Below are 115,407 nucleotides of genomic sequence, written 5' to 3' on the forward strand. Positions count from 1 at the left end.
TTGTAGAAAATAAAGAGAGAAGATGGCATGATGGTGGTTTCTGTGGGAAAGAAAAACGTGAGAACAAGGGAGAGAGAAAGGAGAGTTGTTGTGTGGAGATAGAAAGAGAAAAGGCAGGTTAAAGAGAGAAATTAGAAACCTGAACAATGTAATCACTAACTTCCTTTTCTGTTCTCTTAAAAAAAAAACTTCCTTTTCTGTTTTGCTCTAAAAAAAATTCCTTTTCTGAAGATATAATAAATTGTTTTGAATGTGATGATGACAAAAACTTGATATTTTATAGTGGATGGTGATTTCACAAGATAGAAATAGTAGATAAGAAAAATTGGTAGATGTACTATCAGCTTAAATATTTATTTATATTTGTTGTGTTTCACGCTGCCATTTGTTGAAAATGTTGTTCATGCAAGTCAATGATCAGTTTTAATTGCACGCTACCATAAAAGTACGATTAATCGTACTTCAATTTTTTATGTTGTTTTTTTAAATTCTCTCAAAAAAATTGTTGTTTTTTTAAACTCATTTTAGTAACTACAACGAATGGGAATATATTAATATATTCTTATTTCTGAAATTTAATGGGAACTATATATTGATAGAATAAAAATGAGTATATGCACTATATATTAACAAAAATATATCTCACTATATTTCTTTAAGGGAATATGTTAGTATATATTTATTTATAAATTCAAATAGAGTGTACAATTGTAATACGAGACTCATTTTAACAGCTACAACGAGTGATCAGTTTTAATTAGTATTTTTTTAATATCTCTATTTAAACATCGTGACTGCCTAAGTTTTATTAATATATTAAAAAAATATATGTGGGTTTATGAACTATATATTAATAAAACTATATATGTGAGTATATGTTTGTTTTACGGGAATATATTATCATATTCTTATTTCTAAAATCTAATGAGAAGTATATATTGATAAATATATGTGAGTGTATGAACTATATATTAATAAAAATATATCTCATTATATGTTTTTATACGGGAATATGTTAGTACATGTTTATTGTGAAATGTATTTTCATTTTTTTTAATATCGTCAATACTAAAACAAACAAATAAATTCTAATATAGTATGATTAATCATACTTCAATTTTTTCCATTTTTTAAAATGTATCAATAAAAAATCCGTTCGAGTGTACAATTGTAACACGGGACCCATTTTAGTAACTATAAAGAGTTATCAGTTGTAATTAGTATTTTTAATTTTTTTGAAGTAACTGCCTAAGTTTTATTAATATATTAATAAAGTATATGTTGATGTATTGACTATATATTAATAAAAATATATATGACAATATGTTTGTTTTACGGGAATATATTAGTATATTCTTATTTATAAAATCTAATGAGAACTATATATATATATATATATATATATATATATATATATATATATCGATAAAATATATATGAGTGTATTGACTATATATTAACAATGACACATTCCACTGTATTTTTTTTACGAGAATATGTTACAATATGCTTATTTATGAAATATATTTTACTATAACAATATTATATAATACATTAGTTATGATTTTTCACGGGATGCTTATTAGTATTTTTCACATTAAAACATATTAGTAAAATAAAAACTATGATTTTTTTTATTTATTAGTTTTTTTAATATCGTCAATACTAAAATTTAATATATATTTGTTCATATTAAAATTTAATTATTTTACAATTTTTCATTACTACCGATCAATATATACATTATTATGTTTTAAATATTTTACATATTTTCACTATGGACAAAAACAAATACTATATCAAGCACAGTCGAGACCTGACACGCGGCGGAGCCGAGGCCATACAGTGCGGCGAAGCCGCGCTACCCGTGCTATAGCACGGGTATCTCGACTAGTTATTTAGAAAGAAAAAGAACATGTCCATCGCTTTTCAGTACATTTGTTTTTGTGATCTTATTTTTTATTGCCACGTAGTGCTATTCAAATCCGTTTCTTTACACCTCTAATTTCCCAACAAATTTTAATAACTTCATTTTTTTTCTCTATACCCCTCTAATAATAGAGTAATGATATTTTGACATCCATTTGATGACAACTTTGTTGACAACCTTGTTTTTCTCACTTCTTATTGGTCAAAAACAATGGAGAGAGAAAAAGGAAGAGAGAGGATAACAACATCTTGTGAGTATGAGAGAGAAAGTTGTCCAAAAGTTGTCAAAAAATGGTTGTCAAAATATCATTTCTCCTAATAATATATCATGTCAGTCTCTATCTCTTTCTTCTTAAGGTGTCAATAGGTTTTGGATGTCCACTAATTTTTTTCCTCCTTTCATTCGTATTTTTACATTTTATTTGAGATAAAATCTTAAATTTATTTTGCATTTTAAATTTATAATATTAATCATTCAAGTAATTTCATTTAGTAAATTGTACTCTAAATAGTAAATAATTAGGCACTCATTAACTTCTCAATGAATGTTAACTAATTGCTCTGCTTTTACCCTTCCTTAAACAATAGTGGTGTGTATCGCATGCATATAACTAAAAGGAATGTTATTTCAACATTTAAAAAATTACAATATATTTGACATCGAATAAACATACATCAATTGTATCAAAAATCAGTCCTCGTGAGCTTAACTCAGTTGGTATGGACCTTGCATAAAAATATGCAAGGTCTGGGGTTCAAGCCCCGGCCACCACAAAAAAAAATTGTATCATAAATCAAATACATCATTTATAACATTTCTCTATAAATAATACGCAGGTTTTAGAGCGCGCAACACATTTGATTAAGGAGTGAAGACACACAACACATTTGATTGAGGAGTGGTAGTGCAACCCTTTCTACTACCGAACAACGTGGGTTGAGTCGTTCAACTTCACACTACCGGAAGGTATAAGTGAAATATAGACACATCGTTTTCCTCATCGCTTAATAAGATAGGACTTGTTATGTGTCTAAGAGACAAAGAATGTAGCATTGTTCTTGTAAAAAACATATGGTTCTTCCCGCTTTGTGCCGTCAACGTGGATGAAGTGATGGGTTTGTATACTATATGGTATTTGACCGGTGGCAAACCTTCGGTTGTCGATTATTTTATGACAGGTTTAGATGATAATACTGAGTTTAGTTGTATATGTATGCATGTAAGCAGTTTTTTTAAAACAGTTTTCAAAACTCTCCTGTCGAGTTTAGCCTGAGGCAATCTAATGAGATCGATCATAAATTAGCAAAGGTAGCCTTATGTAATGTTATAGCTCACCTCTGTACACAACAACAAACAACAACAACAACCACCAAGCCTTATCCCACTAAGTGGGGTCGGCTACATAGGTCAAATTACGCCATAACGCTCTATGATAAACCATATTTGAATCAAACTCATTAACCTTTAAATCTTTTCTTATAGTATCTTTTATAATTTTTTTAGGTTTTTCTCTACCTCTTTTGATCCGTCTCTCTTCCAACATCTATAAGTCTTCTCTTTACATGTACAAACCACCTAAACCTATTTTCTACCGTTTTTTCTACTATATCGATGTACCGTCATGTATTTTGTTCCATGCTAATGAAATGAATTGAAGTTCTCTATAAATAATGTTCTGATAAAATATCTTTGTAAATGATTGCTTAGGTTACATGCACATAATACATAAAGTACAATTATTTTATATAATTTAGGTTCAGCTTTATATAAGTTGCAGGCTTGCAGCAGTTGAAATGTTATCATCAGAATGATGAAATCACCCGTTCAAAGTGGTTATATCCATCCAAATACTAATATTGCACAGAACAATAAGACAATAAAATAATAGAGCGCATATAATGCTTAAATATAAATTTATAATCATCCACATTACACATTGCTTTTGTGAATATTAATTTATTACATATAATTGAGGACTTGAACAAAATATACTTTTCCCAATTGGACATGTGTAATTTACAAAGATTCCCTATGATTACTTTTTAAGCATTTGATTTAGTTAACAAAAGAGTAATGATATTTTGACATCCATTTGATGACAACTTTGTTGACAACCTTGTTTTTCTCACTTCTTATTGGTCAAAAACAATGGAGAGAGAAAAAGAAAGAGAGAGGATAACAACATCATGTGAGTATGAGAGAGAAAGTTGTCCAAAAGTTGTTAAAAAGTGGTTGTCAAAATATCATTTCTCTAACAAAAACTTAAATGCAACATTGTAATTTAATAAGACTTTGTTTGATAGTTTGGAGACGAGGGAAAGGAAAGACTTTGGGAGGAGAAAAATATAGAGAAAAATTGAGAAATCTTTCATACTTTTTATAGGAGGTGATAAATTAATGCTTATGATTAATATATTTTTAATTTTAAAAATACAATAACAACATATAATTTGCATAATTCATATAAACCATCTCAAACTCCCCAAAACCCTCCTCCATTACAATTTTTTAGTTTCTCCAAATGAGGAAGGTTTTATATTTTAAAGAAAAATTAACCCCCCAAAGCCTCTCATTCCAATGTCCTCTATTTTTCCCACTTAATCTTTCCTTTTCTCCAAACATTTCATTCCCTTCCCCTCCAACCTCGCATGAAAACCTAAAAGCTGTCTCTTCGTGGTTTTTCTGAATTCTTATTTTACCATTTATATGAATAATATGGACGTACCTCTTTCTTGACTGTGATTTACTGATTTGATCATTAGACCAAGTCCAGAAACAAACCAACCCCCTTTATAAAAAATTTAAAGCAACAAATGATTAAAAAGGAAAGGTGAGGTTAACTAACCATGAAACATGACATTATGAGTATGGTGGGGGGCTCACATTCCTTTTTCTTTTCTTTTACTTTTCTCATTTCCAATTATTAAAATGCATTGTCATTATCAGTTCAACTCTGACTCTCAACTTGATCTTTTAAATAAAGTCTCGGGTTTGAGTTTCGTTGATAGAAAAAAGATGTGTTTTATTTAAACAACTTTAGTGATAATCTGATAACCATAAATTTATAAATAAAAGTAGGTATTGACATGAAAACCAAAACAATACATAGAAAGTAAAAATATAGTGTAAGTATGAAAGAGAAAGATGTCACAAAAATTGTCACAAAATGGTTATACAAATCATTTATAAAAAAAAAAATGTGATGGTGGGATCCACTAAAGGTGGCCGGTATTGGAATTTTTTTTATGTCCCACCTAGAATAGATATGGGTCAGAAACGAGTTTATAAATAGTAATACCAATTACCATACAAGCTGAATTTGTAAAGATGAATTAGACTCAATACTAAAACCTAATCCATAATGGTATCAAACCTTGTCTATTCATGATCACCCGTCATTCATATCCACCCACTAGATTTAAGAGTTTATAAAGTGGCGGCGCGACACCCATTATCTTACAAGTTAGATTTGTAAGGATGAGTTAGACTCGATATAAAAAATTAATAATCAACGAGTCAGGTTCTCCAACGAAGATCGGTTAGCAGCAAATTGGTGAATATTTTATACCAATAAAATGGTTAAAAACAAAGCTCATTGTCTCTTGGCAGACAGCCACTTGACCAATTCTTGGAGACTATATATTAAGGGTGTATGTGTGTACAAGTCAAAATATATGTGCATAAGAGAAGTGTCTTCTCTAGCTATACCTACCTTCTTTCCCCTTCCTTTTCCTTTCAAATTTGAAATTTTCCCCTAAAAGAGCTTCAACCATGGAAATTTCACAGCCTCTTTCTATTGAAAGCTTCTCATACAGTTGGTTAGTGAACCTAAAACCATCATTAGAAAGCCTAGATAGCTCCTTTAGATCTACCCTAGATGCATATGATGAAGCTTCCTTCATTGAGATGGATCCAAGAATGCCACCTTCTAAAAGATTCTTCATGAACACACATGATTCCAACAAATTTGATTTTCCAACCTCACAATCCCCTCTTACTCTTGTTCATGCAGATGAACTCTTTTCTGATGGTTACCTTATGCCTTTTTTTGTTGAATCTTTGAAAATGGAAGAGTATGAAACCTTAGACTCCAATAATACATGTCCCAATTCATCTTCACATGCACCAAAAGGTGGTGTTCCTAGATGTCATTCCTTAAAAAGATGCAGAACTTTATCAAGGAGAATATTTTTGAAGTATCTAAATTTCTTAAGGCCTTTGTATAGAAAATTAAGGGGTCATAAATCAGGTTCTAATATTCCATCTGTTTTTAAAAGAGGCGAGTCTTCAATGAATAAGAGATACCATAATTCAGAATCATCTCCAAGAATTAGTGGAGCTTTTTCTGCAGATGATTGGAGAAAGTCTTGTGATTCTGAAAGCTCAATACATGAGGCAGTTCTCCATTGCAAAAGATCCATTGGTATGTACAAGTTTACAACATAAATATATGCATAAGCTTTTTCTCACTATAGAATTCTGTAGATTTTTTCTTGTGTCCTAACATTTGACATTTTTTTATGACAGAAAGAATAGACTAAGGATGCTGCACTGCATAGTGAAAAATGTGAAGATAAATAAGATGCAATGAAATTTGATTCAGTGTTTTTCCGGATGGACAGTGAGTTTGAACAAATGGCAGTGACACCGAGATTAACCGATGTTGTTGAAACTTCAAAGAATAGCTTTTGACGAAATCGTGATGGTTCGCTGTGATTCTGTAAATTTTACCGTCAATCCAAATGAGCAAAAGTTTTTTATTTATATAACTATGATGAAAAAGAGATGCCACTTTATTATTGTATCTAAGGTTTTTTTTCACTTCTTGTGGAAGTTATTTATTTATTTTTTCAATTATGGTTCATGGTGGTACAAATCAATGGAATAAAATCAAATAAAAAAAAAAAAGGAAATATGAACAAACAACAATCCCATGTGAGATGAAGAAGTATGAGACCAAATCATCACCAGCCACTCATGTTGTCTCCATTCTCCTTTGGTTAAAGGATATGTGGTTGGTCGGTCATTATTCATGCAATGCATTCAAATCCAAATTTCCAAAAAAGAAAAAGAGATAGAGTTGAATTTTATTTTTTAATCTTGTTGATAGGGGCGGGGAGAAATTCTTTTGCTGCATATGAGAATCTGCTTTTTTTTTCCTTTCTATTTTAGTATATGTATGGTTCCTTCAATAACTTATTTTGATAAAGTTTCTTCAATAATTTTGGAACTAGAAGTTTAAGCTAGAAGAATCACTGTATGTATATATGATATAAAATATAAATAATGCCGACTACTACTTTTTTTTTTTTTTTTTAGAGTAGACCCTTCATTACGTTATTTGTTCAATTCTTTATACAAATACAATCCAATCCATGACATACCATGGTTATTTATTTTATCTTCACCTGAGTTTGAAGCAAAGAAAAACCAAATATATGAATGTGTTATTGGTACCAAAATACAATTTAACTAGAAATCGATTTTTATTGATGGTTGAATATGTTAACTAGAGAAAACTTACACCCTATAGAAAAAGAATACACAATTCACACATCAACTATGAAAAGAGATACTCTACAATTAGGTATTACAAGACAATTCTTATCTCCCTTGAAGAATTAGAGAGCTTGGTCTCTCTCTTCATCCATCGTTCAATAACTATCATCTCATCCTTTTCTCCTTCGTTTCTCTATTTATTAATTTTTTATTTTTTTGGTACAAACCTTCGTTTCTCTATTTATTTATAAAATTAAACAACATAATCGGCATAATATATGTTTGTAATTGCGCATAATAAGAAGTCTAGCAATACTCTCAAAAGAATCAACTTGTCCTCAAGGTGAAATGAAGGAAATGATTTCATGTTATTGCAACGGGTTCCAATTTGATTTCAAAATGGTACTTTCAATTTCTTCCCTTGCAATCATGGCTACATGAAAAAGTTCTAATAATGCTCAATTTTATTCACCCAACTTCATCTCCTAAGAGTAAAGGAATTTCTACTTTCCTCCATTTTGTTAATATAGTAAATGTCACAAGCGTATATTTTTCCTCTATAACTAGTGATAGAAAACAACCCTCGCTATTGTAATTTACTCGTACTTTAGAGATGAAAATTCACTTCACCTCAATAGATGTGACAGCATTTGAAATTATTTCCCTCATAGATTAGCAGCAGACCTAAAGTTCATCTAAGATTAGTGACGAAATTATGAATTTCAATGTAGATTTTTAGTCAATTGTTAGTGATAGATTTATGAACTCTGATGGATTTGTTGTTGTCACAATTTGTGATGGATCATTAATTCTCTCCCTAATGTTTTGCAAGACCCAAATTTGTTTTTTTGAAGTCCAGTTCGTCGTTATAATATTTTGTGACATAAATATAATACATTAGTGTTGGATTGCTGCCCTTTCTAAAGTTGATTTTTCTATTAGTAATTTGATTAGCTTCTACGGGATTATTGTATAATATTGATAATACGAGAGACTAGATTTATACAACTTTACAATTTTCAAGGACCAACTCGGGGATTTATCTATACTCCATCCGTTTCAAAATGAATGTCGATTTAGGCTTTGGCACACAGATTAAGAAATGGAATGAAATAATCATTGGATATAACGCTTTTACTAAATTGTCCTTACTTTATAAGAAAAAGACAAAATTAAAGTTGCATTGAAAATTGTGTGAGAGAAAAGTTAGAGTATTTACTGAGGGTAAAGTTGGAAGAAAAAAATTAAAGTTGTATTGAAAATGTAAAGTGACACTCATTTTGAAACAATTTTTTTTGGCTAAAGTGACACTCATTTTGAAACGGAGGGAGTAATTTTTTTTTGAGTGTAACACCATTGCACAACCAACATTGAGAAGAATTTTTTGGGTAAGTAATATATACAATGGGCATTTAAATCAACATATAATATTTGAAAAAATTCGAAGTCTCGCCTTAAAATAAAAAATAAAAAAAACTCTTGAAATGTCTATTTTACTAGAAATGACACTCTTTTATAAACTCAACTCATTTCTCATTTAATAAGGATGAGTCAGACTCTATATAAAGACGAGTATTAGAGTCATTGATTCAAACCACTCATGTTTGTATTCATTCACCAAATTCAATAATGTTGGATGTAAGGGGGGACCGAGATTGCCTGCGGTCAAAATGCACGTTGTTTTGCCATTGTTTTGCATCTCAACTATTAATTATAGATATAGTGGTTTAAATTAACTCAGTTTAAAATTATTCTAAACAATCTTGACCACTCATGTTTATATTCATTCACCAAATTCAATAGTGTTAGATGTATGTAAGGGGGTGCATTGAAAACAGCAGAAATCCCACATAATATAAAAATAAATATGAAATGAGTTTATAAAGAGTGATATTCCTCACTTTACAAGTTTGTTTTGTAAGAATGAGTTAGACTAAATATAAAATTTTAATTTAAATGTTATGAAAAACTCAAAAAGCTCACATTGAATATAGTTTAGAGAGAGAAATCATACTTGAGATTTTTTTTTTTACATAGTTATAATCTAGAAGAGTGCGAGAAATACTTTTTTTTTTCATCACTCTCTCTAAAACCCACTCATTTATTGGATAAAACTCGTATGAATTCTGCCACTTTATGTGAAACCTATTTCTAAGGTGTATGACTCACATTAATTTTATCATATAAATGAATGAGTATTACATTATAAGTGTTTAAAAGATAATGTTTCTAACACTCCTCTTGTAATCTTTAGTGTATACGGCGTAAAGTAGTAACCATATACCTGGAGTTGATAATCTATCACTTGGAGTGTGAACAAAAATATCAAATAAAAGCCACAATATATATTAGTCATATATATAGGACAATGGGTCAATGTTATGTCGCAATTGCATAGCATTTCATTGTACTTTATATTCAAGAGATAGAAGTAACTTCTTTATTTAGAAATGGAATAGAATCAACACTGCAAGTGGTGAATAAATATAGAATTATTGGACTGTATATGCATGTTCCAAAAGTCTTATCGACTGTGTACAAATCATGAATAAAACTATCATGGGGGGACAAAAATGCATGCATATGTTGTCCATAGCAATTGCTTATATATGTGAGGGATAAACTTTACATAGCAAATATAGCATTAATTAGCTTCATATGCTTACCAATATGTGCGTGATTGAACTAACTAATTGTTCAATGCATCAAATTCAAGCAAGTTCTTTGCATGTGGTATTTGTGTTGTTCCTATTTCACTGGAATTATCTAACTTATAGGTTTGAAATTAGATAAGAGAGAATACGGAAACTTGGAAGGTAGTGGCTATATTTGGATCAACAAACAGTATTTCAACCACTAAACATAGTGAAATGTCCCTATGATTTATTGGTACTTCCATATCCTTTCTTCACTAAAGATTGCTAGCATATTGACATGAACATAAATAATTGAAACATGCAAGCATGACAATGATCTTCCTTCGTTGTTGTTGGTTGGTTTGCTGTAATCAACTTACCATTGATTCACCCAAGCTTGGAATGATTCGGTTTTTAATGGCAATATTTGCACTCATTCTTATCAGTGTTTCGCGGTCTTGGAGGCTTTTCCAAAAAATTCAAGGACTGCGTTTACTATTATCTAGATTTCGGTGATTTTTGTTGTTTGGAAAGATCGTAATAATAGGATTTTCCAAAACAAGTCGGATCAGCTTGAGACACTTGTAGAAAAGGTTAAGCTCCAAATATATTGGTGGTTGAAATCGCACTATGTCTTGTTCGATTTTGATTACCCCTATTGGAGGCTAAACCCATTATGTTGTCTACAAGCAATAGTGTAATTCTTTTTTATTCTGTTTCGGCTGGTTGTGGCCTAACATTGATGTAAATTTTTTCTTAATAGTTTCTCTTCAGCACACCTTGTACTTGAGGAACTGTCTGTTTCTTTAATAAAGTTTTGCTTAGTTTCTTAAAAAAAAAAAAATTATACAAACTTTTAGTTATATTTTGACATGATATTCTTTTTAAATTATGCATATGATGTATGATTGAAAATTTGTGTACAAAGTTTACACTGCCAATATATAGTTATTAAATTCTTATTGATTGATTATTAAAAAAATTATAATTATTTTCTCACTCTTTTGCTAATAACAAAAAATTACAGAAAAAGTTTATTATTTCCCTTAAATTAAATAAGCTACGATTTAAGGGTTTGAGATACCTTTTCAATGGTGTCATACTTTAAGATCTATACTCCTTAGAAATTAAAAGGAAAAAAAATTAAATAAATGAAAAAGCTTATCAAAATAGCTTTCGTAAAAGTTGAATTTCTATTTTTAAAATAAACTCCTATTTGTCAAAGATTATATAAATATTTTATTAAAGAAAAGAGTATGGGCCCAACCAATAATGTCAAATGGGTTGGCCATGAGCCGGTCCGACCCGATTCATTTTATTTTTCTTTTTTGATTATTTACTCTTTTATTATATCTTTTTTATATATTAATTTCTCACAATTATCTATTTACTAAAATATAATTGGATGAATGTAAAAGTGTAAATAATTTTTAAATTAATATTGATCGTTGATTAAACTCTAGATTTATACTTTCAATTGAATCAAACTAGTAATTTATAAACTTAAATTTTAAGCTAAATTTAGCCCTTTTTATTAAGTTTACATATTTACATATATTTTTTATTAATAATTTTTAAATTAGTTGAGATTTTTTTTATAGAAAATGTATCTTACTAACAAAAATTCAATGAAAACGTATTACGAGTATTTTTTAACAAAAACCACCAACAGAGATTAGAGATTAGTCACTGCTATACATTGGTGGAAACTTCTTACTAATATCATGGTAACCCAAAAAATTAAATTAATCTCTTAAAAGTCATAGACAATGTGATTTATGATTGATTTAAACTTTAATGATATTTTATTTGTAGAGCACTGCTAGGGGCAGTCGCTCTTGCACTTGCGGTTGGCCACTCTCTCATGTATTGGGGACACGTCACGTGTTTTTTAATCTCTCAGACTGGCAACCGGCTGAACAAGTATGCTATATTTATTAAATTATTATATTATTATTCTCAAAATTGTGTTGTATCCGAATCTTAATACATCATCAATCCAACTGCTCCAATCTCCATTGTTGCTGCAGAATGAAGAACCAAAGAAGACTAATAACAACAAAGAGCCCATCTTATGCGATTTCTTTTTTTCAAATAACAAATCTCCTCTGTGCCAAACCCATTGAATTTTTCATATCAAATCCCCCATTGCAAGCTCTCTATTGCTGCTACAGATTGAAGAATTAGATGGTAATGACAGGAAGAATCAATTGTCATTGCATAACTATAAAAGGTTGCCTTGTGACTGTTCACAGAGTTGTGGATGTGTTTTGCAATTCTGGGTAACACAATCAATTTTTTCGTTTTCCTTTTCTTTTTGGGTATTTGTAACGTTGGTAATTTTTTACTTTTGCTTTGGATTCATTGGATGCTTAGTTATTGGTAGGAGAATATGAAATTAATTTGACTTGACCCTTTCTGAAATTTGGGGAAAGATTTGTTTTTTGGTTGATGTTCAATTGATTTAGGTGATGAAGATTGGTTTTCATGTTGCCGTGAATGTGATGTCGGTTTCCTTCCTTATGAGGTTGCAGCAGCTATGGAGTGTTTAATCTAGGGGATGAAGATTGGTTCTGATGTTTGTGAACAGTAGTAGATAAATCGAATTTGTTGGATATTTGTATGTTGGCTTCACTTTTGCCTAAAACAAATATTCAATTCAGATGTGGAACACAATGTTCCAACATCCAGACCTGGTCTGTCCGTTCTGTGGTTTGCCTATGTTTACGCACGAGCTTGCTTGATTGAAGGAATCCACGTCAGCTTGAGTTGGTCTGAACCGTGTGCAATTATGATGAGATCAGAACATATGTGATTTCTTAAGGAATTGTTAAAATGACTTAGGAAAGTATTTTTAAGGTGACTTTTAATGAGCCTACTTTCTAGGAGTTTCTTTATCCGTCCATGTAGCTTAATCAACAAGTCACTGATCCGATCTGAAGCATGATTGAAGGAATGACACGCCTTGCTTCAGTATATAAAGGAGACTGCAAGACCTGAAGAATTATTCAAGACATCATTTTGAGAAATATAGTTTATTTAGGTTTTGAGTCTTTGTGAGTTCTACTCTTGTATCTGTCGATGCAAGTTTAGTTTTGTTGTATTGTGAGCCTTTCGTGTATCATCTTGATGCATGTTTAGGACTGTGCCTTGAGTTGTAACTTGTTCACTCCTCCGAAGCTTTTAAGCAAGGAGGTAGGTAGATTGTGTACTACACCGAAGTTGTGAAACAAGGTGTTAGTTGTCATGTTTTGAAGGTAACTTCATCTGATTTGATTGAGTCTGTAATCTGATAATCACAGGGGTTGTGGTTGACTGTAGGGAGTGAGATGAGATCTCAGATCTAGGAGTTCCTAGGTTGAAGTCTGTACGGATAGGTCCTAGGTCATATAGTGCAAACGTGGTTTGCTGAGAGCTATTGAATAAGGACTACACTAGTGGATTTCCTTCCTGGCTTGGTAGCCCCCAGATGTAGGTGACGTTGCACCGAACTGGGTCAACAATTCTCTTGTGCCTTTTATCTTTCTGTTATTTACTTTCCTTGTTCATTTTCATTTACTGCTAGCATGATGTTCTAAACATCTCATTCAACATCCGTAATCTGTGCCGAGTGTTGAAACATCTCGTAGAACATTCTGTTGCTAGCCAGCCAGAATAACAGAATTTTTTTAAAATAAATAAATAAATAAAACAACAAAGAACTAAAACTTGGGGACTCGGTGAACAAGTAACTATGTTTACAAAAAGTGCGACGTGGACCAATCTGCTAGAGAGTGTCAAACCGCGAGTGTGAGAGCAACTCCTGCTAGCAAGGCTCTTTATTTGTATTTTCATCATTTCTTTAGTTAAATTTTTTAATATTAGATTAGGTTTAAAATAAAATTCTCGATCAGTAATATCTAAGTTTTATCTATGATTTGAAAAATATTTGCTATGTCTTACTTATCTCTCGATTGTATTTTAGTTTTATCTATGATTTGAAAAATATTTGCTATGTCTTACCTATCTCTCGATTGTATTTTAGATCATCAAAACTTATTTTCATCAAAAAAATTTCATCAAAAATTTGAGGGATAAGACCAAATCTCAAATTTTTACCCAACTTTCATAATTTAGAATATCAACACCATAACATGCAAAAAAAATAAATTTAGAATATCAACACCATAACATGCAAAAAATTTAAAATAATTGTTGTTTATGAAAAAAATCAAAACGAAAAATATAGTAACAAAAAATAAAATAAAAGTATTCAAACAAAATAATAAAAATTAATGTCGATCATATACAATGAAAAATCTATGTATTGTAAAATGGGGGATCTTACCCCCCGCAGAAAATAAAGAAACTTGAAGAATCTCATATAACTTGTATTTTTCTCCATAATAAAATAGGTGTTGCCTTCATAAATAAATGTTTCTGACAAAATGAATGCAGAAAATTATTGTAAGAGATAAAATAGAGTAAATTGATATTAATTTTAACTATTTTGCATAATTTTTTTTAACCATTTACAATTTTAGTTTTTATCACTCATTTAATACTTAGCACACACATTAATATATAAAATACATTATATTTTGAAGAAAAAGAAACTCTGTCCTACACATCATAGACTATTTTTTTGCCCACAACACAAAAAGTTAATGGATCCGCCATTGATCATATGAAAAAACTAACAATAAAAGTATTTGAACGAAATTTCAATCTTGTTGTCTCTTAATTCTTTTTTAGCTCAATTATAACATTAGTGGTGGCAACGAGAGCTGTCAAAACGGGCAGCCCGGCTCGTTTTGGCCCGACCCGGTCGGACAACGGGCTTTTTAGGGCCGGGCTGAAAAGCCCGGTTTAAATATGGGCCTGAATAATAGAGCCCGAGCCCGGCCCTATACGGGCTCCCGGGCTAACGGGCCAGCCCGTATCTGTTTTTTTTTTCTTTCTTTAACTGACAGCTAATTGATGCAGAATGAGTTTCTAATTATCAAAGGGGGTTTCAAATTTCTTTGAAATTCACCCAAAACAAAACAAAGCACAAGATTAGCTTAATTAATAGTACCCATACAAGACTTGAAAATTTGATCTTTCACTTGAAATGGAACGTAACAGCATCATAAGAACAAATCCAACTCATAAAACAGTTTATAAGCACAGTAAAAGCTTCAATTTCAACATTTTTTTCTTTCAATAAGCCCTGAGCTAGAAACGTTAGTGTTTCCAGATGAAGAAGCTATTTCTCCAGAACCCATTGTTGTTAATGCACTAAAAATTCATCTGGGTTGTTGATTTTACCGTTTCTGAAACTCGGCTACAACAAAAGTGAGTCAAAAATGGGAATGAATAATTTCAACTCAAATTTAACTGACGAATAATAAATTAAAAATGGAGTTTCGTTTAAAATGGATTGAATTGAATTGAATTTAGAGATGAAATGAAACAGACCAAGGTGAAGTTTACGTGAGCTTGTGAATTGTGAGGATGAGATACGATAGAGAGAAAAGAGAGGGAGGCCGCCGGATCTTGTGAGATGAGATACAAAAAGAGAGAGAGTGATATACGTGAGCTTGTGAGTGAGTGTGAGTGTATTAGGGTTTTCTAAGGATTAGGATTATTTGGGTCGGATTACTAATTGGGTTGTCCAGTCCAGTGTTCAAAAATAACCCACTTGCATTTTTTGCGGGCTGGCGGGCTGGCCGCGGCCCGGACGGGCTAGCCCTAACGGGCTACTGGCTTTTTCGGGCCGGGCTAAAAAGCCCTGAATAAATTCGGGCTGCATTTATTCGGCCCAGGCCCTGCATTTTATTCGGGCTTTCAGGCCGGCCCGTATGGCCCGACCCATTTTGACAGCTCTAGTGGCAATAGTGCTTATTGTGGTGTGGTTCGTGACCATGAAGGCACACACGTTCACTGTTTGTTTTTCTTGTGGCTAGGGTTGTTGTTCTAGTCTAATGGTATGGTATAATTGTGGGCGTTGGTTAATGGTCTTGAGCTAGTTACTGTGACTAGTGTTATCATTTAATCGGATTCATTCATATGTTTTAAGTTAGTGACTCAATCTCAAAGTTTTCTTAACAGTTTATCAAGGTGTAGGTGCGACATATTCCTTGCGAGGCAAATTATATGCAATATTCTTTTGCAAAGTTTAGTTGTAGTTTAACTTTGCCTCTTTTGTATGGAAGGATGACTCATGTAGTGGTAGTTAGTTCTTTTTCTATGGATGATTGTTTGAGTTCTTGTACCGTATAAATAGTGCTAACCTTCATGTCCTTCACATCGGCAAAAGGGGTGTGGTTATGGTGCATAAGGAAAATCCTTATGCACCATGCATAAGTCCATCCCATTAACCTGTAGCCCAATAGAATTGCTTCCTACACCCCCCAAACCCGAAAACAAAAGAAAATTGGCCAAAAAGCAGAAACACAAACGCGTTAACTCACTGCACAAAACGGGAAACTCCAATCTCCACCACCGTCGAAACTCAATCTCCACCACTGTCACTCAATCTCCACCACCGTCGTTCATCATCATAACCGTCATTCACCACCGGAATCTCAATCTCATCATCAACACCACCCAAATTTTGTTACGACGCCACTGCGTGCATCGTCGTTCCATTGTTACGACGCCGTCACCGTTCGTATTGCCAAATTTTGTTGTTGCTGTTCCTTTGCTTCCTTGGTCGATTTTCTGTAGAAGCTGGGTAATTTTCTCTTTCGAATTGAATTGATTTGCTATGTTAATTGAGTTAATTTTTGGTTATTGTCTTTTTATCAAAACTCTTTTTTCATCTTGTTGGTGGTAAGCTGCATTGTATTCAAATTAAGGAGAGATACAGGTGAGGTTAATCACTAATTACTGTGATTTTAAGTTCCTGAAATTACAGTGTTTAAGCAATGTTTTTGGGTGTGTTTTATAAGTTTTGTAAGTTTTATCCGTAGAAAAACTCAGATCAGGGAGCTTCTAATATTTTTGTGAATTCTATGTCATATTGGTTCGAATCGGTCTGAAAGTTATCTTATGTAAAATGGTGTCGTGTGAGATACAAAAATTTACTTTCTTGAGTTTGAACACTCTGTTCTAATCTTCTTCCTTTTGTATATCAAATTTATATCAAATTTCATCTACTTTCTTGTCATTGGTGGCATGTTTTCACACTCCAGAATGGTTTCTTTATAGACAGAGTTGTGAAGCCACACCTCATATTCACATGTTTTACAAAGCTATGGGATGATTATTTTGCTTTGCAGTAACCACAAGATTCACAACTAGTACTATGTTGTGCTTGTTGTTTGGGATGATTTCAGTTTTATGTAGTTTTTACGCAACTAGTGGACTTTGTTCGAGATTAACAAATGTGTAAAATTATAATTGTCATTCATTTTAGTGCCTAGTCTGTCATAATATTGTATCATAACTTTGTTAGAACTTTGTTAAACTCTAAAAACTATGCAAAAACCATTGTGTTGTGGAAATAGTTTTGGTCAGTTGTACTCCAAAACCATTAGATGTATTTAATGGTTTTCTTTGATCATGCAGGTGAAAAAAACTAAAGAGCTAGAGCCATTGCCATCATTCAGTTTTGGGCTAACACAAATGGAGGAGGAGGAAAGGAATGACACAGCTTCATCATCTGATGGTGTTAAAATAAGGAGCAGAAAACAAGAAAGTCTAAGGGTAAAGAAAAGAAGCATCAAAAAAAGAACCAACAAAATGTTGCACAAGATTTTGATGAAGGAAGTTCAGATGATGAAAATTATGGGAAGAATGGCAAGGCTGCAAAAACTATGGTTTTGAGAATTGGAATCTGTTCATCAATATTAAGCGACTCAAGCAATTGCAAAAGAAACTATGTGGAGAAGGCAGCAACTTCATACTTTGAAGAATTGATTCAAAAGCTAGCACATTAATGTTTTTTTTTTATTGAATTTCTGGATTTCTAGATTAGTGTTAAGTTTCTTGTTAATGTTTGTATCAAGTTTATGAATTTCTGGATTTGTATCAAGTTTATGGTAAAACAGACTTAGGGGTATGGAATACTGAAACCATAAGTATGGTTTAATGGTTTTGATAGTTAGGTGTGTCTTTTTATAGTATCTATCATATTATACTGTTCATCTTATTTAATTTTTGGCCCAATAATGTTCAATTTAATTTAATTTTACTAAAATTAGGGGTATGGAATACTGAAACCATAAGTACGGTTAAATGGTTTTGATAGTGTTCTATGTGAAACTAAAATAACTGCCTAATGGTTTTAAATGAAATTATTAATTTGTTTTAAACAATTTATCTTCTAGAAAAAGAAAACATACTTTTGTTTTATTTTATGTTTGTTTTTCGTGTTAAACCTCTCGAGTTTCTACGAAAAGTGACATAATCAGTTGGTTGTGTCTTTTTATAGTATCTATCATAGTATACCGTTCATTTTATTTAATTTTTGGCCCAAGAATGTTCAATTTTATTAAAATTAGTTTTCAAAGTAACCACTTAATAGTACACATTTTGATAGTTTTCAATGTGAAACCAAAATAATTGTTTAATGGTTTTGTAATAAAAAAATGTGATAAACATTAAAATCATTATTAAGTAACCACTTAATAGTACACACTTATAACCTATTAAATAATTGTCAAATGGTAAATAAAATAAAAAAATAGTGAAAATTATTATTGATAAATGGTTTTAAATAAAAACTATTACTGAAACCATAAGTATGGTTCAATGGTTTTGATACTGTTCTATGTGAAACCAAACTAACTATCTAATGGTTTTGTAACAACCTATAATCATGAATACGTAACAACAAAGAATGTGAATGTTATAATTTCCAATAACAAGTGCTCCTAAAAGAATAGTGAAAATCATTATTGATAAATGGTTTTAAATAAAAACCATTATTGAAATCATAAGTATGGTTTAATGGTTTTGATAGTGTTCTTTGTGAAACCAAACTAATTGTCTAATGGTTTTGTAACAACCTATAAGCATCAATATCAAAATAAAGAATGTTATAAAGAATGTGAAATGTATAATTTTCATAATCCAAATATTCCCAATAAAATCTAGTACAATTTTTTTTTTTTTTGAGGGATAAATCTAGTACAAACTTATAATAGTACAAACTAATCATAATCCAAAATATGTCTGTTGTTAAAAATTGAACATTATAAGTTCAGAACTATACAACGCATAAAAGAAAATTCAATTCATAAAACCCTAAATCCTTCCAAAATACTAATCCGCCATAACCCTCATAGCACCTTCACCACCCTAAGCACGTTCACCGCGAATGCGACGAGCAAGCTGAATGTCCTTTGGTATAATTGTCACCCTCTTAGCATGAATTGCACACAGATTGGTGTCCTCAAACAATCCAACCAGGTAAGCCTCAGCTGCTTCCTGAAGTGCAAGAACTGCATGGCTCTGGAATCTCAGATCCGTCCATAACAACAATATCAAAAACAAAAATTACAAATTAAATAAACCAAAGAGGAACAAGATTTCACACAAACTCGATTATGAAACTAATTAACAATATTTACTTTGAAATCTTGAGCAATTTCACAGACAAGACGCTGAAATGGAAGCTTGCGGATCAAAAGCTCAGTACTCTTCTGGTACTTACGGATCTCACTGAAAATAACATCAAAATTAACCTTTGGTTTTGGAGTCACAATTTTCTTATTGTAAAAAGCTGATAGTGACATCCAGATTATGTAGTGTACTTTCATGGAGGTTCAATGTTAATAATAGTACTTAATTATGTGTTGAAAATAATCAAACTAACCAGATTCTTATTAGGCATAATATATGAAAGGCTTGCATTCACTTTTTGCAATGTATTATTATACAACAAGTTTTCTAGGCAGCATAAATATCTGGAAGATCAGGATTAACAGAGAACCTAAACCATCTTTTTTTCTCCATATATTTCAAACAAGGCTGCAATAAAAGTCCAATTATAACAGCTGAGATACTTATGAGAAAGACCTTCAAAGTAGCAAGAGCTAAAACCACAAATATTAGTACTGTTGGAACTATACACATCAACACTGCTCCAATTTTCCCAACAGGTATTTTATAATTTCTAGATACATTTGGAAACTTTATCCTTAACTTAACAAATGCTACAAACTCCATAAGCATACCAAAACAGTACATAAATTTTCAGCTGCTACAATTTCTTGAAAACTCAACCAAGAAAGCAAAACCACACCAGAAGCTGAGAATAAAATACCAATAAGAGGTGTTCCATAACGTGACCTTTTAGCAAAGAAATCAGGAAGCATTCCTCTTTCAGCCATACCTAGAAGCTGAAATGAGTCACTACTCATCTCAGCTACAAACATTCCCATATTTGATGAAGCTGATGCAACTTGAACCCATCTTCTTAACCAAACACCTCCAATAACTCTACCAACTTCTGAAAAGTAACCATCACTCTATAACTCTCTATTAACTTCAACAGCACCAGTTCCAACCAAAAGAGGTAAAAAGTATCCCAAAACAACCAAAACAACATCATAAAGAAGTGCTTTTGGAAGAGTTTTACCAGGATTATTCACTTCTCTTGCAAGAGTACTAATTGAATCCCAATAGTTCAAATTCCAAAACAATGTATTCAAATATAAACCCCATTTAACACTCTTCAAATCCATCATCTTCCACCTTTTTGGTTTTATTCTAGGAATTGAAATTAACCCCATAACAACAACGAAAACCTAAAAATCATAAACCGCAAATTCAAAATTCCTAAAAATTATGAATCCAAAATTCAAATTCAAAACTCTGAAAACCTAAAAAATTAGGGGAAAACGAAATTACCGAAGTGTGGCGGTTCCAGGACGGTAACGGTGAGGTTTTTTGACTCCTCCAGTAGTAGGAGCAGATTTCCTAGCAGCCTGAACGAAAAAAGCGATGAAATCAATCGAAAAATTTGAATCGAAGAAAACGAAACCCTAACATCGAGAAAACGGAAAACAAATCAGTTACGGCAGTGAACGGTGGTTACCTTGGTGGCGAGCTGCTTCCTTGGAGTCGGCGCAATCCCGCCGTGAATCAACCGAAAAACGACGTCGGAGTTACGGAGGTTACGGTGGCGTGCGAGCAAGGTTGAGTCGTATGAGGTAGGAGAAGATTGTGGGGACTGATTGTGGGGTCTGAGGTGAGAACCATAAGATCATTACAAGTGTCCAATTATCTGATGGTTGTGATTAACTTATGCATGGTGCATAAGTTATGGCTTATGCACCATAACTTTTGCCCGGCAAAAGTTATTATGCATAAGGATTTCCTTATGCATGGTGCATAAGCAAATCAGAACCATTAGATCAAGGACAGGTGTTATAATCTGGTGCTTCAGCTCAAACATATCACAACCGTCCGATATTGCACACGTGTTCTAATCTTGAGCTTCAGATGCTACAGTGTTTCGTCCCTAACAAGATCGCTTTTCTCACCGTTTCCGTCACCGGCGTCGTTTCACGATTACGATTCTCACCGTTTCTTGCCGTTCCGACGTGATTCTCAGCCTTGCTCGCTTCTCCGACGTTATTTTCACCCTTCTCTCCGACGTGATTCACCCTTGATTCGTGCGATTCAGAAATTCATCTTGATTCGTGCGATTCAGAAATTCATCGCCAGCACCTCGATTCTCACCGTTTCTCGCTGCTGCAACTTGATTCTCATCCTTTCTTCGCTTCTCCGACGTGATTCTCACCTTTCTCTCCGACGTGTTTCTCACCTTCCTCCGACGTTATTCACTCCGACGTATTTCCCCGGCGAGTTATTCATTTATATGATTCAGTCTGTTAATTCGATGCAATCTGTGATATTTTTGCTAAATGCTAAAAAACTGATGGTTCAATCATTGAAAATAAATTATTGTTGATTATATAAAATTACTGTTGAATCATTGAATTGAAAACTGATGCTTTAAAATTGAAGTTAAGGATCATTGAATTGAAAATTGATGCTATAAAACTGAAGTAAACTGAATCATTGCAAATTATTGTTGTAGTAAGAATTTTACTTGATTGAATCATTGCAATGGTTGAATCATTGCAATATGTGATATTTTAGTTCAGTTGACTACATCAGTTGATTTGATTCAATCTGTGATGTTTTTAACTCAATGTGAATATTCAACTGTGATTTTTTAACTCAATGCTATAAAACTGATGATTGAATCATTTAAAATAACTGTTGGAGTATGAATGTTAGGGATAATTTGATAGCAATTTAGCTTATTACTCACCAAAACCATTTCCACAGGCCAATGGTTTTGGAGTACAACTCACCAAAACCATATCCACAGGCCAATGGTTTTAGCATAGTTTTTCAGAGTTTTTCAGTAGTTTCAATTTATCATATCTAATGGTTTTTTTGTTCTTAATAGTGTTTGTTGCTGTTTTCAATGGATTTGATATCAACTTCATCTGAGAGTGGACAATTGACGGTTGAAAATTTAGTTATTGATGCGGATAGTTCTCGATGTTACTCCTTTAGTGATAAAGAATCATGGAGGTCTTTGGTCTTTAAATCTATAAAAGAGATTGAAGATTTTTATTTTAATTATGCATATAACACTGGATTCTCTGTTAGGAGTATGTTGAAGTCCAAAAACAATTCACAAAATAAGAAATCGGATAAGGTACATTATGTGCGTTATGCTTGTAACAAAGAAGGTTTCAAGAAGGGAAGTCTGCTTAATCCTAAAAACAGGCCAACATGTGACAGTCCAGTTCTTGTTGAGTATGAGAAAGCTAAAGAAAAACCAGAGGAAAGGGTTGGTTGTAAAGCTGGAATATATTTGAAGTTGGATGAAGCGTTGAATGTCTATAAGATATATAGGTGGGAAGTTGATCACTGTCATCCATTACATAAACCAGAGCATTTGCGCTACTTGAGATCATTTCGAGAAGTAAATGAAGTTCAAGGACAACTTGCTTTAATAAATTCTAAAGCTGGAATGTCGATGAGAACATCTTATGAAGTGATGGGTCAAGGAGTTGGAGGCACGGAGAATCTTCCTTTTCGATTTTCGGACTTAAAGAACTATCTAATGACAACTCGTCAAAAGGAGATGGTGGCTGGTGAACCAACTGTTATTCAAGAATTCTTTAGAAATGAAGCTCTCTCGAAACCAGGTTTTTACTACGAATTTTCTTAAGGGGGGAAGACTGAAACACACCGTTTCATTAAAAACATATATTATTAAAATAAATAAATTAAATTAAATTATAGTTGATAATAATAATATTTAAATAAATAATAATAGTTAGTAGTAATAGAATAAATAAAAGCTGAGGTCTAGAAGCTACTAAACCCATTCCCTTTATTTCTTTCCTCCATTCCCATTGTATTACTTTCGTTCCCTCTCTGTTCTCTCACGGCAGGAAAAATTTTTTTTCTTTCTTTCTTTCTTTTCTTTCCCTTCAAACATCAAATTTAAGCTACAATCAACATCCATTGGTAAGATTATAATCTAAACAAAGCTTTTTCCCAAATTCTACAAGTGCTTTTGGGTTTATTTTGGAGATTTCTAAGAAGAGAATAGTACCCACTCTTGGTAATTACTCATTGAGGTTCTTTGAGGCATATTTATCAACTTATCTTCCAATTAGTGTATGTTTAAGCATGATTAGGTTGTTAGATATTAATTTTGGAGATTAGAGTATATGTATTAGAGGATTTAATGGTTTCTATTGATATTAAGGTTCTGGTATAAGCTTCTAAATTTTGGTAGAAAACTATTTATTCTCAGATATGGGGCTGGATGCTTCACATGCTTCTCCCAGGGTGGTTGGAGAGCACACTTAGTTGATTCGTCGTAACTGTGAGTTGATAACGATCATTATCATATATTTTCACTATTAATATTATGAATATTTTGATAAATTTTCTATGTTAAAGTGTTTTATAAAATGGGGAACACACCCTTTGAACATTTTTCTTCTCATTGATACTTATGTTTAAAGTCATCGATATTATTATGGTCTCTATTTGGATTTATCTATGACTTATTGAGCAAATGATTTGAAAATAGAGGTTTGATTGCATATACTATGACATGAGTTTTGAGATATGGAGAAATACAGTTTTGAGAGATATGTTTTTGGGAATTTTCGATATTAATATATACTCACTTTGACGCTACTTATGATTTATAGAGATTTGGAGTTAAATGGAGATTTGATTGCATATATTTGTGCACTAGTTTCGATATGTTCCTAAAAAACTAGTTTTGATATGTTCTAAAGAATGGTTTCGGAATTGTGTTTTTTTTTGAAGATTTTCGTATTAATATGTACTCGATGTGGATTTGATTTGGATTTACTTATGACTACAAGCGGTAGATTTTCTATTGAGTTTTGATGGTACATATTTTGATTCGATATGTTGAAAAATATGGTTTGAGAGACGTTTTGAGAATTTGTTTTGAAAATTATGGTTTTAGTGACGAAGACCTAGTATGTAATTTCAATTAGTTAGAGTTACCCCGTTAGATGGAGCCGCCCCTATGGAAAGGCCACCATTAGGAGGAGAGGGCTATCAATGAGAGGTAAACTCCCTAATTGAAAATGTTTTATACTTTGTTTTGAGTCGAGAGAAAAGAGCTATCCGTTAGATGGAGCCGCCCCAATGGAAAGGCCACCATTAGGAGGAGAGGGCTATCAACGAGATGGAGCTAGTTCTCGATTCACCCATTTGATTATTTTCACTAAAATTGGATTTTTTTTATACTTTCTTTAAAGTTGATTATTTTGGTATAATCAAACTGAATGTGATTTTATATTCTATTTGAAGTTGATTATTTTGATCATTTTCATTAAATGGAGTTTTCTATATTTTCTTCAAAGGTTTTTACTATGATTTTCATCAGTGTATTTTTTAAAGGCTTTTATTATGATTTTCGGCGATATATTTTCTAAAGGCTTGTAATCTTATTTTCACTTATTTACAACCTTGAGATTAGAAATATTCTAATTCATGATATTGATTTTCACGTACAATGATATATTTGTGTTGCTTCTAAATGTTAGATATGTGATGGCTTGTAGTAAGGTTATACTAGAAGGATAAACTCACGGTTTAAAATGTGTTATAAAATTTCCCTAGTAATTTAGTTCATTTTATTACAGTTTGGTTAAACAAGCTAAGAGCAACATATTTGTTATGTCGGCGACATTGGATTCAGAAATATTCCTATTTGATTTTGGATTAATAGAATTTTATACAGTTACTAGTTTTGTAAATGAGCATTAGATTTTGAGAAACTTAATTACTTGTGCCCATGTGTGTTTCCCTTCTAGTTGGTGATGGTTGTTGTCTCTCACTAAGTCCTTGTGGCTTACTCTTTCATTTTCTATTTTTTTTTCAGATTCCCAAGCAGCAAAGTAGAAAGCTACTAGTAGACTTGAAGTTCATCTGTGTCACTCTTTGTGGTAGGTTTCCTTGATGGATGTCTCTTTTGTTTATGTATATGTTGAATCAGAGTATCTGCAACTATTTGGAGTTTAGAAATGTCTCACTTTGAGTTGTACAAATATGTAAAATGACACTTTGGAATTCTGGTTGATGATAATAGTTTATGAACCGAATTTACTTCTTGGAAATTATCGAAAATACAGAGGATACTCCGTCGAAATTTAGTGGATATTGTTTTGAAGTGAAAGTCAAATTGTAAATAGTCTGAATTTTAGTTTGTCAAGTGTTCTCGATAGGCTTGCCGAACTAGGACGTTCTAGTTCGTGCGCCGGTCACGATTGTGAATTTTGGGTCGTGACAGTTCTGGTTTAGAATTGAAGGTTCTGGTATATGTGTGTTAATTTGGCTCTTGTGTGTGTTTAGAATTGAATGTTTATATTGATTGAAGGTTTAAAATTTAATGTTCTGGTTTATGGGTGATCCTATCTTGCCTTAGAATTTGTGCTCTGTACAGCCATGGAAAGATCATATGTGTTTTTTTATCGATGATAAATAAATAGCTCTTTCTGTGTTTGCGAGTTTAGACATCTCGCTTGAGAAGTTGTGCTATGTCCAGCTATGCAAAGATCATAGGTGTTTTTTTTACAGTTTTTAAATGAATAGCTTTTTCTATTTACACAGCACAATGGTTTTATATTTTTTAAATATGTTGTATTTTGTTCTGATTTGGTTCATTTACATTTCAGCTGCCTTTCTTGGTTTTGACAATCATCGTCAGAGTGTGTTATTTGGTGCTGCGCTACTGTATGATGAGACATCAGCTACTTTTGATTGGTTGTTTACAACTTTTTTGAAGTGTATGTCCAATAAGAAACTCAAACCATATACACAGACCAGGCTGGTGCGTTGTTGAAGTCAATTCTGAATGTTTTTCAAGGTGTTTTTCATGGTCTTTGCTCATGGCACATGGGAGAGAATGCAAAGAAAAATCTCGGCTCTCGTGCAAACAGTGCATTTTTCGATGAGTTAACTAATTTGGTTTCAAATGTCGAAGATGAATCAGATTTCGACTACAATTGGGATCAGATGATGAAAAACTGTTTTAATGGAAGGCCTACTTCGGACTTTAAGTGGCTTGTTCAAACTCATTCAAATCGTATGCATTGGTCTTCAGCTTGGGTGAGGTCACATTTTACAGCTGGTTTGAAAACGACTCAGTTAAGTGAGTCTTTCAATGCTTTTCTTCGTGGATTTTTGCAGTCAGACCATTCACTTGTTCGATTCTTTAGTCATTTCAACATTATGGTTCAGAGAATGAGGGATAATCATGCTGATTTGGACTTCAAGGCTGCAAACACTAGAACAAAAAATAATTATCCCAATAGTCAGCTTATGCGGTCCGTAGTAAACAAGTATACACCATCTTGCTTTTCATTTATTCACAGTCAGTATGACCTTTCCTTCAAATACTATTATGAGGAGGACACAACAAAAGGGTCTGAATTGAACAAGTTCTTCAAAGTTTTCACAATTGAGAAGGTTGATTATAATTACGATGATGTTGATAATGATAATGAGAGGGTTTCGAATGTTGATGTTTTGGATGCAGAACTTGAAGAAAACCTTTCCCCAAGGTTTGAAGATCATAATCGACTTGATGAAAGGGTTGTCACAGTCGACATTAGGAGCAAAAGTTTTACTTGTTCATGTCGTATGTTTGAGAACCGGGGTTTCTTATGTCGACATGTTTTCAACATTTTGGAGGTCTTAGGTGGTCATGTGCAATATCATTTTTTGAAGACTATACCTGCACAATATGTTTTAAAGCGGTGGACTAGAGATGTGCGTCCGTCTGTCGATAAGCTGAAATCTACCATGAATGTCGGCACTAAAGACACCACTCAAGCACAACGATATCAACAAATTTGTGCTGTTACAGTTCAACTTTCTACACGTGTTTGCGCAGATCCGGAGGCATCTGAAATATTTCTCAACGGTGTTCTTGAGGCAGGGAAAAAGGCAGAGGAGTTTCTTCTTTCTAAAGGTATTCATACAGATCGATCATCTGTTACGCCTTCTAAGTCTTCAAAAGCAGTTGCTGTCTGTGAATCATCTGTTGGGACTGCACCAAAGTTCAAAGAAAGACCAAATCCAATTAGTGAACCTACAGTCACTAGATCTGAGATCTCATCTCACTCCCTACAGTCAACCACAACCTCTGTGATTAACAAAAATTCTAGTCTTTCTCTATTTTTCTATGCTGACATGTACTAACAGAGGGTTTAGTGACCCTTTATGTTGGAGCATTATTAGTATATGTAACATGGAAATACTTCATTTGCTTGTGACTTGTTTCTTATATTTAAAACATAATATTGTTGCTATTAGCTAACAAAACATCACAAGATTGTGCCTTTTTTGATTCCACAACTCATCAATTATCAAATGACTGAACTACCCTCTTGATTTGAATAATGAAAATCTTGAGGCCTTTTCTAGTTGATAGATGATACAATAATACATTTTTCACTTACTATGGCATACTTCTGTTTAATGGCAATCAAGTTATATTAAGGCAACCCTTTGGTTCACGAAATTGACTCAACTGTTTTTGCCTTCCATTCAATTGCTTAATAATGGTGTTGCATAAATAAAATAGATAGAAGTGTTATATACTACAGCTCTAAACTCTAAAGTGTAGACCTATAATTATTGTGTAATGATTATGATGGTAAGTAATTTGTCAAATAATAATGTGTTTGTAATCCCGTGAGCATAACTCAGTTGGTAGAGACATATATTATTATATGCAGGGACCGGGGTTCGAACCCGGGACTACTTGAACAAAATAAATAAATAATGTGTTTGTATTTATTTATGACAGGGAGAATGGTAGTTGGAAATTTGAAAGTCTGCCAAATTTCCTAACTAAAATAATGCTCTTAATAGAAATGCTTCAATGATAATAAATTGAGGGAAGTTCATGGCAGGACCGTGCATCCTACTGTGTATTTTTCTTATCAATTAGTCCTCCTGTCTTTATTATAAGCTTATTATAAGAAGAAAAATGAGTTAATTTTTCAGTTCATTGAATAACTAATATATTATAGATCAGATACATCAATTATTTAATAGATCTACAAAGTAAATTTTTTTCTTATAATAATGACCGGATGAAATAATATTTGGAAGATTAAATTTCCTCGAAAACAAATAATATGATCCATCAATTGTGTTTTATCGTAAGTTGAGAGAGGGGAATGAAATAGAAGATTGAGTAGCTATTTTCACAGCTTCTTCCAAAGATTCTTTCAAGTTTTGGAGTTGCTATTTTCCTCCTGGTCTTTCTTTTTGTATTCTTGCTAACGTCTAAGGAATCATCACAGTTAGGCTTTAGCCTTTTTCTTTCTTGGTTTTTTTTCTCTCCTTCTTTTCCATTTGATAACAAAACGATTTGTCTCATTTTATATATCATTTTACAATAAAAATGAAGCATTGTGGTTAATTTGTCAAATTAAACACATTATTATTTGCAGCCTAGTCTAATAAATATAAGAATAATAAAATGCAAAAAGAAATAATTAAAAAAAAGAATGCAAGAAGAAATTAAAATGCATGAAGAAATAAGAATAAAATGATATGATGCAAGACAGGGGGTGTAGGGATTAAAAGGGGTGTACAGAATAGTAAAAAAGATGTTGGTGCCCTTAGAAGCAGATAAGCGCACTGGGCTTTAAGAGGAACCGGTTTTGGGTTTAAAAGCGGGTCGGGTGATGACAGGGTCGACCCAATTGGGATATGGGTTGATGGATATGTAACACAACCAACTTCCTGGCTGGTTGCTTATTTCATTCATTTTGCAATTCTACTCTCTCTCTCCTCTTAAGAAAAGCAACACGCTCTCACTTCTCTCTCGGTGCACTCTCACTGTGTTCTTCACCTATCAATTTTCCGACGGCGGTTGGCCGGCTAGGGGTGGCGGCGCCGCCGCCGGTACTGCTAGCTTATTACTTTTTAATTTTTTTTCTATTCTCTTCTACTTCTTTCTCTATTTATTATTCTGTTTCTTTTTCAGACCAAAATTTTCAAAACACTATAAAAACCTAAAGACAAAACAAATAAGAAAAAAGCTACTACCTTTCGATTGGACCCGTGACGGTTGTTGTACGCGGCTGTTTGATGATGTTGTACGGTGTGATTGCTGGCTACGTCCTGTCCTTGTGTCGTTTGCTACCGGTGTGCGTGTGTTGTTCCGTTGTGGTGCTGGACTCGGCGTACGGTTGACGGTTGGATTCGGTTTGATGCTTGACGGCGATGGTCTTGGGTGTTTGAATCGGCGACAGGTTTGACGTAGATGGATTGGTGTATATGTTATGGTTGATTCATGTTGGCCGATTGGGTTTGGATTGATTCGTGATGTTTGATGATGTTTCACGGTCTGTTTCTTTGTAACTGTGATTGTTGATGCAGGCTGTTATGAATTTGGTTATTGGTGTTTTGAAAATTGGTTTTGCAGGTTTTGGAATTGTGCGTAAAATTATTGTTGGTTTATGTGTTAGTGAATCGAGAACTTTTGTAGGTTATGTGCGGTTTATGCAGGTTTTGGTGTTGAATGAAGTCGTATGCGCAGGTTTCTAATCTGTGATGAATTTCGCCCCCTTCAATTGTGTTTTGCAGGTTGTTTGGTTGTGAATTGGTGAAAATTGTATTTGGTTGCCCTCTGCAGATGAATTGGCGTCTGGTTTTATAGTACTAGGTTTAGGTTAGGGTCTGTTGAGAATTGAGCAGAAAATTGTGCTTGGGATTAGGAGGAGATGAGGAGTGTTGCTTGCAGGTGAGGATGGGAATGAGATGAGGCGTGACAGCCTGTGTGAACTTGGACCCTTTTTGGAGCAATTTTTGGACTTATCAAATAAACTAAAAATAAAAGATAAATATGCATGTTTTTTTTGGATTTTTATTGAATTAAAAAAATAAGATAAAAATAGAAAAATAAAAAACTAAATGTGAATAAAAAAAACTACGCTTATCTCTAAAAAACAACAATTAATAAAAAAAAAATGAAAATAATGATGAGGACTAATTAAAGGAAAAAATTGAAAAGTTAAGATTAGATAAAATTAAAAAAAAACAAAATTAAAATTAATTAAAACTTAAATAAAAGATGGAAATTAAAAATAAAAACAATGAGAGAAGAGGGTCCGACTCGGAATCAAACATGAGGTATTTTAAAATACTCTTTGCTGAATTTTCACTGAAAAGTCAGAGGCTAATCAGGGTCAAAGGACACGTGTCGGTGTATGAATGTAGGATCCTTAGGTCAAAAATTGGGGTATGACAGTGGTGATTATATGAAACTCCCTAAAAGATTTCATTTGTGTTAGACACATTATCAAAACTATTGGAAAGATGACATCATTTCTCCATTTTAAGGATTTGGAAATGAATTTGTGATAATCAATTTTATGATAATAGTATAAATATTATTAGAACTCATGAAGAGATCTAAAATTTGTTATATAAACGTTGATATGAACAAATTTAATTGATTATATACTAGAATGATTGAGATGTCACTTGCCGTAAGTAAAAATCATGTCCTCAAGAAAATTATGAACAACTTGAATTGATCAAGTGAGGACACTAATGTGTTTTACTTATTATATACATCGTGGTATTTTGTTTTTGTGAATATTAGTAAATGCAGATAATCAAGGAAGTGGAGAATGTTCTTTATTAAGGATTATGATTCTATACATACAAGAAACTTGCGGTTAATTTTGAAATGAGGTTCTTTCAACAACTCAATATGAAGATGTCTCAAGAGCTGCTAATTTAAAGAAGAATATGGAGATAAATCAGATCTTTCTACAAAGTCACCATCAAGTGAAGCTTTTGAGTAACAGACATAAAAGATTACTCCCTCCGGACACTATTATAAGCAAATTTCTACTTTTTAGATACATTCAATAAATGATGTATGTGGCCTATATTGTAGACCACATACATCATTTATTGAATGAACCTAAAAAGTCAAAATTTGCTTATAATAGTGACCGGAGGGAGTATTTGACTTTCTTCATCTCATATATAATTGTTTTTACGAGGGGGAGACAAAAATGTGTTATGCACTCTTTTTCCCTTAACCATGGTTTTATCCCGCTTGGTTTTCCTGGTAAGGTTTTTAATGAGGCAGATTATGACACAAAATGATGTTGTACTCGTTTTCCTTCACTAGAAATTTTCCCATTGGGTTTTTCTCTAGTAAGGTTTTAATGAGGCATATCATCGATGTGGACATCCAAGGGGGGGTGTTATGAATATTATAAGTGGATGTCCATATAACAATTGGGTTATTGGGTCATACTATTAGCTTATTGGACCATATTGTGCTTGCTCCCTAAGTCATTGGTGCTTGCTCCCCAAGTCATTGTATTTCTCTATAAATAGAGCTCATATGTAATCTAATTCCACACTACGTGTGTTTGGTGTAGGAGAGAAGTTGTGAAGAGAGAAGTATGTAAGAGAGAGTATAAGAAGAGAGAAATATGTGAGAAATAGAGTAGATTTGACCTATTGTTTGGTATAAGAGAGACATGAGAGAAATAGAGAAGAAAGAAGTGTGTTAAACTTTTGAAAAGACCAAAATATCCTTATTCTAAACTTTAATATACAATTTTATTATATTTGAATTAATTTCTTATAATAATTGATATAATTTTTTACATTAATTTAATTAAGAAATTAAGTAATTTTTTCACACAGAAATTTAATTACTTACTTGCTTAATTAATTATTTATTTACAATTTTATAATTTAGTTGGTTAAACTATTTCATAAGTTAACTAAATAGTAGTTTAATTTTATTAATTATAAATTATTATAATAAAAGAGGGTTCAAAGAGGTAAAGGCATATGGTTGCATTTTAGTTTCCTTTCGTTACAACAAAAAACTTGAAAACAGTACAATAGTAGCAACAAAATAAAACAAGACAAGATTGTATATCAGCTGTAACACCAGGGACAATTTTGGAAAAGAGAAAAAAGTTCACATCTCTACTCCATTTCTTCGCACCTCATGGGAGAAATAAAACAGGCATGGGTCCCACGATATTTGGCCTTTCTCTTCAATCTCTCTTCTAAACCAAACAGGAGAAGTTGCTTCTCTCTATCCAACTTCTCTCTCCCCTCTTTCTCTCTTTCTTATTTCTCCTCTACCAAACATAGTAATAGAGAATAATATAATCCTCTTTCTTCTCTCTATTCTCTCTTATTATCTTTAATCTTATCAATAAATCTTACAAAAGAGAATAGTCTCTCTCTTTACTGTTGAATTCGATTTTCAATTGGTAGCTTCTTCCCTCAAATTTCTCTGTGATTCTTTGTCTGGTTTGTGTCGATTTTTCTGTTCAAGGCTTTCCTCCAGTTTTGGCGTTTTCCTGTGACATGAAGATTGTGCTGGATGTATTATGTCGAGAGATCTATAATTCTCCGACAGGAAATTCAAATTTTTTGTCTGCTTGTGGATGCATCGCAGAGAATGTCGAAGCTAGGCTACCCCATTACGTTGATATCTCTATTTTGCCCCTTTTACAGAAGACTATATAAGGATGTGTCTGTGGTTCGATTGGAGCAGGTATCAATTTTCTGATCTGAATCCACATAAGATTGCTTCATTTGTTTGTTGTATTCTTCGATTGAGTTTGGGGTTTGAATCACTGATGGAGAAATCAATTGATTGTTTGGCTGACATTGTTCCTGGTCGTGAGAATTGGAGGATCAAAGTTCGTTTGCTTCGGATGTGGGAGGTTCCTGCGTTTCTCAAGCCTGATGAAAATCGCTGGAGATGGTCTTGATTGATCAAAAGGTATTTAATGAAATTGATATTTTGATGTTTCAGTTGTGTAATGGTGTGCTGAATCTTTCCCATTTTCCCTGATTGTCATTTTTTTGTGGGTGTTGTGTTAGGGTGCCAAGATCCATTCCACTGTTAGAAAACAGCTATTATACGTTTTCCATAAGAAGCTGGTTGAAGGGGAGGTGTACAAGAAGTCATACTTCTCTGTTGTGTGTGCACTATTGATAAGTGGGAGGTTTCACTGTCATTGCATAGCAGCGCTCTGGGAGTTTCAATATACAAGATGTTATACTTCTCTGGTAGTTGGCACTGTCATGCAATGTACAAGATGTCATACTTCTCTGAGGATGTGGGAGGTTCCATCCTTTTTGAACTCTGAACAACCAAACTCAATGGAGATGGTGCTTATAGATGAAAAGGTTAGTAAATTGTTCTGCTCCAATGTTTCGTTTCTTCCATCTTTATTTTTTGGGTTTTTTCATTTGTTTCTTTAATTTCTTTATTTTTTGTTCTTTGTTGTGTGTGACTTTGAACTCTGCTATTTCTCCATATATGCACACTACACTGCACACTATATGTTTGATAAAATGACTTAGTGAAATGTAACAGCATCGTCACATTTTATTGCGTTAGAGAAATAATTTATGTACCGAACAAAGCAATCGTTTACGTAAGTGGTTCTTAGTGGACGATATTGGCGTTCTTTCTATAAGTTCTACATTCATCTCCTCTCTTTGTAGTAATGTTTGAGTAGGCTACGTGGTTATTGTACATGGGCATTATCCTGCTTAGGTTGAATGGTTGTTTAACTTCAGCCCTACCAATGTATGTTGTAAATGATGCATATAAAAAAAAATGTTGTGTGCTCATCCATTAGTGTATATGTCCATTAGAGTTCCACAATTCAAATGTTTCATTTTTCACTCAAGTTAAAATTAGTTGAGATCATTTTTATTTGTGTGATTTTTTGTTGGAGAGGAAGAGTAGTTTTGCTGGTTGACAAGCCATGCCAAGGTTCGTGTAACATATGTGGTTGTGGGAAGGTTCAAAGGTAGTTGGATGGGACCATTGTGTCCTTGACTTTGGAAATTGGGTCTCTTTTGTGTGTTGTTTTGGGTTTATTAGGTCTTATGTTTGTGCAGATGGCAACTTATGTTCCCCTGTTTTTAAATTTTGTACCACATGCCACATGGTGAATTCTTATTAAATTATCTTAGTGTTTACCTAAGACATTCCATTCTGAGTATATCTTCTTATTCTTATTCATTGTATACCTTAACTATCTACAAACATTTTGGCAGGGAGTTTATTTAACTTATATGGAACACTTGCATGTATGCCAAAGAAGTACCTGACCATTTTTGTCTTTGAGGAAACATGATATCTAGGAGATGTGGTATGTTTTTTAGTGTCTGTTGACTAATTCAATTGTCCAATCTAAATCTGACACGTGTGAGGGTATTGTGATGCATTCCATGGGGTTTTTATAGGCCAATTTTTGTTCAAGTTTCTTCATGCATCCTCTGCATGTGCATTGAGAGTGGAGATGCTCTGCTTCTAAATATTATAGAAAACTCTTCCATTGGTTCCTATGGATAACAATGATAATGCACATAGGGCTGTTGTCTTTGCTCAAAGACGTATGGAGAGAAGAGAAAAGCTAAAAATGAGCAGGCAAAGGCGCACACTCGGGGTCTGTTTGCTGGGAGTTGGGCGCAGATGTGAGTTGTGATCCACCCTTAATCATCTGTCAGTGTATATTATTCTGTTCTTAGGCTATTAATCTTTATAATGACTTTGTTTTTATGGTGTTAAAGTTAACCACCATGGTGGAGAAAATCCAATTTCTGTAAGCTCTAATCCTCAGTTACTTCCAAGTTCAGTTGCACGTAAGTCCCAATTTAAAGTTATTGTCTGCTTTTGTTAAGTTGATATTATCATCGAGATTTTAATCGAGGTATTATTTTAGTTGGAGTGGATAGACAAGATCATTTGCATAGGACTGCCCTATTTGCACAGAGGCGATTGGAGAAGAGAGAAAAGCTCAAAGCAAGTAGGCAAAGATTATCACTAGGGGGTTCTATGTATATAGTTAGGCGTGGATGTGAGTTTGCCCCCAGCTTTGATTGTACAGCAGTGTTGATAGATTTTCTTTTTTTATATTGTTGCGTTGTAATCTTTAAGTGTTTCTTTTATGATGTTGAAGTGAATCAAGTTGGTGGCTAAAATCGAGTTTGTTTGGGCTCTAATCCTTCTTTAGTTCAAGGTTCAGTTGCAAGTAAGTGTTGAATCCTCCCTTTGTCCAAAAACATTAGAAATTTTCTCAGTTGCTGCTAAGTTCGAGTTTGTCCAATTCTTTGTTTTTATTTTATCTTAGAAAATAAGGTTTGAGTATAGTGAATGTATAAATGCATTTTATTTATAATAAACAAAGTCTTTTTAGGCAGGTTATTCCAAAAAAATGTTCAGCGCATTTTTTATCTTGACTGATATCTATCCGTTTTAATCCAAATATGGTGGTCAAGATGATTTTCATTTTTCGTAAAGGATTTCGTTTGATTTGGCGTGCCGTGGTGTGGAGCTTATGGAGGGCGCGAAATGATCGAATCTTTAAGAACCTATCCTGTGGGGTGCCGGAGTTGGTGGAGGCGGTAGATAATTTTTATGTAGATAATTGATGCACAAATATCCTGTAGATAATTTTTATGTGTAAGTGTTTTACGGTTTGTGTATGCGTGGTGTTTGTGTTGTCGAGTATGTGGTCTGGTGTGCGTATTATTTTTTGTTTTCGTGTGTCATGGAGAATGTGGACGACATGTATTCAGGTGTTGGTCGTTTTCCACCCGTGCTGTTGGAATCCAAAAGCGTGTCTCTTGCGGTAATGGTGGGTGTTTAGCAGGGCTGCAGGAACGGTATTGAGGCTGGTGTATGTTGAGTTTTTTGCGGTGTCATCTGCTGCATATGTGTATATGGCAGCCTCATTTTTTCTGTTTTGTTGTTGTTTGGTATCTGTGACTTAGTGCCTGAATTTTGGCCTGTTGGTTTTCTGTTTTTGGTGACAGTTTTATGCCTATGTTGGTGGCAGCTAGGTGTGGGGTTTTCTGCTATATCAGTGCCCTTTGTTTGTTTTAGTGTTTGGCCGCGAGTGTTTTGTGTATCTTGCACACGCTCGACGTGAATAAATTTAGCTGTTTCTAAAAAAAAAAATAGTCATATTCTTTTTTTTTTTTTGAAGGATAAATAATCACATTCTTATCATCCAAATTATGTCTATATGTGTGTTTATACACACACACACAAATTATAAGGCTGGTGAAACGACAAGTTTATCATACATGAATTGTTTACTTTAACCGTATAATTAAATTTAAAGCCACTTAATTTTGATCCTATGAATCATCTAATTGCGTTTGTTTAATGTATCCTTTGTAATATTTTTTGTTATGTGGAGATTTATTTTGATAAAAAAAGAATGACATTGTTTTATTAATTTATATGATGTTCGATTGATGAATCAAGGTTGGAGTTGTTCGGCATACTCCATCGAATGGGAGTGCGAATTTTTTGATCTCCTCATAGTGAATTTCTTCCGATATCTAGAGAAGGTTGAAGAGAAGAATAAAATGAGGTTTTTTGGCCAAACAAGGTTGAGTGAGATGGATAGTGGTTGAGGGACAAAAGCCGCTGCCGGCGGAGAGAAGGAACAATGGAACGTGTTTCTAATCTAGGTATAAAAGAAAAGGAGATGAGGAAGAAGAGAATAGAGAACTAAAGTTAATGATAGCAGCTTGGGGTTTGCCCAATTTTGGATAGTTTTGGGAGTGTAAGCCTAAAACTGTGGTGTAGATAGTTATATGTTTAAAAGTACATTTTTATTAAATTTAATAAGATAATTTCAAACCTAAAGATTATATCATTGAATTTTTAAAATACCTACATCCTGAAATGTATCTTCAAAAATTCATTATTTTTTTAGGGAAAAAGTTTATTATTGTTAAGTGTGCTAAAAATCAAGAGCTTAAGTTTAGTCTAAAAAAAATTACTTTTAATCTCTATTTGTATTTTTTAAAGACTATTTTGATGAATGAAAAAATTCATTTTTTGTAAAAATTTCTCAAAATAGAGACTATTCATGCAAAATGCAATTTTATAGAGAACTAAAATTACCATTAAAATTTTATATCGACTAAACTTGGAACCTCATGATTTGTATGGATTAAAAACACCTTTAGTCCATTTTTATGGTGTATGATTTACCTTATATTTATTCATATTTGTTTTGAATGAACACAATGATTTGTGTTCGAAAAGACGTTTTCATCATATCAATTATAAATGTATTAATAGAAATTATGTTCGTAAAATCTTTTGGAAAAAAAAAACATTCATCAATATGGATCACAATATTGCCGGAACGAAGAAATTGAATAGAGGTGATATATTGATTTTTAATGTTGGTTAGTAGTCTTTGAATTTTCATGTCGAAACCACATCCATGGTGTAGTGTAATTTGTAATCGTGAGTTATATGTCATGTATTTAATATCTATTGTATTTTGTATGTTTATCTGCGTTGTGTTTACCATTAAATCAACTTGAATTTTGGTCTCATTATTTATTATATCTGATTCAAATTACATTGTTTGATATCAGATTAGCAGATACATTAACCCGTGGTATATTTTGTTTTCTTTTATAATTATTTATACAATTCAGATGTCCTGTCTCTCATCCCCTCCCTATCCATTTCCAACATTTGTTGATGGCTCTGTCAAAATCTATGGCTACATTGATATCTGCACGTTGATAGAACGAATCTCTAAATGGTTCCACCTCATCAGGAAGCTCCAAATTATATGTATCCAATTACTACCTTTTTTCTGCATCTTACGTTCCACATCCTTTTTCCTAATACTCACTCACAGATATAGACACTTTTTGTTTTCAATTTTTTTAACCTGTTTTGGTCCTGTTCCAGAAACCCAATCAATTTTTCCTACGTTTGATTGAGAAGCTACGTGTTTTTATTCTGATAAATATTTCGAAATTATTAAAATTTTAAACAACAATAGTGTAGTGAGAAACTATTCGAGCTGAAATATAGGTAATATTATTAATCAATAATTGAGGCAAAATGGCTTAAGGTGCTATCTTAACTGCAATTATGGCAATATTACAATAAAGTTGGAAGTTTTAATGTCAAGGTTAATGAACATAGTTTGTCAATGTAGCTACTAGGCTAAGGTTATTGGAAAATTATTAGGCTAAGAGTTTCTGACCTCTGTATGCATCCTTTCTTGATATCCTTCCATATATAAAAAATCCAAGTACTATGAAAATCTTTGAAGTGCCCTATATCCATGGTTGAACACCTCATTAAATATAAGGGTTATATGGTCTATTTGGTTGGTAACATTAGGTTCAAGTATCAATAGTTATTGAATTATATCTTACCACAAAATTGGAAAATGAGGGTGTCAAATTGCATTATATTATAATAAGGTAATGTCGAAGTATTCCAGCTAAAACATAGTTAATACTACTGATCAATAATTGAAACAAAATGACATAAGGTCCTATTTTAACTGAAGTGGTAGACAATATTACAATATAGGTGGAGGGTTTAACTTAGAGATTTAATGAACATAGTTGAATACAGCTACTTGGATAACATGTTGGCTTTGATTTGATCTTGTGCTTTGTCTTACGATGAAGCATGAGACATGAGATCAAAATCAGCTTCCCACTTTGAAGAAAACGAACAGTTTTGAATCCCAAACATGACATAATTACCTTATTTAGTTGCTGGAAGTACACAAGAACAGGCACAAGCTACTACATGTCTCTTTCGAAACAAATATAAACGATCCATGCAAGGCCTAACAGTGGTAAGATGCAGGCCATGATAATTTCTAAGGTATCTGCGCCCACTTCTTCGACAGTCATAGTGGTAATCAGGAAGAAGATAAATACAAATAAAGTAATGCATATGAGGAAAAACTTACCCATTTCTTGGACTCTGATGAAATTGTTTATGATTGGAGTGAAGAATGTGGGGGGGAGGATGATATTTTTTATAGATTGTAGTGTGCATAGTTTATATTATTGATGTTGTTGCTTCACATGGGGATGTTGCTGTTTTCCTACAAATCATAGTGTATGTTATGGTCCTTGGTCAAATTATAGCAGCTTTAGGTGTAGTTTGGCAGGGCTTTTACTTTCTGCTTTTGATGTTATTTGCTTTACTAGTTGCTGGCAACTGAGATGAATTGCTATGACAAAAATCTCCAATTTAGGTGTTAAAGTCGTGTTGTTCCATTGGCATAGTATTCCCAAATAAGTGGTGCAAAATCTGTGGGAAATATTGTTCTGTCAGTTGTGTTATTTGTGGTGCCCATGTACTGCATTGTGTGGCATTTCGTTCGTCGTAGTACTTAATACACCCTCTGTTCCTTTTAAAGTGTCGTTTTGAGCTTTAACATAAGATACCGAAGGGTGTTTATGGACATTTTTTTCCTATTATCACATCATTTTAATTTACTAATCATTTTTTTTTTGCACAATCTTTATCCTTCTGATCGATTTAATATGTGATAGACAATTGCCAATTACTACTCTCTTTATCAAACGAATCTCTCTTCCTTTTTTCTATGCGCTTTATCATTATTTCAAGACAAAAAATTTCAATTCTCTTAATATTGTGCATTTAATTTTTTTTTTTAAAGTATGTATCAAAGTTATTCCAACTTCACTTTAGTAAGAAGATAAGAAAGAATTAACTTTTTCTTCCAATTCATTTATTCATCTTATTTTTAAAATATAAACTTTCCATCGAACCATTATCATAGGTTTCAAAAATTTGTTTTGATTTTGAGATGACGAGACATTTTTTTTAGAACAAACACGCAAACTTTGTTTAAAAACATAAACTTTTGTTTTTCAAATATATAACATCAGTTAGTTTTATTGAATAATATAAGAGTAAGTGAACAAAATAAGGGTGTAATTGACTAATTATACCCTTAAATCAGACAAAAACCAAAGTTAAATAGTGATGAATAATCACGGTAAAAAACATTTAAAAAGGAATGGAGGGAGTATGTAAATATTGATCTAAATGGTCCCGAGGAAAGGATTCCGATAATTTTATTTACGTCGGAAATAAAGTGTCACGAATCATTAATCGTCTATCAGTGTTTGTCCGTTGTCGATTGGAACCATGTATATAATTATGTGATTATGCGTGGTGTGGGATGTGGACGGCGTTTAGTTAAATGTTGACGGTTCCCTACCCGTGCGTCGCAGGGGCACGACGCACGGTTAGTCGAATGTTTGACCGTTTTCCACTCGTGCATCGCACGGGCAGAACACTAGTTCTTCTTCTTATTCTAATAGTTTCATAACAATAATAAATTTATACCAAAACTAAATAAAATAATAAATAAACAGACTTTATAACAAAACAAAATAGTGTTGATTTTGTTCCCGGGAAGTCTACGTCATCGTAACAAAGTTTTTGGTCTTCGTCTCTGTTTCTTGCAAACTCTATGAAACCTTCGTCTCCTTTCCACCAATTCAATAATCCTGATACCCTTTTGCAAGAATCGATCACCAGTGTGTAAAAGGAACTATCTTTTCATCGTTCAACAAATTGGGGTTTTTTCGTTCCTTTTTCTTGCATTTAAGAGGAAAACGTTGTGATGATGATGGAACAGAAGCATGTTTTGTTGTTAGCAGCATTAGGTGTTGGGATTGGATTAGGTGTAGGAGTAGGAACACGGGTCGGTGAGAAAAATGTTTTGTTGTCAGTATTTAGTGTTGTGATTGGGTTGATTGTAGGACTTGGAATATGGTTTGGTTTTGGAGGTGATTCTGATGAGTCTAATCATATTTCTGAGAATCAAATTGTGAAAGGGCTCAAGAAACTAGTTATTGATGGCAAAGATAGTAAAGTTACATTTGATGACTTTCCTTATTACTTAAGGTATTGTAATGTAATATCAATGTATCTTTGAATAATTACACTTTAAATTTGTTGTGTTATGTTATTACTTAAGTTGTATGCTGTTTTTGATTGTGAAAAGCTCATTGAATTAAGCTGAAACCGCGCTTTTCGGTGTGATATAAGTTATTTTCATAAGATTTCGCGAATACCCCTTTTATATCATAAGAGAAACTCAAATAAGTTGTCAGTAAGCTCATCTAAATGCGCACAAAATACAATATGCTTTTTGCCATATTTGTTGTTTTATACGATCCAATCACTTATAGCATACCTACTAGCATAAGTTTTGAGAGACTGTTTGGGAGAATTATGAAAAATAGTTTATTAAAAACAACTTATATAGCATATACAAAAACAATTTAACGTTTTATCTTTTGCTATAAATATAGTTTATGCAAGCTTATACATAAGTGCTTATCATGATAAATGTTTGTGTTATATGCTGCAAATAAGTTGTTTATCCAAACAGGCCCTTAGTCGGCATGCTTGGTGTTATATTGAGTTTCTAGTATTGTAGTTGACTAGTTTCATGAACTATGGACAATCTTTTAGCTTTGAGATATATTTGATTCTCAAGTCCTATCACATGTGGAATTGGTTTAGCTTTGGAAGAATTTGATGTAAATAACTATTTTCCCAATTCATGCATTTGCCAAGAATAACCTTCTTCTTCCCCCTGATTAAATTTAACCCCCCATCTTATGTTTCAATATGATGATTGAAATGACAGTGAAAAAAACAAAATTTTGTTGACAAGTGCTGGATATTTTCATTTAAGACAACACGACTTATCCAAGCACACCAGGAACCTTTCGCCAGCAAGACGGGCTATTTTGCTCTCTGGACATGCAGGTATATTTCGTCCAAATCTTGTCTTCTCATGCGAAAATTATTTTGGTTTTCAAATCATATAACTAGCTTTAATGATATTTTAATTTTTGAAGAACACTATCATCATAAGCTTGCCGGAGCTTTAGCACATTGCTTTGAATCGAAGTTGCTGTCTCTAGATATTGCTCACTTTTCTTTGAAGGTAGTTATTTACATCTTATAACTTTATTTGCTTTGATTTGTGTTATATATGTTATCATACCTTTCATGTTTTCACTTCGACAGATGCAGGGAAAATACGGATGTCCTAGGAAAGAACCAGTAAGTTTTGTCTGTTCCACATTTCACTTCAGCTTTGCATTAATAACTGAAGATACTTCTCTTTTTACTCCATATTAACATATTTTTTCTGACTTTATTGTTCACTTTCCTACACTGAAGTGCACAATTGTTAGATCACCTAATTTCATAATTATTATCGCAAAGAACATGCTAAAATTTAATAATTTTTGGTCCATAGTGAAATTTTTCTAACTTTTTTCTTATAGTAGTATTTTAAAAGGTCCATCTTTGAGGCGACTCGGGAGTTTGTGTCTGGTTTATTTGTTTCCCTGTCAATCCTCCCTTCAAAAGGCGCGATTAGAGGTACTAAAGGAAGTAGCACTTAAAGTTTCTGAACATGATGTTTCTTGTTTTTGTAATCACTTGTTATCGAGTTTATTCATTCATGACTTCAAAATAATGAATGATTTAACAATATATACACATTATGTTTATGTTTAGAACTTTAAGTTACCTTCTAATGCACGTTGTTAGGCCTACTCAACATTCCCATTGACTGATTTTATTATTTTGGTTAATTCTGTTGTGTATTTTGTATGCTTGTTGATAACATAAGACTTTTGATATGTAATTTAATTTATTACTTAATGCTTTGAACTTGAATAGTGTAACTAGATCCTGTCAGTAAGATTCTCTTAGCAGTTTTATATTGTATTAAACAGATCCTGTATATTAACATTCAAGTTCTTAAGATGATCTTCTTGTGCATGATATTATAATGAGGACTGACCTTTCACAATAACATGCTTACTACTTTAGCTTTTGTTTTCAGCTCCTTCAAAGTCCACAAGCTGCTACTTTTTTGATGAAAAGCTTTTCCTACATTCACTCTACAAGGTGATTATATATCTCTGAAAGCTTCTGAAATCTCAAATTTGCAATATATCAAATATAACTAATCCTATGTTGTTAGGATATATTTGTTACAAGTACAGTTTTAACAAGAAAATCTATCACAATTTTTACAGGTCTTGGTTTCTATATCAGAAGCTGGTTCTGTTATTTTATACATCAAGAATGTTGAGAAGGTCTTTCTTGGATCACCAAGGATGTACAGATTGTTCCAAAAGCTATTAAATAAACTTTCAGGATCAGTGTTGATACTCGGTTCCCGGCCTTATGATTTAAAATATAACTGTACCAAAGTCAATGAAAAACTCACTATGTTATTCCCTTACAACATCGAGATCACACCACCTCAAGATGAGACTCGTCTCAAAATCTGGAAAAGCCAACTAAAAAAGGCCATGAAAAAGACTCACTTGAAAGATTACACCACCCACATTGCTGAAGTGCTTGCAGCAAATGACCTTTATTGTGATGACTTGGATACAATTGACCATAATGACATGACAATACTCAGTAATCAGACCGAAGAGGTTGTGGCCTCTGCAATTTTTCATCACTTTAAGGATGCCAAAAATCCAAAGTACCGAAATGGAATCCTAATTATATCGGCCAAGAGGTAAAGGTCTTCGGAATGACTGTTTATGCAATTCAATAAGAGAAAAGTTTTTCTGGTTACTAAGATTGGATATATGGACATATGCAGTTTGCGCCATGTACTGAGTCTGTTCCAGGAGGGTGAAAGTAGCGAGAAGGATAACAAGAAGACTAAAAAAGAATCAAAAAGGGTTTGTCAACTATTTTTCAGCCAAAGCATAATGATTCATTAGATGAATAATCCAAGCTGAAAAAGCGTGATAGTTGAGTGCTTACTTAACTAATTGAGAAAACTTTTTTTTTAATTTTTTTTTCTTTATTGTCAGGATGATAGCAGAAAAGAAAAACCAAAAGAGTCAAAGAAGGACAGTGATATTAAAGCTTCTACAAAATCAGATGTATGATCAGTTATATATATAATTTTTTTTTTATGTTGCAAAAGATATGCAGTTCATGATATATAAGCTCAGCCTTTATGTTTAACTTGTTTCCGTTTGTTTTGCATTGCTGCTAATTTATGCATGCTTGCAGAGTCCTGACAATGCCTTTGAGGAATGCATAAGACAAGAGCTTATCCCTGCAAACGAGATAAAGGTGACTTTTTCAGATATCGGTGCTTTGGATGATGTTAAAGAATCACTTCAAGAAGCTGTTATGCTTCCCCTTAGAAGACCAGATCTATTCAAAGGCGATGGGGTTCTGAAGCCATGTAAAGGTGTATTGCTTTTTGGACCTCCTGGTACAGGAAAGACAATGCTTGCAAAGGCAATTGCAAATGAAGCTGGAGCAAGTTTCATCAATGTCTCTCCGTCCACCATCACTTCAATGTGGCACGGACAATCTGAAAAGAACGTCCGAGCTCTATTTTCGCTTGCGTCAAAAGTTGCCCCAACTATTATTTTCATTGATGAAGTTGATAGCATGCTTGGGCAGAGGTCTAGCACTCGTGAGCACAACTCAACGAGAAGGGTAAAAAATGAATTCATGTCCCGTTGGGAGGGACTATTGTCAAAACCTGATGAGAAAATTATTGTTCTTGCTGCAACCAACATGCCATTTGACCTTGATGAAGCAATTATAAGACGGTTTCAGCGCAGGTAGAACCACACATTTGTCCTGAATCATGATCATCTGTTGCTTCTGCTCAATTGCAATCATTTGAACAAGGACAAACATTCATTATTTTCATGATATTTAGTGATTGGTTAGGTTCTCATAAGAAACAAAGAAGTTTTTGATAAACATAGATTTGGTTAATTTTTTCTGAAGTAAAGGTCTACAATTTAACCTTTGAAAATATGATTAAATTGTTCACTAGATTGAGTCTAGCTTTAGATAAATAAACTTTGTGCAGTTTACTGTACAAGTATAACATCTCTAGAAACTGACCAGAAGTTTCAGGGTCCAAATCCTGGAAACTAACATTATCCACTAATTTACGAACATTTGCCTATAAAAAAACCGTGCAAGAATAACAGCTCCTTAATTTTTAGCACTGAATGAAGCATCTCTTAGGCCTATTGTTACAAGGTTTGATTTCATGATATGATGCAGACTGTTGTTTTTGAGATCTGTGCTTGACATTTGTGTTCATGGCAATTTTGAGCAGGATCATGGTTGGTCTTCCGTCTGCAGAAAACAGGGAAACAATCTTGAAAACTATTCTAGCTAATGAAAAATCTGAAAATATGAACTTCGAAGAGCTTTCAACTATGACAGAAGGATATAGTGGAAGTGATCTTAAGGTTAATTTTATTGGTCATTCTCTATTTCTAGTTCCCTACTTATTGGTGGTGATAATCTATTGCATTAATTTTCTGTAAACAGAACCTGTGCATGACTGCAGCATATCGCCCCCTTAAGGAACTAATACAACAGGAGAAGGAAAAAGAAATGGTAGTTACTTTATCACTTCTAAATCTAATAATGTGATTGTTAAAATGGTCATTTTCTGCAAAGCTAAGTAATTACCATTTATTTTAGAAAAAGAAGAAAAAGGTGACAGAAGTTGAAATCTCAGAAGACGCTTCCATTGCTACTGAAGAAGATAAAGAAGATCAAGTGATTCCCCTCAGGCCATTAAACATGGAAGACATGAGAGAGGCAAAGAATAAGGTGTGTTGGACTATAACCTGTTCACTTCAATTGCTGTAGAGTTAGGGCTTGTTTCTATTGGCTTATTTGAGTTTATCGACTGGCATGAGCAATTGTGAGACCGTTTGCGAGTACTTATAGAAACTACTTATGACATCCATAAGCTGTTTTCAGCCTATTTCCATAAGCTCTTCAAGATAGCTTAGAACTTATATGAAAATAGTTTTACTTTATCTTATCTTTTGTTATAGAAACAACTTCTACTTAAGTACTTATTTGATGAGCGTTTATGCTATAAGCATTTAATTAAGTTGTTTATCCATACAAAGGCCTTAGCAAGTGATTTGGGTGCCTTGCCTTGTACTGCCTGGTAAAATATTAAAGACAAACATCATTACTATTGAGGAATTCTTATTTCTTAAAGGTGACTCGGGAATAGATATGTGGAATTTGGTAGCAGTTATGAGCATTAACTTTCATAAGTTATTCCAGGAGTTTCAACTTTCAATTAACCCTACCTTCCATTTATCAATGAATATTACATCATGGTTTATTTCCTATCTTGTGCTTCTCTAGGAATACACTTAGGGCCTGTTTGATGGTCAAAATAAGAGAGATAGAATAAGTAAGCCATCATATTCATATCCTGTCTCAATCCATTGCTATCTGATAAGAGAGACACTTGTTCAGCCCTCTTTTTTTTTGGTAAGAAATTTTAATGATCAAATGATACATTATTTTGTTGAGGATTTTAAGCTTAATTGTTTAACAATGTCACCCATTTGTAAGAATGAATGTCTTGTCTTTTCCAGCTGAATAATTATTTTTATGCATAGAAATTGATGGATGCATGTGTAAATACAGGTGGCTGCAAGTTTTGCTGCAGAAGGATCAACAATGACCAGGTTGAAGGAATGGAATGATCTGTATGGAGAAGGAGGTTCAAGGAAGAAAGAGGAGCAGCTCAGTTATTTCTTTTAGATTGTGGAAGCCAAATTTAATACGGACACATCAATATTTGTCCAAAGGATGTATATTTTAAGCCATTAATCATTCAGTATAGATATTGAACTCAAAGCATGATAGATTTTTGAAGAAATTTAATGTGAATAGATTTATTAATCCCAAGGAATGTGTAACCTCATCATGCACCATGTTTGGGAGAGTCTTGAGTTTATGTAAACCCTTTATCATAGGTATGATGGATTAGATATGAATCACATTCTCAGACATTAAATTTTTATGAATTGATTATGTAGTAGCAGCACTATAGAGTTTGGTTCAATTATTTACGTGAATTGTCTTTCACGGGACAGCCAAGTCAGGGAATTTTTTTTCTGTCTGCCCTATAATGAAAAAAAAATTCTAAATCTGCCCTACATGAAAAAGAAAGTCCAAAACTACCCTACTTTTTCACTTTCTCTTTATTCCCCGCAAAACAGATTTGGGGGTGTCTTTCCCAGCAATTTCATTTTGGGGGGAAGGCCCTGTTTTTTTGTCTTATTATGTTCTTCCCCGCAAAACAGGTTTGGGGGGTGTCCTTCCCAGCAATTTCATTTTGGGAGGATGACCCTGTTTTTTTGTCTTATTATGTTCTTCCCACATAATAAGACAAAAAAACAGGGCCTTCCCTACAAAATGAAATTGCTGGGAAGGACATTCCCCAAACCTGTTTTGCGGGGAATAAAGAGAAAGAGAAAAAGTAGAGCAGTTTTAGACTTTCTTTTTCATGTAGGACAGATTTATAATTTTTTTTTCATTATAGGGCAGACAAAAAAAATTCCGCCAAGTCAGTGGTCTATGCATTCCTATAGTCTCTTAAAATCTTTTTTTTTTTTTTTTGCCAAGACTCCCCTAAAACTATTAATCATGGAAGTCTGCATAAGAAATGATTTTTACTGTAATCACAATTTCTACGTATGAGTATTTTACAATTCGATACAACTTCTAAAAAAAACACAATTTGATACAACTAATATATACGTCGATCTTTATTATAAGATAAGGTTTACTTTTAGGTTAATTTAATAAATAAATGATGTATTTAATCCATAGTAGGGACTAGATAAATTATTTATTGAATAAATCTAAAAAGTAAATTTTATCTTATAACAGAGGTTGAATGAAGTACTTGCATTACGAGGTCGTCTTTGAATGGTAGGTCTAAAATCATTGGAGGTATGAAACCCATGACCAACTCTTTTTTTTATATACAAAGACAAAATAACACTTGGGGTGACATTGTGATTAGTGACACTGGTGACATTGATCAACCACAATGTCACAAGTATAAAAAACATAATAACCTTGTGAAAGAGAAAGAAGAAAGTCATTTGTGACATTGTGGTTGGTTAATGTCACCGACCACAATGTCACCCAAGTGCTACCCGAAATTTACACACTATTTGGAAAGACAGTGATTCAAACCCTCGGTCACAACCATCAACTTTGTAATTTCAAGATTTTTTTTTCCATATGAGAGATATGGATTATGAATCGACGACTATTTATATTTATTTATTTATTTTGATATTTATTTATTTTGATCAAGTAGTCTGATGGTTAGAAATTCTTCTTTTAAAGAGATTTTTTTTTTGTGGTGGTCGGGGTTCGAACCCCGGACCTTGCATGTATTATGCATTGTCCATGCCAACTGAGCTAAGCTCATGAGGACATCCATTATGCATATATTATACAATGTCTCTGCCAACTGAGGCTAAGCTCGGACAACCGACCACTAATTATTTTTTTTAGGTCAAGTAGCCTAGTGGCTAGAACTCACACAATTAAATTGTGGATTGTTCGGGGTTCGAACCCCGACCCCTACATATAATATGCAATATCCCTACTAACCGACCACTAATTTAATCACATCAATTAACATCATTTTATTTTTGCTGTTAAAAAAAAAAACAGCATTTTATTTTATTTGACTTTTGATTAATTTATATTTTTGCCCAAATATTTTTATTCGAGTTTATGGTCAAGAAAAGAATGCATATGCTTCGAGAAACATTTACCCATAATAATTCAACCGATACAAATTCATAACCAGAACCCTCTCTCTCTCTCTCTCTCTCTCTCTCTCTCAATAAGATGAACGTTGTTGTTAGATCGTCTTGTACCTCTGTACCAATCCAATTGAGAACAATGTCAACTCCATTAGAGAGATACCAAAAACTTGCCCTAACAGAGTCTCTTCCTAAAAGTTACAGATATCCAATTGCCTGCAAAGAACTAAGCTTTATTCTCAGAGAAGCTTTTCATCAATTCCCCAAAAATTTGCAAACCATAATCTTCCAAGATACTCTCTCCGCTTTCCGTCTCCTCCCACAGTGCGTTCTTTCTCTTTCTCAATTCTTTCGTTAATCCTAATTCTATATATTTATTCAATTTAAACATATTATTATGCTTTCATTCATAATATAATTAATAATATGAAATTATCTTTTCTTGAAGCTTGGATCATGTAAAATTTTTTTTTCCCTTTTAGATATTTTGTTGTATGGTTGATGTTTTTTTTTTTTTTGTTAATTATGTTATCATTGTTAGCTTAGCTTGAGATTAATAAGCAATTAAGCATATACCCTAGCACAGCAGATATGAAACATTTACCATTGTTTAGATGCAACCATTTAGGATAATTTTCAGGTGCCAATGTAAGATTTATGCTTTTTATTGAGTATGCTATAGATAAAACCATGAAATGTGATTTATGTATTTTCTTAGTGGAAACAAATGTCTCTTTGAAATTTTAATCAATGTTAATTTGATACTAAGGCCTTGTTAGGATAAACAACTTAATTAAGAACTTATAGCATAATCGCTTATCATATAACTGCTTATGTATAGTTATTTTTATAACAAAAGATAAAATAAAGTCACTGTTTTCATATAAGTTATAAGTTGTTTTCATAATCTATCCTGAAGAGGTTGTGGAAATAACCTGAAACAACTTACGGTCATGTCATAAACTGTTACCATAATCTCTCCCAAACAGTCTCACAAGGGTTTGTGTTAGTTAGTAGATAAACTCAAAAGGTCAATTTAAACAAGCACTAATTTAGCATCTAAGTGTAGTCTTTGAGGATCCTTTTGTCTAATTATTTTTGTTGATTCCCTCTAATTCTAGAATGGAGACTCAGAGTGCTGTTTCAGCAGTCCATTTACTCTTTCAGAGTGTAGAAGCAGCACTGCCCAAACAAAAAAAGAATATCGCTGTAACAGAATTTAAGCAGGCAATGATTGCTCATAAAAGACGCTCTAAAGCTCACCAGGTAGAGAAAGGTCAGATTTTAGTTAAGAAATTTGATTTGTGTTATTTTACTTAAGATGGACAACAAGTCATGTTTAAGAAGTATCTTTTTCATGTATTTCAGGTTCATTGCAACTACCACAAGATATTCTTGTACAAATTTTCAGTTTACTAGATATGCAATCTTTGGTCTCTGCGGGGAATGTCAATAGGTAATTCAGTCCCTTTTTATGCGAATTATTTATGTTTCATCAACTAATCATTTTGGCTTACATATGCGTTCTTAACCACGTGAAACTGTGTGGTTGCTAATCATACATTTTCCCCCTTGAATTGGCTAGTACATTAAATTCGTCATGAATATTGTTAGATAGAACTATCGATACTGATCTGTTGGCCTGACTCAACTTTGCATTTAGGTCATGGAATATGGCTGCAAATGATAACTGTTTGTGGGAGTCGCAGTATGCTGTACTGTATGGTGATGCTGCTAAACAACGCCCTATGGGATCGGATGACGACAGGAATGCTAAGCTTTTACAGAAACCCCAGGATACTAGAACGATCACCGACTGGAAAGAGGCTGTTAAAGGAGCATACACTAGTAAGCCTGCCAAATGTTATTTTTTTAAGAAAGTAAGCCTGCCAAATGTTGATTTCTTAGGGGTCAAGAATGAGGTTTAACATGGTTTTCTGTTCACAACCAATGTTTCAATGAGTCCGGAATTTATTTTATTTTTAAATTTTATTGTTGCACATGGGGATCGGACACGAAAGTTTATTCTGGATAACGAACCAAATGACATCTTCAAAAACTGCCAGAAATGTTGAATTTCATTTGAGTTTTGTCAGTTCAACTTTAATGCTATTAATGCAGAAAGAAGTTACTCTTCCTTTCACGCAGATGGATAACATGTGTGCATACTTGTATATTCATATTTTCTCTTCTCATCCCATTTGGTCTATTTTTGTGTAGGAGCACTATCCAGGAAATTAACAATCAATCGAGGATATTGTGAACGCTGCAAAACTATAGTTTGGTTAAACAACTCAAGATGCCCAAACATACATGGAGGAATGATATCTGAAATTCACGATATCGAAGCTGTAACATCATTCCAGGTATATTTTGTATTGTATTTAGCCATTTTATATTATCATAGCTTTTTCTACTTTGGAAGGTGCAAGCACTTGGAATGGGGGGATTGTGGTATAATGTCTAGGAGAGGGTTGAATCTCTAGCATTATCATCACACATAAATCTTTAAGCTGTGCCTATAATGCAGTACTTTATTAGCTCTGCAGTCTGAATTCTACTTCATGTAAAAGTATATAGTATGAACTTTGTTCTCATGGATTATATTTGTAACAGATTCGCATGAGAATAAGTTGTATTGCGAAGTATGTTTTGAACTTAGTTTTATAGAAATTGTCTACAGTTTTAATTTTGATGGGAAATAGAGCTTTTTAGGTGATCCCTGGCAAACCGTCCCATTGGCAAAAACTAGTTCTCTTCCCAAAATTTGTTCAGTTCATACTTGAGAATATGGAGTTCATTTATACAGTTATTTGAAGAATAAAACCTACTTTTTAGGTGAACTCACCGCTCCTCCTACCGGAGACAATCCTATTGGAAGAGATGCTCAACACTAAACATGGGTTATAAACTTTTGGAGGGACTGGTTTCTTTCGTTAAATTTAAACTTACTTTTATTCCTTAGATCATGTCTTGATTTTCTTTTGCTCTTTAGCATTTCCCATTAAAATATCTGTTACTGACAGTAAAGATTTCTTAATTTCAGGTTGTGGAATATCTTCTGAATGGTTCTCTTCCCATGAAATATTATTCCTCAGACAGCGACAGTGATTCAGAAGGAGGATCAATTTTTAGGTTATGGGCATATCCCAAGCAATTAAAAAAATAATAGGGAGAGAGAAAGTGTATATGTGAATATTATAAATATTATTTTAATTAGATTTTAGTGAATGTAGTGTGTTTTGATTTAAGTTTGCAAACATACCTATTAATGAATTTATTAAACTTGATTTTGCAAATATACTTCTCATTAAACTTTATTTAAATGTCATGTGATTTTATGTTCATATATTTCTATAATGTATGTTTCACAAAATTGAATTTGTTTAGATCATATTAATCAAAAGTACTTTTAACTGTTTTTTCAGAAAATGATACGACTAAAAAGAGTACAATAAAGTGACATAAAGATGACAAATTGGAGTATTTTGGTTTCTCAATTGGAAAAATGGAGATTAAAAACTATCGGAGGTTGTAGTTTGGAATTTAGCCTGGGAAAGGAGACTTCTTTCCCACCATGGGAAAGTCTTTTTTTTACCATTAGATTGAGTAGTACCAACATTGTTATTGTAGTCTATCCACACTATATTTTCTTCACATCATCTCTAATCTTGACAACTCATCGTCACCTATGGAGAGAAATATAATCTAAAACCCAATTATTCATCTTCATTAATTCATTCATTTATGTGTTCTTCAAACAAATAATTCATCTTCATAAAAGTTGAGATCTGAAACCCAGATATGGAACATCACAACAACAGATTTGAATTTGAAAAATCACCCCAACAAGCTTCATTTTATCTTCTGAAATTTGCATCGGCCAATACAACAAACAAGAAGAGAAATAAAATTGTGCAGGATAATTAATTTGATTTTGGTTCTGAAGGAAATAAATTGGGGTCAGACCAAAAAACCAAAATTTGGGGGAAAAAAAAAGGATTTATTTTGATAAGCATTTTACTGGGTAATTGTTATGTTAAATCATTTGATTGTAGTATCTTATGTTTATATAGTGAGATTTTGTTTTAATCATATAAGAAAAGATTGTAAAGTAGTGGTTATCCTTTGATTTATATGTGTAACTTCATAATCATAACTAGCAAAACTGAGCAAAATTAATTCCTTAATTTAGTTGACAAATAAGAGAAGGAGAAGAAGAAGAAAAGAAGAACAAGAGAAGAGTTAGGGATGCCGAGAAGAAAAATTCAGTGAAATGTGTACAGATATGGAAGATGAATAGTGGGTGAGAGAGGCATGTGAGAGAAAGTTGTTGGAGAAGAAGATACTGAGATAAAAATCTAGTGTTGAAAGACTATTGTAATAGTGTGTTCTTTGAATGATCCAATGATTAGAAAAGACTTTCCCATGGTGGGAAATAAGTCTCCTTTCCCAGGCTAAATTCCACTTCGACTCAAAGTAAATGGAATAACATTCACTAAAAATATACTTGTAATCTATTTTCTATTCATCAAGGAGTAAATAGGCAATTACCCTCCTGAAATTGTAAGTTTCGTCAATTACTCCCCTGAAATTAACAAAACTTCAATTACCCCCCTGAAATTGAACAACGTTAATCAATTTACCCCCTCCGTCAAATTCTTCTGTTAGTAAACATGACGTTTTGCAAATATCCCCCTGAAGTTTTGCACTTATGTGCAAAATGCCCCCCAAACTTAAAAATTATATATTTTTGTTTTCTTATCCTTTAATTTATGTACTTAATTTCTCTTTGATATTACCTATTGAAAATACTCCTAAAAACCAATGATCTATATTCAAGCGTTACTCTTTCATAACAAGGGAAGACTGGTGCTTTTTATTAGGCTCGTTTGAATAAATGTCAAACTTGAGCAATTCATTGTTTCACAAGCCAAACTGAAGCATAAGTTCCTGCAGCATGAATGTTTAGCTAGCCAATTTACGCTACCATGAATAGATTCACACAAAAGTGCATGAATTGTTTATCTTGGAATTAAGATAGTTATCCAATCTAATAAGCATGAACAACAAACAGAACCCCATTTATCCAATCTAATAAGCATGAACGTCAAACTCTAAGTTAACTGTTAATTGTTTGTCTTTAATATCTTTTGAGTTAAGGATAAGAAAAAAATATATAAATTTTCAAGTTCGGGGGGCATTTTGAACATAAGTGCAAAACTTCAGGGGGGTATTTGCAAAACGTCATGTTGACTAACAGAGAAATTTGACGGAGGAGGTAAATTGATTAACGTTGTGCAATTTCAGGGGGGCACAACATTTGTTCAAAGAAAAAGGATGGCACAAAATAAGCGCTCAATTGAACCTTAATAGTACTTATGGAGTATGTGAGACTGGGGGGAAATTAAAACTGCTATTAAAATACCTTACGAGCTTTGAACATGAAACAAGCCTTAGATTCAAACACATTTAAGTGTGGGTTTAGAGGCAAGGCATGCCTACTAGAGGGAAGGAACTTGGGTCCTCAAACAGTGAGCTGAAGCTATATGAAAGATCAAATGGTAGAAATTTTACATTTACAAATCAAAGACAGTCTTTGAAATTGTAACTGAATTGTAAGGTATCCTCACAATGCATATTCTCGCTGCTATAGCCGGATCGAACAATAAACACACAAAACACACAAATTAAACAAATAGAAAAAAGAAAAGTGAATTTGGAAAGCACTTCATTAGATGAAATGGAATACACGTTCATCAAGTCAATTTATACAACAAAATAAACCTAAAAACAAATTCAAAATAAATCTGGGACTAGATAGACTTTTATTCCTCAAACTATATTTCACTCAATTAATCAAAATAGAAAGAGGAGATGCAGCAAGACTTGTAAATTTGACATCTGAACAAAACAGCTAATCCTGACAGATAATGTATTCTAATCCTTTTTAAACCCTGCGATCGGTATCTGGCTCAAAACCTTAGCATCAAGCACCGCATACTGTTTCTTGATCTCGATCATTGCCTTCTCAGCTAGTGCATCAACCTGGTCTTCATTTTTCTCATACACCAGTGGTAGTGTAAACAATGAAACATAGACTGTATTTCACCAAATGGACTCATTGTTAAAAGAATACCATAGAAAAAGGTATTTTAAGCATAAAACAGATCACAGGCAACATTGAGAAGAATAATGGAATTTGAAGCATGAACACTTACATATATAAAACAATGTCAAGAAATTGAAGCAGCTTCCAATAACGGAGATAAACCACAATCCAGCGATAACCTGATAACAGGACAAAAAACACCTTAGTCCTACTAGGCTATCTAAATCACAATGCAAAATGAAAAATAAAATAGAATTTGATGTGAATGGATATGATTCAAGCTTAAAGCATAGCTTTGTGTGTGGATGAAAGCCGGATCAACTTACGGTAAGAAACTTCTTGATATCTCTCCCAGTTCCAATTTCCCTCAAAATAGCGAAAACTTGGTTAATTTCAATTCTCAAAACAGAAGCAGCCTCAAGAACGCATTCCTGAGGAATCACGACATGTGGAATTTGCAGTGGAGACCTAATTGCAAAATGTCGAACACCACATTGAAATGCATAAATTAAGATTGAGGATACAAGTTATAACAATTTTGACCTTATTGTAAAGAGGGAAACACACACCAAACAAACTCTAAAAAGAAAAGGTGTATGAATTTCCAAACGCTTACTTACTTGTGGATAAAGACAGATGCATTAGACCACAAGAAAAGAGCAGCAAGAGACAAAATCAGTAAATGGCAAACAAGAGTTATGAGGTTGTATTGCATCAACTCAAAGAAAACCCACAAGGCAGTGCCAGCACCAAGTGCAATTCCTGTGCATTTCTTGTTCCTCCATAGTAAAATATCCGCAGCTGCAACGAAAATATTGTTCATAATGTAATAATGCAAAAGAGAAAATGGACTTATTACCATAAATGAATAAATTTTATTAATCAGGAACAAAATGTTCTATGGAAAGTGATAATTTCCAATTCGAAATGTAATACTACTTCAAAGAAATTTATCGTGTCGGTGTCAAGCAAAATCTTGTTTCATTGTTTTCCGTGCTAAAAAATTCATGGCAACAACCAAACATTTTGTGGAAAAGTGTTATATACTTGAGCCACTTAACCATTTAATGATGAGTACAATCCCTGATAGTAAAAGGGAAGTCCGGTGCACTAAAGCTCCCGTATACGCAGGTCGTAGGGTCTGAAAAGGGGGGTCCCACCATTTTGGTGTAGTCTACATAGCCTTAACCATTGTAACTCACGAGACGGCTTTTGGTCATGTGATAACAACTTTACCGTTGCGTCAAGGCTCCCCCTTAAGTCAACCCCGACACCATTTATAAAAAAATATATATGTTGAGGGATCACCAACTTAAATGGATCTCATTTATCTCGAGAGGTGTCAGCAGTTGAACGCGGTGATACCTTCTTTAACCTAAAATAAATTATGCAACAATTTTGCAAACAAGAAACCTTCATAGCTTTTGATCCAACGGATAAAAGTATACAAGTTTTGCATTGAATGTAACTTACATTATCAAATGACTTTCTGTAAAAGAAAAGTGAATGTAGATTGAATTATTAATACTCCAATATAACCATGATATCATATTGATGCAATCAGAACTTAGCAAAATTCAATCTAAATCAAACATTGATATGTAGTATCTAAATATCAAATATAAGTACGTAAATGTAAGGAGATAGGTTAGGACGTACGTTTTCCACCACCTAAGACCTTGTGGACAGGGCGATCACGGCCAAAGAGGCGGTAAACAGTGTTGGATTTAGCGAGTGGTATCGGTGGCCTGTTATTGATGTTGTGATCGTCTTCGGAGTCAGAAAATGAATCGGAATCGGAGCCATGAAACTTGTCTTCAATCTTATCGTCAAACGATTCTGTATCCATGGATGAAAATGGCGATGAGTGAGTGAGTGAGAGAAAGAGAGAAAGAAAGAGAATAGAGGGTTCAGTTGCAGCAATGAGAAGAGAAGAGCGAGTTTTGTTCAACTGTTTGTTTAATATGTGGCGTGTTGTTCAGTCGTTTATGCCGCAAGTTCGGGAACTGAATTAGTTTGGGTCAGAATGAATAACGGAAGGAAATTTTGCATTGCATTGCACCTATACGTCCTACAAATTTTATTCAAGGAAATTTTCTAACAATTTGTTCAAAGAAAAAGGAAAAAAAATAACTCAGTTGTGAGGAACAGAGCGACATGTAAGGGACGGTTCGAACCCCTAATTTCTAGTTTTTCACTTTCAATGAGATTTGGGTGTCCCAACGATGTTAAGGCCCCATTTGGATAAACAACTTATATAGATGCTTATAGCATTAGGGCTTATAAGACCATATGCAATGGCTTATTGAATGCCTTCCTTAAACATGTTGAAGCCTGTTGAAGCCATTGGAAGAGCCTTGTTGAAGATGAGGTGGAGGAGTTGGGTGATGAATCAATTCAGCATGTTGAAACCGGTCCCGCCCAGCCATGCGTCGCATTCTGAGTGGTTGAAAAATGGTGCTTGCATAACACTTGCAGACAAGGCGCGTGGTGATTGAGAGAACGCGGAGAGAGAAAACATGGTGGGGGAAGGAGGGACAGGTGGTGGAACGCTATTGGCTGTTTCAGTTTTTATTTTCTTAAATAAGAATAAGAAATAAATAAAAAGTGGTGGGGTAGGGTGTTGAATGAAAACCATTGGAGAGGTAAAAATTGAATGAGTGTTGAATTAAGAGAGAGAAAATGACGTGGAGTGTTGAGAATTGAAAAAGTGGGTGTTGAAGGGTGTTGAAAGAAAATGACCATTGTACATGGTCTAACGTTAGAGCTTACATCATAAACTCTTATGCCTGATAAGCTATTTATGTTTGAATATGTACACTAAAAAGTGAGTATTTACATAAATTGAATTGTTTTGATGTGACATTACATAAGCAATTATCGAAATTTTAACTGTTTTTAATTTAACAAAAAAATCAAAGAATCGAACCACAATTATCAAGATTCTTTTTATAAAATTAATCAAGATGTAAAAAACAATATTATAATATATTAATTATAATTATATATATAGTATAATCAATATTCGTCCTTAAAAAAAATATCAATATTCATATAAGACAAAATTAACATTAGAGGTGTAAATAAACTTACCATAAATATAGATATTAGTGTACAGTATCTTACCAAAAAAAGACAAGTTAAGTTTGTTTTTTTATTCAGTTTCATTTTGTTACGTAACAAAAAAATAATAAAAATCTTCCTTAAAAAAATAATAAAAATCTTAGTTGCGTGTGTTACTTAAAATAAGTATATAGCAATTTTGTTACTCATGCACCGCCAAAGATAACTAACATTATAATTAAATATATGTTTCAAAAAAGTGGATCCAGAGAGAATCAAAGGATGTTACATAAATTCATAAGCTCTTTGTTAAGCCGGAGGGTAAGCTGAAAATTTAGGCTTATAAAAATATGGCATAAGCAGCTTATGAAACTATGATAAGCTATTTTTATTTATTTACCCAAACACATTTAAAAAGGCTTATGGGAGTAGATACTAAACAAACGTGAAACGCCTACTCAAGTCTTGCTCTTGTCCTAAGACCCCCACACGCAGACAGCAAACTTACCACCAAGCACATGACAGAAAAATCTCCAGAGAATGCAACAAGGAACTGAAGAAGTTGGATTTTTCTGGAAAAGTCTTTTGGTCATTGGAGGAGGCTAAGATGGGTAATGATGAAGGAATGATGAAGGAAACCTTGGGAATTTTGCAACCCGTCTTAGACTAGCTAGAACTAATGCAGTTAACCAACCTGCCAGTTGTTGGATTTAAGATTCAAAGGAAAGCCTTTTAAACGGTTTTTCAAGGAGTTGTATTCAACTGTTGAAGTTCCTTCAGCAAACCTTGTAACTCAATTTCCAAAACACTAACATTTCCAAAGACAGTAGTCATTAACCAATGCAGTCACATACAACAAAACAAATAAACAATGCTGCCAATACGCTTCCATAAAAACTGGATGAAACTTATTGTATAAAATACATATATACTTACAGTGAGCAGGAAAATCGAATTTACTAGAATGTCTCAGACCTGACAACTTTTCTTTTATAATTTAATTAAGATTGGATACAATCTAAAACAAGTCTACACCAACCTGTACTACATTGTTATTGGGTAACATAGCATACAATCTTTACAGGTATAAAAGGAAGACAAAATGAAAAAGTGTCCTCTCTCTTATATGAGAACTGCAGGCGGTGCTCACATAGCTTGACGTGCCATCATTTTTTTCGAAAAAAATTCCTACGAGTTCAAGGAGTCCACCCCCAGGGTGTATTGGAGCTGGTATGCTTAATACTGAGTTTTTTGTTGTTCCAGTTTCTCAATCAAGGCTTTCTTTTCGTCATCACGGAGAGATTTGAACGTGAAAACGGACTTGTCACCGATGTCATCCTTGATATTAAACACAAATCCAATATCAGGGAATTTATGCGGGGAATGAAGATATTAATTTCAAGAACAAAATCATCATAAGTAATTTACCTTGATGGGCTGAGTGAATTTCCTTCCGGCAAATATCACAAAAAGACCCATCCATAAAGCAAGCAAAGTAAGTTTAGTTCCGTCGTCCATCAAACCGGACTGCAAATTTTAGAGTAAAAGAAAAAGATATTATACAAATGGACCAATCGGTATTGGTGACAATAACAATCCACACTCACTTCTTGATCGGTGAAGGTAAACGAAATGCGGTGCAAATGTACAATAATTTAAGAGTCAAGAGGACGATGGAAAATCCATGGACTCAAATAAATAATAGCATCAAAAGAAATATGATAACGGTTATCAATTCAGGGAAATGAGATCAGTGCAATCATGATAGGAGGCTGTTACTAGCAATAAGGATCATCTGCAGCCCTGCAGATTGGTCCACCCCACTAGGTGGTTGGATATGTTGCAGGGCTAGAAAGAATTTGGGTTCTGGATACACTATATTCACTGAAGTTGAAATATGAACCATTAGATCTTCATCGAAAAAATTCCATTCTCATGATTTTGATAATTATGTCATAATTTGAAATCAGTGAATCCAACTCCTTAACTAATTGAAAAAAGAAAAAAAAACAAGAACCATATATGCTATGGCTACCTTAAATTAAATAGGCAACATGTTTAATAGAGCACTTTAGAGGAACAAAAGAAGAATACCAGATGTCCGAGAAGAAGAATAGGAATAATAAATGTGAGTGCTCCAGCTTCTAGCTTGCCGTAGCAGAGTCCTGTTTCAAGAATACAAGATGATATCAATACAGTTAACGATTTTTTCCCTTCTCTATTGAATTAATATTAAATGGTAAAAATAAAAATAGATGGATTTAATAGAGCATCACCTTCCTTGAAAACAAGTCCTGTCAAAGCAGCAAAAAGAGGACCGACAAGCCAGACAGCTGATGGGTTATCAATAACATACTGTATTAAAGTTTTATTAGCCGGTTGGGCAAGGGTGATGTAGGTTGCAGCTGATCCAAGAACCCCGAGGCCCCATAATGCTTGCAGAGTGCGCTTGATTTCAGTCACATAGATATGAATCAAGAATAATGATAAACCCAACCCACCTGACCCAATGACGTAAAAAAAATCAATGTTTTGCTTGAGCGTATCACTTAGGTCACCGGGCAAATAGGCGGCAGATGCAGCGATGACGAACGATGCCGCAGCTGTTACCAATCCTGATCGGTACGATATAACCTGCCATGGGCATAGTTAGCATTGCATACATAGGGTAAGCCAAAAGCTTTTAAGCTGCAACTGTATAGGTAATACACACACACACACTACACTGTGTTTGCAGGGACTGACTGTGTTTTCAACTATACAAAAAATATTCGTTAATATTCAATAATACTCTCTCCGATCCGATCCTATTTTTAAGAGACACTTAAGTCACAAAAGTTGATGTATCTGGTCCAAATTTTGAATCAGGTATATTAACTTTTGTTGATCCAAATGTCTCTTAAAAATATAAATATGACCAATGGGAGTAGGTATAGTTGATCTTAAATATGACATTGAATTAAAAAACTTGTAATTGAGTCCTAAAGTTGTCAATAATTAATTAAAAGCTTCTAAATGAGTTAGCCTGACTCTACTCGAATTGGGTCGTATCAAATTGTTATTACTCCATAAGGGAAAAGGAATTACAATAATGGTTATATTATATACGAGTTGAGTGTGATGAAACTAAATCAAGTACTCAACTGCTATAACTGAATTTAGAAAACAGAAGGAATGATATTGTTATAAGCTATCTAACCTTTCAATACTAACTAACACGTGATAAGGTAACAAGCTTATAACAGAAATTGATTGAGGAGAAGGTGAGTACCTCTTTGACATCTTCGGCTTCAACGGTCCAGGGGCCATAAACGCCGTTATAAACTTGTTGTTGGTTTTCTCCCGCCGCTTTACACCGTACCGACCCAATTCTGATTCTCGGAGAAGGGACCCGACCGCCAAGACATAAACTTGAAGAAGGAATTCGAACAAGATTAGAAATGGAAGGCCTTACAGATATTGAAACCGCCACAGAAACAGTACTTAATCCTTGTAACGCCATATTTCTGATTTTCGCTGTCGAGGTTTCTACTTTTTAATTCAACCATAATAATAACCTCATCATTTTTATTCTTGTGGTCATTAATCACACTCAATACCACCTGATCAAATCTTGTGTTTTGATGACGAGTATCCTAAAAGGTAAATGGTTGAAGAATTTATTAATAGAAATTTTGTCTTAAAAATGTAAGTTTTACTTGTTTCAGTAAAAATCTCTATATAATACAAAAGGATACATCTATGAGCCATAGTACACTTGACATCATATTTTTCATCTAGCATTTAATGTTATTCATCTAGCATTTTTCATCTCTCTCATCAAAGAATATTCCTTCTTATTTTTATGTGATTAAAATGTAAATGTTGACTAAAAAATGGATGATTTAATGGCGTGTAAATGCTATTAACTTTCATTACATTTTTTTAATTTGTTTCATAGTCAAACCTGAAAAAATGAACATATTTTTTTATCCTTCTTCTTTTCCATACGTTTCTTCCAAGCTTTAACACCATTTTTTTTCCTCTTCCGGTTGTTAGGTAGCATATTTTAAATCACGATCATATTTTCAATCACGAAGATATGATATAGTAAAAATCAATTAGATGAAAATCATAGTCTCAAATGTAACAAGGTAAGTGGATTCAAATATTTTATTTTCTTAGATTATTGACGACGTCGACATGTCAGTGCTGGTTTGATGCCTGTATTTGTCTAATGTTCATAGATGTGTGCTAATCGTTCTTCCATTAGTATTTGTGTACAAAAAGTTCAAACATACTTTTAACCACTATTTAATAGATATTTGTTTATAATTTCAACATTACTTCTCGGATCTCACCATGCTTTGATTTTTTCCTTATAAATGTTACTTCAACCATCACCATTCCTCACATCATTTTAACATTCAGTTATAGAATTTAAAATTATTTCAAAATCATGTTTGTTCGTTTATAGTTTGTATCCATTTTTTATTAAAAAAAATAGTATTATTTGTCTTCATAGTGCCCATAAATAGTGTTTCATCCTTATTCTCTAAATATTACATATTTGTTTTTGGTTCTTGACTACTTTGGGTTTGCAATTTATTTAAATCTATTATTTTATATTTTAATCCTCTTTCTATCTCTCTATATTTTTATAGTTTTTTTACCTAATTTTTTGTTCAACTTTTCTTCTTTAGCTCTTCGACCAATTGTTCTTTGGTTTTAACGGGATTTTATTGATTTGTTCTATTTTTCCAGTTATGTGGATACAATTAAAGATGAAGCGCAAGGATGCAATAATTGAAGTTTGACTACATGGATTTGTAGAGTTCCTCTCAACAAAAGAAAGAATTTGGAGAGAGTAGAATATTTTAATCAAGCTTTATATTTTAAGAGTTGTATATATTACAAATTTGATTAAAGTGTCTGATGTTAAATGAATTTTAAGTAGTTTTATTTGCATTGAGATTGTAAAAATGCTAGCAGTAATATTGATATTGTTGCAAGTGTCTAACTAATCACACTAATGACGAGTTATGAGTGTTCGAATATAAACCGATTCAAAAGAAAATCATAAATTGGTACAAAAACTGAAAATCACAAAATCTAATATCGTTGCATATGTTTGAATGTCCTTTGTGAAAACCTTTTGCATTAGATCATACTTTGATTTGATTATTCGATTTTTTTTACCTCAAATTGATCGAAACCGCACGGCAAACCCTAGAATGACGAGCCACTATTTTTTTTTCTTTTTCTTTTCTTATACGATATGATCCTTTGGTTTTCGTCTTCCTCCTATAATAGTAAATGAAGGGAGTATATTTTATGATGTTGAATAACCCAATGATTTGTGTTCTGTTAGTTTTCTCATTATTTGTAACATTGTTCCATGTTTCTTCAATGACTTTCTGCATCTATGTCAAAATAAAGTTATGGATATTTAGTGCAACAAAGGTTTAAAAAAATATATTTGTGGATGTTTTTCAAATTAAGTATCGTCAAGCACACAACTGAGAGATGATATCTCTAGAAAAAAATTGTTAACTTAACGTAAAACTTCGCACAAGCGTGCACACCCTTGGTCAAAAAGAAATGCATTAAACTTTTGGAAATACCGACGCTAAATTAACGGTTCTTTAACTTCATAGGGAATTAATCCTATAAAAATCATGGGATTGACTTTCTATTATGTTTGATATATCAATCTTTGCTCTTCTACTCATGTTTCTTTCATGATTTTTTTAAAGTTGCAAATTTGGGTTGACTTTATCCAATAAGATGTCGAAACATGACCTAATTTCATTGTTGTTCTTTTTAGCAAAACTTGCAACAAAGTATCCCAACCAAAAATTTTAGAATAGAATCAATCAAAGTATGGACTTCATCTTTATAGAAAATTTGGGAATTAAATGTAATTTTCACTTTTTTATGTTATGTGGTTACTAATTTAAAATTGAACAAAAAATAAATAAAATTTATGGTGAACCTCCAATTATAAGTGGAAATTAATGACAAGCTGATCGTCGTGAAAATTTCTTTTTTCTAAAGAATCGTTGTGGGAATTTCTATTATAATTATAAATGATTATTACATACTTTTATTTACTAGAATTTCCATTTTTGGTGTATTATCTTTTTAAGAAATGATTATTATATATTTTTATTTGTATGAGATTCTATTTTTGGTATTTTTATCATGGATTATTTTATTAAGGAAATCATCTAAAAAAATTAATCGATTTTTATAATCATCATGTGCATTAAATCAAAATTAAAGAAGATGTTTTATCAAAATAAAAATGAATGACAATTAGATATTTAAATGTTTGAATTTTAATAAGAAAAATGATATATAATTAGAGACTACAATAAGTACTCCAACCCTTATTATACCAATTCATCCATTTTTTAAATAAAAAATTATATAACCATTTTTTTATCCTTCATCAAATCAAACCATGTCCATAAGATTATTTTAACATTATTAACCACCTCCCTTTATTTTGGTGAAGCCAAATTGATCATAGAATGGATAATTAATCTGATCAAATGATGAGTCTTTTTATTCTTAGAGACAATCAAATTGAATCACAATTCCATAAATTACCGCATTACTTTTAACATTATTAAATTCATTTTCAGTAAATTTTAAGTATTTTTTTAAGGAAAATTTTAAATATTTTAAAACAGGTTTTTTAAAAAAAATCCAATTACAATAAAAACAACATATATATTTCATGAAAGCCTAAAATATACCCCAATAAAATCAAACTAATTAATATAATAAATATTTTGAAAAATAAAAAACTTAAAGGCTAATAATTTTAAGTCTATAACGAAAATTATATTAAATTTATTTTTATTGTGTCTGATAATTGATTGTGTGACTGGATGTTAGTGTAAAACAAACATTGATAGTGTATATCATTTAATCTCATAATTTCCAAAAAAAACATTTCATTCACTAATAAAAAATAAGCAAATAAAATAATAATTAAAAAGAAGAAAATTCTCACGTGCTTGACATAAGAAAGCCTTTTAATAGTATAATAATGATCATAAATATCTTTTAACACAAAAAACTTCATAATGATCAATGGACCATAATGATTCTTGGGTATGACATTTAATGCCATTATTAAAAAAAATAAAAGTCATAGTGAATTTTTTGTTGGTAAATTTTTTTTATGGTGAATGAATGTTAATTTTGTATAAGGTAGAAAAAATCTTAGAGATAAAAGAGCACTCACTAAGTTATTTAGTATTTACATTTGCATACCTCCAAAGATACTAGAAGGGCTCAAAACCTGTAACCTTTAAATTTAAAGTATGTCTTTACACTGCTAGACTAAACCCTCTTTGATGGTCGGTATAGGATAGAGATATGATAGAATATGAAATTCGATAGAGACATGATATGATATAGACATGATAACAAAAATCTTATCATGTGTTTGATGCGTACATGATAACAAAATATCATTATAATTATATAAAAAAAATTAATCTCACAATTAATTAAATATTGTAAAACTGACATGTATATAATTATAGTAACGAATATATATATATATATTTTCAAACATTACTATCATTATAAGAATGTATTTTGTCAAGTTAGAATAACACATCTGCATTTCAACCAAAGACCAAATATGTAGGATTTTGAAATGACAAAGGTTGAATAAAAAATCGGCTTAATTGCAGTTTTAACTCCCTAACTTTCACAAAGTTACGATTTTGGCCCCCTAAAAAGAAAAAAACTACAAAACGGCCCCCTAAGTTTTGCATCTGTGGCAGTTTTAGCCCCCAATGCCAACTTTGACTCGGTCTACGCTGACATGGTACCCTAAGTGAGGTGCCCCGTGTTATTTTTTTTAATTTTTTTTTTGTCTTGGGGGGTAAAAACTGCTACAGATGCAGAATTTAGGGGGCTGTTTTGTAGTTTTTTTTATTAGGGGGCCAAAATTGCAATTTTATAAAAGTTAGGGGGTTAAACTGCAATTAAGCCTAAAAAATATTATGAAAGCGAATAAAATCAAAAAACTAAATTTTAAGATTTTTTTTTTTTAAAATGATATCCAAATACTTTCAAAATAGTTAATCATAATGTTGATACTCCAAGGAGGAGTCTATACTGGATTTAATCATTAAATTAGTATAAGAGCAACCACACAATTAAGGTTGATAACACATCTTTACTTAGAATGTATAATAAGCATGTATTTTGTTAACTTCACGTAACACATCTATGTTTTGCTATTGTCAGATCTCATCAAAGACCATAAGTGAAGGAAATGGAAATAATGAAGGTTGGATTAAAAAAATAGAATTAAAGCAAATGATATAAAAAAAAACTAAATTTTAAAATAAAAGAATCAAGAAAATGACAAAAAAAAAAAAGATCATTATAATGTTGGGACTTATGTATGGGCCTAAACAGGATAGGATAATCGCATTATGCTAAGAGCAACCACAAAAGTAAGATTGACACCACATCCAAATTCTCAAGGTATTAAGTATATGGGGTCATCTTACTTATATGTTCATCACCTTATGCTCTTCAATCTAATGTGCAACTTTAACTTAGATATGACATATTAATATCTATCACTTAACCAACTTGGGTAAGTCTGGTGGTATTGACTTGGGACCCAAATGCTAAATTGGCTGGGCTAATTTAGCTTATTTAAAAAATAATAATTATCCCTTAAGTTTGAGACTCTCTGCATATGATCTGGTAGCACAGCTAAATAAGACTAGAGAAGGTGTAACATAGTAAAAAAAAAGTGGGTTGGTGGTGATTTAATGAAGGAAGATTTTTGTTCCTTTCCTGAAAATGGAGAAAAGAAGAGAAAAAATAAACTAGAAAAATTGAGAAGACATAAAAGGAATTTGAAATGAAAGAAATAATAAGAAAAAAGGGGTTTATGCGTTGTCAGTGAATATAGAGAATAAAGTAGTTGTTGGACGTGTTTGTTGAAGGAGTTGTATATTTTTGGACAAATTTTTTAACAAAAAATTAAAATAAAAAAATTACATTATTTTAAAACCTCTAACAAGCGTGTATTTTGTCAACTCAGCAGAACAGTATCCAGTTTTTCTTTGTAATCTCACCAAAGACCAAAAGTGAAGGATTTTAAAATAATAGAAGTGGAATAAAAAATATAACCTGAAAGCGAATGACTTCCAATAAATAAAATTTGAGATAAAAAAAAATCAAGCAAATGACATCCAAAAACTAACAAAAATGTTTATCATAATGTTGGGATAATATTGAGATTCCTGGTAAGCCTACCTACACTGATATGAATATTTATATTAGGCCAATATTAACCATACAAGTGAGATTGATACCGCATTTTAACACAAAACCATAAGGCATTAGGTACATGGAGCATCTCACTTATATGTTGTTGAAAATTTACTCTTTCATCCATTATAGAATGTACAATCACACTTGACATATTAACATATCTTAATCAAGTGTGCGACCATCCGTGCATGTAATTATGTGACATAGTCAATTAATGTCAAACAGAGACACAACATGTTCAAAAACGTGGGCTGGAAGTGGTTTCTTGAAGGAGTTGAAGGTTTTTGGGTAAAAAATTAGCATTTTAAAATGAGTTTAGTAAACATGTATTTTGTCAAATCACAATCGTTATAAAGATTCTTCTATTTTCAAATCATTCAAAAGACCAGGCGTGAATGAGTTTGAAATGATAGAGGTTGAATAAAAATAGCATGAAAGCGAATGACATCTAAATACTAATTTTTTAGATAAAATAATTAATAAATGACATTCAAACACCAGCAAAGTAATTCATCTTAATGTTAGAATGATAGATGAAGCCTAAATTAGGTTGGATCACTGTATTAGACTAAGAGCAACCACATAGGTGATATTGACACCGCATGTTCACTCAAATTGTCTAATAAGTATGTATTTTGTCGACTCAACATAATGCTTCTACAATTGTTTATACTGTGACCCACCGAAGACCAAAATGAAAGAATTTAAAATAATTAAAGTTAGACGAAGACATTGGATTAAGGTGAATGACATATGACATCCCAAAACAAAAAAAAATATCATTATAGTGTTTGGATTTCAGATAAATCCTACAATGGATTGGATTGTCACATTTGAATATGACAAACCTCATATGTAAGATGAAAACCACATCTCCATCCGAAACCTAAAGACATTAGGTATATTGGCCATCTCACATATATGTTGTTCAATATCAAAAGTAGAAGTTTCACTCACACATGACACATTAACATCTCTCTCAACGTCTACTCTTACATAAAATGTGAAACTTTAACTCGAATTTGACACATTAACATCTCTCCATTAAGTGTCAGACTCTATGTGCCCGTGATCGATCACCGAAATAAGTGAGAATGATACCACTCCCCCAAAATAAGTGAGAATGATACCACTCCTACTCCACCAAAATGTTGAAATAGGATATAATGCAACTGTTGTGCATTTTGAGCGAGCCAACACTGATGTGGATCCACACGTTTTAAAAAATAGAAATCAGATAAGTGAGAATGATACATCTTCATCCGAAAGGCTTAAGTATGATTTTTTTTTACTTATTTGTTGTTCAACCTGAACTCTTTTATCCAATGTTAGACTTTAACTGACATTTTCTTCATCTTAATATTATCTCCATTAAGTATGACGATATTCTAGCCCGTGCTTGGCACGGGTGTCCATACTAGTTACACACATTTTGATTATAAAGTTATTTATTTTAGTACTTTAATCAATGCCTCAAAGGTATTTATTAGCATTTTCTTATAATTATTTATGTAAACCCTATTCATTTAACTAGAAAGAAATAAAAAATGTGATATGATAAATGGAATATATTTCTAATATGATAGAAAGAAAATGGGATGTTGAAAAAAAAAGTATGAAAATAAAAGGTATCTAAATAAGAGTTGTTTAAATATTGTTCGAGTTAATTTTTATTTTATTTAATTGATGATTTGATGATTTAAAAATATAATTTGTTCCCCTAAAAAACATTATAATTTGTTAATTATACAATTTCTCGGTATCTTTTACTCTTTTTTCTGTTTAATAAAATTAGAGTAAATTTTCCAAAAAAAAAAAACTAGAGTTAATTACTAATGAAATCATCATAAGAAATGATAGTTAAATTACCCTATTTAATGTCATAAAATTAATTGGTTGTTCATAATAAATAGATATCATAAAATTATTTATTTATGTTAAAATATATTAAAATGTAGGGTACATTTAATTATTAAGAAAGTGAATTGTAATTCAAGCATCTCATAAAATAAAAAAGTATAAGTTTTACTTTTGGAAGGGACGAGAATGTATATTGTAAAATACGAGGGAAGAAAAGTGTAATCCAGTGACTGGAGCTCACACATTTTAAATGTAAAGAAGTAAGGTGTTTGGAGTTTGAAACACGGCCCTTACACATATTATGTATTGTCCTTATCAACAAAGATAAGCTCACGAGGACTGTGGGGTGTAATTTACTGAAAATAATTTATTCTCTTAGAAAGATAGAGAATGAATGCAAAGAAAGAAAAATAATTTATTGATGGATTAAAATAAGAGTATAATATAAGGGGGAAAACTCCAAAAATTCGCTTCCTTGGTTGGAGAGTAAATTTTCTAAAATGAAACTTAAAATAAACGGAGGGAGTAAGTCGTAAAATATGATTTGATTAGAAACATGTGTAGTGTATTAATTGACATGGGATTAGAAGCAAGTTGTTGAACACTTTTGTCATTGGACTCTTTTAAGATCGATTCAATTATTTTTTAATCGGTTTAACCAATCTTAAAAGTATCCAACAAATATTAACCGTCGAACGATAGCTAACTGTTTTTGTAATAGTTTTTGAGCAATTTCGGAAGTGAGAAGAGTAAAATCCATTAAATGGTTCCCTGAAATGGGCTAATTTAGAGTTTGCGCAGACAAGGCAATTTTCTGAGGCCCAACATGCTAAAATACACTACTAAATATCTTCTTAATTACTATTCGAACATACCTAGCTTATATCATTATGAACTTACCTAGCTTGGTTTTGGTTTCATGAGTATGATCCGTACATAACATGTTCCAGCACCAGCACCAGCATCAGCACCATTAATGTTTCGAAGTGTCCGTACATGTTTGGAGCGAAGGTATTAATTGTTTTGGTTGTTCACCAAGGCTTGAGATGGTTGAAACCGAAAGGGAAAATGTAATGTTTGTTTAAAAATGTGAGGTGAAGAAGAATACGATGCTGGGGAGCATGAAACAAGCAAAATTAAGTATGTTGACTGAACAGTGTGTACTATTGCTTAACTGCAGCAGGAGCAGTGCAGTCTTCATGTGTTGAAAGAAACTAGTTACTAATACAAGTTATTTAATTTACTGTAACTTAAAAGGAACTCGTTCCCTGCAAGTTAGATTTTTATTTTATTTTTTATGAATAACCCTACAAGTTAGAATTGCAACTCTTGTAAGGATGACTCATATATACTTATAATATTATTTTTTTTAATAACAAATGTTAATATGCTAGCCATTATGTTAGTATTTATCCTTTATCATGATTCGAACCCTGGATTTTTTGCTCCTTATCTTCTAATCTTTTAGTTTAATCAAGTGAGTTATCCATATACTAATATACTAAAACTATCTAACTTAAAAATTTGAAATGATATCCGAGTTTATCTATCAAATATCCATCGTATATAGTTTGGACGTGAGAATGAGTATCGGTAATTAAATTGATTAAGTCCCATATTCCTTAAGCGAAAATAATTTATAAAAAAAATATATTATTTATGAAGGTGAGAAAAACACAAGAAGGGGGGTTGAATTGTGTTTTGAAAAATTCTTCGTTTCTCCTAAAAACTGAACACACTGATCAGAAGCTAAGTGAGACAGCTTCTGAAGTGATAATCAGAATCTAAATGCAGCGGAATAAACAGAGAGAGAGAAGAAGAACGACACAAAGCAATTATACTGGTTCCTTCCACAATCCGGAAGTAGTCCAGTCCCCCTTGCACTTCCAAGGAGATTTCACTAAGAGTAATATCTGATTACAATTGCTCAAGCACACAAGCAAGAGACTTCCTTTGCTCAAGCACACAAGCTAGAGACTTCCTTTGCTCAAGAACACAATCAAGAGACTTCCTGCTCAAGCACAACTGCAAGAGACTTCCTAACTAAACAAAATTACACAGAAAATTGTTTAAGGTTGAACACTTGATATACAATCAGAGGTGCTCACAATACAAATCAGATACAGACTCAATGGACTTAAGAATTTCTAAGATATGATTTTGATACACAGAAATTCTAAGTGAATGCAGAACAATTTCAGCAGAGGTTTGGCACTTGTAAAAATGTTGTGAGTCTTTCGTTCAGCGTTCTTGCATTTCCAAAACTCTAAGTCTTCACTCCTTTATATAGAGGTGTGAGAGAGACGTTGTGAAATTGCCTGCACACCAAAGAGTCGTTGTTTGAAGCTTGATCTTTCACCAATGATCTTTTGCCTGATATGGTTGTTGTCCTATGAAGAACCAATTTGAAATCCATTCCTTATCCAAAGGAACATCTATGCAGGCGAAGCCGTATTCTGAAGCTGTTTTCTTGTCTTGTAGCGTGGACACAAAACAGAGTAGTGGAGAAGGTGGTTGTACAGTTCGTACAGTAGTACAATGTCACCGCTTTCGTCCAAATTGCAAGCACATGCCTTCAAACACCTTTGAAATGACCGTTGCAATGTTCCACTAATTTTCTGCTGTGTTTTCGAATCCAATAGACAGCTTTTGCAATGTAGATTCTTCAATCTTTGAATCTTTTGCAAATTCAGTTGATCTTTAGCTTCTGGTGAAATGACTTCTGATGAGGCAGCTTCTGATGATGTAGCTTCTGATGATGCAACTTCTGAGAATGTGGCTTCTGGACTTCTTGTCTTCAGGAGCACTTTTCTTCAGGAGCGCTATTTCTTCAGGCGCGCTTTTACTATCTTTAGGAGCAGCTTGACTTCAGGAGCGCTTTCCACTTTCAGGAGCGTATTGCCTTCAGAATCGTCTAAGCTTCATTTTCTTTTGCCCTTTATTTGCTCATTCAGAACCAATTAATGATGTAATTTTTTAACTGTGGTCCTGTACACTCGAACAAATATTAGCTAGTCCAATTTACAATTTTTAATACCTTGTTATCATCAAAACTCTTTGAGGTTCATTGTTAAACACATTTTGTTCCAACAATTTATGTGACACGGTTGCCTAACTTAGGCCTTTTAAATCAGCTTTGTACGTCCTCGTGAGCTTAGCTCAGTTGGTATGGACAATGCATAATATATGGTTAGTTGTGATCATCAATTATTATGTATAAGACCCCTGGAATTTCCAACACACTCAATTAGATAATTTTGTAAAGATGAATATCGTCCTATCTGTTATACCCTAATTTTGGACCTAAAAATACTTATTCAGTTCTTCTTTTCTTACATTTTGAGTCATTTGAACTGTCTCTGATCAATTGCATTTTTCTCTGCATTTTATTTCAATGTTATTTGCAAAATTCACATAGAAGGGTATTTTAGTCATTTCCTGCATTCAACTCATTTTAATCCTTGAAAATTGTTTGAGTCTTTTAAATTGGTTTGTATAAGTCCTTGTTTCAATCTCATGTCAAAATTCATTTCAAAAACATCAGTTGAGTCATTTTTTAGTCAGTTTAGCCCCTAGGGGCATTTTAGTCATTTCCTATGTCAAAATTTCTTTCAGTCTTTTAAAAATTTATTTGAGTCCTTTCAAGTAGTTTGAATAAGTCCTCATTTCAATTCTATGTCAAAATCCATTTCAAAAAATTGCATCTGAAGTCATTTTAAGTCAGTTTTGCCCCTAGGGGCATTTTAGTCTTTTCATGTGTCAAAACTCTATTTAAACTCTTAAATTTGCCTCTGAGTCTTTTAAGTTGCTTGTATAAATTCTTGCTTTAAATCCCTGTTAAAAATCCATTTTAAAATTGCATCTGAGTCGTTTAGTCGTTTTAAGCCCCAGGGGCATTTTAGTCATTTCACACGAAATTTTGGCAGAGAGAGGTTACTTTAAAGTACCTCATTTAGGTAATTGGTTCATTTTAGTCCGTTTTGTCAATTTCAACCGTTTCACTTTACGTTTAGTCAATTTTACCAATTTTAATTCAATTTTATTTTTATTTTCTTTTTTTGCACTTTAGTCCTCTAAGTCCTAAAATTTGCATATTAGCCCTTTTTGTTATTTTCCTTTTCTTTTTTTTTTAGCCCTTTAATTTTTAGTAATTGCATTTTTGGTCCTTTTTTCTTCTGCAGTCCTTTAAACATTTTTTTAAAAAAATTGCAATTAAGTCCTTTTTGTCCAAAGTGCTGCAGAATGGTCTTTTTTTTTATTGCAGGTCAGCCCTTCGAATTTTCAAAATTGCTGAAAGGCCCTCAAAGTCCAGAAATGGTCCAGTTACGAATCAAGGCAAGTCCAGGGACACATGTCAATACGCCATTGGCCACCAAGGCCACATGGCAGCCTATAAAAGGAGCCAATTCACCAGTAAAAAAAAAAGGATCAATCATTACGAGCCAACTCACACAAACACATTTTCATCCATTCTCTCTCCTCTAACAGAATCAAAAAACCGTTTCACCAAGAAAAAGATGAACATTCATCTTCATCATGCATAAACCCTAATTTCCCAGCAACCAAAATTCAACAAAATTCAACGAATTCAAAGCGGTTCTCAGTAATCCATTGAAGGATCATCATCATCGAACCTTCAACTTCCACAATTCATGCATAGATTCGTCGCCGAAGCAACAAATCTATACGATCATGGAGTTTGAGCGAGAGAAGAAGAAGGATTGAAGCTAGGGTTCAACCAGAGAAGAAGAAGAAACTCACCGATCTATTCTTCGGCTTCCAGAAACAACAAATCAAATACCAGAAGAATCAGAAGCAATTACAAAGTTCATCAGTGGAATTTCCGTTCGAATCACCGTATAAAACAGGTAACACCACATACCTTTCTCAGTTTTTTCTTTCAAGACATCAACGAAGGCGCGTGAGTGTGTTTAATCAACGGAACGATGTAGATCAGTGAACTTCAAGAAAGTTTTCAACGAAAAAGTTTTAAGATCTAAAAGAAGTTCGAAAACCGTAAAGTTTTTCTTCGATCTACAACGTTTCAGTGCTCATATGTGATTTCTGGCCTTAGATTTGTGTTTAGAAGAAAAAATAGAATAGATTAGGGCTCCGTTGCGTTTAAATCAGTGAAGTGTTAGCCTCGTCGGAATCTGGAGGTGACGGCGGTTGGGATGAAGATCACGGCGGAATCATGAAGATTCCGGCCGATCTTCATCTTCTCCGGTCAGTTTCATCCATAAACCGGTGAGGAGAAGGGGGCATCGTTTGAGAGAAGAGTGAGAGAGAGAAGACCTAGAGAGAGAAACGAAAGAGTGAAATGATTAAACCGGTCCTCAAAGCCTTTTATAAGCAGACTGAACAGGTCTGGTTCAGTCTTGGACCACTGGTTTTGCGCCCTGGCCATTAGATCTAGGGATTGATCCAATTGGATCAATCCAACGGCCTTCTGTGATTCCTGAAGGACCCAGGATCCATTTCCTCCTTGGGCTTGGGTTTGGGCTTGGTTTTCCTGCGAAGTTCCCCTGTTTTTGCTATTTTTGTCACTACTTCGTGCTATTTGCACACCTTTATGCTCAAAAAATTTTGTTAAAAGTTCCAATTAATTTTTGCATGTGTTCTTGATTATTTTCTTGACTTTCTTGTGATGTTGTTATGTGTTGAGTTTGGATTAAAAAATAAGTGGCATTTTTTTTTAGCCAATTGTTCATTATATTTGTTAAAACTTGTGAAATTTTACATGTTTTTTGTGGCTAAAAATTCTCTAAAAACTCCAAAAATTTTCATACATATTCCTTGATAGTTTTATGGTATTTTTGTAATGATTCTAGCCTATTGAAAATTGATGAAAATATATGTGGAGTTTTCTTGTGATTTTATGTTACTTTTTGTTAATTTCTTGTGAAATTCTTGCATGTCCTTGATCCCAAAATCTTGCTATGGTATATTGACCCTTGATATGAGAATTTACAATGTGTATGCCTCTGTTTTGGTGCTATTCTCTACTGTTTTGGAGTTTGATTTGTCAATTTCTTGTTTTACAAGTCATGTAAATAATTGTTTGTGGAAATAAAGTGTGAAACATGCTTAAAAGATGTCATAATTCTTGGTTTAATATTGTCTTATAATTTTCATGTCATAGCTGAAATAAAATTCTTTGAAGATTGTCATGGCATGAAAATTATAGGCCTTATGTTTGTGGGAATTTTATGACAAAAGTTTAGGCATATTTTACCACTTTTGTGTGCTAAGAGTTTGTTCCTTTTTTGTCAAGTTTCACTACTTCCCTATGCTATTTTACTTGCATCTATTTCAATCCTTATTATTCCTTGTGCCACTAACCATTTTGTTTCATGTTTCATGCATCTTCACAAGCATACTTCATTCTTCCATTATAGTTTCATTCCTTGCACTTTAATTCCCATATTAATACTTAGAATATAATACCTAGGAATTCTTGTACTTTACTTTTATGCCATTTTTTTTTAATTCTTGCAAGACCATAGAATGTATCTAGGCCAATGATGTAAAGGACAATGGACTCTAATGATGTACACCGACACAAGCACCGACACATGCACACACACCACTTTAGGTATATAGTTAGAATGTGCATGTTTAGATGTATGTTTAGGATTGTATGTTTAGATGAATGCCTAGGATTTATACTTAGAAAAGTCAATTTTCCAAAAAAATATGAACAATATCACTCAAATCATTTTCTAAATAAACCTTGGGATCAAAATCCCATTGAATTTTCCTTTTCTTTTTCTTAATCAAAACCCTAATGAATCTTAACCATACTTAGACCTTTTTGCAAATAACTAATCCAACCTCACCTTTTCTTAAATTCTCATGCCTTTAAGGCCTCTCTCTCATTTTTCAAACTCCAATTTTCAAACTTAAAATCAACCAACAAAAACAAAAACATTTTTTGGAAGGGAACTACGGTGGATTTGATCCCTTAAACGGGTACGTAGGCAAGGAACAAAATTCCTTCAATTCAAATAAAATAAAAAATTCAAACACATTCTTCTCCCTCAAATTCTTCACTTAGAATACTTTTAGGTTTAAATAAACACTTTCAAATAGCATTTAAAAATAAAGCGCGCACGTAGAAAATAAAGACGGTTCCTATAGGATACTATAGTCGTTATGGGTGCCTAACACCTTCCCGTAGCGAAAACAACTCCCGGACCTCGATTCTCAAGGGTTTTGCTTACTTTTTCCCTTCCCAAGAAAAAATGAGATATCACCGGTTAAAAGGGTTCAAACGTAATCGATGTTTGACACCCGAAAACCAAGATAAAACACTATCCAGAAAAACCAATGAGAATTGCGTTTGTGGTTTTTTATGTGACTTTGAAAGAGTGTGAACATGTTGCTTACCCATACCTGCAAGAAAAACAAAGATGTTCAAGAGGATTTGTCCAATTTGTTTTTGGCTGCCATATTCAATGCCTGCATGGTCAAGAGGGTTTATCCATACCGTCTGACAAGCAATGCGTTTTGTGATGGAGTTTAATTTATCTTCTTTAGGAAAACTCATCTTCCAACTAGAAATTATGGTCAAGAGAATTTGGAAAAATGATTTATCCATTTGTTAGAAGAAAGATGAGTAAAGGTAGATGTTAAATATTTTATAAGTAAAAAATCCATAAATTTAATTTCTTAAGGTTTTTTGTGAAAGTGTGGTCTATCAATGTTCAATGTGATGATCCACAAACCTCTCATGATCAAACAATAGTATTAAAGCTAATGGTTGAACCAAATCGTTTTGTTGAAAGTCTTTCTTGATTTCAGGTTAAAAATTAACTCAAAAACACCGTCAATGAAGAAAATAGAAGAGATTTTTTTTATCATATGTTAGAAGAGATGATCTCAAGAGAGAAAACTAGATCAATTTGTTAAAGGAAGAAACTAACTTTTATATACTATAATAACGGTTGGTTATGCAATATTGTCAACTGTCATACTATTCATCCATGCTAAATTAGAATCAAATACCATTTCTCCTTTAAATACACACAAATGCATATATTATGCCAATTTCAAAATAATCTTGTCTGGTTTATGGGTTGCACGATATGAGATTGATTCCTATTTATTCGGCTGAATTTGTTGCTGGGTCTACGACTATTTTTTTTTACACCATGATTTCTTAAACTATGTTTTTTTCAATATCCAAACGAGACAGTCTATCTCCTTTTTTAAATTCTCCATCCGCATACTTATACCGTAGCTTGACTTGACTAGAATATTAAATTTCTAAATTAAACAGCTTTAGTTTTTGGCGGTACATTATTTTACAATTCTTTATTAACATTATTATTTAATATGACCATTAACTATATTTGGCCTAAACGTAATTATACCAACGATAAATTTCACTGTAATTTCTTAAGAATAAACTTCACTGTAATTGTTGGGTGTTTTTATGGTTTAATTGTTATGTTTCTTTGCTTTTTTTTTTTATTTTTTTAGTATTATTTTGCGTGTGTTTGGTTTTCCATTTGCAACACACAAAACAACATTTGTAAGCTTTGCGATGTGTTTTTGCTGTGATTTCCATAAGCTACAAATACTAGCTTCTACACTCACGTGGAGAAGCTAGAACACATATTCAAACTCGACCTCAGCATAATATTTTATGAAACGTGGAGAAGCTAATATTTTATGATTTTCAGTTAGCCGTGATTCTCCTCGCTTACACACCAGTATTTTGATTTCAAAATATGGATGAGAATGTTCTAAGACATGGTCATTTTAATTGTACTATATCTATCTTATCACTTGACTGAAACTTATTTTTCTGGGAAATAACATCTCCCAGCACGCACATGAATGCATGATTAATTGTCACCTTTTGTTTGTATTTAATCTGGTTCATCATGGTAACCTAAAGTTAGTAATTTAGTTGTTTTTAGTGTCAAAGTTAGTCATTTTTGTCTCAGAACCCTTTGAAAGCTACTTTTCATGTGTAAATTTGAGCTTGGTTAATGGTGATTGTTTATCTTGTATTTTTGTGAATGTCTTATACTACCTCCGTCCTGGTTTAATTGACCTACTTTGGTTTTTCACACAGATTAAGAAAAGTGTATAAATAAAGGGGAAAGTGGAATATATTGTATTGGGAATGATAAAAGTAGTATTATTTAGTGTTATATTGTATTGGGAATGATGAAAGTTGTATTGAAAATTGAAATGAGTCAGTTATTTTGGGACACTTTTTTTTAGAAAATGGGTCAGTTATTCCGGGACGGAGGGAGTATCTGTGCAAAAGATTATTAAGCTGCTAAGATATTGATTTTCCATTGTCACTGATCATAGAGAATCTCAAGGAAAAACTGTAGCAATTCTAGATCAGGACCACAAAATATTCCAATGTACGCAACAAGATCATGGTCATCATTTTTCTCAAGTATATACACGTACGTTGCAGTTTTTAGACTTATTGTCTGTAAGACACTAGGTGATGCAGTTCAAGTCCTAGAAGTACATTAAAATTTAACTTTTCTTTCGTTCATATACTGTGCCAAAAAATATTATTTATTGGTTGCATATGCATCTATCTTTTTCACATTTCACTTTCTGGTAATACTATTTTTTTCCCTTTCTTAATTAATGATTGGTGTCTAGGATTAAGTGTTGTATAATTATAACCAGAAGTTTTCTAGATACTTTCATTTTTTTCATACTTTAATTAAAAATTGTGCCTGGTTTAATTTAACAGTTAATCAAAGTATAACTAGAGTATATTATTCACCTAACATTAGACAAAAATTATTAATAATTTCAAGTTGTAATAACTATTTTTTGATAGAACGAGTTGTGTAATAATTTCAGCCAGGTATGGAGGATGACAAAGTATGCTTTGTAAGTTGTAACATTGTTCTCATTAGCTGGTGTGTGCAGATTGTTTTGGAAATGTGCTCAAAATAGTCAAGCATTGCTTATGCATATTCATATATCATTTAAATTAACTTAGGGTATACTAATCACGTGACACTCTAAAATAATGAATGATTTTATTTGTGGGGTGTAAAACTATGAATGATATTTCACAAATGATATACGTATACTACTATATGGCTCCATTTGTTACAACTTTTTTCTTTCTTTCAAATGATCGTATAAATTTTTGTTTCATTTATTACAACTTTCAAACAAAATAAAAATCTATTAGACATAATGTTAAATAGAAATGATAGAATAAACCCACTATTTTTTATGAAGGAGTATTTAGCAACATTCACATTTTGTATGTATTTAACAAATTTTTAGTTATTACTTGCTAATACACTCATTCTAAAAAATGAATGAGTGTATTTGAACAAATGTTTATAGGAGTTGAATTGCTAACTTGCATCACTTTTTTTTTTTTTTTTTTGAAAGAGTACATTAACAAGCTACACATTCATGCATTGAACCATTTTAACTTATAATTTTGCTAATTTATCCCTTTTTAAAAAAATAAGTGGGTTTATATCAACAAATCTATTAATTAACCACTTTCTATTGTACTCTTTGTAATTACTCCTTTAGTTCATCTTGCTGCTTTAATTTGTGGACTGAAAAAATATTTTAAACCATTATTTTGTTAAAATAATCACTCATGTAAATGCCAATTTTTTTTTCAATCTTTTAGAAAAGGACCTATATCTTCCATGGATAATTCGTGGACAGAATCACATAATACTACTACTAATTGAAGTCCAAGTCTTCACATTTTTTTGCTAGAATTAAAATTGTATAGCTGGCTAGTTCATATTTCTCCTTTTGGATGTTACATTTTTTCATCAATTTTTCTGACCTTTTAGCAAGCATTTTTGTAGTCCAATTAAAAAAGGAAGAGTGCATGACTAACCAAACCAAAGTAAACAAGTCAAAGCTTTTGAGGCAAAAGACTTGGACCCTGCTACTCATTCAAAGCCAAAAGGATTTACAATTAGAAGACCTCTTCAAACTTAGGGTATAGGGGTCCTAAAAGCAAACAGAACATGCGTGCTTCAATTCCTTTGCCTTGTAAAAGAAACCAATTTTCTGACTCTTTTTAATTGGTCTCTCTGTAAAGAAAAATAAAAAGGTAAAGTATTTGATAGACCTTACGTTTTCTCTCTTTTTTATGAACCTTTCTTTTTAAATCTTTTTTTACCTTTCATTTTCTTTTCTTCTTTTCCTTTTCTTTACCTCTACTACCTTTTTGGAAGTTTCCCACCACCATTCCTGTATTCTCAGCATCTGGAATATTAATTATCTCCATAAAAATACAGCATGGAGGAGTAGAGTTGTATAAGACCACCACTACTAGTATCCCATACTTAAAAAGATAAAATATCAATCATACTCCATGTTGTTTCTAATGATTCGTTTATAATTAGAAGTTACATATACATGGTATTCCTATTCTTTCTTAGGCTAGAATTAATAAAATAGAGCAGTTGAATAAATTATAAATTACTTTACTAACATATCTTTTGTTTATTGATCTCCTATTCGTACATAAGATTTTTCTTTGACTGAACTAGTACAAAAGATTTCACCACTACATAATTGCTTAAGAATACGTCACTATATGATTAAAGATACAAACATGTAACACATAGGACACAAGATACAGCTAGATAGTAAATTTTTTCTGAGTCTCACAATTTTACCTATGAATAAATCTTATATTTTGTGAACTGGTGTGATTTTTTTTTTTGTTTTTTATAATGAACTAATCTTGTTGGTGGATAATATCATACTAATATGTAACTCATCTCATTTTACTCATCTCCCTTATATATAAAAAAAAAAAAAAAAAACTTACTATTTTATCCCGTTAAGCGAACAAAAGCTTATTAACCATAAAATAAAATTCATTAAAATATCAATGAATGGTGGTATGTACCCTAGTTATATTCCAAAAAACTCACCTAAGAATACACATTTATGTGACTAAACCAAGCAGTGAAAAGCTAAAATAGAACCAGAAGTGGGGCAAACAAATCTCAGTTTTCAAAATAATGTGTAAAAAAACTGTAAGGTTTTGTTCATAGCTCTGTATGTATCCAAAGACTAAGCTCAGACTTACTGTACACTACACAGTAGCCCTACCTCACTTTTTTTCTACCCCATGGCTCCCCCACACATGGGTCACTCTTCTCTTTCAGCTCCAAATAACTCTTTTTACTAAAATAAACATTTTAAATACACACCAAAATAAAAACAAAAAGCAAAAGCTAAACTCCTTCTTATGATTCTCCTAATAAAGCACCACTTTCAATGCATTGCTTACACCAAGTGATAAAAAAAAAAAAAATTAAAACTAAAACCTCTCTCTCTCTCTCTCTCTCCCCTCCTTACATTTTGTTCATTCACCAAACTGTCCTTATAAAACCAAAACTCAACAACAAATTTGAACATACTAGCATTTCACCTAAACACTATTCTCTCTCTATCTCTTAACTCTTCCATTCCATGGATGCTTTAAACTTCCTCAAGTTCTGGAAGAACAACACAACAACCTCCAACATCACTGTTCCTCATCTTGTTGTAGAAACAGACAGCGAATCAGACGAAGATGACTCATTCTTCGACTTAGAACTCTCCATGAATGATTTCGACAACAAAACCAATGACGACACACATGTCCAAACCAAAACTCACAAAACAGAAAACATTACCTACGAGAAAACTGAAACTAATGTTCCTCAAAAAACAACACTTCTTATGTCTCCAAACGAACCTATCTCAAAAAGAAAAGTGCTTCCAATTGAACCCATTTCAAAACCACAATCACCCATTTCACTTCTAAGATCAGCACCAAGTTTCAGAATCTTTACCTTCAGAAAACAGAGAAGAACTGGTTCTGAAAAAACAGACGAGTTTAGAAAAACAGAGTGTGAAAAGAATCAGAAGAAAGAAACCAAGGTTTTTTCTGTGAAACTAAATATAGAAGAAGATTTTCATTCTACTCCAATGCTTAGTAGAGAGAACAGCACAAGAAACTTTGGTGGCAAAATTCGGAATCAAGGAACAGAGGAACCCAAAACAGAGCGAGTTTCAAAGGAGATTTTGCAGAAATATTTGAAACTGATTAAGCCTCTTTATGTTAAGGTTTCGAAGAGGTATGGTGATAAGGTGAAATTCTCCGGCGAGGGGATGACGGTAGCTGCTTCGCCGTCTTCTTCACCGGCGGTTGGCTCTTTGAGGAAAGTGGTGACGAAGCATTTGGGTAAGAGTAGGTCGTCGGGTACGGTGGCCGGAGCTTGTTCTCCGGCGAACAGGAGTGATGATACGCTGTTGCAGCAACATGATGGAATTCAAAGTGCTATTCTTCATTGCAAGAGATCCTTCAATTCCAGAGGTAAAATTTGTTTCACAAATAATATTTTTTTATTCATATATTAATTATGCTAAATATGATTATTTTTGAAAGGATATGCTAAATATGATTTGTAATGTCAATTAATTATAGTTAATTTTTATAATTTTCAGATTCTTCAATGGATGTTGTTGGTGGTGATGGATCAATGTATTCAACAAGAAATTCTTTTGAGGATGAAGTGTGATGTCTTTCTTGATGATGTTGGAAAAAACCAGCATAGAAAGAGTAATGAAAATGTTTGTTATTGTAAATGAAATGAAATGAAATGAAATTAGATTAGGGGTGATGATTAGTAATAGGTTTGTGTGGTGGTGACACACACACAGTGTACATTGAAAAGAATCTATTTTCAGTTGATATGGGATCTTTTTTTGGTCACACTCTGACGACTCTTCCTTTGTTGTGTTGTGGAGTTTTGCAGTTTGCACTCTGCTTGAAGTTAAGTATAGTATTTTGATTAGATTGCTATCTCAAAAGATTCAAAGTAACAATGTATTCGTCTTGTGACTGTGGGAGCATTGATAAGACTTCAATGTCGTATGATGTATCTGAATCATCATAATTAGTAGTACTACCTTGCTAGTACTTTTTGAAATAGATACTTTAATGGAGAAAAAGGCAAAGGGAGAGAGGAGAGGAATTACAAACACTTTGTTTGAGATCATTCATGGTCATAATTAAATATGGATCATGTTAATATTTGTGATAAAAAAAACTAAGTAAAATTTTTACATTTTTTTTTTTTTAAAAAAAAAGCAACTTTTAAATGTTTAAACAGTCGAATATAAATTTCTAAAATAAATTTTTCATACTAAATTCTTCAACATGTTTTTTTTAAATTGAATGCAAATGTTAGCATTTTCCCATAAATAATTTACCACTAACATTTGAAGTTTGACATTATTTCATATTCTTCATTTAATTTTTATTTTAAATAAATTGGTTATTCATATTATTATATTATGATTATGATTGCACCCTCTTGCCTAATATTAATAAGCAAGAGTGAAATTTTAATATTGAAAAAACTCACGGTATCTAATTTGATACATTCATTGAAGAAGGGAAATTTTAACAAATGCCCTTGACATGTTGAAAGTTTAAAAAGTAACTTTATTTACATAAAACTTTTAAATTATTTCTATATTTTAATTCTTAACTAGTGTCCTTAAGGGCATTGGTTAACAAGACCCATTAAAGAATAACGATTCAAATTTATGAATCCAAAATAGTGTCTAATCCATCTTCAATAAAAATCGTGATGAATGAACATGTAATTTGTTCATCTCTAAACATGAAATAAAAGTTGTGGTTTGTACAGCTGCAAAATCTAGCATAAAGAACAACAATACAACACTGGTACTCCCACCGGTCCTATATAGAAGAAACATTTAGGTCAACAAAATGTGATGTATTTGGTTAAGAATTTGGATCAAATACATTAACCGCTGTTGACCCAAATATCTTTTTATAAATAGGACCAGAGAAAATATTATTTAAGGGATAATTGTGTAAAAGAAATGCAATGTAAAAAATTGACTCGAGGAAAATAAAATTTAAACAACCAATCTTTTAAGACCAATCCTAAAAAAAGTTAAACTTAGAGAGCGCTTTGAGTTGCATTAAATTTTTTGGTGGCATGCTTTGTTAGGGTTTATACGAAAATTTCTTCAAAGGGCAGAAACAAACTTGACCGCAGAAAAAGAAAGTTAAAATGAATGGCGAGTTGCCGACGGTAACGGGAGAAAGAAAGTGTCTGAGGAGAGGTGGTGGTAACATGATGGATCTAGGCGATGAACAGTGGCGGAACTGGGGGGTGGCAAGGGGGAGCCACCGCCACCCCATTATATTTGTGAAATTATGATTATGCCCTTGGCTAATAATAGTATTTTCCAATTAAATTTCATTTGGTCAGCAATTTTCTCTCTCATGGGAAGTGAGAACAGAACGCGTTCTCTTCTTCGGGAAACCAACAAAGAAATCGTCGGTCCAGACAAGACAACCACACCACCGTACCAGTCCACCGCCGTCCAACTGCAACCGCCGCGACCACTCACCTCCTTCTCCATCTTCTGTGTTGTTTAAAGAGCTATCTCCATCTCTCTCCACAAACCCTAATTCTTGTAAATTGTAAGGTAATGTGAAATTGAATGTATTTTCCTTCAAATCTGATTATTCTCTGATGATTACATGTTATTTGATTGATTGCCATGAGTTTTCCATCTGCTGTTGTTAAACCTAGTTGATTACATGTTTGTTTGAGGAGATAGTAGATGGACAATGGTCTGTTACTCTGTTTAATGTTGTTAACCATCTTAATTTTGGCTTTATCTTGAATGCTCTTTAACTGTTTGTTGGTTTTGAAAAAGTATAGCTTTTTGTTGATGTTATTTAAGTTAACTGTTAGTTGTGATAACTTGTTCTATAAAAAAGTGTAAAGCTAATAAAAAGCATGCATAATAGACAATATCTGCCTGTTAACAGATGCAACAATGTTACGCCTCTAGTTCTTGGCAAGCTTAGAAGTAATGTACTCTAAAGTTTCTTGGTAGTAGATGTGAAACTTTTGCATAGAAGTCTGCTGAAACACCATGTATGTCATTTGAAATTGAGCATCTGAAGAATATAATTTAATTACGTAGGCATACTCCAGATTCTGTTAAAATAGATTTTGGAATTGTGTGTATGAATCTATATTATGTTCCCTTTGATATGTTACAAACTATTGTTGATTGTAATCTTATTGTTGGTTTGATTCTTGCTGTTAAAAGGTGGGCATACGACATACTATTGGAGCACACAGTTGGAAAAGTTAAGATGAAGATTCAAAGAATCGATTCTATTTTCAAGAGGAAGGCCGTTGATTATGAAATCTAAGTTGAGAAACAAGATGGGACATGGGTTTTTAGCAGATAGCATGTCAATTTACATCGAAAGGGAAATTAGTGAATGTATTAGTTCTGAATCAATTATTGATGATTTAAAGTCACTCGGAAAGCGTAAAGTGCGTCTTTAGGTATGTAATGATCGACTTTATATATTATGTAGTTTAAATTTTGAATGATCGGTTTTTGGTTTATTTTGAATGATTTATATATTATATTTTAGTTGATTTTGATGGCGGGATGACGGCCACCCCAAACATTTTTGTCTGGCTCCGCCACTGGCGATGAAGAGGACGGAACAATGGACGAGTCTTGAAGAGAGTCTTGCATGAAGAAGAACATAAAGGTGGCTTGCATATTTTGAAGCCATAATTGTCTTGCTTGGAAAAATGTTGGGATTGCTGTGCTTTGATAGTCTATTTTAACAAGTACAAGAACCAGATCTTATCATATTAAAATGGGGTTGACTACATAAATTACGGAATAATATTACTATATCATAAGCGGACGCAACTCATTAATCTTAATATAGTCTGTTTTAAAGTATCATTATTTTAGCATTTTTAAAAAAATGTTAACTAGTCTATTCATATCTAATATTAGGATAAAGCTACATATAGCGAAAATATTGTCCCAAAACTATTCCGATAGTGTACACGTGTACTGTAGCAAGTCTTGCATTTAAATACAACCACCCATGTATTGTGTGCCATGAAGATCCAATGGTAATGCAACTTTCGCTATGCAGTCGTGAGCATTGTGTTCGCTAGATATATCAACACTCTTAATATTATTATTTAAAAAAATACTCTTATATTAATTATTTGTGTGTGAGGAGTTGATCATAAAAATTAAGGATAGATTAGCTAGTGTATTTCCTTTTTCATGTGAAATCAAGAAAATAAAATACACTTATCTGTTTTTGCAATAAATGTAAACTTATATATGAATATATATTTTTGAATGAAAGTAAAACAAATAGTTTTTGCAAAATTTTGTATCAAAATATAGATATGTTTTTGTTGTGAACTTGTGATAATACAAAGTGGAAACGCATATTCAGACAACCAATGAGTACAAACTTTCGGTATAATTGACTAGAGAGAAAATTCAAATTAATATCTCAGACATTATGGAGGTTGGATGATTTGAGATCTTGGTTGTTTGAACTTTGAAATGTATTGTTGGTGAGTAGAACTTTTTTGTTTGTACATATAGAGCTGAATTAATGGACCGAAGACTTTGCAATGTGTATTTCCAAATTTCCAAGGACTCATAATAAGGGGGAAGAAGAACCATACCAAAAATGACCAAACGTGGCCCCCCACTCCATTGCACACATCAAGGTGCGCCACAATTGTGATTTTTGGCTTTACACAATCCCATTTCAGAGTGCAGACTTCTCTGTTTTGCAGAATGCACAAACTAGGTGTTGTGGTCCCCTATTTATATTGCATATGGTGATTAATATTATTTATCATATGCACTCATTATAGTGCGGTTTGAGTATTTAATGAGTATTATCAAATCCCCAGTTTGGTTTTGTGGAAGAACGGAAGTATATCTTTATATTGGATCATTGTATTGAAATTTTTATTTGAGAGTGTAGTTTGTAGACATGTTCTATTAACGTTAACGGCATTGCAAATATAGGATGTGGGAGATTCATATATAAGGGAGAAATTGTTGAATTCAAGTATAAGTGGTTAGTCCTACATCAATTATGAATGAGAAAAATTTTGAATAAATAAAAACGGTGATTCATATACTAGATGCATTAAAGTTTAGGTGTGGAGATATGACGTCTCACTCTCTTGTGTTTTTAGAGCATTTATTTGTTGTTATTTTCGACTGCCCCAAACTTCCCAATAGATGATTTTAGAACTTTCGTTCGACTCGGTAGAAGAGTATTACCAAAATGGATTAAACCAATTTAACAATGACCCATAACTATCACTAGTTTGATCTTCGATCCAAATTTTAAGCATTGATTATAACGTTTTAGTTTAAAATATCTTTTTAAGAGATTTATATGTATTTTTTTATTCTTTTAGGGTGTGTTTGGTTTGGAAGAGAAATTGTGAAGAGAGAAGTTGGTAAGAGAGAGTATGAGAAGAGAGAAAAAGATGAGAAATAGAGTAGATTTGATGTATTGTTTGGAATAAGAGAAAGATGAAAGAAATAGAGAAGAGAGAAATGTTAATTCTTTATGATAGTACCAAAATACCCCTTGATATTTTAAAATCACAAATAGCAATTAAAAAAAGCACAAAAAATCCATTGATCAGCTCACCCCACCATCAGGCTTACAATTGTAATTATTATTTTTTATTTCTAAAAGCAATCCAACCCATAGCTATCATTTTCACAGCTTTCAAGTGATTTACTTACCATCCCATTTGATGTACTTCTTCTTCATTCATTCCCCTACGTCTTTTTTTTTTCTTTTTCGAATTCATATGTTCTCTATTGTCTTATTTAAGATTCTGATAACAGAAATTAAACTCCTAATTATCCATTCGGTGGCGTTTAGGATGGGAAAGCAAAGTTTTTTCCCATGATGGGAAAGTGTGCTTTTTACAGCCACGTGGCAGTTGGTTCCAGTTGAGAGTCTATTATTTTAACATGTACATGATGCATTAGATATCTAACCCAGAAATCACAGAGGGGTAAAGTGGTTGTGTGGAGCTTCACCATCATTCCCTTCACCACCAATGATGTTATCACGTCACCTTAACCTTCCACTTCAAAACTGAAAGTGAACGCGTTATCGACGGGTGTGGACTCCTCATCTTCTGTGTTGCTGCTTGAACTGTCCGGATTTGAGATTCCATGAAGTTTGGGGGAAACTTATCCGAAATCATTGACAAGTCGTGGTTCTAGGTCAAAACGTTGGAGTTCGCATCATTAAGATTTAGATCTAACATGTTGATATATCTTCAATTAAACTGAACTTTTTAATTTCCTTTTTCCATTTTATAATTCTTGAAGTTGGTTATATTTGTGTCAAAATAAGTTCAACTTAATTTCAATATGTTGATGATTCTAACAGTCATAGATGAATCACTTCACTTGTCTTGTTTTGTTTAGTTCAATTCCATGTTTAGCAGTAAATTTAATCTTCATCCTAAAGGTTACGAAAGCAACAAAAAAATCTTAACTTCAAGAACCCAGAAGCTTAGTAATAACAAGCAAGAAAACATAAAAAACATAACTTTATGAATCGACAATATCAACCCAATGATAAGAAATTAAAATAATAAACCTATTGGAAATATCAAAATTTGGTAGAAACTCATGTGCTACAAGTAAAAAAAAAAAAAAAAACTCATCACTAAAAACTCAAATGGAAAAATGTCATCGTGAAACTGGCATAGAGAAAAAGGCAAAAGGAAGAAGATAAAGTTAAAAAATTTAGTGTAGAAGGTGCAATGTAATTTGTTATAGACTTGCTATATTTAACAGTTCTGATTCAATTAAAATATAAGTGGGGCCCCTCTTTTTGTAATACAACAATTTAGTTGCAAGTAGCCCTTCTTTGATCTCAACCACATAATAAAATAATCAATATATCAATGGCTGAAACACTTTCCCATCATGGGAAAAAACTTTGCTTTCCCATCCTAAACGGCACCTATCCATTCCCCTTCTCACCTCAAGATATATACATTAATTAATAAATAAATAAAAAATGAATGATACCCATTTCTTCACATAGGCCTACACTTCCTCAACTTACTCTTTGATGCATAATCACTGTGTTCAGGTTGGATTGTCTTCTTTATTTGCAGTTTGTAATTGTGTTTTTGCCTCATCTTTGTTGATCAAGAAAATAAGGGCAAAAAAGGAACAACAATGAAAAACACAGTTTCTCTAGACTTTCTTCGCAGTTTTGTGGAGAAGAGAAAAAGCGCGGGACCCACACCAAATTGGTCTCTCTTCCCAATTTCTGCGGTCTCCCAAACAGGAGAAGTGCATCATCTCCTTCCTTTTTCTCTCTTCAATACTTCTCTCGCCTCTATTTCTTGCTAACCAAACACAGTGTTAGTGAGAAATATGACAAATTTGACTTAAGCAACTTTACCTAGGTTTTATTGTCTACGTTTCTATAGTAGAGGTAAGTATTTGATAAAAAGTGTGATTGAAGGGTAAAATGCATATCAACTACTATTATTTTATATTTTCTAATATCTTTACATGACTATATTTTTAATAGTAAAAAATGAAACTCATAAAATTAAGTTTTCATTTCAAAAATGATTTATCGACACAAAACTCGACATCAACTTTATACATTTATAAGGTTCGATTTATATTTTTTTTTTGAGAAATGGTATTTGAACAACCATTTTATAACAACTTTTTTGACAACTTTCTCTCACATACTCACATTACATTTTTACTTTCTCTCTATTACTTTGGTTTTCGTGTCAATACATGTTTTTCTTTGTAAAAATATGGTTGTCTATTTGGTTGTCAAACAAATAGATGTTCAAATAACACTACTCATTTTTTTCTGGATCCAACATCCACACTCATTCGTATTAGGCGTCAAGATAGACGGTTGTTAACTTTTTCAATATGATACTCTAAAGCTGCATTATCCATACATAAAAGATGAACTAAAAATGGAATGCTCTAAGAAAAATTACGGTCATCACTGGTCCACGCCTATATGGTTAAACAATAAGCTAGAAAAGACAAATAGGAGTGTTATGTGGACGATCATTGTCTACTCCAAAAGTCGCACGGAATAAGAGACAAATACTAAAGCTAGGTTCTATGCACCAATTTAAGAAACTAGCCTAATGTTAGTTAAGAAAGTTACAAGAATGAATGTGCAATGCACCCATAAACACTACATAAACAGCGACCCAACACCGTTTTGTCCTCCAAGAATGGTAGATTTGCTCTGTTTCCTTACAAGATTATTGTGTCTTTGTATAGTAAGGTGATGTATATTGCCATTAACATCACAAGGTGTTATGGTTGGGACACTTATAGGATCCATTTTGTAGATTTGTTTTCTTGTTTGGGATAACCATATTCTAACGAGACATTGAGATTGGAAATTGAATTTTATGCTTTTAGTAGTAGTTCGTTGCATCTTCTTGTTTGTTGGATAAATTTTCTCAAAGCAGTAAACGATAAAAAAAAAAAAATATTACACGCGTCAATAATACATGTGTCTCGATAATTTCATAATTAAGAAAACATATTGATTTAGTACATTGTCTTTCTTATGTTGGAGTATTGTTCATCTTTCTGTGCTTCTCAAGATAAAACAAGCCAAGGGTACATTAATGATTCAATAAGCAAGAATATTGTTAAGGAAATTGTCTAAAACATTTGTAGCATAGAAATTGATTTGGTTCAATCCAAGCATATTGGGCTAATTTCACCATGAGATACTCTCAAATAAAAAATTTGTTGTTCACACATAATGTTTGGCTGAAACACACCAGTAAAATACCGAAATACCCCATCGACAGTTAACTGTCGTGAAAGTTAACCGGCGTTAGTTAACTAGCCTGAAACTTTGGCAGTTAACTGCCGCGGACATTCAAACATGAAATTGTCATTATTAATATTTATTGATTTTGATTGGCCACAGAGATTTCAAATGACAAAGACGTTTTAGTTTTTTTAATTAATAGTATTTATTGAAAATGAATTAAGAAATTGAATTGAAGATAGAATTGGTTTACGATATAGTGGACTTGGGAGCATTTGTCTTTTTTTTTAAATTACTAATTTACTACTATTAAATCTTAGTTTTTTTTTTTAAGGATTCTATTAAATCTTAGTTATTACTCGTTTTTTTTCTTAACTATTAGTTTTTGTAATTAGACACTTGGGCTACTATTGACAGAAATCATATCTTTTTCTTTTAATAATAATTATGTTTTTTTTTGACAAATTTTAAAATAATTATTTAAATAGTAGTATCTGCCATTTATCCTCCTGCATTCTTGGAGGGTTAAAAGAGTAACCATCGATACCGTGAAGAAATTAAAAGCCCAAACCCAACATTTATTCTCCATGATGGGAGATGGAAAATGGGCCAACAGTATTTGGAGATGCTAGCTATACCACTAAGTGTCAGTAGATACACCCACCCCTTCTGGAGTTTATTCCAAGATTCCCCATCCCTCACCCACCTTTCCCTGCACATACTATCCTAGTCCTGCCAGCCACCCTTTGTTTTTTTACTTATAAACTAGACCTTAACTCGAGCGAAGAGAATCAGTTATATTGGAGGTTCATATATTATGTTCAATTTCAAGATATAAATATGTTTAAGTAAATATTTTGAGATTCCATTAAGTGATATTTCTACATGTTTATATATATTTGTTATACATATTATTTTCCATAGATGAATGGCATTAAAAACTATGGACCTCGCATTATTATTGATCTTTAGCCATTTTTGAAAGAAATTAGTTTGGTTGTTGGGACTCGAATTTTGTCAACAAAAAAAAAAGGACTTGAATTTTGTTTTGTTAGCACCGTTTTGTTTTTTGAATTTTTTTTTTTTGGTACAATGTTTTTGAAATTTCTATATGTATCATTAGTGTTAGTATTGATCTCATATTATGGACGAGATATATCCCAACTCATGATTTTTTTTTTCCATCTGTATTATCTTATTTTAAGCATTTAAATGAATGAAAATGATTTTACATTATTTAAACTATGAGATTTTAAATAGAATTAAAAGACTTGTCAAAAAAAAAAATAGAATTAAAAGAATCGCATAAAAATATGGTATTTTGTATTGTTAAAATGAGAGATTTATTTATGTAATATGGAACAAAAGTAAAAGGGGGTCAGTCGACCAACGGAGGTCATGGTCCCCAATTTTTTCTTTAAATTTAGGGTTAAATATGTTTTTGGTCCCTATAAATATACCAACTTTTCGTTTTAATCCCTCTAAAATTTTCCTTCAACTTTTAGTCCCTATAAAATTTTCGATCACTACTTTTGGTCCCTATTTTTAAGTTAATTTTGGTATTTTTTAATGAAATTGTGCAGGAATGTGTAGAATATTGTAAAAAAAATTTCCCCAAGAAATTAGAATTTTTTAACAAAACATAAATTAATTATGAATTTTTAACCGTCAAACATATAAAAATTCATATTAAATACATGTTTTGTTAAAAAATTCTAATTTTTTTTGGGAGAGATTCTTATAATATTATGAATTTTTCTGCAAAATTTTATTCAAAAATATGTATTCTACATATGAGTTTACTTTAAAAGAGGAACCAAAAGTGAAGATGGAAAATTTTTTAGGGACTAAAAGTTTAAGAAAAATTTTAGAGGGACTAAAACGAAAAGTTAGTATATTTATAGGGACCAAAAACATATTTAACCCTTAAATTTATTATTAATATGCTATCATTTTTTTTGAAGGAATGCTATTATGCCCCCGTGAGCTTAGCTCAGTTGGTTAGGACAATGCATAAAATATGCAAGGTCCATGGTTCAAACCCTGGCCACTATAAAAAAAGAAGGAATGCTATCATTTTTTTTATCTCTATACTTTTCATGTGAACTTTATATGATATTGTAAAGTGAGTCTTTTTTTTTTTTGACAGAAATTGTAAAGTGAGTCTTAAACACTTAAATTTGTACTATTAAGAATATCAATTATAGCCAAGTAAAATATAAACCAAGTATGAGGATTAATTTATTAAAAACTCAATTGTCTATCGTTTGTTTAGACTCGTGATTTTTCTATTTGAGACAAGAGTCAATCGGAATACGAGTTGCAATTGTGAAACTATGCAAGTGCAACAAGACCTTTTTTTTAACAAAAAACCTCAAAATTTGTTAATAATATATTTTCTTTGACTTGTTTGATCAAGTCGTTATTTATCTTACAAAGAGATGTTAACAATACCAAGAGTAAGAAAGTATTTTTTTGTTTACTTTTCACAAGTTACAATCATTGGACAATGGAATTTTGAAGTCTTATTGTAGTCATTTTAAACATGCATTGAAATATATTGAACAATCTGATATTGATGAGAATGCTTTATTTGTGGAGTTACAATTACTAAGTGAAAAGTTGCATAGATAAAAAGAAAAAAAAGAAGACATTGATATATTAAGATTTTTGAAAGACTTATATTGTTTTCCTAGTACACATGTAGAATTTTATCGACTATTTATGCGTTATTTGTTTCTGCAGAAATAGTTTTTTCAAAATTGGAATTGCTTGAGTCTTACTTGTAGTCTACCATGTTTACAAAAAAAAAAACTTAATGAATTAACACTGATAGCAATTGATAATGATCTTTTGGAAACAATCCAGCATGAAGACTTGGTTGATGACTTTGCATCAAAAAGTGTTAAAAGATTAATTCTTGAAGTGGTTAGAAAATTGATATTAACTTTTTTTTTTTTTGAAGGAAAGAAGATTGATATTAACTTAAAAGTTATATTTTAATATTATTGAATAGAACATGATTCTTTTAGATGTTTTTGATTTTAATTACTAGTTTTTGATGTTATTGATCTTATTTACTAGTTTTTTTTTTTTATGTTATTTACGGTTTAAATAAATTATAGATCTTTTTGAGTTGTTTGGTACTTTTTTTTATTACAGGACCAAATTTTAATATTAGAACACAACTTTCAAATCATTTAAGACAACCCTAAGATGTCGTCCACTATTAAATTAGTTGAGACCTGACCCATTGCTATTGTGCAACTTGTATTTCACGTGATTGTTAGTTGTTCTCGCCGTGTTCAAGTAGAAAATTATGTTTTTAGGCTACTTGATCGGATTACTTTAAAATTTGACTAGAAAATCATAACAAAAAATCACGAAATATGACTCTTCTAGAAGGACTTTGTACGGAATTCCACCCTTAAAAATTTAAAATTCCATCGTTTAGATTTATTTTTCTTTTTTTTTTTTGAATTTTTTGACATTCTCAAAAAAATAAGATAAACAAATTTTTTTGGTGGTATTTTATATTTTATTTGATAGTTTTTTTATGATTTTTCACTTTATTTTTTTGGTTGTTTTAAAAAACAAAATTCACAATTATTGAATGAAAGGAGGTTTTGATTATTGCTTATATATAAATATATTTCGGATTACATATTTTGAACCGTATTTTTTGTTCACATTATACAATTCAAACACGTAAAATGAAAAATTTAAAAGGCGCCTAAGAAGTGATTAGTGTGGAAAAAGAAATTTCTCAAAATTAACATTTCCCATCAAAGAAGATAAGTGATGGGCCAAATGTCATTTCAGATTCGTCCCTTTGTTTGGTTCGAAACTATTGAGTTCTACAACCTGCATTACTATTTTTTCATAACCATACCCCATCATTTGACTTTTTCTTTTTGTCATTCATAAATAATTTGATTCATTTTGTAAAAAAATAAAAATATATTTACATTTGATTTTTTTTAAATTGATTATATATGTTTTTTTATATACGAAAATAGTTTAGGTGAGTTGGGCTTCCACGACCCAACAAAATCAGGACAGATTGACAATCAAAGTTGAATCTACAACTTTACGGGTTTATTAATAAATTGAATTAAATGAAGCATATAGGATCAATTTACCTTGCTCTACAACTTCAATATTTGTATGCATCAAATTACCTTGCTCTACGATTTTAGGATCAAATTGACGACTCACACAAATAAATTTAATTTAAGTTTTAAAATTAAAAAGGTAATAAACTTAAGGTTTATGATTCACTATTTTCATATCACTCTTAGGTGGTTGAAGCCACCTTACTCTTATATGGGTAAGGTTTTTTGAGGAGATTATATGGGTAAGTATCATAATTATTTTTTCTTTCTCTAACAAAGTAACAATCACCCTTAATATATCCATGACCATTTAACTAGTTAAGAAAATTCAAAATGAAAATGTTTGATCCAATTTAATTCATTCAAAGGGGACGCAATTGTGGAATTTTTTTTTGTCTGCCCTATAATGAAAAAAAAATTCTAAATTTGCCCTACATGAAAAAGAAAGTCTAAAACTACCATACTTTTTCTCTTTCTCTTTATTCCCCGCAAAACAGGTTTGGGGGGTGTCCTTCCCAGCAATTTCATTTTGGGGGGAAGACCTTGTTTTTTTGTCTTATTATGGGGGAAGAACATAATAAGACAAAAAAAAAATTCCGCAATTGTGTATTGTCACGGAGGACGAGGCTACAGATCCTAATGAAATGCCAAACATAATTCCCTCATTTACAGAATAAAAATAGAACTTTTGGTACCATTAAAAAATGTAAATAGAATACAAGAGTGTAAAATAAATGAAGAGGAGATGTTATTGATTCTTCAGCATGTTGTGACAAACACTCGAAATAACAAAGCATATAAACAGACAAAAAATGGAGATTCATCGGTTGTGACTTTGAAACTGTGAGAGAACAGTACGTCCGTGAATAAGAGAACAACTTCTGCCAGCTTGATCAACTCTCAATTTAAGAATTAATACTCAAATTATGAACCGATCCGCATAAAAATGCCGAGCTACAATTAACTGCCGCATAAAAATGCCGAGCTACAATTAACTGCCCTAAGGTAAGTGAATGAACCTACAATTTTGCACAGGAGATCCATATTCAATATGATTAAGTTAGACATTAGGTCCATCTCATAATTATTATAACTCAAAATTAGAATTGCTAAATGGGTGTATGATACAAGAAAATAATGAGTTGTTAAATAAGTGTATGAAGTCAAAGATGCACATATATCATTGTTGTATTTATAAGAGAAATGATATTTGAACATCCATTTAGTGACAACTTTTGCAACAACTTTCTTTCTCATACTCATATTACTTTTTTACTTTATCTCTATTGCTATGGTTTCCGTGCCAATACCACTTTTTTCTTTGTAAAATATGGCTGTCAAATAAGTTGTCACCAAATTGGTTGTTCAAATAACACTCCTCTATTTATTAACACAAAAGGCTCACGGACTATATAAGTGCTGATTGCTTGTACTACAGTTTAATTCATGAATAATGTTACATAGACACCCTTTATTCTTATACACCCTTGTACACTCCATCTATTAGGAAGAGAAAAGAGGAGATGAAAGAGAAAGAGAAAATGTGTTTGTGTGGGGTTCACATATCCACGTGTCAGATTTTTGTGTAGGTGTCAGGATGTGTATTGTCACCTAAGGATGTCCATGTATCATAGCTCATAATTCTATGCATCACTACCCTAATAATGCAACCACCAAAAGGTACAATTCATTTTTAATTCCTCTATTTTTGTCTCTCTTTATCACCCACAACAACGTTATACTCTCCAACGCATGGAAACACTCATTGTTCCATATCCCACCAAAACCTTAATTTCACTCCAACTTCTCTCCCTTAGCTATGGAAAACCAACCATCACCACTTCCACCAAAAACATACAAACTAACAGCAACTTCAATCTCTTACTCCAAAAACCTACAAACAAACAACACCATCTTTGCACCATTTCTCTTCTTCAAACATTGTACACCAACCCCACCAAACTACATCCTCAAAGATGTTTCCCTCACAGCATACCCTTCTGAGATTCTTGCCATTGTTGGTCCAAGTGGTGCAGGGAAATCAACTCTTCTAGACATTCTTTCAGCTAGAAGATTACCCTTAAGTGGAACACTTTCCCTTAACTCTTCACCTATCAATAACCCTTCTACATTCAGAAAACTCTCTGCTTATGTTCCTCAACATGATGCATGTCTTCCTATGTTAACTGTTTCTGAAACTTTTGCTTTTTCTGCTTCTCTTCTTAAGCCTAAAACCATTGATATTGCTGCCATTGTTTCTTCTCTTTTAAATGAGCTTAGACTCACTCATTTGGCTAATACAAGGCTTAATCATGGTTTATCTGGTGGTGAATGTAGAAGGGTCTCTATTGGACTCAGTCTTCTTCATGATCCTGCTGTTTTGCTACTTGATGAACCTACTTCTGGTCTTGATAGTTCCTCTGCTTTCAAAGTCATGCAAACTCTCAAATCAACTTGTGTTACATATAACAGAACTATTGTTCTTTCCATTCACCAACCAAGTTTCAAGATTCTCTCTTGTATTGATAGAATCTTGCTTCTTTCAAAAGGAACTGTTGTTCATCATGGAAGCTTAGCTTCACTTCAATCATTCTTGCATTCAAAAGGGTTCACTGTCCCTCATCAGCTTAATGCATTGGAATATGCCATGGAAATATTAAACCAATTGAATGAGATTGAACCAATGATTACACCCCCAAGTTTACCTGAATCACCAGAAAATTCTGAATCTTCAATAGGTTGTGCTGTATCTGACAATATTGGAAGAGCTAAAGGTAAAAGCAGAGAGATCAGATACAAGAGTTCAAGGATTCATGAAATTTGTACACTTTTTAGAAGGTTTTGGAAGATCATATACAGAACAAAACAACTACTGTTAACAAACACTGCAGAAGCATTACTTGTTGGTCTTGTTTTAGGAACAATTTACATAAACATTGGGTTTGATAAAGAAGGGATTGAGAAAAGGTTTGGTCTTTTTGCATTCACTCTAACATTCCTCTTATCTTCCACAACTGAAACACTTCCAATTTTTATCAATGAGAGACCAATCTTGTTAAGAGAAACATCGAGTGGTGTTTATAGGCTATCATCTTATCTTATAGCAAATACACTTGTTTTCTTGCCATATTTGCTAGTAGTTGCTGTTATCTACTCTATTCCAGTTTACTTCTTAGTGGGTCTTTGTAGTTCTTGGCTATCTTTTGCTTACTTTGTTTTGGTCATTTGGGTCATAGTTCTTATGGCAAACTCATTTGTTCTGTTCTTGAGTTCTTTAGCACCAAACTACATTGCTGGAACTTCACTCATGACAGTGCTACTTGCAGCATTTTTTCTGTTCTCTGGATACTTTATCTCTAAGGATTGTTTACCTAAGTATTGGCTATTCATGCACTTCTTTTCTATGTACAAATATGCTCTTGATGCACTTCTTATCAATGAGTATTCTTGCTTAGCTACAAGGTGCATGATATGGTTTCAAGAGAATGATCAAGAGTGCATGATCACTGGTGGCGACGTGTTGCAGAAGAGAGGGCTCCATGAGGGACAGAGATGGACCAATGTGTATTTTTTGATTGGATTCTTTGTTTTTTACCGTGTGCTTTGTTTCTTGGTTTTACTTAGAAGGGTTTCAAGATCCAAAACTTGAAGGCTTAGAAGTGAAAAGGATAAGCATATAATTAAGAATTTTCTTCAATTCTGATCCTTACTTTTGTATGAACTGGTTTTGTTATTTCATCTGATTTTCTATAAAGTGTATAAATATCATGATCTGAAATACATGCATGCAGCCACAAACAAAGTTTGTTTCAAAGTTAGAAAGTTGACTATTTCTTCTCTCCTCTTTGGTTGTGATGTTAAATCTCATTAATTCTTTATTTGGAATATATGTTGTTTTGGATGATTTGGTATTATTATGGGATATTTCATTTTCTTGAGATACAAGTGGATAAGCAGTACTTAAGATTACGACGTCTCATATTTTATCACTATATGAATGAATCTACCACAGACATGCATTATAGTGAAAAGGTACACATTACTTACTAAATTCTTATTAATTTGTGAACCTACCTACTACTAACAAATCTAATATTAAAAGTTCCAACTAAAAAGAGATGACTGTGATATTAATTTATAGCTGGTATAAAGACATTGTTGATGGATATTATTATTATGTAAGTAGCTCTATAAGCAACTCTATGAACCTTGAGGTTTTACTTTAGATGAGATTAAATTCACCTAAATTTTTTTTCCATTAAAAAATAAGTTTTGATTGGGAAAATGAGAGGCCAAGAGTAGGAGGATCAGTAAGGTAGGCTCCATTTGATTATTGGGAGCTGATTTGGAGGGTTTGGTGGGTGAAAGTATATACAACAGAGAAATCCACATAGATATATCTTGGCCTATTCAATTGTTCCATTTGTTTAACTTGGTTCTGTTGGGGTCACGGGTCACGTTATAGTAGCAAAAGTGAGGGAAGAATCCAAAGCTGTCATCCTCATTCATTATGAAAGTGATTTTGTCACTTGGCTAAGTTGCTTGCAGCTGATCCATCTCTTGTCTGCTATGTCTGAGCTATATAATGTTTGTGTTCACGGGTTCTTCATTTGTGGTATCCCGTGAACTTGCTCATTTTTTGGGTTGAATGTTGCATTGCATGGAATCAACATGCCACTTTGAGTCTTAGTTACACATGTTGCAAAATTGCAGTTTTGATTAAGCTGCACACTTTTATATCGCGGTAAAATGCAGATAAATGTTGTCAATACGGCCACAATTGAGAATGCAACACCGTTGCATATACCTCAAAATGTGTTATATTGCGGCCAAAACTGCGGATCGCAACTTACTATGGTTACACATATAACATTAGACGAATGTGAGACAATTATAGTATAGAGAACAAGGATCATTGCTATTGCTGAAATTTGGGGTCTCCTCTTTATAAACTCTTCTCAAGAGTGCTATCTATCCGACGTGGGACTAAATCCACCCCTCAAAGCCAACACAAAGAAGGTGTTGGAGGCGGCAGTAAAGGCTAACCACAGGTCGCAATTTATGCGACCAGGGCCAGACCGCAATTAAGGCGGAATTTCCAACAGCTATCACTAAATGACTTTTCCAAATTTCCCTCGTGCAATAAATGACAAGTTTATGGGAGACTTATGAAAATGGGAACGTAGGAGAGAAACAGAGGATCCACTTAATTATGTGTAAATACATACAGTATTATAATACAGTGCATGTGACTAAACCAATAATTGAAAATTCAGAATCTATTAAAATAATAATGGACAAGATGTTAAAATTTTCGTAGAAGTTATTTTAATTAGTTGTGTATAAATTTTAGAACTTGTATTCATGCAATAATTCTTGGTAGAGTATACATGTATCCATATATATATGCTAGTGGCAGGCGTAAAAACAAAAAGGTCATGGGAAGAACATTACTCAAAATGAAATACTCTGGCAATGAATCTTAGCTTCAGATTTTATCTATATACTGCTGTTAAATATGTCCTTACTATGAACCTTATGCCTTTGGAGTATAAATAGTATTGTTAGATATGTTCTTTTTCTAGTTGGAGCATGTTAAATTAAATGTAAAACACAGATGCTTACAAATTTTATCTCCTTAATAGAGTCACCCACTTGATTTGAATTAGTCAAAGTTCAAGGACTTTCAAATAGCTAGATCTCGTGTCAAAAATTGATCTTAATATCAGGAATCCATTCCATTCAGCTAAGAATGTGCATTTGGACAACCTTACATGATTTAGGTAAAAGCTAGATGGTCTACTACGTGCATGTTTGGAATTATAGTGAGTTTGATAAAATCACAATAGCATTGCAATTTTGTTGAATCTTGACAATGTAATTTTTGCAAAAATCATGACGGCACACTGTAATTCTGCCAAAACCACCTTGAACTAACACATGCACCACTTTTGCTACCTTACCGAGCTTAAGGTCTTCATAGATCAAGAAAATAGAATGGACAAATGAACCAAGGGGTCAAAATTTTCTTAAAACATACATCAATGCATGATTTAAGGCTCAACTGACAAGCGAAGGAGACCAAGGTTGTGTCAAACAGCATTATCCTTTTCCATTGCAGCCAGCCACAGATATCAATATAGAGAATTGTAGGTATAGCATGTTGCAATGATAGAAAATATGCAAATGAAGAGGGAAGGAAGCAGGGTGATGTTTAGGAGCCTACTCACACCCATGTAGCCAGCAAGGGTAATAGTTGCATCAGCAATCACTCTTGCAATTGTTCCAGCCTCTGTAGATAGAAGCCCTCCATTATATGTTCCTCGAGAAAGCCTTGATGACATAACTCGTGACAGCAGCGATAAGTTGATGCCTGTATAATGCATGGATCATTGTCAAAGATCATAAAAATGAAGCTTAGTCCCTTTTTAGATGGAATCTCCAACTTAGTTCTAAAGTAAAAAAAAAAAAAAAATTGTCTCTAAAGTATGAAGGTAGTCATTTCAGTCTTTAAAGTATATGAAAATCCGTCATCTTAGTCCCTAGATCAAAGTGACAAATGTCATATGTTTTGGGAACTACTTAATATGTTCATATACGTTAGGTCTAAGTTGGAGAGAGTATGATACTCTCGAAGACTAAATTGAGGGTTTAATCAATTTCGTTCACTATCAAAAAGAGAAAAGCAAATCACAAGTAAAACCTTACCTTCCAGTACTTCAGCAGAAACAAACATAAGAAGACCTGAACAGATGTATTGTGGTACGGAGTATGGAATGATCACATGAAAGGCCGAGAGTATGCCAACTAAAACCATGATTTCTGATGCCAAAAGAATTTGCCTGCAAATAAATCGATAGAAAGGTGTGAAATTTTAGCTGTTTAAGGATAGTATTTCAATTTTTAACAATTTTAAAGTTCTTAATGCAACTTGTAAAAGAAAACTAAATTGAAAATCATAATCACTTGGCTCTTTCTATAGCTATATCTTTTTATAATGTATTGAAGTTCAAAATTTACTATCATGCTGCAGTCTACAAAATCCAAAGCAGCTTTTATGCTTGCAATCAAATTCAACAATTTTAAAGTTCTTAATGCAACCTGCAAAAGAAAACTAATTTGAAAATCATAATCACTTGGATCATTCTATAGCTATATCTTTTTATAATGTATTCAAGTTCAAAATTTACTATCATGCAGCATTCTACAAAATCCAAAGCAGCGTTTATGCTTGCAATCAAATGATACATGAGTTAAATTATATGTTACCTGTCGTCAAACATGTTGCTTATATAGCTTCCAACAATAATGTTTACAGGAAGAACTGTCAAGCCAAGGCCAGCAAGAAAAATGGCAACTGTGCTCGTTGACCAGTTAAAGTAGTATGTTGTGATGACACTAGATTCTGATAGTAAAATCTCCATTACATATTTGAGCATGAAGTATATCAACAACTGAACCTGAAGATGTTAAATAAATATGGTCAGAACCATTTGTCTCACCTTTAATTGCAACTTTGTGAATTGAAACATAAAACAAACAACACATCAAGAGTTCGCAGAACTTAAAAATCATCTATAATAATACTTAATGAGCTGGATGAGGAACTCCATAATCTCAAGAGGTACATGATGCGTAAATTGTCGTGTCAAAGTAGGAAGTGACCATCTTTCAATTTAGCATCACTCTCATGTTGTGTTTAAGCATATGAATTGCAGGTAAAATTGTTTTAAAGTTAAGCTAAAACTATACGTGTATATATATGAGTTTACTTCACAAGTTTTACTGCAGTGAAAAACTTAGTACATGGTTAAAAACAAATGGTAGTTTTATCACTTTCTACAATTGAGTTTTCTGCAATACAGGAGCATAGTCCGACTTTGACATTTTCACATAAAAAATAGTTTTCCATCTCAGCAATGACTTGAAACATATACATCTAAAGAAACCATTGGTGCTGGTCAATGAAATTCAACATCTAATGGATTGATAGTGAGACATTTAGAGTTGCTTACAAACCTTTACAGAAGGTGTAAGGAGTCTATATGCCGATCCAATTGAATTGGCTGGTAGACGAGATCCTTCTGGAGCTTCTCCACCATCATCATAATCCTGATCAGCCTCTTCATCTTCCTTATCCTCAGAACTAATTAGCAACGGTTGTTTTAGGCCTTTTTCAAGTGCGTTGTTGTCTACTGGTAAGGGAAAAAAGTGTCAATTTTGATTCCTTGTATTGAAGCTTTACAGAATGAATATAATAATTCAAGGATAATGCAGTTGTAGATGATTTTCTATAAAGATTAACAATGAAATTAGAGGAATGATACGGATTAACTATCTTGCAAGATTGCAAAAAAAAAGTAAAAATCATCAGTAGAGAGGTACCAGCATTAGATTTATTTGTTGCATGATTCTCTTCAAATTCACGAGAAGGTTCCACAAAAGAGATCCACAACCATATTAAATATACAAGCCAAGCAACAGTCATAACCCACCCTGGCAAAGTATCTTGATTAAATGTAATCTTGTAAATCTTAAAATTTGTCTGCAGTAAACCAGCTAATGCAGGACCACAAGCCATTCCAAGAGCGCTGGCACTAACAAAACCTGCCGATGCTTGCATGCGGATTTTTAAAGGCACACAATCGCTAATGTAGCGCCGGTTAACAGCTCTAGCAGAACCAAATCTGCAATCATAATACAATTGTGTAAACAAAATGAGGTTTTCATGCAATAATATTTATCTAAAGTGAAATGATAAGATACAATATCAAAACTTATGCTTTATTAAGTAATATTGAAAGAAAGCAAGAGATGGAGGACTATTTACCCACAGCAAAGACGGCCAATTAGGAGAATCCATATTGAATTAAGATCGTACGCTAAGGCATACATGGCATTTCCGAGAAAAAGAATTATGCTACTGAACACAAGAGGTTGGAAGTATGATTTATTTGACCATGCGCTGAAATATACGGACGAAAACAGCTGAGCAACGGCCATTGCACCGATCACAATACCACAAACCGTTGGTGCAGCCCCAAGGTACATAGAGTAATCATCTGCTGTAGGGACAATGATATACGTATTGACCATATACAGAAATGTGTTAGCCAAGTTTAATAGAAGAGACATAAAATGGTAGCTCTGATCATCAACAAGCTCATCAGTAGGTGCAGGCAGCTCTTCTTGCATAATGAGTGCATGTTGCCCCAAAAAGTGAAGGAAATTGGTTGAATGAGTTAACCTATCCACGGCTGCTCTTATCAAATCGATGACAGGATCCTGCACAAGTAAATATGATGGAATATCAACAAATGTTATTTTGCTTCTTCTTATCTTCGCTATCAAGGCTTGTTTGAAGATATTAAAAATAACATGACAAATTAAAATCAATGCCACAGAATAAATGTTAGGTAAACCTGAAGGGGAAGAGTAGGCTCATCATAAATTGATAAGTAGCTTCCTTGATGGTCCTGAAGTTCATTAAGGTTGCGAGATAAGGCTCCTACAACAGCTCCTAGACCCTGCAAGATACACACATGTTAGTTAATAAAGTAATTTATTTATTATCTATGTTATTAAACTTTGTGTTTGAACTAAACATTTACCACTTGCTTAAACACTTGTTGCAGCTGGGAATAAGGATGATTCGCACGAGTTTTAACGTAGTAATCAGTAAATCTATAGCCAAAGCGTTTGTCAAACTTCTTCAAGATCTTTCGCAAACCAACAGCATTTATCTCTACAAAGTTGAGAAGCTTCAAAAGATCTTGTCCCGCTGTTCTATAAGCTTCTCGCAGTTCAGACCTTTTGCTCATCATTTCAGGGTCTTGCTGAGCAGCATCCTGTTGTTTTCCGAGCCTTGCTATCCTGCTTGCCAAAAGCCCTTGTTGTTCCAACAGGAAAAGAACAGTCTTCTCAAGCTGAATTGTAACATAAAATTGATTCAAACCAATGTAACACACAACTAGAGAATAGTATAATGCATATATCATATCATAATAATTGCAACTACCCTTAGCTCACATATACTTACTAATCAGAATCTAAATTGAGAAGTTAAAATGTAACGCAACGAAAAAGGCGAAAAATACAAATAGTGAGTGACTCATGATTATGCAATGCACAAAGACAACAAACCTGAACATCTAGCATTCTTGAGAAATCCTTGAGTACAAACCGCCGATCTTGTGTTCCGAGTTCTATTTGTTGAGAATATTGCTTCACTCTTTTCTTCATTAGTTTGTAGTTTATGTAATATCTAAATCAAAACTGAAGATTATAAACATGCATGCGGAGAAATGAATCCGAAAATTGCCCGAAATGCGAAACTAAATTTGACTGGTTACACTCGACACATAGTGAGAGAACATACATACCCTTGCCATTCTTGAATTTGTCTTTCTTTCAACTTTTTCCCAAAAGCAACCATCTCTAATTGCAATAATCGAAACAAAATTAGTTAAAATGTTAACAATGCAAGAATTAAAGGATGTAGCTAGTTTGTATCGTATCCAATTTCGAATGTATAAATCAGCTTACTCAATTAAATACATGATTAAAATATTGATTACTTTCTTACTTGCAAAACAAGTTTCTTGAACGTACAAAAATGCAGAATAGTTGGATCCTATATTGACATGATTGGGAAAATGAAATGGTGTAAGAGAATTAGAAAAGATTGAAGGAGCGTAAGTTTTATGTTAATTATTCAATGGTGAAAAGAGTTTAGTACGGCATTGGGAGTAGCGAAAGAAAGAAATGAAGAAACAGAGCATATGCAATGCAATAATAAGAGAAATGAGGGAATGCTTACCAAAATGAATTACTGAAATTTTTTGTAAGCACGAATGATGATGATGAAGAGATGCGAAGCGAAGAAGAAGAGGGCGATTCAGTGAGAGAGAGAGAAATGGGAAAACTACATTCCAGATATATATCGTCTTAGTCGACTCACCTTTCCTTTTTTCGCTAGGTACGTAATATTCTCTTCTTAAAAAAATATTCTCTTCTTTATACTTACTTACTTGCTACTTCCAACTGAATCGATCTTTATCCACAGATTTAATATGTTTTTGTTCTTAATTTTACAAAAACAGAAAAATATGTTGTTTTTGTTCAAGAGAGTTTTAGGTTAAATATATTTTCCCTCCTTTATATTTTATTACTTAATATTCATTTTAGTTATTTATCTTTATCAACTATACTCCATCCGTTTCAAAATGAGTGTCGTTTTAGGTGTTTACACACATATTAAGAAATGCAATGATTAAAAGAAAGAGAATGATTATTTTATCAAATTATCCTTATTAACTATTGGTTAGTTTTAAAAGTAATACTTTGGAAGTAGTGTGCAGAGTATTAATTGGATAGTACAATTGAAAAGAAAAAATTATTATTGCATTGGAAACTAAAAGTGACATTCATTTTGAAACAAATTTTTTTGGCTAAAGCGACACTCATTTTAAAACGAAGGGAGTAGTACATAAACAAGTTTGAGAGTGTCGAGTGTTTTAAGTTGCTTAAAAATGTGACTGATTATAAATGAGAAACGAGCACATATTTTACAAGAAGTAATGATTTTAAGAACAACTTATGTTGTTTATTTTGGTAGAAACATGAAAAAGGTAAAGAATGACAAAATGAGAGGTGAGAGTTGTTTGAAAAGAAAAGTTGTAAAAGGATGACATTATGTGCAAAATTATTTCAATAAGGATACCTGGTCGATAAAGACTTTGAGTATAATTAGAAATAACACTCAACATTTAAGAACTCTACAAAAATAGTTCAACATTTAAGAAAGATAAAAGACTAACACAAATAAAAGATAAGTGACCAAAACAAATATTCATTAATGACGAAAAATATATATATTAAGACTACAATTTCAATGAGATTCGTTATGTAATTCTACATAAAATAAAATTTATGGATGTACCTAATTTAAATTTATCTCTCATAATTTTCTCACCACCTAATAATTCACTCAATGACAAAAAAATACTCCATCCGTTTCAAAATGAATGTCCGTTAAGATTTTACACACATATTAAGAAATGCATAATCAACGATTAGTTTGTTTTTCATTATTTGAAGGGTACAGTTGAAAAGAAAAAATTATTATTGCATTGAAAATTGAAAGTGACATTCATTTTGAAACAATTTTTTTTGGCTAAAATAACACTATTTTTTAAAAACGGGGGAGTTATTAATTTAATCAATGAAATTTTTCTATAGAGACAATAGTTCATTTGTTATAACGAGTTGAAATAACCAAAAAGACTAATTATCTCCGATATAAAAAATTCAATGACAATTTATGTATATATTTTGTTGTCAGAGATTGATTGGATAGCGTAAAAATTGTAGGACCAAATCAGATATTTGGTCTTCTTTTAATTAACATAATATATATAAAAAAAAAATCAAAATCCCCTAAAAATTAAAATAAAAAATTAAAAACAACATTTATAGAACAGTAAATGAAGACTTATTGTTATGGTTCTTATCCTTGATACAGAAATTGTGACTCAATTTTAATCTTTGCACAAAATAAACTTGAACAATTAGTCCCTTACACCATTCTTTTAGTATGTAGCATAGTGAAAACAAGGGTGTGTGCCTCCACGAAACAGTAGCATAGCATAAACATGCAAATGCTATGTAGCAAAACTGCTACTCACACTTTTTCACTGTCCCGCTTCCAAGAAACTTGTTCACGTGTTCTTTCATTCTGCAACTCAAACTCTCTCAAACAAGGAATATGCATTCACAGCCCCATAATCAAACTTGGTCTTCAACATGACTTATATTTAACCAACAATTTACTCTCTTTATATGCTAAAACCTTTGGAGTTCATCGAGCCCGCCACTTGTTCGATGAAATGCCTTACAGAGACGTCGTATCATGGACAACGATTCTGTCTTCACACACCAAGTCCAAGCATCATTCTGATGCCCTGCAGTTGTTTGATATGATGATAGGTTCTGGTGAGTATCCGAATGAGTTTACATTGTCTAGTGCTTTAAGGTCGTGTTTTGCTTTAGGGGAGTTTGAATGTGGGACGCAGATTCATGGTTCTGCTGTGAAGCTTGGGTTAGAGATGAATCGTTTCGTTGGAACTTCTTTGGTTGAATTTTATACAAAGTGTGGTTGTTGTAGTGTTGAAGCGTGGAAATTGCTTTCTTTGGTGAAGGATGGTGGTGATGTTGTGTCTTGGACAACAATGGTGTCTTCTTTGGTGGAAAATGGTAAATGGGGTGAAGCTTTTGAAATTTATGTCAAAATGATTGAATCGGGTGTTTATCCGAATGAGTTCACGTTTGTTAAACTATTAGGTGCAGTGTCTTCTTTTCTTGGTTTGGATTATGGGAAACTGCTGCATGCACATTTAATCATGTTTGGTGCTGAAATGAATTTGGTGTTGAAGACGGCTGTCGTTGATATGTATTCAAAATGCAGACGGATGGACGATGCTATTAAGGTTTCTAATCTGACACCTGAATATGATGTGTACTTATGGACCACCCTTATCTCTGGATTTACTCAAAATTTGCAGGTTAGAGAGGCTATCAGTGTTTTTCGTGATATGGAATTATCTGGCATCCTACCAAATAATTTTACGTATTCTAGTTTATTGAATGCTAGCTCCTCAATTTTATCATTGGACTTAGGGGAACAATTTCATTCGCGGGTTATCACTGTTGGACTTGAGGATGATCTTTATATAGGAAATGCACTGGTTGATATGTACATGAAATGCTCCCACATCACTACAAATGCTGTGAAAGTTTTTAGAGAGATAACATCACCAAATGTCATGTGTTGGACTTCTTTGATTGCTGGTTTTGCAGAAAAAAGATTAGAAGATTCTTTTCAGTTGTTTGCTGAGATGCAAGCAGCAGGAGTAAAACCGAATTCCTTTACAATGTCTGCCATTCTTGGAGCTTGCAGCAAAACGAAGTCTCTTGTTCCAACAACGATGCTCCATGGACATATCATAAAAACAAAAGTAGACATAGATATGGCTGTTGGGAATGCTCTTGTAGATACTTATGCTGGAGTGGGGATGACTGACGAGGCATGGTCTGTAATTGGTACAATGAATCTTAGAGATTCCATCACGTACACATGTTTAGCCGCAAGGCTAAACCAGAAGGGGCATCATGGAATGGCATTAAAAGTTTTGATTCACATGTGCAATGATGGGATTAAGATGGATGAATTTAGCTTGGCAAGTTTCTTATCAGCTGCAGCTGGCTTAGGCACTATGGAAACTGGAAAGCAGCTGCATTGTTATTCTGTCAAATCAGGCTTCCAGAGTCACTCAGTTTCAAACAGCTTAGTTCACTTGTACAGCAAATGTGGTAGTATTCACGATGCAAATAGAGCTTTTAAAGATATTAGTGAGCCAGATGCATTTTCATGGAACGGTTTGATATCTGGATTTTCTTGGAATGGTTTGATATCCCATGCTCTTTCTACTTTTGATGACATGAGGTTAGCAGGAGTTAAACCTGATTCTATAACACTGTTGTCGCTGATTTCTGCTTGCAGCCATGGCGGCTTATTAGAACTGGGTCTTGAGTATTTCCATTCTATGCAAAAAGAATACCATATAACCCCAAAACTAGATCACTACGTGTGTTTAGTTGATCTCCTTGGTAGAGGTGGTCGCCTAGAGGAAGCTATGGGAGTTATTGAAAAAATGCCTTTCAAGCCAGACTCTTTGATCTGTAAAACTTTATTAAATGCTTGCAATTTACATGGAAATGTTGCTCTAGGAGAAGATATGGCAAGGCGATGTCTTGAGCTTGATCCATCTGATCTTGCAATATATTTGTTGCTTGCAAACTTATATGACAACGCTGGACTCTCTGATTTTGGAGAGAAGACACGTCGGTTGATCAGAGAAAGAGGTTTAAGGAGAAGTCCTGGGCAGTGCTGGATGGAGATAAGAAGCAGAGTTCATCACTTCTCCGCAGGAGAGAAGATCAATGAAGACGAGATTACTGAAAAGCTGGAGTTTCTTATAACTGAATTTAGGAATAGGCGGTATCAATACCAAGAGAATGAAGATAAGTTTTACCACCCAGAGCAATTGGCAGTTGCATTTGGTGTTCTTAATGCACCATCTACGGCTCCAATACGTATATACAAGAATTCACTGATCTGCTCTCACTGCCATACTTTTATAATGCTTTCCACACAAGTGATTGGTAGGGAGATAATTGTGAGGGATAGGAAACGGTTCCATTTCTTTAAGGACGGACAATGTTCTTGCAGAGGTCACCTGTGATGCAGAAACATTTCCTTCGTTTTTGCTAAATATATTGCATGGACGATCCTAGAATTTGTGCGTCATTTATATTGTAGCAAGGTAAAGTGAAAATCAAACTATGGTCTGTATTAATCTAGCTGAAGGAAAGATAACAAATATTGTTGATGTTACATAAGTAAGCTAGTTTACCCTTGCAATTAAAACAGGTTCCATGCTATCACGGACTAGAAGGATTGCTGAGTCATATAACTGGAAAAATGTCATGTTATCTTGGAAAATAACAACTTTCCTTTTTGAACATGAAAAGAATTGGATGAGTAGAATTTTTGTAAATAATGAATTTAATTTCTTATATTATGTTGTTTTTAAATAAGAATTACTCAATCTCAAATTTTCATTTGCTTATTTTTTTTTTTACTCCAAGTGATGGATGAAGGAGAAGCGCATGCTCCATATTGTGAATTAGATCTAACTGGTTGTTTGTGCTTAGCATGTTGAAGGGTGAATTGTGTAATGATATCTTATTCCTTCTTGAGCACCTCAAGGTAGGTGACCTTTTGTGGTTTTTAACAAAAAAAATGCCAATACTCTGAGACTGAAATTATTCATTAACCAATATTCTTAGAAAACTCAAGATGTTATTGCTCTTTTAGGTGAAGATGTAAAAGCATCAGCTCCTAAGTTGAAGATTCATGTCACAATGTGAACTAGTTTATGGTTATCAGTTTTCCTATAAATATTGACATTAATAATGCTAGATAGAGGTAACAAGGAGCATATGGTGGCTGCAAAAGAAATAAAATAAAATAGATGCATGTTAATAAAATACTTTTGTTCAGCATATTTCCACATTTCAGACAGCACTTTCCCATCTGAGCATATTATGTGTTCTCTCCAACCCATCAATCTTATTATTTACACTAAATTAATATAGTTTGTAATTCCATGTTCATATTAATCATATGTTGTATTTCCATTATAGATATATTTTGTATCGCCCTTGTGAAAACGGATAATCAGGTTCTTGAGCTATTATTTTGAATAACATAATGATGTTCTTGTCCTACACTTGCAACATGATATTGTTGAGCATTCACATGTGTGAATTTCTTTTGGGTCTGTAATCCATGTGTTACTGTGTTAATCGTTGTGAAAATTCTACTTTTTTTATTATTATTTGGGACTGTTGATCTTGAAGCTTCCAAGCCTATTTCTTTAGTCCATGGAGGATGATCTTCAAATAAAAGGATAAAGGCAAGCAGTGGCGGTTTCTCCTTTCTGCAATCTCATTTTGTAGGGGTGTATTCACTCAACATTTGTTAAAATATTATTTGTCCTTTCTAAAGACTTGAATATTTTACTGAATATGACCATTTTTTGTGTTACAGAACAACGAGTTTGAACAGTTTGTCTAGTTTATCCATCGTGAATGGAAACTAAATTGAAGATTGCTGCTCTTAATAAGAATCATTTGCTTGGAATGCTTGACCCTCACTTTGACCTTTCTTTTTCCAACTCGGGGGATTGCCATTGAGTTTCCAACATCTTTCACATGCATTCCATGCATGTTTGCAGTGATCACACCAATGTTTGTTCGACTTCTTACTTTCATTGAAGTTTCTAGTAGCAAGATGCGAACATTTATATTATGAACTTCGAGATGAGTTACCCATCACGATTTTTTGTCCTGTCTCGTCTGTCCTTTATTCCTGAAAACATTTCATGAATAGTTGGTAGTGGTATCTTCCCCAATATTCTGCCACTCACTTCTTCAAGAATTTTATTCAACCCACAAAGAATTATAAAGACGTGATCATTTTCTTGCAATTTAGTAAATAGAACACTATTTTATACACACCTCTAATTGTCATCATAACAAAGATCCAATTCCTGTCATAGAATCATCATCTCATTATAATAAGTGGTTACATCTTCTTAATTGAGAATTTGAAAAGACGTGCTCCATGAATGATGCAAATCGTGCATGACAAGTAGCACAAACATGACAAGTGGAGGAGAATGCTTTGGAAGATGAAAGGATGTGATGATATACAGACTAAGACGAAACGGGGTGTTTCAAAGAGGCATTGGTTCTATACAGACGAACACATGAAAATGCTCACAAATCAAATCAGATCCAAAAAGGAGATCAACCCATGTATAGATGGATATTGAAGCATTTCACTTTTACATGTCTCGTGCTTGAGGGTTGTTGACTGGATGGGTTGCTTTGGCCCACGCGAAGGACTATTCAAGCACTTCACCCTTACGTGCCTCATGTTTGAGGGGTTATGGACTGGATCGTCACTCGACCTATATCAGGAAGGACTATTCAATCACTTCACCCTTAAATGCCTTATGCTTAGGGTGTGTGGACTGGATCAGTCGATTGACCCAAGCATCCAATACTCTCAAAGCCTAATTGGAGAGCGGTGAAGTCCATGACCATAACGCAAGAGCCATATTTCTTAGGAGTTAAGTCTCCACCGGTCTTTGGCAAGGTTTGACGAGAAAGTAAACGCTTTGATATCCATACCTAATTATTAGACGATACATGAGAAACAAGTAGCTACCCACAATTATAGGAGACATGAGCCATCGATGAAAAAACCCTAATCCTCCCTACATAAGAAGACCTTTAGCTAAACCCTAATTCATTCACCTTTTACCCCCAAAATTTTAAACACCTCATGCTTACTTGTCACCCTTCCTACTAGGTCTGACCCTAAGTTCACTAAAGAGAACATATATATCTGTAATTAATCTCCTCTGTGACAAACATGGGAAATCCTTGTAATCACCACCACAATTGTCATAGTAAAAAGTTGTAAAGTTATTGCAAACTACTCTAGCACGTTGGTTTCCTTTAAAGAAACGCAGTTACATTGATTTTCACAAACCTTTTGTCTTATATTGAGTTAATTCCTTGAGATTTCTACCGAAAATATTATACATTTACAAATATTTCTAAGGGAAATGTTAACCAGTGCCCCCGGGGCACTGGTTAAGGAATCAAATATGGTAGTATTTGCATTGAAAGTTGTGTAGTCAATGCATTAAAAGCTTAAAAAGTGTCATTTTTGAGTTAAAATGTATATTTAGATTGTTGTAATCTCCGCCTTAATAACAACTATAAAAGGCCAAGATGCACCATGTATTCCAAACCACTCAATCTCATATACTCACATCATAAAAAGAGGATTTTATTTTGTCAAGAAAAAAAAGAGAGGAGGATTTTATTATATTCAAATTCGAGAGTAGTTCCGGTCGATGGAGTGTTTATCTTCTATAGAGAAGGTATTTACTTATTAAATTTGATCATTCTTTTCTTTTTATTGTTGCTTATCTAAATTTAAGATCCATTGCCTTATTTTCCTAAAAAATATCAATATGTATTTGTTATCATTTGTTATCAAATTTTCTTTTCTTTTTTCTGTTATTATTTGGCATTTCATCAACACACTCAATAATCGATATATGATTGTTAACCATAATATAAACAAGAAGGAATCCAAGACCAAAAAGTTGATCATATTCACATGCACACACGTAATCTAAGTCTTGTCTAAATATTTGTGTCATGTAATCTAAGCCATGTTGACAACAATATATTTGATAAAACTTTAAAGTTTGACTCGGTCAACAAAAAAATCATTTTTTTCTAAATATTTTATGTTTTCACTATAGAAACAAACGATTATAATTTTTTTTATTGACATGGCAGGTATTTGGTGGAAGGTTGTTACGGTACTTTGATATGGAGAATCAGAACCACATGAGATTTCTCGATCCACATTTTCATTGCAATGAAATGTTGATATTGCATAGTGATGTTTAGAGAATCTCAAAGATGCTACAACAAAACTCAATATTAGAGATACATAGTTTAGTTACAAGGATTACTAGTCCTATTAGTATATATAGGTGTAACCTCCCCATAAGTGGGTTAACTTTCTCATTGTGTAAGATTCATTTTCCATCAATACAAAGAACTTTTCTATATTTCTCTCTTTCCTTCCATGGATGCCATGTTTCATAACATGGTATCAGAGCAAACCTGGTATCCGCCTTGAAGGAATTCTCCGCTGCATTTTCTCGAGAAAATTCAATTTTCTCACTTTCAATCTCTTTTTTATTCCAATTTTCTTTTTCTTTCTCTCTCTTCATTTTCCCGAGAAAATCCTTTTCTTCCTCATTCCAACTTTCTGATTTTTTTTTCCTTCGTGTTCCTCTGTCTCTTGTTTCTGTTCAATTTTTAGCCCAGTTTCATGTGCGATTCAAGTTTCATGTTCGAATTCTTGATCGATCGAATTTTCGTTTATGAATCTTTCCTTTTCGTGATTTAGTTTGTTCTGTTCTTGCAATCGCGATTTGTTTCGATCACTTTTCATTACAGTTTGCGATTCCGATCAGTTCCGCAATTCGGTTTTGTTTTTCGATATCGATCTGGTTTCTCCTATGTTCGTTTGACAAAGAACTTCATTCTTGTTCGTTGATCTGTTTCCTTGTTCAAGATTCACTGCAATTTCTGATATATTGAATTGGTTGAAACTCATTCACGATCTTCAACTCAATTTGAGGATTTTCTAGTGTTTTCAGTTGAAGATTGTAGATATAGTTGGTTCGGATCTTGTGTCACTGGTGGCGCATTGGCTCAAGCTTCTGGTCAACATTATCGCTGTGCAATTCTGGGCATAAGGTTCACTGGCTGTCTGTTCAAGGTTCTATATGATGTGTTTGTTATTTCTTGCATATTGCTTCCAAGGTGTTTGTTGAAAGTCCTCAATGGAAGACAGATTGTTCAGCTAGTACATGATGAAGCTTCTTGTACAACTCAGTTTGTCAGGCTCTATTAGCTATGTTGCTATATCTGTATGCATCTGT

General features: G+C 32.8%; 12 protein-coding genes and 5 long non-coding RNA genes across 23 annotated transcripts; 12 read left to right on the forward strand and 5 right to left on the reverse strand.

The window, feature by feature from the left end:
- The first annotated feature begins 5,567 nt into the window (after positions 1–5,567).
- On the forward strand, positions 5,568–6,751 carry MAKR6 (membrane-associated kinase regulator). Its single transcript, XM_085739848.1, has 2 exons — positions 5,568–6,353; positions 6,458–6,751. Exons 1-2 carry the CDS (start codon positions 5,702–5,704, stop codon positions 6,469–6,471), a joined length of 666 nt encoding a protein of 221 aa, XP_085595974.1. The 5' UTR covers positions 5,568–5,701; the 3' UTR covers positions 6,472–6,751.
- A 12,440-nt stretch (positions 6,752–19,191) lies between these two features.
- On the reverse strand, positions 19,192–21,238 carry LOC146958333 (histone H3.3-like; the record flags this gene model as incomplete). The annotated part of the gene is made up of 4 exons (XM_085752005.1): positions 19,192–19,503; positions 19,605–19,695; positions 20,887–20,963; positions 21,074–21,238. Coding segments are annotated over 4 exons (504 nt in total), but the record flags the coding sequence as incomplete, so codon positions are not given.
- On the forward strand, positions 19,719–20,357 carry LOC146958334 (uncharacterized). The gene is made up of 2 exons (XR_015024616.1): positions 19,719–19,826; positions 19,864–20,357. It is a non-coding gene; the product is annotated as an uncharacterized LOC146958334 (long non-coding RNA).
- Positions 21,239–22,477: 1,239 nt separating the features above from the next.
- On the forward strand, positions 22,478–23,233 carry LOC146958335 (protein FAR1-RELATED SEQUENCE 5-like). The gene has a single exon (XM_085752012.1). The coding sequence runs from the start codon at positions 22,478–22,480 to the stop codon at positions 23,231–23,233; it is 756 nt and encodes a 251-aa protein (XP_085608138.1).
- A 251-nt stretch (positions 23,234–23,484) lies between these two features.
- Positions 23,485–27,829, forward strand: LOC146958336 (protein FAR-RED IMPAIRED RESPONSE 1-like). Of its 2 annotated transcripts, XM_085739850.1 has the most exons (4): positions 23,485–23,632; positions 23,828–23,899; positions 25,445–25,508; positions 26,238–27,829. In XM_085739850.1, the coding sequence occupies exon 4, from the start codon at positions 26,458–26,460 to the stop codon at positions 27,763–27,765; it is 1,308 nt and encodes a 435-aa protein (XP_085595976.1). In that variant the 5' UTR covers positions 23,485–23,632; positions 23,828–23,899; positions 25,445–25,508; positions 26,238–26,457; the 3' UTR covers positions 27,766–27,829. The 2 variants fall into 2 exon arrangements, with proteins under 2 accessions (XP_085595976.1, XP_085595975.1); XM_085739849.1 differs by having other exon boundaries at positions 25,445–27,829.
- A 515-nt stretch (positions 27,830–28,344) lies between these two features.
- Positions 28,345–30,369, reverse strand: LOC146958337 (uncharacterized). Its single transcript, XR_015024615.1, has 2 exons — positions 29,629–30,369; positions 28,345–28,540 (listed from the first exon to the last, which is right to left on the reverse strand). It is a non-coding gene; the product is annotated as an uncharacterized LOC146958337 (long non-coding RNA).
- Positions 29,356–30,155, forward strand: LOC146958338 (uncharacterized). The gene is made up of 2 exons (XR_015024614.1): positions 29,356–29,484; positions 29,567–30,155. It is a non-coding gene; the product is annotated as an uncharacterized LOC146958338 (long non-coding RNA).
- Positions 30,370–32,758: 2,389 nt separating the features above from the next.
- On the forward strand, positions 32,759–36,601 carry LOC146958339 (uncharacterized). 4 transcript variants are annotated; one of them, XR_015024620.1, is made up of 7 exons: positions 32,759–33,358; positions 33,460–33,768; positions 34,651–34,745; positions 34,840–35,238; positions 35,319–35,627; positions 35,897–36,058; positions 36,175–36,601. It is a non-coding gene; the product is annotated as an uncharacterized LOC146958339 (long non-coding RNA). The 4 variants fall into 4 exon arrangements; XR_015024618.1 differs by having other exon boundaries at positions 35,319–35,453; positions 35,556–35,627; positions 35,897–36,601; XR_015024617.1 differs by having other exon boundaries at positions 35,897–36,601.
- Positions 36,602–40,835: 4,234 nt separating this feature from the next.
- Positions 40,836–47,333, forward strand: LOC146958340 (P-loop containing nucleoside triphosphate hydrolases superfamily protein). The gene is made up of 14 exons (XM_085739852.1): positions 40,836–41,332; positions 42,084–42,205; positions 42,298–42,386; positions 42,470–42,505; positions 42,736–42,829; positions 43,299–43,363; positions 43,495–43,991; positions 44,079–44,160; positions 44,296–44,367; positions 44,501–45,066; positions 45,579–45,714; positions 45,797–45,865; positions 45,953–46,084; positions 46,928–47,333. Exons 1-14 carry the CDS (start codon positions 41,049–41,051, stop codon positions 47,042–47,044), a joined length of 2,361 nt encoding a protein of 786 aa, XP_085595978.1. The 5' UTR covers positions 40,836–41,048; the 3' UTR covers positions 47,045–47,333.
- A 1,748-nt stretch (positions 47,334–49,081) lies between these two features.
- Positions 49,082–52,373, forward strand: LOC146958341 (F-box family protein). 2 transcript variants are annotated; one of them, XM_085739854.1, is made up of 6 exons: positions 49,082–49,398; positions 50,196–50,350; positions 50,443–50,530; positions 50,738–50,922; positions 51,295–51,440; positions 51,913–52,373. In XM_085739854.1, exons 1-6 carry the CDS (start codon positions 49,160–49,162, stop codon positions 51,982–51,984), a joined length of 885 nt encoding a protein of 294 aa, XP_085595980.1. In that variant the 5' UTR covers positions 49,082–49,159; the 3' UTR covers positions 51,985–52,373. The 2 variants fall into 2 exon arrangements, with proteins under 2 accessions (XP_085595980.1, XP_085595979.1); XM_085739853.1 differs by having other exon boundaries at positions 52,121–52,373.
- Positions 52,374–54,788: 2,415 nt separating this feature from the next.
- LOC146958342 (reticulon-like protein B5) lies at positions 54,789–57,545 on the reverse strand. Its single transcript, XM_085739842.1, has 5 exons — positions 56,846–57,545; positions 55,807–55,987; positions 55,513–55,654; positions 55,296–55,365; positions 54,789–55,175 (listed from the first exon to the last, which is right to left on the reverse strand). Exons 1-5 carry the CDS (start codon positions 57,033–57,035, stop codon positions 55,015–55,017), a joined length of 744 nt encoding a protein of 247 aa, XP_085595968.1. The 5' UTR covers positions 57,036–57,545; the 3' UTR covers positions 54,789–55,014.
- A 1,590-nt stretch (positions 57,546–59,135) lies between these two features.
- LOC146958343 (integral membrane family protein) lies at positions 59,136–61,757 on the reverse strand. The gene is made up of 5 exons (XM_085739843.1): positions 61,521–61,757; positions 60,526–60,883; positions 60,344–60,414; positions 59,678–59,776; positions 59,136–59,587 (listed from the first exon to the last, which is right to left on the reverse strand). The coding sequence occupies exons 1-5, from the start codon at positions 61,749–61,751 to the stop codon at positions 59,486–59,488; spliced, it is 861 nt and encodes a 286-aa protein (XP_085595969.1). The 5' UTR covers positions 61,752–61,757; the 3' UTR covers positions 59,136–59,485.
- A 20,061-nt stretch (positions 61,758–81,818) lies between these two features.
- MAKR5 (membrane-associated kinase regulator) lies at positions 81,819–83,379 on the forward strand. Of its 2 annotated transcripts, none has more exons than XM_085739844.1 (2): positions 81,819–82,763; positions 83,206–83,379. In XM_085739844.1, the coding sequence occupies exons 1-2, from the start codon at positions 81,875–81,877 to the stop codon at positions 83,289–83,291; spliced, it is 975 nt and encodes a 324-aa protein (XP_085595970.1). In that variant the 5' UTR covers positions 81,819–81,874; the 3' UTR covers positions 83,292–83,379. The 2 variants fall into 2 exon arrangements, with proteins under 2 accessions (XP_085595970.1, XP_085595971.1); XM_085739845.1 differs by lacking the exon at positions 83,206–83,379 and adding an exon at positions 82,895–83,164.
- Positions 83,380–84,582: 1,203 nt separating this feature from the next.
- On the forward strand, positions 84,583–85,926 carry LOC146958345 (uncharacterized). Its single transcript, XR_015024613.1, has 3 exons — positions 84,583–84,919; positions 85,556–85,800; positions 85,893–85,926. It is a non-coding gene; the product is annotated as an uncharacterized LOC146958345 (long non-coding RNA).
- An 11,080-nt stretch (positions 85,927–97,006) lies between these two features.
- On the forward strand, positions 97,007–99,061 carry ABCG8 (ABC-2 type transporter family protein). Its single transcript, XM_085739857.1, has one exon. It carries the CDS (start codon positions 97,059–97,061, stop codon positions 98,886–98,888), a length of 1,830 nt encoding a protein of 609 aa, XP_085595983.1. The 5' UTR covers positions 97,007–97,058; the 3' UTR covers positions 98,889–99,061.
- A 1,843-nt stretch (positions 99,062–100,904) lies between these two features.
- Positions 100,905–106,168, reverse strand: LOC146958347 (SPX domain-containing membrane protein At4g22990-like). The gene is made up of 11 exons (XM_085739855.1): positions 106,059–106,168; positions 105,622–105,676; positions 105,383–105,503; positions 104,851–105,165; positions 104,662–104,766; positions 104,070–104,524; positions 103,625–103,926; positions 103,259–103,434; positions 102,509–102,699; positions 101,948–102,081; positions 100,905–101,612 (listed from the first exon to the last, which is right to left on the reverse strand). The coding sequence occupies exons 2-11, from the start codon at positions 105,672–105,674 to the stop codon at positions 101,374–101,376; spliced, it is 2,091 nt and encodes a 696-aa protein (XP_085595981.1). The 5' UTR covers positions 105,675–105,676; positions 106,059–106,168; the 3' UTR covers positions 100,905–101,373.
- A 1,555-nt stretch (positions 106,169–107,723) lies between these two features.
- On the forward strand, positions 107,724–112,193 carry LOC146958348 (Pentatricopeptide repeat (PPR) superfamily protein). Its single transcript, XM_085739858.1, has 3 exons — positions 107,724–110,530; positions 111,506–111,551; positions 111,693–112,193. The coding sequence occupies exons 1-3, from the start codon at positions 107,893–107,895 to the stop codon at positions 111,754–111,756; spliced, it is 2,748 nt and encodes a 915-aa protein (XP_085595984.1). The 5' UTR covers positions 107,724–107,892; the 3' UTR covers positions 111,757–112,193.
- The last annotated feature ends 3,214 nt before the right edge of the window (positions 112,194–115,407 follow it).

This window comes from Medicago sativa, chromosome 1 (assembly GCF_051527215.1).
Source record: "Medicago sativa cultivar Bolivia chromosome 1, Bolivia_mono, whole genome shotgun sequence".
NCBI lineage: Eukaryota > Viridiplantae > Streptophyta > Magnoliopsida > Fabales > Fabaceae > Medicago > Medicago sativa.

Excerpts from the sequence above, each read along its gene's own strand:
- LOC146958340 (XM_085739852.1), top strand. The coding sequence starts at position 41,049 with ATGATGATGGAACAGAAGCATGTTTTGTTGTTAGCAGCATTAGGTGTT. Across the intron at positions 42,387-42,469 it reads TTGCTCACTTTTCTTTGAAG|ATGCAGGGAAAATACGGATG; the intron begins GTAGTTATTTAC and ends TCACTTCGACAG. Across the intron at positions 44,161-44,295 it reads CTAAAAAAGAATCAAAAAGG|GATGATAGCAGAAAAGAAAA; the intron begins GTTTGTCAACTA and ends CTTTATTGTCAG.
- LOC146958348 (XM_085739858.1), top strand. The coding sequence starts at position 107,893 with ATGCAAATGCTATGTAGCAAAACTGCTACTCACACTTTTTCACTGTCC. Across the intron at positions 110,531-111,505 it reads CGGACAATGTTCTTGCAGAG|ATATATTTTGTATCGCCCTT; the intron begins GTCACCTGTGAT and ends TTTCCATTATAG. Across the intron at positions 111,552-111,692 it reads ACGGATAATCAGGTTCTTGA|ATTATTATTTGGGACTGTTG; the intron begins GCTATTATTTTG and ends TCTACTTTTTTT.
- MAKR6 (XM_085739848.1), top strand. The coding sequence starts at position 5,702 with ATGGAAATTTCACAGCCTCTTTCTATTGAAAGCTTCTCATACAGTTGG.
- LOC146958336 (XM_085739849.1), top strand. The coding sequence starts at position 26,458 with ATGGGAGAGAATGCAAAGAAAAATCTCGGCTCTCGTGCAAACAGTGCA.
- MAKR5 (XM_085739844.1), top strand. The coding sequence starts at position 81,875 with ATGGATGCTTTAAACTTCCTCAAGTTCTGGAAGAACAACACAACAACC. Across the intron at positions 82,764-83,205 it reads GAGATCCTTCAATTCCAGAG|TTTGCACTCTGCTTGAAGTT; the intron begins GTAAAATTTGTT and ends GGAGTTTTGCAG.
- ABCG8 (XM_085739857.1), top strand. The coding sequence starts at position 97,059 with ATGGAAAACCAACCATCACCACTTCCACCAAAAACATACAAACTAACA.
- LOC146958335 (XM_085752012.1), top strand. The coding sequence starts at position 22,478 with ATGGATTTGATATCAACTTCATCTGAGAGTGGACAATTGACGGTTGAA.
- LOC146958347 (XM_085739855.1), bottom strand. The coding sequence starts at position 105,674 with ATGGTTGCTTTTGGGAAAAAGTTGAAAGAAAGACAAATTCAAGAATGG. Across the intron at positions 105,504-105,621 it reads CAAATTCAAGAATGGCAAGG|ATATTACATAAACTACAAAC; the intron begins GTATGTATGTTC and ends GTTTTGATTTAG. Across the intron at positions 105,166-105,382 it reads CAAGAATGCTAGATGTTCAG|CTTGAGAAGACTGTTCTTTT; the intron begins GTTTGTTGTCTT and ends GTTACAATTCAG.
- LOC146958342 (XM_085739842.1), bottom strand. The coding sequence starts at position 57,035 with ATGGATACAGAATCGTTTGACGATAAGATTGAAGACAAGTTTCATGGC. Across the intron at positions 55,988-56,845 it reads GGTCTTAGGTGGTGGAAAAC|CTGCGGATATTTTACTATGG; the intron begins GTACGTCCTAAC and ends TTTTCGTTGCAG. Across the intron at positions 55,176-55,295 it reads CTTGACATTGTTTTATATAT|TCTATGTTTCATTGTTTACA; the intron begins GTAAGTGTTCAT and ends GGTGAAATACAG.
- LOC146958343 (XM_085739843.1), bottom strand. The coding sequence starts at position 61,751 with ATGGCGTTACAAGGATTAAGTACTGTTTCTGTGGCGGTTTCAATATCT. Across the intron at positions 60,884-61,520 it reads AAGCCGAAGATGTCAAAGAG|GTTATATCGTACCGATCAGG; the intron begins GTACTCACCTTC and ends TGCCCATGGCAG. Across the intron at positions 60,415-60,525 it reads AGGACTTGTTTTCAAGGAAG|GACTCTGCTACGGCAAGCTA; the intron begins GTGATGCTCTAT and ends TTCTTGAAACAG.
- LOC146958341 (XM_085739853.1), top strand. The coding sequence starts at position 49,160 with ATGAACGTTGTTGTTAGATCGTCTTGTACCTCTGTACCAATCCAATTG. Across the intron at positions 49,399-50,195 it reads GCTTTCCGTCTCCTCCCACA|AATGGAGACTCAGAGTGCTG; the intron begins GTGCGTTCTTTC and ends CTCTAATTCTAG. Across the intron at positions 50,923-51,294 it reads TGTTAAAGGAGCATACACTA|GAGCACTATCCAGGAAATTA; the intron begins GTAAGCCTGCCA and ends ATTTTTGTGTAG.